This window comes from Paramormyrops kingsleyae, chromosome 3, assembly GCF_048594095.1.
Source record: "Paramormyrops kingsleyae isolate MSU_618 chromosome 3, PKINGS_0.4, whole genome shotgun sequence".
NCBI classification, from domain to species: domain Eukaryota; kingdom Metazoa; phylum Chordata; class Actinopteri; order Osteoglossiformes; family Mormyridae; genus Paramormyrops; species Paramormyrops kingsleyae.
This window is the reverse complement of record NC_132799.1, coordinates 21273677-21393331: the sequence shown is the minus strand read 5'-3', so window position 1 is coordinate 21393331 and position 119655 is coordinate 21273677. Positions and strand designations below refer to the sequence as shown.

The window sequence follows — 119655 nt, the reverse complement described above, 5'->3', positions numbered from 1 at the left end:
GCATTAGGATAGATTCCTAATAAACCCACATTCCTTGATCTCTCATCTGGCTGTTCCTGCTTCCCGGTGTGACACATCTACCCATCTTACTCCCTTGCAATCTCTTCAAAACTGATAACAAAGATAAACTAATTGAACTTCAACTTCAATAAAATAAAATAAAATAAAATGCATTATATTTAAAAAGTGATATAAATGTGATTGATTTTGATTGCTTGAATGGCAACATAAAAGTAAATTGGCTAAAATCCTTTTTGAAGGCCTGCGATAATTCACTATGGTTTTGTGTTTCCAAGGGAATTTTCAACAGACTAGGTGGACTACAATCTCTGTTACTCTGTAATTTTCTCCCCCTTAAGTTCAGAATTTCACCAACAGGGCATATTATACTGGAAAAGGTATAAGCATAATTTTACTCCTCATAATTCACCTATTTGGAACAACCACTACATTCCGCATAAAAGAGAGTCAATAAGATGAGTGGTTTAAAAACAACATGGTTTGCTTTTAACTTCATGGTCAGTATAGGAGACATCATGTCACACTCAGAATATTGTCTAAAACACATTTTTAACCCACCCTTGTCACAGCTTAACCTTGTTACAAAGGCAATTCTAAAGCCCTTCTTAGTGCTGATACAATATAGTCAGGTTACTCCAGGTAAATCTCCAATGGTTGTCATGAGTGCAGATGCTTTCTGTCATGACCCGATCATCCGCTACTCCTGTGTGCCACGCCCCCTCGTTAACCCTGTGTGGATTCCCCGTGTTTACCAGCTGTTCCTGATTGTTGTCATTAGTTCATTTTATTTAGTTCGCGTTTCCATTTGTTTCCCCAGTCCGGTCATTGCATTGTTGCGTGTGATGTCATCCCCTTGTGTTGCCTGATCCTTCGTTGCTGCCTCTATTAAACCCCTTGTTTGCCCCGACTTCTGGTATCCTGCGTCCTTTTCTATGTTCCGCGCGCCTCATAGCGTGACACTTTCCTGGTTTCACATACCCATTTCCAGTGACCCCCCATGCTCTCCCAGTCAATCTGCTGACTTCATTGGAAGAGACATCTGAGACATGAGTGTCGCTGTAGAGGCAAGTAAATCTCTGGACAAGGTTAATATTCTCCCCGCAGACAGATGCAGTACTGATGGCTCTGCCTAAGAAGTCATTAAAGGCCTGGATCTTGGTCTTTATCCGGGACACACGCAATCCCAGACACTCAGACTCCTCGGTCAGTCTCTCGAGAGCCCCGATCAGAGCCTCCATTGACTCTGCTAAGATTAAAGCATCATTGACAAAGTCAAGATCAGTAAATCTTTCTTCACCAATAGATGCCCCACAACTCCTGGACCTCAAGACCCTGCGGAACACCCAGTCCATACAAACACACACCTGGCAAACCCCAGAATCAACTGAAAAGAATGCAGAGATGCTCCCTCTACTCTGCACAGTACTCACAGTACCAGTGTACAGACCGGCCATGATGTCCAGGAACTTTGGGGGGATCCCATGAAATCTCAGGATGTCTCACAGGGCAACTCGATCGAAGTCAAATGCTTTACAGAAATCGACAAAGGCCACAAAGAACCTCTGCCGATATTTGCGCTTGTGCTCGATGAGAACCCTCAGTGCAAGGATACAGCTGATGGTAGACCTGTAAAAACAGACTGCTCTGGTCACTGACAGGCAAGCCAGTGACCACAGATCCTGTTAAGGATGACCCTAGCAAGGACCTTACCTGGCACTGAGAGCAGTTTTATCCCCCTGTAGTTGCCGCAATCCAGGCGATCACCCTTCCCTTTCCAGATAGGGACTACAAGTCCAATTTTCCAGTCAGTTGGGATGTCACCTGATTCCCAAATGGAAGCAAAGATTGCCTGCAATGCCAGGAAAGCCTTATCATCAGCCTGGAGGAGTTCACCCCAGATACCACAGATGCCTGCGTCTTCAGCTCCGCCCACACGCCTTGTTGTCGGCAGCTTGTCTACCATGCATCTTGGCTCCGCCTCTTCGACCGACCAGACCCCGCCCACGAGGACTCCGATGCACCGCTCGTCATTTCCAGGTCCTATGAAGAAAAGGCCACAGTTCGCAAGCTTCGGGAGCTCAGCTCATTTCTTGTGTATTTGGTTTGCTTATTGGTTTTGATTATTAGTGTATGAGGGTTTTGGTTTTTGGATTTTGATTTCTCGCTTCACCCCTCGGTACTGTCACTTTGGTTTGATATCTCGCTTGTTTTCGACTACTCTCTTTGCCTTCTCCCTTCGGTACCGTTGCTTGTGTTTTGTGTGCTTGCTGTGTGTGTTCGTACCAGGTGTGTGTAAGGAGTGACTGCCTTTTCCAGAACATCTATAAAATTATATGTATAAACTAATCTGTATTCTATGATTTTTAAGAGGGTGGGCCAATATCTGAATGAGAGACTGTGTCCAGTCAACAGCCTCTGAGTGATGAGCAGTGTCAAGAGACAATTGTGCTCATGAAGTATACATCAGATGAAGTCACTGTAATGCGATGGTGCAACCGTCCGAGACCTCCTCGGGGACCAAGAGTTCAGTGAATGGCTGGACCGGGGCTGTAGGTGGTGCCACCTTCCGGGAAGGTAACCACCAGTCTGTCTGCACAACACAAGATGGAGGCCCCCAGCTTCACCAGCATATCCCGCCCCAGGAGGTTCACTGGAACGGAAGAAGACACCACGAACGGGTGGAGAAAGACAGATGATGTTGTTCAGGGACCACGTTAAGAGTGGAATACGTGGCTCCCGTGTCTACCAGAAATGGCAGTTCTTTGTCCATGACCCTAAGGGACAGCATAGGGTCTGCCTCTACTGTGTCCCGGGCTGCCCGGAGGCACCGTCACTGTGGGGAGGGGTACCAGTCCCACTCCCCTTCTTCCACCGCCGGATACTGTCCTGCCGTGGGAGCCGCTTGTGGGTTGGGTGCCATCACCTGAGTCCTAGGAGGGCCTCCCCTGTCGCGCGCATTACCCGCGACCGGTGCTGGGCAATCCCTGGTCCAGTGTCCTTCCACCCTGCACCTAAAACAGGCACCTGACAGTGGTCCCCCCTGCGGCGCACCCCTTTCCCAGCCCCAGCCCCTGTTGCCCCGTCCCAAGCCGCCTCGTCCCCTTCCCCATTGTTGGCCCCACCTCCCCTGTTGGTAGGTGGGTTGCCCATTCCAAGGGCCGGGTGGGTATATGGGTGGTCCCTCTGGGGAAACCCCTGCCACCATCTGCTTTCCCTGCCCTTTATTTTTGGTTTCATTAGCCTTTTGCCTCGTTTCGCCCACCTGCAACTTCAACAACTGGGTCTGCAGTTCCTTAAGGTCGTCTGAGACTTCCTGAATCGCATGTGTGTGAATATGGAGGGTTCCTCCTGTGACATTAATCACGGGGCACCCATGGGCCGGGGAAGGATCCCCACAATCTATTGGTGTCTCTTTTGGGGGGGGGAGTGACTTACACTCCTCCTTTTCTTCACTATGGAGGTGGTCTGTCCCTTGCCAAAATATGGCTAATCGCGCCCACACTCTCCTTTCCTTCTCATGTATCTCTTCCTCTTTTTTCCACTTCCCTTCCTGCACTATGCCGGCTCTCGCCCTCTGCCCTGCTGCTTCATCTCTCTGACTAGTATGTTCTCTCTCCTTCTTCCACAATAGCTCTCCCAATGAGCGCCTGTCTCCTATCTGTTGTCTGGCACCCCGGACCACTGCACACATACGCTCTCAGGCGTCAGCTACCTCCTTATCCTTATCTTCAGCAACTGCTTTTTCTACGGCTGCTTTTACCACCTGCATCTGTTTAGCTAGCGGCTTCCATGCCGCATTTTTAGGGGGCGCCCATCCCCCGTCATCTAGCTCCCGATCAAACTCGCGGTCCATTTCTAAATTGCCCTGACTGTTTTGATCCTTTGTCTAACAACCCTTCTGCCTCCGGGTGTTGATTCACTCACCCACCCTTAGTACACCTGTTTCTTGTAGTGGAATGTCCTACTATCAAACAGTAACAATACATAAAACAACAACTTTACAAACAACAAGACTGCATTCGGATGTAACTCACGGTTGTGTCCCCCCTGAAAAAGGCACGTCCCACAAGCTCGATCTCAGCCAAACAGGCTCGCTCCCAGCCGACACCCCCTGGTCCCCAGCAATGTCAACTTGGAAGGGGGTGTTCTGTATACACAACTGATACAACCCAGGTGGGGCTCAGCTTATCGGCCGCACTACCGGTGTTCTGACTCGACCAAGGCCGGCAAAATAGCCTTCAGGTGTCACCCCCCTCCAAGCTAGGGGTGTTCTTAGAACTCACCCTAGGCGAGGTCCTCGGAAGTTGTAATGACCGGCTGAGGTACCTGTCGGCCCTGCCCGCACTGAGTCAGCGGGTGCGGCCGGGTTGGCATGCTTTTGGGCGTTTAATTGCTGAGAACTCCCCTTCGGTTCTGACAAACTGTAAGACCGCGAGCAGCGACAGCAGACCCGCAGGCAAGTTCAACCAACAGAGAGCGAATGGCGAGCACCCTGAACAGGAAGAACCCCCAGCCCTGCTCACACACAAATCAGCCCACTCGCACACAAAGTGGTATTTCAGACTCCCAGTCTCGGGACTCCAACCCAGTACTTTTGGGATTTTAACCCAGGGACTCCAACCCGGTACTTTTGGGATTTTAACCCAGGGACTCCAACCCGGTACTTTTGGGTTTCTAACCCAGGAACTCCTACCCGGTACTTTTGGGTTTCTAACCCAGGGACTCCAACCCGTTTTGGAGAGGGGGACCTTATTTCCTCGGCCAATTTCGCATTCGGGGGTCCTGAATTCCCCGGGCTTCTAACCCAGCTTTTCTACCACTTGTCAGCAAGTAGTGGGGTTGCCACACCAAGGACAATGCGGGGGTCCCGTACCCTCCGCTCCTTAAGGTCCTACTTCACTGCGGGGGGTCCCGTACCCTCCGCTCCTTAAAGTTATACTTCCCTGCACACAATGCCTGCACACAATCCCTGTACACAATGCATACACAACACATAGACACACTACATATACAACATATGAACATGGTACATGCAACCTCTCCTTCGTGTTAATTTACCGATGGGCCACTGGACACTTCAAACTGCTCAATTTGACATAGCCGATGTGCAGATTTTGATATAACAGGCTCTGCTTACCTCTTCTAGTCAGCGCCTCGCAGTTCTCTGTGTCCAAGTGGGCTGCGTCAACACTTAGCCGAATCCTGTGAATCTCCTGCTCATCCTGGGCGAGCCCCCAAATTGTTGGAGTACGCAGTCTCCACCGGGTGAAGAGATTCACAGCTGACATGTGGAGAAGTTGCACGTCACCAGTTTCTTCTCTGACAGATTGCAATCAGGGAGCAGCCATCTGACATACATTCAGCATGTACAGGAGGAAGCTCAACCATATGTATCAGCTCTATCCCTTTTTAAGCCCTTTGGGCATCTCCCCCCTCTCTCGGTACCTTCCATCTATGTGGCAACCACGTGTTTGACATTTGCTCTAGTTAGTCGGTTTAGTATTTGTCCTTCTGGAAGGCTAAAGATAAATAAGGGCCGCTGAAGTTCTCTGTCTGCTCCCTTTATCTGTCCCGATTAGGTAACCTTGCCCTGCCGGCGCAGCAGTCAGTTCTTGTTTTGATTAGTTACAGCCTTATAGAATCATTCCCTCAATTTCCCCCTTATAGAATTATTCCCTCAAAAAACACATAATATGAACACATGGTAGTATGCATTGTCCCCCATAGTTTAATGCATAAAGCACACTTAACAGAAGATGTCTGTACCACTGATTGGATTCTGAACTCGGGATCTTCTGTGCTGCTCTGAGATATTTCTCGGATCTCCGAGAAATGGGAGCGCATGTCGTCACTTCCGGCTTCAAAACTCTGGAATCCGACTCGGAATACGAGTTCCGAGGGCAAATGGAACGCACTAAAACTGCCCAAAATGGGTTGACAGTGACATTTCAGGGATTTTGAATCATTCTGCTCTGCAGATAGGTTAATTGCATTAAAAAATTTAATCAGATTAATCAGGATGATGGATTAATCCGCGTTAACCTGTTAATTTTGACAGCCCTAATTATTATTATTAATAATAATAATAATAATACATTTTATTTATATAGCGCTTTTACATGAACTCAAAGATGCTTACAGAGAAAGTACGCAAAAAAACAGATAACACATTATGCATTGGGAAGGTTAAATGCCTTAGCAAAAAGAAAGGTTTTTAGCTTGGTTTTAAAATCTGAAACAGAGGTCGATAAATGGATGGCAGTAGGGAGTGAGTTCCAAAGGAGGAGAGCGAAACGGGAGAATGCACAGTCACCATAGCTATGTAATTTGGAAGGGGGGATGAGGAGAGAGCCAGTAGAGGAAGATCTAAGACTGTGGGGAGGCTGGTAGGGTAGAAGCAAATCAGTAAGATATGGTGGACCTTGATTATTAAGAGCTTTAAATGTCAGAAGCAGCATTTTGAAATGAATGCGTTCTTTTATAGGGAGCCAGTGCAGGCTCTGCAGAATGGGTGTGATGTGTTGATAGGAATGAGTGTGAGTAAGATGGCGGACAGCAGAGTTCTGAACTATCTGAAGTTTACGGAGAGATTTAGCAGAAATACCAGCGAGTAGTGAGTTGCAGTAGTCAAGACGGCTAGAGATAAAGGCATGAATGAGGGACTCAGCAGCAGAGTTTGAAAGGTATGGCCTAATAAGGGCGATGTTATGGAGCTGAAAGTAAGCTGGTTTTACTATGGCACGAAGGTGTGCATCAAATGAGAGGGTTAGGTCAAAGGTGACACCAAGATTTTGGACTAGAGGAGATGGAAAAATAGTGTGGTCCAATTTGAGGGTTATCGGGCTAATTTTGCTAAGTGTGGATTTTGTCCCAAAGACAATTAGTTCAGTCTTATCACTATTAAGTTTAAAAAAATGATGCCTCATCCATAATTTGATTTCAGAGAGGCAGCTTTCTATATGTGCAAGTGGGAGGGTGTTTATGGAGCTGGAGCTAACATAGATCTGGGTGTTGTTGGCGTAAAGATGAAAATTTATATTAAAGCGGCAAATGATCTGGCCTAGAGGGTGAATGTAAATGATGAAGAGCAGTGGCCCCAGGACAGAGCCCTGGGGAACGCCACGTGTGACAGCTGATATGTCTGCTGTCTGACTGGATAGGGTAATAAAATGTTTTCTGTCTGTGAGATAGGAAATAAACCAGTTAAGCGCTGCCCCACAAACTCCTAGATTGTGGAGTCTCTGGATAAGAATGGCATGTGAGACTGTATCAAAGGCTGCGCTTAAATCGAGCAAAAGAAAGAGGCTTATGGTACCAGTATCAGTTGCAACTAATAGATCATTTAAAACTTTAACTAAGCGGTTAATGTGCTGTGGAATTGGCGAAAACCAGACTGAAGTGGTTCAAGGAGACTATTGTTTTGCAAAAAGGAAAGGAGCTGAGAGTAAACTAAATGTTCCAGTGTTTTAGAAAAGAAAGGAAGATTAGAGATCGGGCGATAGTTAGCAAGGTTAGATGGGTCAAGGCTTTTTAAGGATGGGGGTGACAGAACATAAGAACATAAGAACATAAGAAATTTACAAACGAGAGGAGGCCATTCGGCCCATCAAGCTCGTTTGGGGAGAACTTAACTAATAGCTCAGAGTTGTTAAAATCTTATCTAGCTCTGATTTAAAGGAACCCATGGTTTTAGCTTCCACTACACTAGCAGGAAGACTATTCCATACTCTAACTACACGCTGTGTAAAGAAGTGCTTCCTCAAATTTGTTTTAAAATGTTCTCCTGCTAATTTCCACTTATGGCCACGAGTTCTAGTATTTAGACTAATATTGAAATATTCATTTGGCTGAACAGCATCCAGACCCGTTAGAATCTTATAGACCTGAATCATATCCCCCCTTAGTCTCCTTTGCTCAAGGCTAAACAGATTCAGTTCCGCTAACCTCTCCTCATAAGACATTCCTCTAAGACCAGGAATCATTCTCGTAGCTCTTTGTTGCACCTTTTCTAAGGCAGCAATGTCCTTCTTGAGGTATGGTGACCAAACCTGCACACAGTATTCTAGGTGGGGTCTTACCAAGGAATTATATAAGTGTAACATCACCTCCCTTGACTTAAACTCCACACATGTAGAGATATAACCCAACATTCTGTTCGCCTTTTTTATTGCTTCCCCACACTGGCGAGAGTGGGACATGGAAGCATCAACATACATACCGAGATCTTTCTCGTAATCAGCTACCTTTATTTCAGTGGAACCCATAAAATATCTGTACTTTATATTTCTGCTCCCTGCATGGATTACCTTGCATTTATCTGTGTTAAATTTCATCTGCCAAGTATCAGCCCATTCGCTAATTAAATCCAGATCCCGTTGAAGCCTCTCTGCTGCTAGATTAGTATCTGCTACCCCGCCAACCTTGGTGTCATCTGCAAATTTAACCTGTTTACTGTATGTATTTGTGTCAATATCATTAATGTAAATTAGGAACAATAGTGGTCCTAAAATTGAACCCTGCGGTACCCCACTATGAACGGAGGCCCACTGTGACATTGTGCCTCTAATAACTACTCGCTGCTTCCTGTCAGTTAGCCAGTTTTTGATCCAAGCTGCCACAGTTCCTAAAATCCCTGCAGCTTTAAGCTTTAGCAAGAGCGGTTTGTGGGGGACAACATCAAAGGCTTTCTGGAAATCTAAGTAAATCACATCATAGGCCTTTTTGTGATCAATTTCACTTGTAGCTTCCTCAAAGAACTCAAGTAGATTCGTTAAGCAGGATCTACTTCTCCTAAACCCATGTTGGCTATCCTTTATGATGTTATTTGCATCTAGGTAATCTACCATTTTCACTTGAATTATAGCTTCCATTATTTTTCCAGTAATGCTAGTTAAACTGATTGGCCTATAGTTTGCTGGATTACTTCTATCCCCTTTTTTGAATATGGGTGTTATATTAGCATGCTTCCAATCTGATGGTACCACACCCGCAGATAACGATTTCTGGAATATTAAAGTTAAAGGTTCGCTAATAATATCCCTCATCTCTTTTAAGACTATAGGTAAGATGCCATCAGGCCCCTGCTATTTATTTATTTTGAGTTTAGCTAGGCTTAGTATCACATCAACCTCAGTTATACATATATTGGTCATAGACGATGCTGACGACAGGCACTACTTTGAAAGCGGTGGGAACTTGACTATGGGCTAGGGATGAATTGAACAGGGTGGTCAGGAAGGGAGCAAGCACCGAGAGACATTTCTTAGTTAGAGGTGTAGGAAGAGGGTCTAGTGAGCAAGTGGCAGAATTAGCAGCAGAGATTATGTCATAGAACAGAGACACATTAATAGACGAAAAAATTAGTCAGAGAGCAAGTTGAAACTGGGACACTGGGAGGAGATAGAAAGACTGGATCAGCATCTGAGTGATTTCTGTCCAGAGGGGCATAAATAGCAGAAATTGAAGGAAAGCATTTCCGTAGTGGGAGAAATGTTTGAATAATCTTCTGACAGTAGAGAACAAGATGTGTGGGTTCTTATTATTGTTTATGACACTAGAATAGTAGACAGATTTAGCATTTTGTAAGGCGTCCTTGTAACAGGCCATATGTTATTTGTATGCTTCAGCATGGACAGAAAGGTGAGTTTTCTTGAGTAGTCGTTTAAGTCGCCAGCCTTTCTGTTTCATGCCACGAAGCTCAGGAGTATACCATGGAGCAGGGTTAGTAAAGAAGACCAGTTTGGTTTTTAAGTGGGAAACAAGATCTAATGAGTCGGATAGGATTGTGTTTAATCACCAGGGGAGGAAGGGATACATTTCGTTGATAGAGCTGTAGAAATAACTTGGGATAGGACAGATGAGTCAACAGAGTGTGTTACAAAATGACATACACCGTTTATGAAGCTGACGAGTAAATAGCAAGGGGAAAGAAAACCAGATGGTCTTGTGATCAGAGAGCAAGAAAACAGAGGAGCGAAGGTTGGAAATAGACAAACCACAGCACATCAAGTGTGTGGTCTTTACAATGGATAGGAAAGGACACATGCTGTGTGATGTGGTGACAGTCAAGGAGTGAAAGGAAATCACTTGAGGTCTTGCAATCAGGTTGATCAACATGAATATTGACATCATCACAAAATAGTAGACGTGAGGAGAAAGAGAGAGATATGATAAGGAGTTCAGACAGTTCAGAGAGAAATATGGAGCTACATTTTGGTGGACAGTAAATCAGCAATACCATAACAGAACTGGGTAATCTAAACGCAAAATATACAAACGATGTAACCATAATAAGATTAACTTCCGTAATTCAGAAATTATTAAAAATTACAGCAAGACCCCCACCAAGTCCCATAGGATGAGGTTTACAGATTTACAGATGTAGCTAAAATTAGGGGGAGTGGACTGGTTGAGTGCATAGAAGTTGCTTGGTGGCTGCCAGGTCTCAGTGAGAAAAAACAAGTCAACATTATTATCTATTAGCAGTTCATGGAGTAGAGATGACTTAGTGGAAACGGAGTGAACATTCAAAAGTGCGCAGTTTACAAGTTGTGGTTTGAGTGAAGTCTGGGGTAGAGTACGGAGATGGTTAAAATTAACAGCACGCTGGGTACAGGTAGTTGGTCGATGCCGAGTTGTCCAGAACGTGCAGATGTTGGTATTGTCATAGCAGAGAAAATTTTTATAGCGCCTCGCGCCACGATGAATATAACGACGCTGGTGCAAAATGCCTGCTCAGCAAGCAGCGGAGGCAGCTTCTCTTGGGAGTCAGTGGTTGTTATTTGAGGTCTGCTGCGGAGAACTTGTAAAATCGTGGAGCAGCTCGGAAAAGTGCAGTTGGCAGGGAAATTAAGTAACTGATGCAGGCTGCAAATATTTGCAACTGGAGGAATCCGAGCTGTAGCAACATTTCAGATGGTACTGAATAGTAGGAGAAGCTTAGGCCAGTACACTCAGTTCAATTAATGCTGGGCTGCCTCCGAGGTCAGAGCCAACCACCAGAAAAGCCGACAGCATGCGACACTCAACACAGCAGACTGCTCCAGATGAAAACCAGAATCGCAACGGCAAGAGAAAGCCTCACTCCCCGAACTGCGATGTTGGCCACCAAGCTCCAGCTGGAGAAGTGGAGACTTATCTTCAGGATGAGGGTCGGGAGGGGGTGCAGTCCACAGACAGTGTGCCACGCAGCTGTTCATGGCAGGAGGTCAGGGCACGTAGACACATGAGCAGAGGAAGAAATAGTTCAGGGGCGAAATCCGGAGATGCAAGGTGAAATCCAGGAGTAGCCAGTCTAACATATTTGAAAAATAAGTCCAGTGAAAGAAGTCCAGAGAAGAGACGTTGATGACGGCGTGCAATCATGTGGGACAAGCCGGAGGAATGAATGGAAAGCGTGTGGTAGGCTTCTTTGAAGAGATCGTAGCAGCCAGAACAGTGGATCCGCAGAGAGTATTCGGACAGAAAGAAAAACTGATGATCACGATTGTCTAGATAGTTTAGTGAAAAAATAACAAAGTAGACAATATGCTGCTTATCCATATGAGCGTTTGTTTGTATTCAGCTCCCCCTAGTGGTGCTATTCCCACGGGATTTTCGGGAGATTTGTTTGAATAAGGAAGCGAAAGGTATACTGACCGCGTGTCTCCGTAGCAGATCCGGGGCCTGTTTCACAAAGCAGGATTACTTGCTTAGCCAGATACTGTAACTTGCCAGATTTAAGATAGTCTGGGCTAAATGTAAGTTGATGAAAATAAGGTCTATTTAGCCCAGACTACCTTAAATCTGGCAAGTTATCTGGCTAAGCAAGTAATCCTGCTTTGTGAAACAGGCCCCTGTTGTCGCTTAATCTTACATTATATTTGATTTTGTGAGTGAGAAAACATCGTCTGTAAGTAGTCTTTATATATTCTTGATATAACGGAAATGAAAAATGAATGTGACGATGACACATTATCTTGTTAAATGCTTTAGTGTTCAGGAATGTTAGTATGTTAATCCTGGAGCCTAGCTGCTCTGTTCCCTTGCCGTGTAGCAGCTACCTAGCGCCATTAGGATGCTTATAAGGAGAAAGGGCTTGTTTTTTTTATTTTGTGATGACTTACGTGTAAAACAAGTCATACTTTATTCATAAAAATGTATAGATTTTGATTTTACTCAGTATGTACAAGAGAACTATTTACATTTGAAATCGGAATTTATATATATATATATATTTCATTGTATTATTTTACAGTTTCACTCCTAATTCATGAATGCATCCTGGGATCTAAAAAACTAAGATCTTGTCACTTCTGCATTTAATGGAGGGAGTTTAGCTGGCTGTTAAACTGGTGTAATAAACAAACAGGCATAATAAACAAAAGACACATTTATGGTGGTATCTCACAATACCAGGCGGGGAGTGTCAAGGCATGCATGTATATTTTGTGTTTTGGTGCCATCCAACGGGTCTGGTTCAAAACTGCTATGTACTTAGTAAAGTCTCTTACATGCTAGAGTTCAAAAACAAAAGCGGGAGCGGGAAGTAACTTCATGCAGGAGGCATGTGGACAGCATAACCAGAACTTTCCTAAAACGTTTGTGCCTTGGAGCCTTTGCTTGTGAATGTTTATTAAGAAAATATATCTATGCAGTGGTGGAGGAAGTACTGAAGCTTAATTAGTACTTAAGTAAAAGTATAAATATCCTGCAAAATATGTACTCAAGTAAAAGTAGAAGTGCTACATCAACAATCTTATTTAAGTGAAAGTACTAAGTACTTTTAAATTTACTTTAAAGTATTTTTTAAGTAAAAGTACTCACACAATGGTTTGTCTCAACGTCTCGGGTGTGCCATTTTGTGAAAGAATAGTAGATATACTGACTTACGCCTCTACCGATGTCATTGCTCGTAATAATTACAAGGAACTATACAGTATATGTGTATTGGAAAGTTTGGTGTGCTTATTGTGCGTGCACTCTGCAATACTGTGTGTACCCAATCTTAGAATTATGTGGATGACAAGTTATCTACTAGGTATTACCCAGTAATATACCATTAAGATAAACCATGTTCAATGGATCCATGTTGAATGTCTCGTCTTCTTGAAATCAAGCCAGTCTACCAGCTCGTGCTGCTAATTGACGCGCGCTCTGTCATCATTGGAGCTAATAAAGCCACCTGATTGGAAGGAAATGGCAAACAACGCCAGAACGCAATAGGCTAACTCTTTTTTCATGCAAGATTTTGAGGACATTGTGTTCATAAAATGTAACGGCGTAAATTGTAGAAATGTAGTGGAGTAGAAAGTACAGATAGTTGCCGCAAAATGTAATGGAGTAAAATTACATTATGCATTATTATTTTTACTTAAGTAAAGTACAGATACGTAAAAATGTACTTAAGTACAGTAACGAAGTACAAATACTTTGTTACATTCCACCACTGTATCTATGACATGTATTGCTAAATTAAGTGATGAGCAGCATGTTTATGTCTATGCTGTCTGATGTTAGCTAGCTATGCAATATTAAGATGCTGTTATGGATGTTCGTTTGTGAAACATCTATGCTAGTATTTGGTTATCCTTTTGTGAACTACCGCTATGTGCATGTTATGTGGTTCATAGTGAGATGTCGGAAGGCAATGGACATTTTATTACGCGTGTTTTATATTTATTTTCAGTTTTACGAATAAATGAACGATCAAAAAAATGAGAAAGAAAGAAGAGAATTAATGTTCATTCGTGTAAATAAAACGAAGTGAGGATTAAACTTCATCTGCATCTGACATTCATTAACGCCGTTAGCTCTCTGTCAAGTTGGCCAAACAGACGCACAATTAGGACAGAACAGCTATATATAGGTAACTTTCATTCATAACATAAGATAATATCCTATGTGCTTCATTATTGACTACTAAGAACTATTCCAGGGTATGTTTAGGGGGATAATATAATAGACTTGTATGTAAATGTAGCGGACTTCAATCTGTGTTGTGTTGATTTTTCTTCCAGAAGAATGACAGACACGACCAAATCGATGCTTACAGATTTATTCCTAAAAAGAGAGATTACAAATAAGTTAACAAGGCACAACTTCTCTCTCTGCACCTTTCACCCGCATACCATTTGTCAGGAAAGGGCTATAAGGCCATATCGAAATGTTTTCAAGTTCCAGTGGCTACAGTGCAAAGTATTATTAAAAAATACAAGACGTTCCGCACTGTGGAAAATCTCAGAGGACGTGGTTGGAAGCCAAAAGTGACACTTGTGTTGGCCAGGAGGATAGTGAGAGAGGTGAAAAAGAATCCAAGGATCACCACCAAGGCCATCCTGGTGAATCTGGGCTCTGCTGGTGGAAACCTCTCAAGGCAGACAGTCCTACGGACACTGCACAATGCTGGATTCCACAGATGCAGACCAAGGAGGATGCCACTTCTCCAGATAAGGTACACAAAAGCCCATTTGGCCTTTGCAAATGCTCATCTGGACAAAGAAGACGACTTCTGGTCTTCTGTTATGGTCAGATGAAACAAAAATTGAATTGTTTGGCCACAGTGATGTATCCTTCTTTTGGCATAAAAAGGGAGAAGCCTTCAACCCAAAGAACACCATCCCCACTGTTAAACATGGTGGTGGGAACCTAATGCTTTGAGAGTGTTTTTCAGCCAATGGACCAAGGAACCTAATCACAGTAAACGGCACCATGAAAAAAGAGCAATACATGAAGATTCTCAACAACAACATTAAGCAGTCTGCAGAGAAACTTGGCCTAAACTTGACATTTCAACATGACAGTGACCCAAAACACACAGCAAAAGTGGTGAAGAAATGGTTAGCGGACAAAAACATTAACATTTTGCAGTCCCAGCCTGACCATTCCAATTGAGAATCTGTGGAGGGAGCTAAAGATCAGGGTGATGGCAAGGAGACCCTCCAACCTGAAAGAGTTGGAGCTCATCGCTAAAGATGAATGGGCAAAAATACCAGGGGAGACATGCAAAAATCTGGTCAGCAATTATAGGAAGTGTTTGATTGCTGTAATAGCCAATAGAGGCTTTTCTATTGATTATTGAGAAAGGTATGAATAATTTTGGACATGCCACTTTTTGTTCAAATATAAATCAAAGCTGAGAATGCCTCTTGTACATTGTCTTATCTTCTGGGAGAAGCCTGTGTCATTTCCAATCAAGAAGAAACTTGCTGGTTGAATAAAAGTAACTTGAAGTCAAAATTTGCCAGTGTTACGCCCAGCTCGTCCCATCCTCGTGTGTGCCACGCCCACCTCGTTACCTCGTGTTAATTCCCGATTGTCATCACCTGTTTCCTGTTCCTCTTGGCTTGTCCTGTGTATTTAGTCCGTGTCTGAGTTAATCTTCCCAGATTAGTCATTGTATTGTTTGATGTTCGTCGCCTGTCTGCCCTGATTAAACCCCGTATTTCTGAAGTAACGGCTCTCTCGCCTACTTCTTTGTTCGCCCGTCCGCTGAACGTAACAGACAGGGGTATGAATAATTCCAACTCAAATGATTTGTTCCACAACCCAAAAATATTCATATAAAAATGATTAATACAAAATATAAAGTAAAAAGACATAAAACAAATTAACCTGCACTTTACCTTGAAAAGAATCATGGATGTTGTGAGGGAGAGAGGAGAAGAGGAGGGTTATTTTGTAGGACGACTCACTATAACAGAATCACTGCTATCTGTTGGCTCACTAGAATCTTTTTCTTTTTGTGCGACTTTAACAAGAAACCTATCCAATGACAGCTGCTTTTGCCTCTTTTTCGATTTCGCGGAAATGTGGACATTGCATTGTCGTTAAACAGATTCATTGCTCGCACTGCTACGCCCTTATTCGGGTGGTGCTTTTCTACTAAATTTTGACTATACGAGTGAGGCATGCCGACTGAGACCAAGCCAAAGCGTATATGTAATACTCGTATTGCAAGACCTCGCTCGTTTATAAAGTTAAAATTTATTTTAAAAATATTGCTTGTCTTGCAAAACACTCGCAAACCAAGTTACTCGCAATCCAAGGTTTTTACTGTATATAGGGGCATGTTATTTTTGGTACATTACACCTTACAGGTTAACAAAATAATACAAATCGATAATGTAAAATATTATGAAAGAACACATAATTCAACACCCCCACTTGTTCTCACCATCTCAAAACAAAATTCACCACAGATGTACATTACTGTCACCAAAAAGAAAACTTTTTAGCTTAACCGTTTTGATCTTTGCAACCGGTTTTGTTAAGTCTGCAACCATGTTTTTTGATGGGCAATAAACAATGTCTATTTTGCCTTCATTTAATGCATTCTAAATGAAACAAAATTTCACATCAATGTGTTTGGTCCTTTGTTCACTGGGTTATTACTGATGGTGGTGATGGCCCCCTGTCATTGTCGTGCTGGAACACCCATCCACGACCCATTTTCAGTTTCCTGGCAGAGGGAAGGAGGTTGTCGCTGGATGGGTGTTCCAGCACGACAATGACCCAAAACATACCACAAAGGCAACAAAGGAGTGGCTCAAGAAGAAGCACATTAAGGTCATGGAGTGGCCTAGTCAGTCTCCGGACCTTAATCCAATAGAAAACCTATGGAGGGAGCTGAAGCTCAAAGTTGCACAGAGACAGCCTTGAAACCTTAGTGATTTAGAGATGATCTGCAAAGAGGAGTGGACCAAAATTCCCCCTAAAATGTGCGCAAACTTGGTCATCAATTACAAGAAATGTTTGACCTCTGTGCTTTCCAACAAGTGTTTTGCCACTAAGTATTAAGTCTTTTTTGTTAGAGGGTTCAAATACTTATTTCACTCAATGAAATGCAAATCAGTTTCTATCTTTTATTTAAAGTTATTTTTTCAATTTTCCTTTTGACGTGCTATCTGTCACTGTTAAAATAAACCTACCATTGAAATGATACTGTTCTGAGACTTTTCATTTCTTTGTCATTGGACTAACTTACAAAATCAGCGAGGGGTCAAATAATTATTTCCTCCACTGTATTGTCGCTGGATGGGTGTTCCAGCACGACAATGACCCAAAACATACCACAAAGGCAACAAAGGAGTGGCTCAAGAAGAAGCACATTAAGGTCATGGAGTGGCCTAGTCAGTCTCCGGACCTTAATCCAATAGAAAACCTATGGAGGGAGCTGAAGCTCAAAGTTGCACAGAGACAGCCTTGAAACCTTAGTGATTTAGAGATGATCTGCAAAGAGGAGTGGACCAAAATTCCCCCTAAAATGTGCGCAAACTTGGTCATCAATTACAAGAAATGTTTGACCTCTGTGCTTTCCAACAAGTGTTTTGCCACTAAGTATTAAGTCTTTTTTGTTAGAGGGTTCAAATACTTATTTCACTCAATGAAATGCAAATCAGTTTCTATCTTTTATTTAAAGTTATTTTTTCAATTTTCCTTTTGACGTGCTATCTGTCACTGTTAAAATAAACCTACCATTGAAATGATACTGTTCTGAGACTTTTCATTTCTTTGTCATTGGACTAACTTACAAAATCAGCGAGGGGTCAAATAATTATTTCCTCCACTGTATTTCACAGTTCAGTTAGATGCATGCTTTCCTATGTAGTGGTTGCCAGACCGATGTATTCGACCTCACAAATAGACAATGCCACTGTGGCTGCTTCTTTGACTTCCAAGAAATAACAGGGCCTTGTTTGGTCAGGGGCAATCAGTCTGCTGCAGTCTCCTCCACGGTAACAAAGATTCCTGTGTTCCTGTCATAGCCTACTCCACACCACCCATTCTTCAGATGTGAGTTAATTTAACTTGCTGTCAGAGGTCTGGGGCCCTAGAGCATCACTCATGAAGACAGATCCAGTGAGAATGCACCAATCCCCGTCATGGGCTGCCAGTCTCCCACAGTGATCCTCATAGACAGCTCTTGTCACAAAAGCAGAAAGCAGTGTTGGATTTCACATAAACACACTGTGCACAGCAACAAAATTCCCAGTCAGCACCCAGAGATATAGCAAGAACTTTGTTAACTGTCAGAGAATTCACTTCCAAGTTTTCAGGGGTTTTAGAGGCACCAAAAACTTGCAGGAAGGTCACAAGAGTCTGGCCAGCAAACAGATTAATTTAAGGAGGGCTATGAGGATGGGGTGGGTGGAACAAGGTGCCCAGTTACAGAATTCAAATATGGACATGAGCACTGAGATGTCAGGCAGGGAAGGCTGAAGGTACAGAAAGGAGCTCAAAGCAGGCAAAGTGAGAGACTTTGGAGGTACCACTGTGGGTGTTCTGCATGTACCTGGGGGGAGAGGTACACGTTCTGTCCAAGGAACGTGAGAGATGGCCAGCAGGAAGGGAGAATCTTCCAAAAACGTTCACTGAGGCATCCCAGAGGCACTTAAAACATTTATTTTTCCATTTGCGTGCATCCACAATACACCTTTACATGTCATAAACAGTCACTGAGGAATTACAAAAAAAACAGATGTAAAAATAAACAGGCTTAAACCTTGCATGTCGTACTCAACTTTGATAGAAAATAAAAACAGAGCACTAGGCAGGAATATAGGCTCTACAGTATAAAAATATTCATGTTACAGTGCTGATATTAGAGCTATTACAGTGCAGCAGAGTTTGTGCTCTCCAAAGCGCAGCAGTTTCTTGGAAACATATTAACCAATGTGCCTGAAAAGAGGATCATGCTCAGGTCTGAGTTAGAGGCAATATGCTTGTAAACAAAGAGCATTATGGAATATGCCTCATCTGCCTCAGGTCTGTTGGGCAGATGAGGCAGATGAGGTTTGATGTGGCAACATTCGCTCTCAATAAGTACATTGCAGTAAACTCCATTCCTACATCACACAGCCTTCTGGCTCTCCTTAAAGGAGGACTCATTTTGATGTTTGAGGAGAGACAGTGCATGCATAAATTACTTTCACTAATCGGAAACCTCACCCACATCCTCACCAGGTTCAGTTTATAGACAGCTGTGATGAGCACTGCCCGAGAAAAGACTGCGGAAACATCACAATGAATTCAGCTTGCAGATCTCCAAACATAAGTTTACCCAAATTACACAGGTCTCTGATAATTCACCGAGCCACTTACAGGAGCACATGGAGCATCTCTTTCTATGGGAGGGACCCCCGACAAACACACAGCATGGAGTGCTTTTAAAAAAGATGCCAATCAAAACACTCCTTTACTTTCATGTGCAGATACATGTTTCCTTGCTGATCTTTACTGGGCACTGCTGATGGTGCAAATGGGAGTGTTTTGAGATCAGGCCTGTAAGTCCAGCTGCATATGCTCTTTTTAAATAAGGCAGATTACACCCATTAGAAAACTGTCAAAAATACAGGCACCCTGAATGACATCCGGTTCTTGCTTGCGCGCTCAAAACCCACTAACCTGTGGCTTATTTACTACTTCTGAGAGTTAATAATCATCTGAAACTAACCAAAATTTAAAAGATTTGAAAAAACCAAACCCACCACTAAGACAAAAAATACAGATACGCCTGCATCAGAGTGTGGACTCCCATCCTTGTTATAAAGCACAAACTGTAATTCCATGTTAATAATCACCAATGCCCCTTACAGAGAGGTACCTAATATTTACATGTACAAGAGGAAATTAGAAGCATTCATGCTGAGGGTCAGGCCAGGTCTGTCAGACCTAGGCTCAGTCCAGCTCGGGTAGACACCGGCAGCACCGGGCCAGCTTGCCCTGCTTCCGCGCCTGCCTCTCCTGGAGCAGGCTGTCCAGCTGGTAGCCATACTCAGTGATGGCGTCTTCCACCCGAGTGATGTACAGCCAGCTCACGATCACACCGAAGAACTGCAAGGACAGAGATAGGAGTTATGCGTCGTCCGGGGGGGATTGGCTTGATGCCTTGGGGAGAAGTGCAGAGTCAGGCCCAGTCTGCCTGCCACTTTCAGCCAGATTATTTAAGTTGTCACGTCTGATCTATCAACTCTGAGGTGGGTCAAACCTCTGCTAGGGTGTTTAATGCACATTCACAACCACAAGCAAACTCCAGGCACACCCACGCACAGAGCCCAAGTCCCCCCAAAGTCAGGAGGCACTGGGTGCTGTCCCACGCTCATGGTGAAGCATGACCTGCAATGGATCACACACGGCAGGCAGAGGGCACCTCCCTTCCACCCTTAACCCTTGATGGTGTCCTCTGCCTGATGGGATTGAAAAGGAACCTCAACAGACCTTACGCAAGGAACCTCAAGATCCTACTTTAAGCCCCAGACACAAAAACGCACAAAAGCTCATTTGTGTCAAGGAATCACAGCTCCTCTCCTTTATGATTCTGGGCATCAAAAAAAAAAAAATAAAAAAAAAAACACCCCTGATGACATGACTAGCTTGTAGCAGGATAACGTTTTTTTATATATACATGTTATGGCCATTCCTCTGATTGGTCAGTTTGATACAACAGTAAGACACCCAAACCCTGCCTATATTATGCCCAAATAGGGAAAATGAACCAATATAATCTCAGAAATACAGACTGCAGAAGAAAAATGTTGACCATGAAAGAGTTTTGTTCTTTTTACTTGTAACTAGGGTTGCAAATTTCTGATAAATTTATGAAAATTTTCCATGGGAAATAAAGCTGGGAAATTTTGGAAATATTGAGCTTGACATCAACCAGGCATATATATTTTTTTTGTGAATAAAAATTGCGAAAATATCAAGTAAATGATTCCCTAATGAATAGAATGCTGCATTTTGTCATTTATAGGCTATAAAAGGTGTCTATAATAATGATCCAAGTTGGATCATTTCAGTGTGCTGTAGAACTCCACGCGAGCAGTCAGATATGGCAATGAAGGCAATTTGTATGAATAATACAACACACAATATGACTTGACTTATAAGCAGTGTGATTTATGCAGATGCTTTTTGGGGTTGTATTTATGCACACAATTACTCACAATCACTTGGTTACACAGTGGTATCACGATTAGTGCCGTCAAGTTTGGAGTCATGTGATTCTGATGGTAAGTGTATGATTTCTGTGTCAAAGGGTTCATGAGTTCTTGGTTCGCATTGTGCGGCAACCAGGTCCCAAAGGTTAAATTGTCAATGAAATGCTGTTAGCTAAAAAATCTTTACTAAAAATAAATGCAACAAATCTACTAAGATCTATGCCTGTAAACTGAGCTGGCTGGACAATTTTTCTTGTATTAAACAAATACTTGCTGATGCACATACATTGGTTCTACCCACCAAGAACACACTATAGAAATTTCGAAAACAGAGAAATGTCTCCACTTACCTTTCCTTAACGAGTCAAAGGGATGTGCACAATCATTTATTCTACTCTTTTTTTTCTTTTTTTTTTTTTTAAAGGAGTTATAATATTTTTCTTGGAATTGTTTTGCCATTCGTTCGATTCCCATTGCTTACGCAGACTGGAGTATATCATAAAATGATGGGCTTTTTGTAGAATATACTGTACGTAAAATTTCCTGGTTTTGGTTATTTGTTGATTAACATAGAAGTAGAGCTGGGCGATAAATCGATTTAATTCGAATTTACCGTTCAGGACGATGTGTTTTCATGAAAATCGATTTTATTACTTTTTTTTTTTTTTTTTTACACACGAGCGCCAAAAGCGGAACTAATGCGACGCACCATTCTTCACGGGTAAATTAGCGCGGCACACCCAAACACTGTAGCAGATTCTAGTGATGGGAACTCCGGCTCTTTTGGATCGGCTCCCTTTAAAGAGCCGGCTCTTACGGCTCCCGAATGGCTCTTCGGCTCTTCTTGGATGCTTATATTTTAGCCCAATTAAGCAATTATGAATGGTTTGTGTATAAGCAATTTCTTATTCATTGTTTTCAGACATTACGTATTTTTATGCATTTTTTTATTACAAAAAATACACAGTTACTCCTCCAGTTGCACGGATGGGTGGGTGGTTCTTATATGTCTGTGCAGGTTTGTTGTTGACCCTGCTCTAAAGGATATATTAGATATTAGATAAGGATCATATTACAAATTCTGCACTTTGCTTTGCAGTGTCCAATATCACTGAAATGCAACCAGATGCTGCTTCTTTTTCGGCTTTCACTCATTTCTTCACTCCTTTTTTTCTTCACGATGCGCTTGCATTTAAATCTGGCTCCTTGTCTGTCGCAGCGACAGGTGCACAGAGCGACAGTGTCCCGTACCAACACTCGCTGTCTTCGGAGCGTCTGCCCCCCTTCCTTCTTTCACATAATGGTACGATCCTAGTCCGATGTGTCGTTCGTGAAGGAGCCGACATTATGAGCCAATGTTCTGTGTGCCCATATAAATAAAGTCCCGCCCCTGCCGAATGGATTTTCAGCAGAGCCGAGCAGCAGCGGCTGAAGCTTCGACTCCTCTCGTTCGCTTCAAAGCATCGGCTCTTATAGTCTATAGAGCCGGCTCGTTCGCGAACGACACATCACTAGCAGATTCACTAACAACATGGCAATGACAGGGGAAAAGCTGGCGCTTGTGCCCAAGAAAGGTGTTGCTACATCTGTAATTTGGAATTGGTTCGGTTTTGCGAGGTCGGACACAGACCAAACAAGTCCTCGTTGCAAAGACTTTAAAAACTGTTGCAACCAAAGGAAGCAGCGCGACTAATTTATTCCAGCATGTAAAGCAGAGGCACGCAGCGGAATGGGAGAAGTGCCGCTCCCAGCGAAATGAAAATAGCCGCAGCACCAGCACAACAAACAAAGTTAAGCAAGCAACCGTCCCTGACACATTTTCGAACTATGTGCCATATGATAAGAATCGGGCACGATGGAAGGCGATAGCAAACGCTGTCGCGATGTATAGTGCGACTTGTATGTAGACATGGTGCCCATACATACTGTGGAAAAGATGGGATTCATTAACATGCTAAAAGTTTTAGATCCGAAGTACGTGACTCATTTTTCTTAACACTTTTTCAAAAGCTTTCTTTTGCACTATGTCAAGCCCAATGGCATTTTACTTAATACCAAGCTGACATGATAAAATTGTGTGTGTTTTTTTCTATTATTATTACAATATTACTTATTACTTTTATTTATAAGTTTGAGGGCGTATTGTGTTGTTGCCAGTTTGAAAATAAGCTATAGAGAAAGCTTTCTAAAAGTTTTTACAAGTTTCTAAAAGTGTTTACAATGGCGTGGTCTGCCATCTCACTTACAAGCATCTTTTATGGCTTGTCAGATTGCACTTTAACCCTAAAGTAAAAAAAGCTAAATAAATAAAGTTAAAAATTGTTTTGAACCATTTTTGTCATCTGTAGTTTGATTTTGAGTAGGGGAGGGGAAAATCGATTAAAATCGGAGATTTTATTTTTAGGCCATATCGCCCAGCTCTACATAGAAGTGATGTTTCAGTTATTTCCAGATCAACAAACATTTCCAAGGATTTGGAAGTGGTACTGTCTCAGTCTTCCACAGGTGTATGCTGCTATTATAGGGCTAATTTATGCCCTTACTCTGCAGTACCCCAAAATACTGAAATATACTTTAAAAGTTTTTCAAAACATTTTCCTGGAAATTGATGGTTTGAAACTTTCCGCAAAAGCAATGTCTCAAAAAAAAAAAAAGTTGTTGGCGTAAGAATGCCTCCTATGTGATGCATGGAGTGGTCTAGGAAGTATGAAATATATGGGATGTCTTGATTTTTTTTATATGCCTTGAAATTGATAAAGACCAGTGACCGTCTTAGTCTTGAGTCTTCCGTTTGATATATGTGAAAAATATGGTATGCTGCATTTTAAGTTCTTTTCTAAACAGTTATAAATGTTTTATGCATTATTTGATTTAAGTATTGCTGTAACTTCACTGAAGGGATGTTTCTAAGAATAGCTGCTGACAAAAGAACAAAAAGCAATCTTACATCTGATCACAGGGAAGCCTATTAATCTCCTTTATGTTTTTATTCTGCTTTATAGTATGCTGTGAATGTTGGCGAAAGTTACCGATTTCTGTTAAGTAGGAACCAATCTGAAGTGAAATGTAACCATTAAATTTAGAGTTTGCGTGCAAGAGACCAGTATGGATTTTTGAATTAAGTTTTAGTGTCCATATCCTTCAAAATGTCTAAATTCTGACAGCTCTACTTCGCTATTTCAATTTCCTTCACCTCCCATTTATTATTTATTTTTAGAGGCACTGTGATTAGATACTTTGGCTGAAGCTCTTGCTTTAGGTGTAATGGGAGGAAACATTTTTGTTTGTTATTTGGTATTGCCCAGGCACCTTGCATAGACAGTATGCTTACATTTTTATTTAACCTTTAAATGTAGGCCCATGCATTGAGAAATAGTGAACTAAAATAACTCACTTTGTTGGAGATGGGTGTACCTCCTTACAAGAAAAAAAGATATTTAATTTGAAATGTGTATTTTTATGAAGACAGACTTGTATATAAACTATGGTTTTTACCATTTTGAAAATTGAATAAACAACCATTTGTGAACTGAAAATTTAACTTGTAGTAGTAAATAAATGGCTTAATGTTTTGAGTGGTTTCAAAGCAGAAAATTAAGGCAACAGTTTGCAAAGACCTTTCTATATTGGCAGAACTTAAGAGTTAGTTAATTTAGAAAATATTTACTTGTATTTAATAAAACAGCTTAAAATGACATCGCTTAAACTTAATTTTCTATAATAATTATTTGGCTGAATTGTAACTTAAAACAAGTTCATTTTATGTAAACAGCATGAAGTTAACTTCAAAAGATCCATGCAAACTGTTGCCTTTTTTTTTTTTTTTAAAGTAAGTTTAAAAGCAGATAATTTTACATTGCAAGAGGACAACATGGGATAAGGAGGAGACAGAAGGAGATGAGGGTAGGAGAGGAGGAGGAGACGCTCCCACCTGTGGAAGCAGGATACCGAGCAGCAGCCCCGCCATAATCTTGTAGTTATCCATAAGCCAGATGAAGACTGCGTCAGTGCAGCCACGGATGTTGATGATGTGCTGCAACTGGAGACGCTGCAAGGAAGGAACCTGGGTCAGCAAACAGGTCTGGTCGTCACAGAAAATGTTGTGAGATTGTTTTTAAGGTAAAAAAAAAACCCTCTCCCTTCAACATATTCAATCTCATGCCAGCTCAAATGCATTCTGAAATAAATTCCGAAATAAAGGATGTTATAAAAATAACAAAAAGACAGTGGGTCTAGAAGGTGAAAGAGAACAGGACTCCCGTGGCAGGTTTGAGGACCAGAGGTGGCAAGAGCAACATGAATGAAATTATACGGGCAATGAGGGATATCACGGAATATGACTCATATTTACAGGCAGAAATGTTCCAAGGGAAAATCTCAGAAAACTGCAATGCTAGCTTAGGAAAACATTACCCCAGAGAGACTGAGTTCATGCCTTACCTCTTTCTGAATCACCTGGTACCCACACATAGTGTTCACAACTTCCGCCGGCTGAAACACAGGGAGGGGAAACAAAACACTTCCTGTAAAGTGTATCAATAATTCTTTTGTCAATACGATGACATTTAGATCATAAAATCTACTACAAACCCCATTATGGTTTTCCCCTATAATGCAATGCGCACTGCTATGTGTACCACCTGTGGAGGCACAACTGAGGACAATCACAGGCTACTCCCCTGCCTCTCACTTCCTGTGACAGTGCTGCGGAGAGGATTTTTGTTCTGCTTCTAGTAAATCTCCGACACATTGAAAAGAGATTCTCAATGTAGAATCTCTAGGCTGCACCAAACAAAAAGACAGCGCACAGGGACATAATGAGTATACTAATGTGGCAATTTAAAGGGCCATATGTAAATCTACAGTGACAGCACACTGGCCACCAACACTCATTGCATTACTAAGGCTGTACATTTGTTAGTGTTCACACCCCAAGGGAAAATGGTGATTACCTATTAGCAACACTGCGCCTCACAGAACATGATTATTTGCTAAAAGTCAACTTCAATATTAAAAAGATCGCCACTTTACACAGAGGGTACTTTGGGTCCCAAGGTACTTGCGAGGCAGACTTTCACCTTTTCAGAATGATTATGATTCACTCCAGTAGCATAAACACGAAGTGGATGGGGAATACATCTGACTGCTCAGTTGAAACATACAGAAAAACCATTTACAGAAAAGCTGTATTCCATTAAAGTTCACCATTCGTGTTGCCATCAGTTATCCCATTATCAGAAATACGCTAGCGATATATACAGAGCCGCACAGAGCAGGAAACCGATAAAATTCTGCCAAACACACCATTAGCCAAAGATAGGGAAATGTGTTCAGATTAGAGCTGTAATCAGGCCTTAAAAGTTAGGCCCAACAAGGCCCGAGCCCGACAAGTACATTTTGATTGACAGCTTTTTAAAAGCCCAAACCCGTTTAAAGCCCGACATTATTCAAATGTGCGCACGCACACAGCTCTTTTGCCTTTTGTCAAGAATGAGTCATTTATACATTTTTAAGCATCATTTAAGCATTCATGATAAATGGCCTGTATTGAAGTCAATGTGAGGTACACCGTACTGAACCAAGTGTCTCCCATTTGCAGTAATGTTGTTGGCAGTTGCGCAGCCAACCCCGACTGTTTAACATACCTCATTAATGATTCAGCAGCAGAAATGGTATCTCCTATGTCCGGAGCACCGTCGGCTTTGGATAACTCGGCAATGTTGAGTCCATGGTGCAGTACCGTATTAATGACATGGTCAATGCAGTCCAATCTCTGGTATGGCTGCAGAGCCAATTTAATGTTTGCCCCCTCATTGGTCACCCATACAATTTTGTATAGAGAGAAGAGGCGTCAAGGTCAAATTTTGTCACCATCCATCGATCCATCGATCCATTACCTACCGTTTGTCCGGGGTTCGGGTCACGGGGGTAGCAGCTTCAGGAGAGATACCCAGACCTCCCTCTCCCCAGCTACCTCTACCAGCTCCTCGGGGAGGGCGCCGAGGCGTTCCCAGGCCAGCCGAGAGATATAATCCCTCCAGCGTGTCCTGGGTCTGCCCCAGGACCTCCTCCCAGTAGGACGTGCACAGAAAACCTCTCCGGGTAGCCACACAGGAGGCACCAGATGTCCAAACCACCTCAACTGGCTCCTTTCGATATGGAGAAGCAGCGGTTCTACTCTGAGACCCTCCCGGATATCCTAAGGGAGAGTCCAGACACCCTGCGGAGAAACCTCATTTCGGCCGCCTGTATTCGTGATCTCGTTCTTTCGGTCATTACCCACAGCTCATGACCATAGGTGAGGGTAGGGCCGAAGATGGACCAATAGAACGAGAGCTTTGATTTCCGGCTCAGTTCATTCTTAGCCACGACAAACCGGTTAAGCGCCTGCAAAACTGATCTCGCCTACCCTCACTCGTGAACAAGACCCCGAGATACTTGAACTCCTCCACTTGAGGCAGTACCTCTTCCCTGACCTGAAGAGGGCAATCCACCCGTTTCCAGCTGAGAATCTTGGTCTCGGACTTGGAGGTGCTAATCCTCATCCCTGACAATAACAAAATTTTGTCACCAGTAGTATATATTTCCCATCTGATATTTTCTCCCGTCTTTGCCTCTTCCAAAGGGAACATTGTAGTTGTCAGGGTTATATTCACCAGTTCCATATTCTCATTTATGAAATGGCATGTCCTCTCCAGGAGCCGACACCTTATCGTGGTGGAGGGGTTTGCGTGTTCCAATGATCCCAGGAGCTAAGTTGTCCGGGGATTTATGCCCCTGGTAGGGTCACCCAAGGCAAACAGGTCCGGGGTGAGGAACCAGACTAAGTGCGGCTCACAAGACCCCATATGATGAAAAAAATTATGGAATCACGGTTTCCCTTGCCCGGACGTGGGTCACCGGGGCCCCCCCCTGGAGCCAGGCCTGGGGGTGGGGCTCGATGGCGAGCGCCTGGTGGCCAGGCCTGTACTCATGGGGCCTGGTCGGGCACAGCCCGAACAAGGCACGTGGGTCCCCCCTCCAATGGGCTCACCACCCATAGGAGGGGCCATAGGGGTCGGGTGCGATGCGAGCTGGGCAGTGGCCGAAGGCAGGGACCTTGGCGGTCCGATCCTCGGCTGCAGAAGCCAGCTCTAGGGACATGGAATGTCACCTCTCTGATGGGGAAGGAGCCTGAGCTGGTGCGCGAGGTTGTGAAGTTCCGGCTAGACATAGTCGGGCTCACCTCGACGCACGGCTTGGGCTCTGGAACCAGTCTCCTCGAAGGGGGTTGGACCCTCTTCCACTCTGGAGTTGCTCACGGGGAGTGGCGCCGAGCGGGGGTGGGCATACTTATTGCCCCCTGGCTGGGTGCCTGTACATTGGGGTTTACCGCAGTGGACGAGAGGGTAGCCTCCCTTCGCCTTCGGGTGGGGGGACGGGTCCTGACTATTTGTGCTTATGCACCAAACGGCAGTCCAGATTACCCACCCTTTTTGGAGTCCTTGGAAGGGGTGTTGGAGAGCACTCCTCCTGGGGACTCTCTTGTTCTACTAGGGGACTTCAATGCCCACGTGGGCAATGACAGTGAGACCTGGAGTGGCGTGATTGGGAGGAACGGCCCCCCCGATCTGAACCTGAGCGGTATTTTGTTGTTGGACTTCTGTGCACGTCATGGATTGTCCATAATGAACACCATGTTCAGGCATAAGAGTGTTCATTTGTGCACTTGGCACCAGGACACCCTAGGCCGCAGTTCAATGATCGACTTTGTAGTCGTGTCATCGGACTTGCGGCCGCATGTCTTGGACACTTGGGTGAAGAGAGGGGCGGAGCTGTCAACTGATCACTACCTGGTGGTGGGTTGGCTCCGCTGGTGGGGGAGGAAGACCTGGTAGGCCCAAGCGTATAGTGAGGGTCTGCTGGGAACGTCTGGCGGAATCCCCTGTCAGGAGGAGTTTCAACTCCTACCTCCGGCAGAACTTCTCCCATGTCCCGGGGGAGGCGGGGGACATTGAGTCCCTCTTTAAGAAGGGGGACCAGAGGGTGTGCGCCAACTATAGGGGGATCACACTCCTCAGCCTCCCTGGTAAGGTCTATTCGGGGGTTCTGGAGAGGAGGGTCCGCCGTATTGTCGAACCTCGGATTCAGGAGGAGCAGTGTGGTTTTCGCCCCGGCCGTGGAACAGTGGACCAGCTCTATACTCTCCGCAGGGTTCTGGAGGGTTCATGGGAGTTTGCCCAACCAGTCTACATGTGTTTTGTGGACTTGGAAAAGGCATTCGACCGTGTCCCTCGGGAAGTCCTGTGGGGGGTGCTCTGGGAGTATGGGGTGCCGGGCTTCTTTTTAAGGGCTGTTCGGTCCCTGTATGACTGGTGCCAGAGCTTGGTCCGCATGGGTGGTAATAAGTCGGACTTGTTAACGGTGAGGGTTGGACTCCGTCAGGGCTGCCCTTTGTCACCGATTCTTTTCATAGTTTTTATGGACAGAATTTCTAGGCGCAGCCAGGGCGTTGAGGGTGTCCAGTTTGGTGACCTCAGGATCAGGTCTCTGCTTTTTGCAGATGATGTGGTTCTGTTGTCTTCATCGGACCACCTATGGTCACGAGCTATGGGTAGTGACCGAAAGAACGAGATCGCAAGTGCAAGCGGCCAAAATGAGTTTCCTCCGCAGGGTGGCTGGGCTCTCCCTTAGAGATAGGGTGAGGAGCTCGGTCATTCGGGAGGGACTCAGAGTAGAGCCGCTGCTCCTCCGCATTGAGAGGAGCCAGATGAGGTGGCTCGGGCATCTGATTAGGATACCTCCCGGACGCCTCCCTGGTGAGGTGTTCCGGGCATGTCCCACTGGGAGGAGGCCCCGGGGAAGACCCAGGACACACTGGAGGGACTATGTCTCTCGGCTGGCCTGGGAACGCCTCGGGATTCCCCCGGAGGAGCTGGATGACGTGGCCGGGGAGAGGGAATTCTGGGTTTCCCTGCTGAGATTGCTGCCCCCGCGACCCGACCTTGGATAAGCAGGAGAAAATGGATGGATGGATGGATGGATGGCATGTGATTGTCAAATAAATAATTTTCCGAAAATCCTCTGTCCACATGTCTGTGGTCATTGCAACTTTGCCATCCTTCAACAAAGTCTTAAGTTTCTGTACTAAAGCTTCCCTCTTTTCTTCTGCCATGTCAGTGCATGTCATCGCAATTGTCACATGGCGGAGAATAATAGAGTTTACGGGAACCCTCCCATACGCAGCCCCGACATTAATTAGTTCTTACGCCAGCTCTTCAAACCCCTCGTCATTTATGATGTTAAAAGGCCTAATGTCTTTACAGCAAAAGCTGACACTTCTCCATCACCATTTGTTTCACCTTTGCAGGGATGGGTTTTAATGCTGTAACAAACGATTTGATAGGTTGGCACTGGCAGGTGTTGAACAGCTTCGATCAACATGCCTTGTCAGCAACACTCCCTGTCGTTAAGCTGTCATACTTTAACAGAATGTCGCGTCTTTTGCATTTCACATAACCCACTGGCTCATTATCTCATTATGTACATGGTCAAAACTTTTTCCACAACTCAAACTTTGCTTTTATTGCTGGTGCAACCAAAATGTAATAGGTAGAGGCTAGCCTCCGTTTCACCACCTCAGCATCCATTTTCGCATCTTTCTCGTGCTAATCGAAACGCATCACTTGACCACTCATTTACCGCGCAAGCCCGAGCCCGTGTAAAATGATAGAAATTAAGCCCGAACCCGCTCCCGTCGGCTTCGATCAAAGATCTTTAGCTCTAATTCAGATGCACGCATTTGGCTAAACAGCTCAATTACATCCATGTACTCTGCACTCATCTGGTTAGCAGCTTAAAGTGGGGACATCATGCAGATGATCCAAGCTAATGTAGGCTACCCCCAGCATGCCACCCCACTGCAAATTCCAACACTATTCTATCCATTTTCCATAACCTCTCAGGAGGCATAGGAGAGAGATAGGTAATGCCACTTCTTTCAAAAAGATTTATGACCTAAAGGTCAAAAAGGTCACAGGTCAAAAGTTCACTGGGTGGGCGGGGTTGGGGTGTGGTTAGGATGGTAGCATGTGACGTCACGACTAGTGACGTTGGGAGAGGGGTGGTTTTTAAAAATTATTTATTTTTATTCTTATTCATATTTTTTATGTATTTATTATTATTTTAATTATTTTTTTTAAATTAGTTTTTATTATTATTATTTTATTTTGAGGAGAGTGAATTGTGTGCTTATGAGTGGGGTTTGTCGGAATAGCCCCGAGCTATGAGGCTGACGGTGCCGAGCACGGAGCTGAGTGGGTCGGTTACCTGATGGAGTGTGAGCGTACGCCGGGGGTGCCTGTGGAGCGGTACCTTGGGAAGGTCCTGGTCAGTCCGGCGGAGCGTGTACTTGGGCATAGTGCAAAGGACTCGGAGAGAGAGCGATGCTGCAGCTTATCCCGGTGTTGCGCGAGACTGAAAGAAACTCTGGGAGAATGAGAAAGTTGGAGCTAAGAATGAGAGGAACAGGAGGTGGGTCTGACGCTATCGTCCAATGAACGCTTAGCAGCAGCAGATTGGCCCTGTGTCTGTGTGTGTGAAAGCTGACAACCCCCCCCCCCTGCAGCAGCAGTTTGCCTGTGTGTGTGTGTGTCTCTAAGGATGGTAGGAAACAGGGCTCTTCGACCCTCGCTTCAATTCACTCTCCTCAAAATAAAATAAAAAATTATTTAAAAAAATAATAATTAAAATACAAATAAATAAATTAATTTTAAAATTAATTATTTATTAAGAATAAAAAAAATAAAAATTTAAACCACCCCTCTCCCAACGTCACTAGTCGTGACATCACATGGTACCATCCTAACCACGGCCCAACCCCGCCCACCCCGTGAACTTTTGACCCGTGACCTTTTTGACCTTTAGGTCATAAATCTTTTTGAAAGAAGCGACATTATCTGTCTCTCTCATATAAGGACACCCTGGATAGGAGGCTAGTCCATTACAGGACACTCTGGCACACACTAGGGGCCATTTAGAGACCACTCATTGAGCTGAATGCATATTTTTGGATCACAAAGTCAAATCAGAGGATCAGGGCGGGGGCTCCCAATACCAAACCAAAAGAGCCTTATGGAGGGCATCTGGCAGCTTGCCCCCACAAACACTCGTAGGGGATCACGTGTCATTTAGGAGCCAAAATGCTCAGAGTATTCAATGCACGCAGAAGTTTAAGGATAGCCAAAAATATTATGCAAGGCATGCCACATGGTGGTGCCTATCCACATTTAAAAGCCATTCATCTGTGTGGGTGGCACGCATGAAAATTTTTGGCTTTCTTCTGGGGCCTGAGGGCACTGGCAGGCCTAGGGGCTCTTGATAAGGATGGCCTGCTTTCTGGGGAAAATGGACTGAAATGTCCAAATACAGTATGGAAGAAGGGGGCAATTGACACGTATCAGCAAGCCTAGATCAGCCTAGAACAAAGCAGGTGAAAGCCACAAGGTATTGGAGTCAATTTCTGAAACCCTGATTGAAGTGTCCTCTGGGCTGTCACATAATCCAAGATCACAAATCTAGGATTAAGATTGGATTAAGATTAACGTTATTGATCCCAGGGTGGCAATTCTGATCTAGAATATTCCTGGCTGCTACAGCAGCCATCTTGGGTGCCACAGGAAACCCTGCATTCTTCAGGAGGTATGAAACCCCCTCACAGGCAGAGAAAGGGGGTCAGGCCATCCCATGCCGCCCTGTTTAGAGCAAAGTGGATCACACTGGAATTTTAACAATTTTAAGGAGATGATTCGGGAAATAGTAAACTGAGAGGAAGGTTGAGGGAAGACAACTCACAAGGCTGTGAGCAAAGGGGGGGATTGTTCTGAGGTGTGGAGCATGTAGCCGTTATCACTCTGGGTTAGGCATCAATATTCCACCACTAAAGACAATATTCTAAGAAAAAACACCCAGCTTTTCCAACAACACTGCAAGGTCTGTGTGGAAATCTGTGTTATCCTTCCTGCCTTCCATGCAAGTCTAAGGGCGCTTTTCCACTGCACCAGATACTTCCTTGAAGTACCAAAAGGACAGCACTTCAAGGTTTGGTTTTCCACTGCCGTAAAAAACTGGTACCGGCGCTGAATGACATCACAACATGAGGCGAGGTATTTTGTACTGAATTCAAAAAATGCCTGTAGTATAACATAGGGTTGGACGATGTAATAATTGCATGTGCATAATATTGCACATTGCTAGATCAGGCTTTTTCTTACTTTCAATTCTGTATGGACATTATATTGCAGGGAGTTTAAGTTTCGCTGAAACATTTTCTGTCATAGGAAAAGGTTTGCAATTCTAATGATTATTCCTTTTCATGATCTAATATATGTTTAAAAATCAGCTTAAAGTTTACCTCCACTCCTTTTGAATGAGCACTGCATGCATTCTCCATGACAATCAATTTCATCCTTGCTGTTAAATGATGGGTTTGTGAGAAATTGTTGAACTCCTTTTTTGCTTTATAAATACCCCAGTACTCATTACAACAAAATAATACCATGCTGTCCTAGTATATTTTACAAAATACTTAATTTCATTACATGCCATCCTGATCTTGTTGTTGTTCTAACCAGATTGCAATTTAAGCTTGGGTCTTTCATTTGTCTATGCATCCATCATTATTAATTTTTAATTTTTTTTTCTACATGGCAAATAATTTAGTAGTAGTTGTAGTAGAGTAATGGAAAACCAACAGACCCAACAGTCATGACATGCATGCTGCTGATTACGTGTAACAGAATCATTACTTGAAAGGGGCGTGTTCAAAATAATAGCAGTATTTAGTTCAATTAGTGAGGTCATTCATTCTGTGAAAAAGTAGGTGCCAATTATGGGCCTTATTTAAGGAAGGCAGAAAATGTTGTACATGCTGGTTATAGTGCATTTCTCTCTGAAATTCTGAGTAAAATGGGTCATTCCAGTCATTGTTGATTAAAAAGTTGATTGGAGAGGGGAAAACATATAAAGAAGTGCAGAAAAGGATAGGCTGCTCAGCTAAAATGATCGCAAATGCTTAGAAAATGGCAACCAAAAACTAAAAGACGTGGAAGAAAATGAAAAACTACCATTCGAATGGATCGAAGAATAGCCAAAATGGCAATGACTCAGCCAATGATCAGCTCCAGGAAGATCAAAGAAGGTCTAAAGTTACCTGTGAGTACTGTTACAATCAGATGATGCCTATATGAAGTCAAGCTATCTGCAAAAAAGTCCCCGCAAAGTCCCACTGCTGAAAAAAAGACACGTGCTGAAGAGGTTACAATTTGCCAAAGAACACACTGACTGGCCTAAAGAGAAATGCCGCAACATTTGTTCTTTTTGGGTCTAGTGGCTGCAGACAGTTTGTCAAATGACCCCCAAACACTGAATTCAAGCCACAGTACACTGTGAAGACAGTGAAGCATGGTGGTGCAAGCATTGTGTTATGGGGATGTTTCTCATACTACGGTGGCGGGCTTATTTATCACAAACCAGGGATCATGGATCAGTTTGAATACCTCAAAATACTTGAAGAGGTCATGTTGCCTTATGCTGAAGAGGAAATGCCCTTGAAATGGGTGTTTCAACAAGAAAACTACCCCGACCACATGAGCAACATCTTGGTTCCAGACCAACAAGATTGATGTTATGGAGTGGCCAGCCCAATCCCCGGACCTTAATCCAATAGAAAACTTGTGGGGTGACATCAAAAATGCTCTTTCTGAGGCAAAACGAAGTAATGTAGTCCAATCAGGCTGGAATACCGGTTCACAGGTGCCAGAAGTTGGTCGACTCCATACAACACAGATGTGTAGCATTTCTCAGAAACAGTGGTTATACAATTAAATATTAGTTCAATGATTCAAAGGAAAGCAAAATCATAAAACATTTTTCAGTTCATACAGTGAATCTTTGAGTTTGTAAAGAAGAATGTGGACACTGCTATTTTTTTGAACAGCCTAATATTCCCTTTCCTTCATTTTCTGCAAAGGAATAACACAAATGTGATGAATTTCTCTTCTTGTTTTGATTTGAAATAGAATTTGTAGTGTTCCCAATGCATTGGCATGTATGGAAATAAAAACTATTATAAGGATTTTCAGCTTTATTCACTTTTTTAGACACACTACTATTATTCTGAACACAACTGTATGTAATGGTTTTTAGATACACCTGAAAAGCGTAGAGATATAGCTCTTGTCCAATCAGATTTCTTGGTTGAAACTAACTGTTGAATAACACATGGTATTAGTAAGTGGTAGTAGTAACTCAGGCTTAGCACATGCACCCACTTGTACGCACCTTGCTGGATACGCAGCACGTGTAGGGGACACCACAGGCAAGGGGACCTGGGGCTGAGCAGTTGTGGTACATGTTCACTTGCCAGTCAGTGTACTCCTGGCCACCACAGCACCTGAACTGTGTGTAGAGAGAGAGAGAGAGAGAGAGAGAGAGAGAGAGAGCCGGGGAGCCGGCAGGGAATATTAAGAATATTAAGGAAAGAAATATACATATAAAAATAAGGTAACGGATGCCCTGTGCAAACTGTGAATTGTGACTGCATTTTGCAGATATTTTTTGTAATTTTACATTTCTTTGCCATACATTACGGGCAATACAAGCTTCCCCATCTGATTTTCAATCCTTTCTCTGCTTCAAATACAAGTTACTGGTACTATAGGTGTGGATCCACATTACAGGTCAGGTCGGGGAGCATGTACTGATGCAGCACATTGCCGCACCCACCACATAACAAAACTCCACAGATCCCAGCTGGCGATCCCCCCAGGCAGACACACGGTCCAGTAACACACTCCGGAAACAGCCATTCATCTGCTGCAGCCAGGTGTTACGTGGGCGTCCCCTTGGCCAGGTCCAGCCACTCAGGTTCTCAGTAATGAGGATCCTGCGAGCTGGTTCACCCTCAGGGAAATGTGCCACAGGCTGTAGTGCTGTAACTGATGCTCCCTCACAATGCATGTAATGTGCCTCATTCTGGATTCCTCTAGCAATCGCTCATTTGGCACAAAGTCAAACCAGCGGTACCCAAGGATTCTCCGAAGAGACACAGTACCAAACAAGTCCAGTCTTCATCTCAGCTCACTGGATAGCTTCCATGTCTCACAGCCATACAGCAAGACAGGGAGCACCAGGACTCTAAAGACTTGGACCTTCGTCCACTTCCAAACATATTGGGAACACCACACACCCCTTTCCAAGGTAAATAAATCTGTCTGCGGAGTGAATGTCAACCTCGTCAACAGATGACGGCTACTGATGACTGTGCCTAAGAGGTTCTCCCTCCACTCTGCACATCACTCACAGTACTAGTGTACAGGCCGGCCATGATGTCTAGCAACTTCGGGGGGATCCTGCGAAGTCTCAAGATGTCCCACAGGGCAACTTGATCAACTGCGTCAAGCGCTTTACATAAATCGACAAAGGCTGCAAAGAGCCTCTACCGATACTCGCACTTGCACTTGATGAGAACCCTCAGTGCAAGGACACGGTCGATGGTAGACTTCTTAGATGTAAAACCAGACTGGCGAGCAAGTGATCATGGATCCTGTTAAGGATAACCCTAGCAAGGACCTTACCTGACACTGAAAGCAGTGGTATCCCCCTGTAGTTGCCACAATCTGGGAAACCACCCTTCCCTTTCCAGGTGGGACTGTCCCATTTCAGTCAGTTGGGATGGTTCCTGCCTCCCAAATGGCAGCAAAGATTGCCTGCAATGCCAGGACAGCCTTACGACCAGTCTGGAGAAGTTCACCCTGAATACCACAGATCCCTGCGGCCTTCCCTGCCCCCAGCTGATTCACCACCCAGGCAATCTCAGTGAGACTGGGTGGTTCACAGCTGATTGGAGGATAAGCCTTGAGAACCGTGAACCTAGAGATGTCCAAATTCCTAGCTGGAGGATCAGCTTTAAACAACTTCTCAAAGAAGCCGGCCCAGCGGGTCACAACTGAAGTAATTCGTAAGGACTATTTCATCACCCACCCTGACGGCAAGTCTCAGAGGAGCAGATTCAGATGTGTGTAATGCTTTGATTCCACTGTAAGAAGGATATGGGTCACTAGACCACAGGTGGTGTCACCCATCTAACAAATGGCTCCTTATTTGCCCTCAGAGCCCTCACAGATGTCCACCTCAGTTCCCAGTACAGACTGGAGTTGCCACCGAATCGTGTGCTGCGACTCCTCTTGATAATATCCAGGGTATCCTGCGACACGAAACACCTCCTTCTGGGAACACTGGCAACACCAGCACAACCTACAGATTACTTGACTTTACTATGATGCAGAAATGAAAGGGTCCTTTAGCCAAAGTGCACCCCTGCTAGAGGTCGACCGATATATCGGCCGGGCCGATATATCGGGCCGATATTTAGCATTTTTTAATGTATTGAAATCGCCCGATATCCGAGTGCACTACGCCGATTTACAGACAGGCACGTCTGTGGGCAGCCCAGTGTTATTGTTGCTGTGGAACACGTGACCCATGCTGCCTTGTGCAGGACCTCAGCCAGAAGTTTTAGAAGAATCCTGGGAGGAAACAGTAAGGCTTAAATTCTGATCTTTAAAATACCTATTTATTTAACTGGTTTGCTATGAAATGTTGCTTTAAAAGAAAACGCGAGTGCTTTTGAAAGAGAACACGAATTACGCTGTCGGGAACTGAGGTAATGATAATGAGCCTTCAACCAACTGTAGCTTACAGGTAACGTTAAGGATCTTTAATTCTGACAGAGTCAGTTTTGTGCGCTTGTTGGTGGGCTCACAAATGTTTTTTTAATCGTTAACATTTTAATTTTTACCATATCAGCCCGATGTTATCAGTTCTGTTTTGTTTTCTTGTGTCGGAGTGTTTCACTCTGTGTGTGGGGCGGAGCAGGCAGCTCTCAAACACTGCAGCGTGTGTGAATGCCTCGTTACTCTGCCCCGATCACAGACAGCGCCGTCCTCGGAGACACAGAGCTGCCAAGAACAATGCATGGCGGAGAAAACGGTTTGTTCGAAAGCGTGGTTACCATTCACTTGAGCTGATCCTGACAATGGTCCTTCTGTGCAACTTTTTTTGCATTCCAGAGCGGAGATTCGAAAAATTTGTCAGACGTCTAGATAAAAAGTGCATGACTTTGCGCAGTTTGATGAGGAAACTAACATGTACATCCTTTATACGGGTTTATCCGTCGACAACGTCACAATCACTAGGGGCTTATGTTGTCCTTGCATACAAGTCTATGTAATACGACAAAGTTTTTTTTTTTTTTTATTGGTTTTATACAATATACAGATAGAGAAACGTAAAGAACAAGCAATGACAATTAGTAATTTAAATAACAGAAACATACAATCAAAATAAACAAACAAATAATAATTAAAAAACAACAATAATAAAAGTAACAATTAAAAAAATATATATATATATAAAATAAATAAACAAATATAATAAGTTTACATAATTATAAACACACTCAGCAATATGGCAAATTTAAAACAATCGCACACCTTTACAGTCAAGGAATACAACTAATGGTTTCCAGATTGTTTCAAATGCTTTTGCTTTCCCTTTTATTATATAGGTCAATCTCTCCATTGTAATTTCATATGCCATCTCCTTCACCCATAACTGTATCGAAGGTACATCCATTTTCCTCCAAAACAAAGCTATCATTCTCCTGGCCTACAGGAGTCCAAAGTCTAATAAAATTACCTGCTTTGAATTAACAATAATATTTTTAGGATATATGCCTAGTATACATAGTTTCGCCCCGCAAGAGACCTCCACTTTAGCAATCTCAGATATAGTTTGAACAATCCGTTTCCAATATTGTTGTAACTTAGGACAGCTCCATACACAATGATATAAAGTTCCTCTCTCCTCTAAACATTTGGTGCAGCTGTCAGGAACGCCAGGGGACCACCGATTAAGCTGGGCTGGTGTAATATAAGTCCTCATTAACCATTTATATTGTAAGATCTTCATTCTCATATTAACTGACTGCTTTTGCACCTGTAAGCATGCCATTTCCCACTCTGTCTCTTCAATATTCTCTTGGGTATCTAATCTCCATGCTTCTAACCTATCAATGGTAGATTCATTATCATGTGACATTAAGGCTGCATAGAACAGAGAGAGATGTCTTCTCCCGTTTAGACTGAGACGTATGAGATTTTCAAGATAGGATAGTGGTGGCTCAGACGTTATATTCTTTTGTTTTGACAACATGAAATGTTTTAACTGCAAGTATTTAAAAAAATGCTCCTTGGGAATACAATGCGTCTGACATAATTGATTAAACGTCATCAAGGTACCATCTGTATAAAGATCCTCTATTTTCTGCACGCCTTTGCTTGCCCATATTTTGAAGCCACCATCTGCTCTTCCAGCCTTGAAAAACGTATTACACCATATGGGAGAAAAGCGAGAAATTGGGGGAGTGCAGATGTGCTTTATACCAGATATCGATAGTGTTTCTAAGAAAAGGGTTTTGTGTTATTCTTTTTAATGTTGTGGGTTCTGCAGAGTATAAGTATTGTATTAGTGGCAGGTTCGGTACTGACGTCTGTTCAATATTCACCCAAGCAGGAAGAGACTCCGTTAAGAAATAACACATCGCGGAACGTAACTGAGCTGACCAATAATACCATTTAAAGTTCGGTAGTCTTAAACCCCCTCTTTCAAAAGGCAAATATAGCAGCCTCAGTCGACGTCTAGGCTTCTTATTATTCCAAATGAATTTAATACATTTACTGTTCAGACTATCAAAAAATGTTTTTGGTAATGGAAGAGGGATTGACTGAAATAGGTATAAGAATTTGGGCAATATATTCATTTTGATTATATTGATTCGGCCAATCATCGACACAGGCATTAATATCCAGAGCATGTGAGCGGAGTGGAGCGGTGAGAATTTCCGCTCCTCGCTCACGAGGCTGTTGGCTCCGCCCGCTCCTCCGCTCTAATTCGCATTAAATCGCTCCGCTCAACACCGCTCCTCGTTCGCTCGCTCCAATTTAAAAGAGGGACAAATAATCTGCATACCTAACAAATATCACCTTAAACCGATGCCTTATATCATAAAGAAATGTGAGCAACGGCACTTAGAACAGAAAATATTTATTTTTAAACAACATATAGGCAACAATGGACAGGTTTGGCAATGGCATTCCACACAAAATAGGCTTAAAAATAAAGGAATCAGTGGGCTTAATAGCCTAAAGAATATACAGGCTAAGCGCATCCACGTTTTAAATTCCTCAGTTATTTTCTGTTGATGCTGCTGCTGCGTCTCTCTAAATATAAAATATAAAAATGTAAAATAAAATTTCACTGACAGCGTTACGTGAATTTAAAAAATCCTATTAGACCTAATTTGAATGACAAACTAATTAATTTATTTGATTACAAAATTATAGGCTTTTATACTTTTATTTACTTTATAGACTTGATATGCTACAACCATATAAAACTTGCTCACGTTTTGCTCTGGCCTCCGCGTGTTCGCTTAGCACACTCATGTTTCCGAGAAAGGTCTTTTTAGATTCCAAAGCGGATCTAAATCTTGATAATTGTATAGATGAATTCTGGGAAGATTTGCGCACGCCTCAGAGTCGTATAGTGTGAGCGGTATCGGAGCGAAATTGGAGCGAGACAGAGCGACCGCTCCAGCCTTAATTTAAAAAACCGCTCCGCGCTCTGACCAAATTTCGCCCGCTCCACTCCTCGCTCACGCTCTGTTCCACTCCACTCCGCTCACATGCTCTGATATCCATCGATCTAGCATCTCCATCACCTCATCTACCAGTGGATCATAGTTCACTGGAACAACTGTTTTAACTTCAGGAGTGATTTTGATGCCAAGATAGACAAATCCCTCCTTTGCATTTATAAAAGGAGTATCGACAACCGGTTTCGATCTCTCCTCCTTACTCAAAAATAGTATTGATGATTTGGAGTTGCTAATTTTGTAACCAGAGAACTGTCCAAAGATTTCAATCTGCTGAGTTAAATTTGGAACACTAGTGACAAGATTAGTTAGAAATATAATTACATCATCAGCATATAATGATATTTTATGCTCATCTTCTCCAATCCGAATGCCTGACAGTCCTGTGTGAGTTCTAATTGCCATAGCCAGTGGTTCTATGGCCAATATAAATAACATTGGGGATAAAGGACACCCCTGGTGTTCTAGAGAAAAGGGTTTTGAGACTGTACCATTTGTTAATACACAAGCTGTTGGATTTGTATATAAAATTTGAATCCATTTAAGAAAATTTGCGCCAAATCCATATCTGGGCAAAACATTTAGTAAATACGCCCACTCTTCTATCAAAGGCTTGTCTAGCATCCAGTGAGATTAACGCTGTATCTTTAGCATCAGATTTTTCATGTATTACATTAAGGACTCTTCTAAGGTTGTGAAATCTATGCTGCTTTTGTATAAAACCATTCTGGTCATTGTGAATTATGTGTGGGATATAATGATCTAGTCTCCTTGCTAAGGTTTTACAAAGTATTTTTCTGTCAGCTCCAAAGTAAACTAATTGGCCTAAAAGAGGAGCACTGTGTGGAGGGCTTTCCGGGTTTCAAAATCAGTGTTATCATTGCTGGTCTTAATGTCGGTGGTAAAGTTCGATGCCGATAGGATTCATTATACATATTTAAACGGGGAATAACTAATGTATCTTTAAAAGCGTTATAAAATTCTATTGGTAGGCCATCGGGGCCTGGCACTTTACCACTGTTTAAGTTTTGGATAGACTGTAATATCTCTTCGACAGTTAAATCACTATCCAACTCACTTCTGGCCTCATCTGTTAATGTTTGAAATTTTAGTTGATCAAGAAAGGTGTCTGCCTGTTCTGAGGATAGGGGACTTTCAGATTTATATAGTTCTGTATAGAATTCTCTAAAACTATTATTAATTTCGAATGGGTCAGTTGTCAGACTCCCCGATAAACTCACTATACTGGTGATTGCCTTTTCAGATTGTATTTTTTTAATTCTCCAAGCCAATAGTTTCCCTGCCTTCCCGCCTTGCTCATAGTAACGCTGCTTCAGCCACATTAAGCTTTTAGCAACTTTATCAGATGAGAGTTTATTATATTTAGTTCTCAAAATAAGCAAGTCTTTTTGCTTTATTGGATTGTCCTTTTCATTAATATCTATTTCCAATGATTTTATTTGTTTTTCCAAATTTTCCATTTCCATTTTTTCTTGTTTACATAAGAACATAAGAAATTTACAAACGAGAGGAGGCCATTCGGCCCATCAAGCTCGTTTGGGGAGAACTTAACTAATAGCTCAGAGTTGTTAAAATCTTATCTAGCTCTGATTTAAAGGAACCCATGGTTTTAGCTTCCACTACACTAGCAGGAAGACTATTCCATACTCTAACTACACACTGTGTAAAGAAGTGCTTCCTCAAATTTGTTTTAAAATGTTCTCCTGCTAATTTCCACTTATGGCCACGAGTTCTAGTATTTAGACTAATATTGAAATAGTCATTTGGCTGAACAGCATCCAGACCCGTTAGAATCTTATAGACCTGAATCATATCCCCCCCTTAGTCTCCTTTGCTCAAGGCTAAACAGATTCAGTTCCACTAACCTCTCCTCATAAGACATTCCTCTAAGACCAAGAATCATGCTCGTAGCTCTTCGTTGCACCTTTTCTAAGGCAGCAATGTCCTTCTTGAGGTATGGTGACCAAACCTGTACACAGTATTCTAGGTGGGGTCTTACCAAGGAATTATATAAGTGTAACATCACCTCCCTTGACTTAAACTCCACACATCTAGAGATATAACCCAACATTCTGTTCGCCTTTTTTATTGCTTCCCCACATGGCGAGAGTGGGACATGGAAGCATCAACATACATACCGAGATCTTTCTCATAATCAGCTACCTTTATTTCAGTGGAACCCATAAAATATCTGTACTTTATATTTCTGCTCCCTGCATGGATTACCTTGCATTTATCTGTGTTAAATTTCATCTGCCAAGTATCAGCCCATTCGCTAATTAAATCCAGATCCCGTTGAAGCCTCTCTGCTGCTAGATTAGTATCTGCTACCCCGCCCACCTTGGTGTCGTCTGCAAATTTAACCAGTCTACTGTATGTATTTGTGTCAATATCATTAATGTAAATTAGGAACAATAGTGGTCCTAAAATTGAACCCTGCGGTACCCCACTATGAACGGAGGCCCACTGTGACATTGTGCCTCTAATAACTACTCGCTGCTTCCTGTCAGTTAGCCAGTTTTTGATCCAAGCTGCCACAGTTCCTAAAATCCCTGTAGCTTTAAGCTTTAGCAAGAGCCGTTTGTGGGGGACAACATCAAAGGCCTTCTGGAAATCTAAGTAAATCACATCATAGGCCTTTTTGTGATCAATTTCACTTGTAGCTTCCTCAAAGAACTCAAGTAGATTTGTTAAGCAGGATCTACCACACACAAAGGCAACTGAGGAAGAGGGCACTGCAAGTATCTGCCGGCAAGAACTTGTAAATATTCAGGGCAGCACGGCAAATTGCTAAGGCACGGCGGCTTTTGCCATCGATGCCGTCGATAAATTCGATCCCTGCAATTTTAGCTTCCACAAACTTAATGAACTCAGGTTTCTGTAGCCACCTTACTTGTAATCTCCATTTAAAGGGCCCACAAATTTTTCCATGAGAATAATCAACGAAATTGCCGTGTGATCACTTATCACTATACCATCATACCAGCAACTCTTAACCTTTGATAGGAGTTCCATTGAGATAAGAAAATAGTCAATACGAGAACGAGATTTGCTGACACCACAATGACAAGAATATTCTATTTCGTCAGGGTTATGTTCCCGCCACACTTCTATCAAATTTATATCTGCAATGTATCGTTTCAGCACTTTTCTATTTTGCGCTTTTGAAGTGCCACAGCACTTCAGTTTGTGGGATTTAAAGTGCAGTTAAAGTCCCCTCCAATTATATAAAATCCTCTTAGGGTGGACAGAGTGAGAAAAACATCTTCAAAAAATTTAGGCTTATCCTCATTTGGACCATATATGCTAACCAAATTTAATGTGTAAGAAAGGAGATTGCCTTGAGCGATAACATATCTTCCGGCTGGATTCGGAATCGTTTTGATAACTTGAAACGGTATTGTTCTATGTATAAGAATAAGTACACCCCTAGCGTAGTTATTGTATGTTGCGTGTATGATTTGACCAGGCCATCAAATCCGAACCAGGTGAATACCCGAACTTGTCAAATGAGTTTCTTGAATGAAGACTATTTTGGATTTAAGCTGTTTAATTCTGGTCATAATCTGTTTTAATTTTTTTAATCGTTGCAGTCCCCTGACATTCCAGCTGGTGATTTTTATATTAAGAGCATTATGCGAGTCTGCTTGCTCCATTTACAATTTGTTACATGTATACAAGGGCAAGGTGGTATAAGAGATAGTGCTGTGCTGAGTAGAATTTGGTAGAAAGAAAAAAATAAAAAAAATAAACACATTTAAACATATTAAACATTTAAACACTTGCATCCCCACTCCCTTACTCAGGAAAGAACTGGTGGGGCTTGTGCTAATCCTCATTCTAAAGGATCAGTCTGATTATGTATTGTGCAAACCAAGCTCCTAAAGCAACCAATAATGTTTTTTAGTCACACAACTTATAAATTGAGGCCATGTGAACGAAACCCATTCAAGATAAATATAGAGCCAAACTAACGACTCAATTATCCCCTTTCCGTATAAACTAATGTCAACACAAATCAAAATAGTGAAATATCTGGACAATATAAGTATGCATAGGAAACCCATATTAACCAATATATTAGAATCATGCATATGTCCCATTAGATGCAATTTCTCTTACAAAGGCAACGTAAGAGTTGTTCAAAACAGTAAAGCCGTTTAGGCAACAAAAGCACTGTAAACTATACCACATTATCAAAACCAAATACTGTAGTTGGTCACTTAAGAGTCCATTAAGAATTCAAAGGTAACAACTTAAGGACCCAGCGCAATGTCATTTATTGGGCCATCAGTGTATACTTCTCACCCAAGTCCATGACGGAAGTCCTCCGCTTCTTTCGGTGACAAGAACAACTGAATCTTTCCATTGTGGAGAACCCGCATCCTACACGGATTATGTTGAAATCCGCGGAAGAGTCCTTTGTCCACGAATACTCTCCTGATCGCGTCAAACTTGTATCTCTGTCGTATGGTCTCAGCCGAAAAGTCCTGATTAAAGAAAATCTTGTTTCCCTCATGTGTGACGTTTTGCTGTTTAGTGGAGCGGAAAGCAAATTCCCGATCTTGGTACTTTAGAAACCGAATAAGGACCGCTCGATTCTGGTTTGGCCTTGGCGGTGCTAAAGTACAGTGGACCCTTTCAAGGATAAAGGACTTGCCAGTTTCTAACTTTAGCCAACGTGGTAACATGTCCTGTATAAACTCCAGAAGTGGCCGGTCTCCCTCAGCACCCTCCCGGAGGCCGACCAGTCGCAGGTTTTTTCTCCGGCTCCGGTTCTCTAGGTCATCAACCTTTAATTCCAAGTAGGTGACACTTTTCACTGCGTTAATTAACTCCATATCGTTTTTCTCCAGCAGCCTCTCCGCTGCCATTATCCGATTTTCAGTTTCTTCCATTCGGGTTGTGTTAGAAGTAACATTTTGTTTCAGCTCTGACATCCTGTTTTCCAAAGTCGCAACTGAGCTTGCCATCTTATCTAGACGGTCATTTATACTGTCCAGTTTGGAACCAAATCCTCCAAACTCGGAGTGGAGTGATTTCAATTCAACCAGCACGGCTGTTAGGCCCGTCATGTCGACAGCAGCAGCTTCGTCGTCTTGCTCCGATTTCGATTTTTGGGGACGTTTCCTGGTGAAAATCTCACATTCTTTTACACTTGTCATCTTTGACATTGTTTTTTTAATTGGTTGTCATTGATAACATGGGTTTGACTGTATATAAATGCTTGGTTTTGCAGAGCTTATCCACTAAGCCGCCATGTTGGTCCATGGCTCCATAGCGCCCCCCGACAAAGTTATTTTATTTTCTGCGATCGCTAGATTCTGATTTGAAATTTGGCCTGTAAGCTATGTGTCTACTAACAACATAAACAACATGTTAGTGAAAGGTTTTGGGCCTTGTACACTACTCATCATACCATGATGCACTTAGTTAATAGTGTTTTTTTTCTTTCAAAATGTATGAGTGTAATTGTTTTAATGTGCATGGAATATTGGAATTGTAGAATGAATTGAAGACGAAGGCCCTATAATAAAAATGCGAACCTTGCATTTTTTCTTCTGTTTTAGTAATTGCTAAAAATTGCAATTTAGTAATTGCAAAAATCTAATCCTGTATGGCAGCATGTCACCAAGCCAACACCAGGAAAAGCCAGGTGCAATATCTGCAGCAGGCTGGTGAGCTTGGGAGCTGAAGGAGTTTGCTGCTATATCCTCCTGAGACCCGACCTATTCATTTATGTCCATTGTAGTGGACATTGTATTTTTGCATTTATTTTTTCACTGATGTTGGGAAACGTATTTATTCTTGTTGTGCACTAAAGAGGACATGCTGTGAAATTAAAATAAGAACAATTTAGATTTTTTCTAATTTATAAAATGTCATTTCCTCCAAAGACAAATAACCTACAATTGAAGGACACTTTTTTCCTTGGGTCTCAGGAGGATATTGTGCAGTAAAAGAGATTCTGATGCTGGTATTTTTATTGTTTATAAGTTTAAGTTGTTTATAAGTTGAAAAATTTTGGTTATCGTTTGTTATTATTAGTGTTATATTTTATTATGCAAATAAAAGGGGAAAACGTCCAATTTTTTTTGCCAAAAAATATCGGCAGCATATATCGGCCATCGGCTGACCCTGACTCCTAAATATCGGCATCGGCTATTGAAAAACCCATATCGGTCGACCTCTAACCCCTGCCCAGCTAACTGATGTATTTAATTAGCAACACTAATGGCATTTCAGAAGCAGTTCTCTCACCTTCTGACTAAAATCCTTTGGGGGGCGGGATGCTGTAAGTTCATTTGTGCTATGAAGATTAAGTCCAAAGACAGACTCCTCCATTGGACCTCTCAAGAGGTTAAATCAGATTTTTAAGGGAAAATAAGCAAAATGAAGAAAACTACAATAACATTTATAACAATAATAATGGAAGCAATAGAAAATAAATATAGTCACAGGCTATGGCCTGAATAGATGCTTTGGCCACATTTAACATCAAATGTTCCATTAAAATGTTTGTAAATGAATGTGCATTAAGTATGGAAGTACACTGTGTACATGTACAGTAGATATTATACAGCTATGTTACTGTATAAGGGCCTACGCACTATAGCACCACCATTAGCCTAACCTGTGTTTTTTCTGCCCTAATTACTGGAAGGAGTATTGTATGATTTTACCAAATTTCATAATTCTCAATCATATGCAAAGGTAATTGTAGCCTGTTCAAAGTTGATTGGCCATCATAAGCCATGTTTAATGAGTAGATGTACTTCCATTATGTGTTTTCTTGGGACATCTGGTGAAACACACAAAATGTGATAATTTTAAGTCCAATGGTTTCCAAGTTATTAGCTATCCTTTGAGTTATACCGCCCCCATTGGGTGATTTTTATGAAATTTGGAGAGTCACCTCGGAATGTGATACCCACCATACATAGTAAGTTTGGTGAAAATTTTATGTTTTGTTGATGAGAAATAGCTCAATAAATGCAAAAAGGCTAAGCATCCCAGGAGGCCACCTCATGAAACTGGTGTAGAGGAGAAAGTAGGGTCAGCCAGGCCCTGGAGCAATTGGGGCTGCTGCCCCCCCCCCCCCCCCAATTTTGTTTAATCATTTTTTTTTGTTCAGTGCATAATTCCGTGTGTGTTATTTTAGTTTTGATAACTTTAGTACAAATAAACCTTTCTATGGGAAGGTGTTTCCAAACTTTTCACTGGTACTGTACATTCTGTCCTTAGGCTGGCAAACCCGACCTCTCAGAATTATAGGTCTTTCTTAGTCCCTCCAAGTTCCACACAGGCACATATGCAGTGGTGACTGCAAATCAAAAACACAACTCATTCCATTGAAATATATTTACCATTCATCTAATATTAAAGACATTTTAATCAGTGTTCACCTACATAACTATAAAAGTTACTCTTATATGCAAAATTATTTCAACACAGTAAAATATACAGAGCTGAAAAAACAGCACGGCACCCAGCAAACCGAACACGCATGGTACATAATGCAATGAGATGAGGGCTTGATAACTTAACATATCATACTCATATGATACACAAGTCATTGCAGCAAGCTTTCAAATAGAAGTGCAACATGCCAGACCTGCAAAAAGCCAGTTATTAAAGCAGACTGTCTCCTGGAAGTCTCCAGGGACACTGTCAGTGAAAAGGAAGCATTCACAATGTCACTTTCCACCTTCAGAGCATACGAGCCCTAAGCAGTGTGTCAGATCCGCACTGGTGCTCTTCAGAGTGTGTTTACCACACTCATTGACACACTAATTACACTTCAGAAATGGCTCTCACCACTGGGCCAAACATGCTGGTTTAAAGTCCATCATGCTCCAGGTACCTGCTTCCCCCCAGCACAGGTGCAAACCTCCCAAGCAAGACTGCAGGGGCAGGGCCAAAGGTTCAACTCAGGGTAAGATGGTCACTGTACCTTCCTCTGGACGAAATCCATGATGTTCTTGAAATCCAGATCGTCGTAGTAATTCACCATGCCCTTCCGGATATTTTTGTTCAGAATGTCCACAGTCTGCAGGCAGAGCAGAAAATGTTATACAGAATTCAACCATTTGAAGGAGGAACATTTGTACTTTGTACAAGAGGGCTGTCACAGAAAAATCTTACACATGGACAGTGACCAAGTTAGTCTGTCCTCCTGTAAGCAACTACTCAATAGAGACTGCAGACATCGTGCCCCAAATGCAGAGCACACATCACTTAGACTCCCAGGGAACGTGTCTGCTCCTTTCCTCTTTGGGATGGGCTTCCCTCTGAGTGCTTGTGTGCTCTTAGAAAGCAAACAGGGAGTTGCGAGCTTCTGATGAGGCCCCCTGGAGGCCACATAGTGAAACATGGTGCTGTGTCAGCATAACCAGACCCAAAAACAATCAGGCTGTCAACTTGCGGTCAACACAAGCAGCCGACTTCAGATGGAGGTTTTTATTCCATCCAAGACTTGGCACCTCAACAAAAATTTCTCATCACCCCTCAGTCATCTGAAAATGTAATGAAGGAGTGTGTGACATAGCTGCTGCTGCCTTATTATCCAGAGCTACATAATCCTGCTTTAAGCAAGCAAGCATCATAATCAAAGACTTCATTGAGATCCACAGGAAGTGATCTTTGTAAAGGGACTGCTGGAGCTAATTAATGCCATTAAGAGACCAGATCCTGAGTCCCACACTTTTAGAACACAGCTGTTATATCTATATTACACATTCATTTTGTATTTCACACCACCTGTAGCACAAGAGCTAATAATTCCTCATTAAGTCTTAACTGAAATGAAACAGAAGGCTAGTCTATACATAGCAACACAAAGAAATAGGGTGCTGTGTTTATCTGAATGTCTGCAGTTAAGTCTCCCCTAAGCTGCAATTCAGCTCAAATACTGTACATCAGTAAGGGCCAGAAGCAGCCATCAATCCATCCATCTTCAGTAACCGCTTGTCCTGTTCAAGGTCAAGGGATCTGGAATCTATCCCTGAAGCTACGCAAGGCAGGGAACAACCCAGGATTGGGTACCAACCCACTGCAGGGCACACTCACACACTATTCACTCACACGTACACACCTAAGGGTAATTTGGTAACTCCAATTAACCTCAGCATGTTTTTGGATGCCTGCTATGTTGCTGGATCTGATCAGTACATGAAGTACTGCCTCTATATCATATAGGGCTGCAAGATCCTTTGAAGCAGCCAACATTAAAAGACATGCAGAGGCTTCCGTCATCAGTCATGGTGCCGTTTATCCATTAATACTGGAGAGCCCACCCCCTCCCCCTTAAACATGATGATGGGCAGTTGGTCACCATGCCAAAATCTTAGAATCCTGTCAGTTGAATGATCCTGTCAGTTGGCAAAAATATAAACATTTCTCTTGGGAGACAAGAGGAAGTGAGACTGTGGCATTGGACCTGGGGGCCATTACCACTCACTGGGTGTTAACCCAGAAGGAACAGGAAGTGCATTAAATAATTGACCAGCACTATCGGTCAAAGTCCATGAGGCGCCCTAGGTGAGCATCACCATCATCCGTGCCTAAGCACCCCAAGGGATCACCTATGGGCCAACCAAGGATTCCCACCCCCCACATGGGCTGAACAGAGCAGTGCAGACTCTGAGGAGTACCTGGTGGTGGAAAGCGATGGCCAGAATGCCACCGAGGAGCTCCAGGATCAGGCAGATCGTCAGCGTGTAGAGGAACTGCGTAGAGGCGGGAGTACAGAGTGGTTAGGAAATGGCTGACTTGGTGGGGAGCAGACGAGGGCTGATTATTAAAGCACCTCTCAAAGAAAACCGTTTGCTTTGGCTGTCACTCGAAAAGGCAGCAAACACGAAGGAGATATTTGTCTCCAATTCAAAAGAACTCTTCAGAATTCGCTCACAATTTTTTTTACTCTGAATAAAAAGCTGCACTGGAAAAATTTTAATTGACACTCAAATTTAATTTAATATTCATACTTCATTCAATTAATAGCAACTACTTTTCCATTTATTGTGTTACAGGTAAAACCCTGATATGAGATTAACAAAACAGCTGCTAAATTAGTTTTACAGATTTTTTTTTAACTTTTTAATCATTGGCCTTTAGTTACATGGTTGCAGGGGTTAAATACAGAACAGAACATACCATAAGACCTGAAAGGATGGACATTCCGTGAAGAGTCAGAAATATTGTCCGTTTCCTGAAATGAACTGTGCAGATTGGAAATCCCTTGAAAGGGTATCTACTTCACACACAAAGTGCACCGTGAAACAAAACTGTAAAATGAAGCTTTTCCTGTATGTTAATTTTGATATTCAGTTATTTTAATTCAGTGTCAATGCCAGGCTCACTGACTACTACAGGTATGAGAATCAATACCTCCAGGGCACTACATGCAAACCTGACCGGTTTCTTTACACAGAGCCAAGGCACAGGGTGTCACAAGGCCCCATAGCACCACCTGCTAGTGGAAGACTAATCCTGCGTTCGATTATCTCTCTCAGAGTTGGAAGTCGGATAAAAACGTCATGGAAAAACGTCACTTCCTGTCGGAAACACACACTTTCCGGGGTTGATGTAGGACAGAATTTTGTTGTCCGAGATTCTCCTGTGACATCATTTCAACATGGTGGTTTACACAGTCAACAGTAATTGTATAAATATTCATACAAGTGTTTATTTTGTTAAATGTATTAATAATTATAAATGTAAATTGCACATGGTCGATTTAGAGAATACCATATCATGACCGTAAACAGTATTCTAGCATGCAATATCAGATTTTTACCAGACTTGTTAGTGTCTTTTGTTTGTTTGTAGTTTGTCTGCATCACAAAAAAAGAATATCACTATGGATCTGTTAAAATATTATAAAGCTTTTAATGTGGTTTGTCTAGTTTGTGTTTCTTGTTTGTTGTCTCTCGGAAAAAGGAATCTCACTCCACATCTGCTAAAATATAAAAAGTGACACAACAGTGTGTTCATGGAGGCAGCCATGTTTGTTCCGAGACGTGCAGCTCGAATGGGAGATTGGTCGGACGCGACGTCACACACCTCGGAATTTACGACTTCAGAGAGTTAATTCATACAAGGTAACTCTCCTACCTACCAGATGGAGGTGCTACTTTCAACAGATGAGTAGATAGCACGTGCTTATGGAAATCAATCTGTTCTGATTGTTCATTTTGAATAATAAGGAGCCTTGTCTTGAAGTTCATAAATGAAAAATGAAAATCTTGCCACCATGGTTGAACCATATGCTCACCTTTACCCCCACTGAAAATGCATCGTTGGTTTGAGTGGTTGCCGAGTGCCGTTTATAAAACTTCACTTCAGCCCCATAAGATCTCCCCGGTGTCTTTTTGCCCTGGGCCACCACGGGCTTTCCACTGAGTTGTGAGCCACAGTCAGAGTCCAACGTTATGGTGAGCAGAAGGCACTCCAAAAGGAACCTTAACACAAGGCTCGGTGCTATAAAAAAAAGTCAGGCACAAGGGTCTGACCAAAAATTGTGAGTGTACAGCCTTTCCTTTCCTCTATCTGACCTACAAAACGAGTATATTTTAATTATGACATGGATTACAATACATGAAGTATATGGAGGGACACCATTTGATATGTGGTGTCGGTCCCTTTGATAGGGAGGCTCTTACCACTTTAAGTAGACAGAGGTTGTCCCTGAGAGAGGCCAGCACGCCAATGAAGGAGATGAAGAACATGACCAGCCCCAGGACGACGAGGATGATGGCAGGGGCCAGAAACACACCCTCCAAGGTCTTGTAACGCTGACGTTCCACCTCTGCATAGATCCCAATAGCCAGGATGAATCCTCCAATCAGCTGTGAACACATGAAAATGGAGACATGCACTGGCCACTCAGAAGGGGTTCTGTATATATACCTTAATTCTGAAAAATTCCTATTGAAAAGTATGTAGTTTGGTTATTATTTCCACTCATTGGTAAATATGTATGATATGCTCTTTGACTTAACTTTAACAATATCATACAATTATGGAGCTTTTGAAAAGAAAAAAAAAAAAGTCTTTTTTACAGTGGATATTTTTAACTCAATTCAACGGAGAAACGAAAAAGGGGTGGAGAGGGGTGCGCTGATTTTATAACAAAAATGGGAGCATCATTACAGAACAAAATGCAGCACAATAATCATCTCAATTATTTTGTTTTGATAATCGCTGGAAGCCAAAAATGTAAAATTTGATTAATTGCCCAGCCCTAATACATTACAGTACATCCAGTAGATGAGTTTAGTGGTTGTCACCCAAGTATATTTCACAAGAAAAGGTAGAGATAACAAAATGGTGCCTATAAACACATAAGCGATTTGATTACTTTCCACCTTAAAGATCAAGCTGACATAAAAGCAAAACAATCCAGTAGTACTCTTTCAAATACTAAATTAAGCCAGCTTATTTCTCTCCTCAACCCTTATTGAAACACTCTGACTGTTGAAAAAATAACTGCAAAAGCAATTACACAAATAAGTCATTTTTTTAACAGCCAGATTCTGTATTTCTGCACCTTAATAGAAGCACATAAAGAGCCAGCGATCCTCCCACATAAAATGGCAGCATTTAAATTGCACCGCTGTATACTGGCTGATGATCGAGTCGACCATAAATAAATTAAAACTTCATCACATGGCTAAATGTCTCTCTCTTACACAGGTGGAGAGAAGCAGAGATTGTGAAACATTCCTCTGCTCCAGACCAGGCTAACTGTCTCGCTTAGTTTAGCGTTGTCTCAAAGAACGTCCGACGTGTGGAAACAGATTCCCAAAAGATCGTTCCCACGGACGAAATTCCGCGATCTTACTACTCATGTCATGTAATTTGTTGAATTATGTGTGTCCTCGTTTGACATATTTGACATTATCTGACTGAATTATTTTGTTAATCTGTCAGGTGTACCAAAATGACATGATTTTGTTTGACTTAGCGGGAGAGTGAATCTTGTTTAAACGTATATAAAAAAAAATGGAACCCTGTAGTCAGGGGCGGATTAAGGTGCACAGAGGCCCCTAGGCTACAGTAGTCTGTGGGCCCCCCAACCCCACCCCCCTCTGCGCCAATGGGGGCCCCCTTGCAGGCTGACACACGTGGGGCCCCTAGGCTTAAGCCATATCTAGCCTGTGCGTTAATCCGCCCCTGCCTGTAGTGCTGTGAGTAAAAGCAAGATGAGAAAGCAGAGAATAAAAACCATCTTTTCGGAAGTAATCCTCTGCGTGATACTTCCATAATACGGAGAACAGAGCTGAGATTGCTACATAATCAATATCATAAAGACTATAAAATCACGTCTTAGCATTCTAATTAATTCCAAAATAATTACAGTAAAATCCCGTTATAGTGGACTCGCTTATAACGGACGAGGTCTGCTGGTTCCGGCCGTGTGCCTTTACAAACATGCAGAAAAACCATCGGATATAGCGGACTCGCATATAACGGAATTTCGCTTATAATGGACAAACAATTTGGTCCCCAGGGCCGCTTTTAGTAGGTATATGACTAACGCTCCCGGTGAGCTGCTGAGTCATGGCACCTGCCGCCTGAGTGCAGCCGAGTGCACTGGTCAATGGGGCGCGTCATTGTTTTGCGTTTAGATAATGTTTAGTTATTCGGGGAAACACCGATATTAATGACTTAGTTCACATGTTCTTCTGCAGCCTCGTGATCTGTCCGATTTGTAGAAGTCGAAAAATTTTGTTGCGAAAAAACTGACATCAAAGTCAACATTCCATTACCCGAAGGTAAGTTACAATAGCTTTGATACCATATATATTTGTTAATATACATATTTGTCTACATCTGTGATTAATTTGAAGCATATTTTAACATCCCAACATTGTTTTTGAGCGCCCCGAAAATTTTACGTCTAAACGAAAATTTCTTAAATATGGCCGAATATCGCCACTTCAACAGCTCATCTGGTGACGATCACAGCCATCATTGAGAAGTTTTATCACAACCAAACCAAACCACAACCGTTTAATTTGGTCCGCCATAGTTTTTAGGATTTCATTTTAATACACGTCAGTGTTCTCATTAAATGATTAAGTGCTAAATTGCTAATCTGCACGATCGGTGAAGTCACACTCAAAATAATGCCTTTTATTGCACAATGATAAGCACTGAGTGAACACTTTTTTATTTGACACTATAATTGTAAAAGTCTTGACAGCGCTGCTTCTACAACAAATTTCTAGGGAAAACACACAAATGGAAAGGATAGGATTCGTATGATAAGGTTATTGTAGGGTAATTTTAGGTATTTCATTTCATCTCAGGTGATTCCCCAAGAGCCAAGTGCCATCACAAGGAGCCTCTGTGAAATGATTGTGATGGACCTGCAACCTCTCTCTGTGGTTGAGGATAAGGGGTTTAGGAATTTTGCTAAGACAATGGACCCACACTACAAGATTCCTAGTAGGAAAAGTTTGATGGAAGGGAAAATACCTTCACTTTTTGCAGAGTGCCACTCTAAAGTTCAGAAATATCTTGACAGTGCAGAACATGCTGTACTGACAACAGACATGTGGACATCAAGATCCACAGAGGCATATTTAACTCTCATGTCATGTAATTGATGACGACTGGCAAATGCAGGCATTCGTCCTAGAAACCTGCAGTTTTACAAATCAACACACTGCAGAAAACATTAGCTCAGAATTGATCAGGATAACAACTGAATGGGGCATCACTGACAAAGTTCAAGCCGTAATCACGGATAAAGCCTTTAATATGGTTAATGCTGTACAGAAAGCAAGCTGAGCACATTATCCATGTTTTGCTCATACTTTGAATTTGGTCATTAAAGATTCCATCAAGGCCCTCCCAGACCTGCTCAGCCTCAAGGAGAGGTGCAATGCTATTGTGAGTTTTTTTCACCACAGCACAAGAGCAACAGAGAGGCTTAAAGTAGTGCAAAAACAGCATAACTTTCCAGAGCACAAACTGATCCTAGCAGTTGAAACAAGGTGTAACTCCTTGTCTTACATGCTTGAAAGACTACTGGAGCAGAGGGAAGCTATCACCACAGCCCTCTGTCTGTTTGGGAAGAGCACACTGTGCATGACTGAGGAAGAATGGTCGCTGATCAGTCTCTCTCTTGATGCACTGAGACCATTTGAGGAGGTTACAAAATAAATCTCTTCTGAAAAACATGTTACTTTCAAAAGTGATTCCCCTGGTTTCCCTACTTCTCAGGTCAACTGCATCTTATTCATGTGAAGGTAGCAAGCTTGCAGCTGAGCTGGCTGCACAGTGCCAACATCGTTTCAGAAACATTGAAACGTTTTATGGCCTCGCTGTCAGTACCTTCCTGGACATAAGATTTAAAAATCTTGGCTTCCGCAACTCAACAAATGTTGAAACCATGAAAGCTCGACTCCTGACTGACATGCAGTCACTGCAGGCCTCAGCTCCCAGACCAAGCTCCAGTTCTAGCTCTGCCTCAGCTATGGCTTCTACTTCACATGCCCCTGCAGAGTCTGCTACAACTCCACCTGCACAAAAAGGGATATGGGCAGAGTTTGACAGTCAAGTCCTTGCAACACAGCAGCATCGCACAACAAGCACTGATGTGTTAATTGAAATGCATCGTTACTCAGAAGAAAAACAGATTCTGAGGGATCAAGACCCACTTCTTTGGTGGAAAAACAATCAACCAACATTTCCTACTCTCAGCAAGCTTGCCAAGAAACACTTGAGTGTCATCGCAACATCTGTGCCATCTGAGAGGATTTTTTCAACAGCTGAAGAATTGGTTAGTCATCGCAGGAGTGCGTTGACAGGGGAGCATGTGAATATGGTGTTTCTCAACAAGTATCATGAAATAGCGTAGTTGTTAACAGTCAGGAGACAGTTTTGTTTTTTTTAGCTAAAGCTTTTTTGTTAGTGTTGTTTTTGAAGAAACATTGATAATGTGTGTTGTCAGTCAGAAGACAAAATACATATATTTAAAATAAAATTAAAAAAAAGTTTTTTTTTTTTTTTTTAAAGAAAACCATTGAGAATGTGTATAGTTTGTTGTTCTTTTGATATCTGTGGTTAACAGTTGCCTTTTTTTGGCAAAACATTGTTTGAAACAGCAACAGTAATAAATACACTCACCTATAGGATTTTTAGGAACACCATACTAATACGGTGTTTGACCCCCTTTCACCTTCAGAACTGCCTTAATTCTACGTGGCATTGATTCAACAAGGTGCTGAAAGCATTCTTTAGAAATGTTGGCCCATATTGATAGGATAGCATCTTGCAGTTGATGGAGATTTGTGGGATGCACATCCAGGGCATGAAGCTCCCGTTCCACCACATCCCAAAGATGCTCTATTGGGTTGAGATCTGGTGACTGTGGGGGCCATTTTAGTACAGTGAACTCATTGTCATGTTCAAGAAACCAATTTGAAATAATTCGAGCTTTGTGACATGGTGCATTATCCTGCTGGAAGTAGCCATCAGAGGATGGGTACATGGTGGTCATAAAGGGATGGACATGGTCAGAAACAATGCTCAGGTAGGCTGTGGCATTTAAACGATGCCCAATTGGCACTAAGGGGCCTAAAGTGTGCCAAGAAAACATCCCCCACACCATTACACCACCACCACCAGCCTGCACAGTGGTAATAAGGCATGATGGATCCATGTTCTCATTCTGTTTACGCCAAATTCTGACTCTACCATTTGAATGTCTCAACAGAAATCGAGACTCATCAGACCAGGCAACATTTTTCCAGTCTTCAACTGTCCAATTTTGGTGAGCTCGTGCAAATTGTAGCCTCTTTTTCCTATTTGTAGTGGAGATGAGTGGTACCCGGTGGGGTCTTCTGCTGTTGTAGCCCATCCGCCTCAAGGTTGTGCGTGTTGTGGCTTCACAAATGCTTTGCTGCATACCTCGGTTGTAACGAGTGGTTATTTCAGTCAAAGTTGCTCTTCTATCAGCTTGAATCAGTCGGCCCATTCTCCTCTGACCTCTAGCATCAACAAGGCATTTTCGCCCACAGGACTGCCACATACTGGATGTTTTTCCCTTTGCACACCATTCTTTGTAAAACCTAGAAATGGTTGTGCGTGAAAATCCCAGTAACTGAGCAGATTGTGAAATACTCAGAGCGGCCCGTCTGGCACCAACAACCATGCCACGCTCAAAATTGCTTAAATCACCTTTCTTTCCCATTCTGACATTCAGTTTGGAGTTCAGGAGATTGTCTTGACCAGGACCACACCCCTAAATGCATTGAAGCAACTGCCATGTGATTGGTTGATTAGATAATTGCATTAATGAGAAATTGAACAGGTGTTCCTAATAATCCTTTAGGTGAGTGTATATTAATAAGCACAAACTTCTATTTATTTATTTATTAAAGCAACATTATTTTGCAGTGGCTGACAGTGATGAAATTAAAGTGATGGTTTGGAGTAATTCCAATCATAGCCCTGTTATATAAGCTTGGGTGAGTGTTGTCGATAGCAAGGAAAGTGAAAAAAATTGGAACAACACAGACCGATTGGCGAACGCCCTGCTTACACTAACTCAATGGAACATAAGCTCACGTTACTCTATTTTCCATTCAATTAGCGTTAGATGCCGGTTCGCTATTTGGTATATGTTGTTCCAAATTCTTTCCGATATGAAGGCTGCTGTAGTGGAGTGGATAGAGGGCTTGAGCCTTAATCAAGCAATCAGGGTTCAAATCCCACCCAAAATATAGCTCTGAAGGGAAGAAAGTAGTCTACAACTGGACATTAAGGCTTCCACCTTCTCTTCATAAATCATAGGCCTACACATTTATATAAAATAAATTGTGCTGTTTTTTTTTTTAAGTTTAATAAGTATCGTATCGATATCGGTGATACTGGCCATGTATTTACTTGGTATCGGATCGATATCAGATTTTGCAGTATCGCCCACCACTAGCTATAACGGACATGCAGTTCCGCCTACAAGGCGTGTGGCGTGCCGGTGATATCGAGCGCAGATCTGTAGTGGGGATTGTTAATACATCTGGTCAGGTAAAGTTGGATTACTACACGTACAATATAATAATCTATAGATTAAATGGTGTCCTGTAGTTGAGTTCTGAGCATACAGCAACTCTGGATATAACGGACTGTTTTGCCAGGTCCCTGGAAGTCCGTTGTAACGTATGGTATTTTACTGTAAAATAAAAGCATACGCATATTACAAAGGTGAATCATGAAATGCAATGACTGTAATTGGGGGAAAAAATCCGTTAAAATAATATGAACAGGAAGATATTTTTACATTTTGTTTAGCGACTGTCTACTTTGAAAAGTTCATTACTAAAATAGCAAAGACAAGACACGGTTATTTGTGCAGAACATTGCACGCGGATGTGATTTAAAGTATTTTATGGAGATCAAATAATATTATACAGTAATAATGACAGGTGACATCAACCCAGAATGTTCCCCGTTGGCTATGGGGATCGAACCAGCAACTTTCGCATTATAAGGCAACAGCATAAACCACTGTAGCACCGTGTACTACGCACTAGTAACATTTACGTAACTTATGCATTTAGTCTGTCTGCAATTCATTGCCAAGCCAACTCCCTGGCTGTGCTTATGGCCATAATATTGCCTTTTTTTAACGATTACATCTTTGTATTTTTCATACAGCTCCATCAGCAGCGTTTGTTCTGCAGCGGAAAGAAACACCGCTCTCATTTTACAGGCTTTCTGACTCATTTGGTCGATCTATCGTTCATCCATTTATTTGGGCTTCTTAAATATCGCGGGTGTGCCGCACTAAGTGAGATTATGCAAGTCTGTCTTGAATGAGCCTTGATTAGTTAAAACTGAACTGCGTTCGTGTAATGACATGAGGCTAAGTTTAGAGATGGAGCTAGGTTGAGTCTGACTTTTTCGGGAAAGTCTGCCTTTCTTTAGCTACTTTCATGGAATACCCCCCAGGAGTTTATTTAATACAAGTACAAACACACCAGGGAAAATACACTGCTCAAAAAAATTAAAGGAACACTTTGAAAACACATCAGATCTCAATGGGAAAAAAAATCATGCTGGATATCTATACTGATATGGATTAGGTAATGTGTTAGGAATGAAAGGATGCCACATTGTTTGATGGAAATGAAAATTATCAACCTACAAAGGGCTGAATTCAAAGACACCCCGAAAATCAAAGTGAAAAAATGATGCGGCAGGTTAGTCCATTTTGCCAAAATTTCATTGCAGCAACTCAAAATCGTACTCAGTAGTTGACACACATGGTTGTATGCATGCCTGACAATGTCGGGGCATCCTCCTAATGAGATGCCGGATGGTGTCCTGGGCAATCTCCTCCCAGTTCTGGACCAGGGCATCACTGAGCTCCTGGACGGTCTAAGGTGCAACCTGGCGCCGTTGGATAGACTGAAACATATTTGGGGGCAGCGTGTGGCTCAATTGTCTGTAATCACAAGGTCGCCAGTTCAAACCCAGCCTCAGCACGTCTGTGGGTCCTTGAGCAAGGCCCTTAACCCCCAGCTCCCTGGGCACCCCAACAGGTGGCTGCCCTTCACGAACAACTTACTCTACAAAGAGGAGGTTGAGGGAGGCGTAAAAACAATTTCCCCACGGGGATCAATAAAGTATCTATTATTATTATTATTATTATTATTATTATAATGCCCCAGAGGTGTTCTGTTGGATTTAGGTCAGGCGAGCGTGGGGGCCAGTCAATGCTATTAGTTCCTTCATCCTACAGGAACTGCCTGCATACTCCCGCCACATGAGGCCGGGCATCGTCGTGCACCAGGAGGAACCCAGGACCCACTGCACCAGCATAGGGTCTGACAATGGGTCCATGGATTTCATCCCGAAACCCAATGGCAGTCAAGGTGCTGATGTCTAGCCTGTAGAGGTCTGTGTGTCCCTCCATGGATATGCCTCCCTTGACCATCACTGACCCACCATCAAACCGGTCATGCTGAACAATGTTACATGCAGCATAATGTTCTCCACAACTTTTCAGACCCTTTCACATCTGTCACATGTTCTCAGTGTGAACCTGCTCTCATCTGTGAAAAGCACAGGGTGCCAGTGGCGGATCTGCCAATTCTGGTATTCTACGGCAAATGCCAATCGAGGTCCACAGTGTCGGGCAGTGAGCACAGGGTTCACTAGAGGACGTCGGGCCCTCAAGCCACCCTCATGAAGTCTGTTTCTGATTGTTTGGTCAGAGACATTCACACCAGTGGCCTGCTGGAGGTCATTTTGTAGGGCTCTGGCAGTGCTCCTCCTGTTCCTCCTTGCACAAATGAGCAGATACTGGTCCTGCTGATGGGTTAAGGACCTTCTATGGCCCTGTCCAGCTCTCCTAGAGTAACTACCTGTCTCCTGGAATTACCTCCATGCCTTTGAGACTGTTCTGGGAGACACAGCAAGCCTTCTGGCAATTGGCATGTATTGATGCGCTATCCTGGAGCAGTTGGACTGTGCTGTGCAACCTCTGTAGGGTGCAGGTACTGTATCACCTCATGCTACCAAAAGTGACAATGACTGTAGCCAAATGCAAAACTAGTGGAAAAAAACAGTCAGAAAAGATGTGGAGGGAAAAATGTCAGTGGCCTCCACCTGTTAAACCATTCCTGTTTTGGGGGTCGTCTCATTGTTGCCCCTCTAGTGCAGTGGTTCCCAAAGTAGGGGTCACGACCCTCTGGGGGGTCGTGAGACATTGAGGGGGGGGTCGCGAGATGATTTCCAAGAAATCAAATAATTTTTTTAAAACTATTAGAAATAAAATTTTATCAACATTTTAACATTTTATATTAACATTTTATCCATAACTAACAAAAGATAAAAACTAGTAGTTAATAGTTGCATTTAAAAAAATATGCAAATTAAAAAAATCCATCAGCTTTTCAAATTTCTTTCCATTTGATCGTGACCCCTGAGGTGATTACCACAGATTAACAACACAATAGCGTCAGTTGCAGCAGAATTTACAGCACCATGTTAAAACATTCCGACATGTGCACATAACATGTAGGTAATTTTCATCGCTTTATGCTTAAGATATTACTTTTGTTGAAATGAAACGAATGAGTAACAATTAAAAAAAAAAGTTATATGGTTGTTAGACCATTGTGTTCTTTTGTGTTGTCATGCTCATGCAGGGGTAGAATTACTTTGTTCGGGGGGCACAGCAATGTTTGCCTTTTATCCCCTCAAATATAGGAGGGCACTAAGGCATTTTCCCGTAGGTTCGGAGGGCACCAAGGCAATCAAGAATTACTGGCCAGGGCACTGAGGCAAAAAGGTATATAGCCGGACGCATGAAATATTTAGCATTCTGACATTTTCAAGGGCAATAAATGCATTAGCACCCTGTGAAATACTGTTAGACTAGCTATTGAAAAAAGATGCTGTTGCCTTCATTCACCTACTCAGTAATGACGAAATGTTTTATGAAAAAAAACAGAACCAGCTATTGTCAGTGATAAAAACTTTAATTTAATGAACATTATTTTTACTGAGACATTGACACTAACATGACTAACAGAACTTCAAAATAATGCATGAGTGACCATATTCAAGCCAACTAACACTCGCCAACTGTCCCGAGCCACTCAAACACAGTCGCGAGCCACTCGCTAACTGTCCCGCCCAGTGCCGCGAGCCACTACGAACTGTCCCGCCCAGTGCCGCGAGCCACTACGAACTGTCCCATGACAGCAGCTGCAGGACAGTACAGTTTATGCTCTAACTCCTTCTCCGTATTCACTTCAATTCAATGCACATCTGGTATCAATTATTTCAATCTTCTAAGAATTATTACAGTCTATTATAAATTATTACAACGTCAAGTAATGACAGATAATTTCCATAACAATAGATGCGGTATGATTGGGAAAGACATGCATAACCAGCGAAATTACCTAAAAAATGTGGTTATTTTCTGGGTCTTAGAAGCAGCGGCCGTCATCTCAGCCTGCTTTCTGTTTTTTCACCCGATCTTTCGTAGGCATTTTAATTGGAACTTTGTGGCCTTATAACAGGTCCTTAACATGTATTTGTCGATGTAAATCGATGATTGTTCACGTGCCAAAAATACCCCCAATACAGCCTCACTTTCAGAAGAACTTCTAAACCTTCTCACCCTCCCTATTCTATGAACATGTTACTATTAGTTTCGGAGGGAGCTAAGCATCGGCTAGAATAGCCGCTCTGAATAATTTAACCATGGAGGTGTGGCTAACGTAAAATTATGGGATGCGCTTATCAACCCAGATATCATGGACATGGCGACAAAGAAGTAAAAAACGGAAGAACTTGTTCTTGATTTCATAAGTTTATTGACTTTATTATGATCTAAACATACACAATAGGCAAATGAGGAAGAGGGTATCTGCAAGTAGCTGCTGGCTAGAACTTGTAAATATTCAGGGCAGCATGGCAAATTGCTAAGGCACGGCAGCTTTTGCCGTCGATAATTTCGATCCCTGCTCATGTTTGGATAGGCCTATTGGCGCATGTGCACTGTTGTGCGCAACATTTGTATATTTTAACCACTTCCGAGGATAGTGGGGGTCACGAGTCACTGACACGGTTATTTTGGGGGTCGTGAGCTGGTCTAGTGCACCTGTTGTTAATTTCATTAACACCAAAGCAGCTGAAACTGATTAACAACCCCCTCTGCTACTTAACTGACCATGTCAATATCCCAGAAGTTTAATTGACTTGATGCTATACTCTGATTAATAAGTGTTCCTTTAATTAACAAATAAAGAAACCATAACTGAACACAACTACGGACCAGGACTAGGGAAACTAAACAGAGCAACATTAGCATAGGTGCCTAATACAATGATGGACTAAAGAACAAAACAAAGGCAAGCACTAAAATTCCCTAAGGCCTGAAACTAACAAGGATGGACAGATACAGCATAAGACAAATCAACCAATCACTGAAGGCACAGGACAACGAGCAACAGATGGGAAATTAACACAGGCACTGGAAAACAGACAAGGCACAGATGAAATAACTAATACTAATGCGCACAGAACTAAAAAAGCTACATGACCTAAAACTGAGAAAACCAGGAGATACTACACTAGAAAAAAACAAGTACAAAGCACAAGGAAGACAAATCTAGAAGAGGAAAACTCAAAAAGGAAAACAGAAAAACACTAACATTAAATATAAAACAACAGATGTGACTAGCCTGAGCCAGCCTCGAACCCATGGCCAGAGGCCCCATGGATTCTAAACTGCATGTTCAACCCCCTAAGCTATGAGGTGGCCCAGGAAACAGGGAAAGCACACAAAGGTGAAGAACAGAGAACGGGAAAGGCAGGATAACGATAATCGAGGGCACCGAGCATGACACTAACACCTTCTATCTAAGCATCTTTATCCACTTTATTTACATTCCAAAGCAAAAGATGGCCTTTGGAGAATGGCTGAAAAATCCCAGAATGTGCCAATACCACATACTGAACTCAGTTTGGACTGTGTCCTAGGATTTAAGGATTTTGTCTAAATTAGGAACTGGTCCTTGCTGGTAACCCTGTAAAGAGTTTAAAATAAAGTAAATCACTATGTGGCCCGTTTACTTCTTTATTTCCTACCTACCAGAGAAAGCAATCCTTTTCTCCACCAGTGCAGTTATGAACAGATACCCCAGGCATGGGCCAGGGTATGAATATTTGTACAACCATCCAAAGCACACTTTACTTTAGGCCTCATAGGCTTAGCAAAGCAGAGACAATACTACAGCATAACATGAAAGTCAAAACAGTTGTAAAAGAGAACTGCAGGTAGGTATGGTAACTGTAAGCCCCTAAAACAAATAGCTGCCAGGAGTGGCGCCAACTTAGACAGTCGAAGAGGCAGTAGCGCTGCTAAATGCTTAAGCTGACACTCTGTAGATAACAAAGGGGACATTCTCAAAAAGTCACCATATTTTCCATTTATTATGAAAATAACAGATAAAAATGCTTCATTAGTTTGACAGTAGTGCCACAGAAGAGAGGAAACAAAAGCTTCAGGAAGTATGGCAAACACTAAACTATATTCAAATGATTGTGAAAAATGTGAATTATGTGATTCTAATTTGATCTTGACTTCACCTCATCAATTGGGAATCCATATTTAATATTTAATCTGCAGCCTGGATTAAGGCCCAAAAGGTACAGAATCATGGCTCAAACATTCTGGGACAAAGTTTTATGGTCTAATTAGACAAAAAAAAAAAAAAAAGGATAACGTGTGAAGAACGAAAGGATCTTCTCATGATTCCAAACACACAAGCTCTTCTGTGAAACACGGTGGAGGTAATGTCATGGCTTGGGCTTGCATGGCTGCTTCTAGGACAGGCTCATTGATCTTCATTGATGATGTAACACTTGATGCCAGCAGCAAAATTAAGCATTTTGTTTACCAAATTAAAAAGAGGTGCAACAAAACAGATTGGGAGATCCTTCATGCAGCAAGGCAACAACCGAAAACACTACCAAAACAACCAAGGAATTCATCAGGGGAAAGTAGTGGAGGTTTTAGACTGGTCAAGTCAATCTCCAGACTTAAACCCTATGGAGCATGCATTTCACCTGCTAAAGAGGAGACTGAAAGGAGAAACCCCCCAAAACAAACAACACATTGGTTGCAGTGAAAGCCTGGAAAAGCATCACAAAAGAAAAATGCAAACATTTGGTGATGTCAATGTGTCACAGGCTTGATGCAGTTATTGCACGCAAAAGATTTGCAACTAAATATCACATATTGTTCAGTTTAAACCATTTGTTCCTATACTTTTGCTCACCTAAAAATTTGGTGTTCCATTACAAACGACATATTCTAAGTTAACTTATCTAGATGTAAATACCTGAAAATAAAAGTTGAATTACTGATCTCGTCTCATTCAACTTTTGATGTCAAACCAAAATGTTTTCAGTGTACAGCAAAAATAAAGGAATTGGCAGTCCTATTGGATTTATGACCATACTGATGCCACTTTAAAGTTGAATTTCATTAAAAGCATTTAACATTAGATACACTTTATTGCCAAAAGTATTGGGACACCTGCCTTTACACACACATGAACTTTAATGACATGCCATTCTTAATACATAGGCTTTAATATGGAGTTGGCCCACTCTCAGGTCAGACACACTCCATGTCCTTATGGACCTTGCTTTGTGAACTTGTGCACAGTCATGTTGGAACAGGAAGGGGCCATTCCCAAACTTTACACTTGGCAAAATGCAGTCAGGCAAGTACCATTCTCCCCTTGGCCAAAACAACCTCAATAAGACGTGTACGAAACCATATATCAATCTCTAAAATCACTGGCAGAAAGTTTTCCCCACTCTCAAATGCAGAATTCCTTAAACTATGTGATGTTTGAAAGGTGTCTTGCGTGCACGGTCCGTTTCAAATCACCCCACAGCATCACAATAAGATTCAGATCCAGGCTTTGACTTGGCTATTCCAGAACTCTCAATTTCTTTCTAAGCCTTTTCTTGGTGGATTTACTGGAATGTTTTGGGTCATTGTCATGTTGCATGGTCCACCCCCAATTCAGCTTCAACTTTTGGACAGATGTTTTCACATTTCCACCCCCATGCTTCACAGCTGGTATGAGGTTCTTCTGCTCAAAATCTGTTACTGTGTCCAAATAATTCAATTTTAGATTTATCTGTCCAAAGCACATTGCTCCAAAAGTCCCAGTCTGACTAGGCGGTCTCTGGCAAACTATTTTTTATTTTTTTGACAGCAAGGGTTTCCTCCTGGCACACCTCCCATGTAAAATCAAACGTGTGCTCTCTTTCTCTCTTTCTGATGGCAGATGCATGTACCTTGACATCAACTGGGGCAAGAGCTTCCTGTATGTCCCCCGTGATGATATTTTAGAATTTTTGGAGAATTCTTTCAGCATCCTGCAGTCTGCTCTTGGGCTGAAGTTGCTAGGGCAGCCTGATCTGGCCATGTTGGCAATTGTTTTAAATATGCTCCACTTGTAAATTATTTTTCAGACAGTGGAATGGCCGATTCCAAACTCTCAAGATCTTTTTATATCCCATCCCAGACTCATCTGCAATTGCAGTCTTCTTTCCAAAGGCCTCAGAGAGCTCTATGGACCTCACCATTGTGATATCGTTCACTTCAACAATCAGGAGCAAACCAAACTATACATGTCTGTGGTTTAAATAAGACAGGCTCCACCAAAAAGCTCTGTAATGATGTTCTAATCATTTTCACCTGACGTGGTGCTCCAGAATCTAATTCTAGGCATTTTAAATAGTAATAGATGTGATGGTGTCCTAGCTTTTTCCTGAGTGGAAATTGGCATCATAGTTAATTTCTTTTGCTAAATAAGTGAATTTGTTTCTTGTTTTTGCAAAGGTGATACATCACCTTTACCTACAGATATGATTTAAAAGATGATTAAATATTGATATTTCTTAATAAAGAGCTAAAATATTTAATGGGGTGTCCTAATTTTTTCACCTGACTATCACCATATTGGGTGTCCTGTAATTTCTGGATCTATGTGTTAGTATAGAAATCATGCATCACAATGTTTTAATATTCCGGTTGTGTCTGAACATGTGCAAAAACATCGTTGTCAGCAGTAATTGATAAATGTAAGGAATAGGTTGCTACAATTAAGTTACAATTAGAACAAACTAGGGCTGTCAAAATTGTCAAACAATGGCAATTAACCGGGCTAGAATTGAATTTCATGATTAGTCGGATTATTTGTCGGATTTACAGTAGTTCGGGCTAATTGTAAATGAACGAAGATAAAGACCATTTAAACTGAGGTACCTTAAATCCGACAAGTAGTCCGGCTAAGCAAAAAATCTAGTTTTTTGATATGGGTCCATGGTATTGCACTTCTGTGACAGATGGAATGCATCCGACTCATGTTCAAGATGTTCAATAAACACGTTAAGTGCATATATATTCCCTTTTTTCTTGAGTCTGTTTGCTCATACAAAATGAAATGTGATTAATATAGATTTAAAATGAATATTTAATTGTGATTAATCAAAATTAATCCACAGCAACCCTGTGATTAATCTGATTAAAAAAAAATTATCGTTTGACAGCACTAGAACAAACATTATCATAATATGCATAATATGCATAATATAGGTCAAGACAGGGATGGGCCGATTTTTTCAGTTCCGATGCAAATCTGCAAATTTCAATACAGATTCTGATACAAGTGCTCTTTATATAATGCTCTTTATATAATGATATAATAAGTGTAAAGTATATATACTGTACATACACACTATTTTTTTAAACTAGTAAATACAAATAAAAAAAATATAGGCTAAAAAAACCTTTAATTAGGCTTCTGGTAACATACCAGAAAGCACTGTTCCACCTCATTTGTACATGTTGTTTTAAGCCTTTATGATGCATTTGCAGTTCAATTTGAATATCTTCCAAGAAAGTTCATGCAAGTGGCATATGCTTAAAATGCCCTACAATTTTTCTGTCACTGGCAACAGCGTCACTTACACTTCGTTGCAATAGCAGCCCCTCGTGTATCCCAAGCTGTAGCGAGTGCACAAAATAGCCCAAGCTAGCGACTCCCAAATCATCCATTGCTTTTTTTTCCATATTATTCGTGTTGCACAATTTCGTGCACTTTGTTTAGTGGGATTTTCCACTAAATGCTGCTTCCACCTCTCAAAATTGTTTTTACAAGACTACAAATTGCTGTGCTACTAGTTGCTGTTAAATGCGTAAAATCCTTCCAAAGCATCACCCTCTTTTCGGACATTCTTACACTCCTCATACCGCAAGGTTATGCGCATGATGTCACAGGAGGTGGAAGTCACCGCATTCATGCCTTTTGAGTGGCAAAAAAAAAAAAAAAAAAAAAAAAAAGAGGCAGCGCTAGCCTTCAGCATAAAACCGGGAGGGCACATGTCCCAGCATGCCCTACATGCAGTTGTAAATAGCCCTTGTATTGTTGTTGTTAATAATAATAATAATAAATAATAATAATAATATTATTATTAATGGTTATATTTCCTTATTGTTGCACATGTGTTTGCACTGTCCGATCCTCGTGTGTAATTAGCTTACGTAAATCTCCCACCGTGTGTGTATCTTACAGTTCAGCGTCTGACAATTTTGTGTTTCTTATGTGTAATGGGTTCAGTGCTCGTTGGGTGCCTGATGTAGTCCTTTTCAGGACTGCTAATAAAGAGTGTATTCTCCCCAGCAAGCGAGTCTCCGTGTCTCTTTCTGCTCCTGCAATGGCTCAGTCTGCCTGATGCCACATTGGTGTTAGAAGTGGGATCCCGGAAGCAATCCTGTTGGCACGGCTGGAGCGAGCGCTGATCACCATCATCTGGCAAGTTTACTCCAGCCTGGTGGACCTTGAGGCAGCAGAGAAGCGCCGGCACCCCATGAGGGACGAGAAGCTCATCTACTGGTGCTGTGGGAGAGCAGGGCACCAGGCTCGCTACTGCCCAGAAGCTTGCACCAGAGCCTCTGGCAGACAAGCAGGGGACACCGGGGAAATAGAGGCACCACCCACTCTATCTGGGATACACTAGACCCACACTGCACGCCCTGAAGCCACTCCTGCCTGCCCGCCAAAACCTTGGCAAAAACGACATCGGCGACTGAGGAAGGCGGACTCTGCAGCGGACTCAAGCTGCTCACCGGCCGTCCAGAGCTCCCTGCTTGTCAGTAACGAGAGACCGCAGCACGATTCTGGCTGTGAGCATGACCAGCGGAGGCTGCCCTGTTGGAGCGGGAGGAGGTGTGCCGCAGCTGGGATGCCCGGCTCGCTGCAGAGCGCTGCGGGCTTGACCATCATGACTGTGAGCAGCTGCGGGAGTCTGCAGAGCAGGAGCGGCAGGAGCTGGAGCAGCACTGCGGTGAGTTAGCCAGCTGGGAGAAGGAGCACGACCGGCAGAGGTGCCTGGCCAAAGCAGCGGAGGCGACATTATGGGGCCACGAAATGGCGCTGCTCGGCCGGGAGGAGGTGTGTCGCAGCTTGGAAGCCCAGCTGGCTGAGGAACACCGCGAGCTGCAAGAAGCAGAGGTCGCGCTGCATGACCGAGTGGAGGCCCAGCTAGCCAAGGAGCTTGGCGAGCTGGCGGCTCGACCAGAGCGGGAGCTGCTGTGCAGGGCCACACGACCCTGTGAACAGGAGGCCCCGCGGCAGGGCCTGCCTGCCCCACAACACCCGGGCCCTAAGCGGGGTAGAAAGAAGGGCCGGGGCCAGGTGGATGCTGCACTGCCATAAGTCTGCAGCAGCCTCTTGCGCTGGCTGTCGCCAAGAAGGGAGCCTGGCTGTGGGGGGAAAATCACTGGGCATGGACCCCCTGGAAGCTGTACTGGGTCCCCTTAAGGGGCGGAAGAAGGGTCAACGCCGGCGGGGATCCGACGTGCCAGTATTGCCCAGCAGCTAGCCATGCCAGCACACAGGGAGCAACCTGCCCCACCATCGGAGGCAACGTACCGCCGGCTACCAGCGAACCCCTGGGACTCGCATCAGCACTGAGGTGGGAACTGGGGGGTGGCTTCCGGGATGGTCGACCTCTGAGGAGAGGGCAGTGTAGCACCGGCGGGGTGCATGTCCCAGCATGCCCCGCGTGCAGTTGTAAATAGCACTTGTATTGTTAATGGTTATTTTTCCTTATTGTCACGCATGGGTTTTGCCCATGTTTTGTGTACCCTGTCTGATCCTCGTGTGTAATTAGCTTATGTAAATCTCCCACCGTGTGTATCTTGTGTTTCTTCACAGCTTGCTACAGGAATTGCTCTGCTTCAGACAGCAGAAAAGATAATCAGGGTCTCTCTCCCCTCTGTCGCAGACATTTAAACTGTGTGCTGCATCCACAAAGCCACCAGGATTACGGATGACCCCACACACCCCTCCCACATTCCTTTCTCCCTCCTTCGGTATGGCAAAAGGTTATTTTACTGCCAGGATAGGAAATAGTTTCTTCCCTCAGGCCGTCAGACTGAACCAGAAAAGAATCACGAACTGTATTTCATACGCCATTTATTATATTCTGCACACTCTCTGTCCTGCTGCTACTGTTTGCACTTCTGCACTTTTATTACAATTTATTGCCATCTAGCTGCTAAAATACAGTACAGGTTGTAATACTGTATCGGCAATAATACAACTTATTCAATATCCACTCAAACCACCACGGTTCGACTGCACTGTATGTTGTCGCGTCCTGTAAATTGCACTGTGTAGTCCCGTATTACTTCTGTCCTTTTGTTTTTTGTGCACCTTGGTCCGGCGGGCCCTACTTCACTTAACTTCCTGATAACTGAACATAGCGAAGAAGTTACGTGAGAAATGCCACCAAATAATTTTAAGTAAAAACATAAATTTTATTCTTAAGAAATTTTAAATAGTATTAAGCATTCCTGCAACACGGATATTGTGCTTTGGAAAGCCATTTAATGAGAAGCTTTACAGATTCAAACGGGTCAAGGCCAATCGTTTTCAGCCCAACGCAGACGAAGTGTTATTTAAGCTGCCGTATAAACACGATCTGCAGCAGAATACTCTAAAGAGATTTACTCAGCGTGAATAAAGTGCTTAACTGGACAAATTACCATCTGCATTTATTATGTGCCACTTGAGCACAGACACCAAATTGTAAGTCAGGCCGACTGAAGCGCTGCCATTCGTCTGACGCAGAGGAAGCGCTTTCCGGCGATCTGCTGCTCCCTGTTCATGGCTCCATATGCTGAATTAATTGGCCTTACGCAGTATTCACGGCATTTAAAGTTTCACAATTAAAATCTAACGTGCAAACTGAAATAAGAATGGGAATTTGGCGGAATACCTTCTTAAAAATGCCTGCTTTCATTTCCCACTTGCTCGCTGAAACATGAATCTGTTCTGTTCAGTGCAAGCGCGACAAACACTGGCAAAATCCCATAATATTTCTTTAAAACAAGAACGATAATATCAGCATGTTATAGTCAGTTTTACTTAGTCAAGCATCTGGGTAGCAAATGAAATTAAACCAAATTAAGACGCGCTTAATAAATAGGTTAATTTCGAGTCAGTCGTCTAATCTAGTAGCCCTCTGTCTTTTTTATACCGTGAATCAACACGGGGCATCAGCCCCGGCTCCTTACGGTCATTACAAATAAACAGCGAAAGACATTGCCTGTGCGCTCCTACTACTCGTAAATGAACAGCAACAAAGCCAAACAAATTTATTAACATATCAGCAATGCTACAGCTGTTCACTCGGTACAAACACACCCCGACACACGGAGGGTAAGGCAAGACAGGGACTGAAGACGAAACCGGGACCGAGACTCACCCAGAATACTGTGGCGTATACGATGAGAGTCGCCTTCAGGAACAGGTACGAAAACTTTTCACAGTAGCGCACCTCGCTTGACATGTTTCAGCTGCTGCGTTTTAACTTCCCTACCGTGCAGCTTTTACCTCGCTGGCGTCCTGCCTTGACACTTCCTGCTAGTCCACTCTCCGTACCTGAAAGCACTCCATTATCTGTCACTCTGTCGGCCGGGACAGCGCTTTGATTGATAGGGCTCTGTTCCAATGGGAGATCTGCTGCTTTAACTGCACACGAATGCCGTGTGTTTCATCAGGCTATAAGAATCTATAAAACATATCGGTTAGCTTAAAACTGGACACTGTCTAGGTTCTAAATAGTGTTTATGCTAATTAGTTGTAATCTACCCACCTGATTCCCTTTAACCTGTGTTGCTTTTTGATTTTTTGATTTTTTATTATGAGTTATCTGTCCATGGTTTGCCCTGATTCTCTGTGTGCATTTAAGTGCTTGCTAGTGGTGGGCGATACTGCAAAATCTGATATCGATCCGATACCAAGTAAATACATGGCCAGTATCACCGATTTCGATACTTATTAAACTTAAAAAAAACAGCACAATTTATTTTATATAAATGTGTAGGCCTATGTTTTATGAAGAGAAGGTGGAGGCCTTAATGTCCAGTTGTAGACTACTTTCTTCCCTTCAGAGCTATATTTTGGGTGGGATTTGAACCCTGATTGCTTGATTAAGGCTCAAGCCCTCTATCTACTACACTACAGCGGCCCTCATATCATATTCATCATGTTAAAGCAATAGTTTGGAGTAATTACAATCATAGCCCTGTTGTAGAGCTTGCCAAGTGCTTTCAATGGGAAGGAGACGGAAAGAATTTGGAACAACATATACCAAATAGCGAACCGGCATCTAACGCTAATTGAATGGAAAATAGAGTAACGTGAGCTTATGTTCCATTGAGTTAGTGTAAGCAGGGCGTTCGCCAATCGGTCTGTGTTGTTCCAATTTTTTTCACTTTCCTTGCTATCGACAACACTCACCAAGCTTATATAACAGGGCTATGATTGGAATTACTCCAAACCATCACTTTAATTTCATCATTGTCAGCCCCTGCAAAATAATGTTGCTTTAATAAATAAATAAGTAGAAGTTTGTGCCGTTGAAAAAATCCTCTCAGATGGCACAGATGTTGCGATGACACTCAAGTGTTTCTTGGCAAGCTTGCTGAGAGTAGGAAATGTTGGTTGATTGTTTTTCCACCAAAGAAGTGGGTCTTGATCCCTCAGAATCTGTTTTTCTTCTGAGTAACGATGCATTTCAATTAACACATCAGTGCCTGTTGTGCGATGCTGCTGTGTTGCAAGGACTTGACTGTCAAACTCTGCCCATATCCCTTTTTGTGCAGGTGGAGGTGTAGCAGACTCTGCAGGGGCATGTGAAGTAGAAGCCATAGCTGAGGCAGAGCTAGAACTGGAGCTTGGTCTGGGAGCTGAGGCCTGCAGTGACTGCATGTCAGTCAGGAGTCGAGCTTTCATGGTTTCAACATTTGTTGAGTTGCGGAAGCCAAGATTTTTAAATCTTATGTCCAGGAAGGTACTGACAGCGAGGCCATAAAATGTTTCAATGTTTCTGAAACGATGTTGGCACTGTGCAGACAGCTCAGCTGCAAGCTTGCTACCTTCACATGAATAAGATGCAGTTGACCTGAGAAGTAGGGAAACCAGGGGAATCACTTTTGAAAGTAACATGTTTTTCAGAAGAGATTTATTTTGTAACCTCCTCAAATAGTCTCAGTGCATCAAGAGAGAGACTGATCAGCGACCATTCTTCCTCAGTCATGCACAGTGTGCTCTTCCCAAACAGACAGAGGGCTGTGGTGATAGCTTCCCTCTGCTCCAGTAGTCTTTCAAGCATGTAAGACAAGGAGTTCCACCTTGTTTCAACTGCTAGGATCAGTTTGTGCTCTGGAAAGTTATGCTGTTTTTGCACTACTTTAAGCCTCTCTGTTGCTCTTGTGCTGTGGTGAAAAAAACTCACAATAGCATTGCACCTCTCCTTGAGGCTGAGCAGGTCTGGGAGGGCCTTGATGGAATCTTTAATGACCAAATTCAAAGTATGAGCAAAACATGGATAATGTGCTCAGCTTGCTTTCTGTACAGCATTAACCATATTAAAGGCTTTATCCGTGATTACGGCTTGAACTTTGTCAGTGATGCCCCATTCAGTTGTTATCTTGATCAATTCTGAGCTAATGTTTTCTGCAGTGTGTTGATTTGTAAAACTGCAGGTTTCTAGGACGAATGCCTGCATTTGCCAGTCGTCATCAATTACATGACATGAGACAGTTAAATATGCCTCTGTGGATCTTGATGTCCACATGTCTGTTGTCAGTACAGCATGTTCTGCACTGTCAAGATATTTCTGAACTTTAGAGTGGCACTCTGCAAAAAGTGAAGGTATTTTCCCTTCCATCAAACTTTTCCTACTAGGACTCTTGTAGCGTGGGTCCATTGTCTTAGCAAAATTCCTAAACCCCTTATCCTCAACCACAGAGAGAGGTTGCAGGTCCATCATAATCATTTCACAGAGGCTCCTTGTGATGGCACTTGCTCTTGGGGAATCACCTGAGATGAAATGAAATACCTAAAATTACCCTACAATACCCTTATCATACGAATCTTATCCTTTCCATTTGTGTGTTTTCTCTTGAAATTTGTTGTAGAAGCAGCGCTGTCAAGACTTTTACAATTATATTGTCAAATAAAAAAGTGTTCACTCAGTGTTTATCATTGTGCAATAAAAGGCATTATTTTGAGCATGACTTCACCGATCGTGCTGATTAGCAATTTAGCACTTAATCATTTAATGAGAACACTGACGTTTATTAAAATGAGATCCTAAAAACTATGGCAGACCAAATTAAACGATGGCCGTCGCCAGAATCTCGTTTATGTGGGAAACTCAGCATGTCTGTAGTTAGGCTACTGCATCAGTCATGCATCTTCTAAATTACCTGGATATTCCCTGCCTCTCTGAAGAGACTCTGCCAATGAACTCTGCCTCGGCGCAGGAGGTCTTTCTGACAGCTCTCTCTCCTCCTCCCTGCGTGACTGTAGCTCAGTGTATTGTGTTTTGTGTATTTTCAGGTGTTTGTATAGGTTGTTTGTGTTACCACAATATTTAACGCTTTTGCGACACACATATGCTTATTTAGCATAAAGGTAACAGTTCCTGTTGTGCAGGGGGAAAAGAGATACATGAAAGTGGCCAGGACTTATAAAAGTTCCCGGTTGAGCCAGCCAGCAATCCTTGTTGCAAAGCATTCCCCTCTCTGGTTTTATTCATGACATCATCAGTGATTAGTCAACGTCGACTTGACTTTCATGACATAATATCAACTTTAAAAAACCTTAAGTCATGCAATCCCTAGTCTGTACCTTCACTGTGGCCAGTTTCTGCTAACATAAATATACCGAAGAGTCTTTGTCTGGAGCAATGACGGCGTACAGGCTTCAGCTGAAATACAAGTAGGGCAAGATTTACTTCACATTCTTACTCGTAAGGGCCATTTTTTACTCCACATTTGCAATGCATTAGCTTACGTGTGCTGTTGCAGCGTAAGTAGTGTTGCTGTATGGAACACCATCTTATGGCACTCTGTGTGGTCCAAAACTATGCTCTTGCTACATACACTGTATTGGCAAAAGTATTGGGACACCTGCTTTTACACACACATGAACTTTAATGACATCCCATTCTTAATACATAGGCTTTAATATGGAGTTGGCCCACCCTTTGCAGCTATAACAGCTTCTACTCTTCTGGAAAAGCTGTCCACAATGTTTAGGAGTGTGTTTATGGGAACTTTTGACCATTCTTCCAGGAGAACATTTGTGAGGTCAGACACTGATGTTGGACAAAAAGGCCTGGCTCGTAGTCTCCACTCTAATTCATCCCAAAGGTGTTCTATTAGGTTGAGGTCAGGGTTCTGTGCAGGCCAGTCAAGTTCCTCCACACCAGACTCGCTTATCCATGTCCTTATGGACCTTGCTTTGTGCACTGGTACGCAGTCATGTTGGAACAGGAAGGGGCCACCCCCAAACTGTTTCCACAAAGTTGGGAGCATGAAATTGTCCAAAATGGCTTTGAATGCTGCAGCATTAAGAGTTTCTTTGACTGGAGCTGCAGCATTAAGGGTTCCTTTCAACTGCTGTTGTTCCCAATTGCTTCCACTTTGTCATAAAACCACCAACAGTTGACTGTGAAATACTTAGTAGCAAGGAAATTTCACGAATGGACTCATTTCACAGGTGACATCCTATCACAGTACCACGCTTGAATTCACTGAACTCCTGAGAACGACCTATTCTTTCGCAAATGTTTGTAGAAGCAGTCTGCATGCCTAGGTGCTTGCTTTCATATGAAGACGCGCCTTATAAACAGGTTAATTTCAAGTCAGTCGTCTAATCTAGTAGCCCTCTGTCTTTTTTATACCGTGAATCAACACGGGGCATCAGCCCCGGCTCCTTACGGTCATTACAAATAAACAGCCAAAGACATTGCCTGTGCGCTCCTACTACTGTGGGCATGATTTCTATGGAAGTGATTGGAACACCTGAATTCAGTGATTTGGAGGGGTGTCCCAATACTTTTGGCAAGAGTGTACACTCACATCAATAGACATAATATCTGCGTATTCACGTGACATTTACATGTAGATTCAAATAATGGCACATCATAAAACAGGTGTGTTGCCAGAGTCTGCGCTTTCGTAATATTCAAAATTAGAAGTCTTGACCTACATTGCCACCATATGTTTAACGTAACATTGTTTAAACTAATATTTAGATTAAACCATCCTCTTAAAAGCATAGCCAAATTTAGATTTATTATCTGTCCGCTGGTACCTGAGTTTTGTTTTAGCGAAATTAGCCTTGTATTCTAACTCATCAAAGCAAACATACATTTTTCAAACATGCATTTGGAATTCAGGAGGTTGAATCTGCAGGATGTCATGTGGGATCTGCTTTGAATCACACCTGGTTTATACCAGAAAAATCTAGAAAATGCTAAATTAAATTTTGAATATCTCAAACATCTGGTGATATTTTCATCTTGTCTATACATCCACATCATTTCATAAACAGCAGTACTTAGACCCTGTTTTTCAGCTTCTGATGAAGTATGAACTCGGTTGTATGTGCACAAAAAATGCGTAGAATGGACGCAGAACACCTGTGCTGGCCATAATGCATAAGCACACATATTGTGAATGTCAAACATGAACTGGTACTAAGTTTGAACCATATTTCAGGCAACTTGGCAAAGACGAATTGTCTGTGGCACATTGCAACGGGTCTTGAGGTATGCATTTTTATAGCTGATAAAGTCTTTGCTGTGACCCCTCACCAGAGAATTTGCTGCTACTCATTAGAACATAAGAAATTTACAAACAAGAGGAGGCCATTTGGCCCATCAAGCTTGTTTGGGGAGAATTCAACTAATAGCTTACAGTTGTGAAAATCTTTATTTCTCATTTAAAGGAACCTAAGGTTTTAGCTTGCACTACAGTAATAGGAAGACTATTCCGTTGTCACGGATCCGGGCGGCTTGGACACGAGAACGTGGCATAGTGCACACAGAAAAAAGGATGGACGACCCACTGGCGGCTCCAGGAACACAAAGGGGTTTATTACATAAAGCAGAAGACACTACAATAGGGTGACCAGATAATCCATGTCAGGGAGGACACTCTGAGCTAGGACAGGAATTGTAAATTACCATTTCAATTAAGCGGACCTGGATTTCACTTGAGCACTCAGCTCTTGCTGTGTGCTGATTGGTCAGTCTCCTATAATCATGCATGTGTCACTAATGCTAATGTGAAACAGCTGGATGAGTCTTTCAGTCAAGGAAACAAACCAGTCAAAGCACAAGAAGACCTAAACTATTTAGCCGAGCACAGGAGCCTTTCAATTAGAAAGTAGTTTGTAAAACCCGAAGTAGCTCAAAGTGTCCTCCCTGACATGGATTGTCTGGTCACCCTACACTACAAACACAACAAAACCAAAAAAGACCATGAGGGTCAAAAACTAAAGGGAATAAACTAAGACTAAATCACAAAAAACCAAATACACATCAAACACTGAAAATAGCAAAACCATTGAACATCGCAAACAACAACAATGAACCACTGGGGAACTGAACAGAAGCAGGAACTAAAAAACTAAGGGGTAACGAGACTAACACAGGACAGGTGAGGCTAATTAACAAAGACCAGGGAAACAGGGCACAGGTGAAACTAATAAACTCAAAGGAACTAAAAACAGGGAAACTAAGAACTAACCAAGGAAACCAAAACCAACACTAGGGAATTACAAACAGGTAAAGACAAGCAGGGGCACAAGGAACAAAACCAAATACAAAAACCACCAGATACAATAACTAGAAACACTAAGGAGCAACATACAAAAACAGGAGGCAGGATTCAATCACAGGACAGATGGGCACACAGACAACCACATGCTCAACACATTGAGCCACAAGACCAGACAGACAACAAGGGAGAACAAAGACTAACATAAAGAACGGAATGACCAGCACCACCTGCTGGTCAAACGGGGAAGGGACATGGTAGGACCACAGCAGGGGCTGACCCTGAAAAATTCAGTGTTTGTTTAATGTTTCCAAGACATTGCGACGTGGATTGACAGCAGCCATTTTGCAACTGTTTATGGATTGGTCTTTAGTGATTTAGGAATCCTCTCAACTACTTTTTAGTTCCCCCAGACTTACAGTAGGTGCTACTTTTAGCGCTAAGGGGCTTTGTGAATTGGTCTTATGCTACATCCACACTAATACGTCATTTTTTTTTTTCTTATGGGAGTTTCCGAAAGAAGAAGACAGCTTCTCCTTCAGAGAAGTTGTCCAAGTATCTGTCATTGATCTGTGGCTGTACAACAGAATTAGTGTGTTTTTTGTACCTCTGGATGATGGTTGTCTCCCAACATGGGTGTTCACTGTTACCCTTGAGGTCCACTTCACCCAGGTGAAAAAACCAGCAGAAATTGCAATGATTCTTGTCTAGAATCCAGCCATAGTAGAGGGCAATGTAAAACACCACAGTAGCAGACATTACAAGGAGCAGCAACATGGATGTATGGTTTACGTTCTGAGCAACCCCAATATGAAGGAAGTCCAGCCAAGAGCTTAAGCAAACTGAGGAGATATCACATCTATGGGTGACTTTCATGCATCTAAAAGACTTATCTCAAGGTCAACATAGTTGAACCCGCCTTGGTAGCCAGTACCACACACATAATAGTTTATAGCCTTAAGTTAAAGTGTAATTATGATTGTTAATCTTGGACATAATCAGAGCAGGATCACTTACACCAGTGTTTCTCAAACCATAAGAACATAAGAACTATACAAACGAGAGGAGGCCATTCGGCCCATTGAGCTCGCTTGGGGAGAACTTAACTAATAGCTCAGAGTTGTTAAAATCTTATCTAGCTCTGATTTAAAGGAACCCAAGGATTCAGCTTGCACTACGTTATCAGGAAGACTATTCCATACTCTGACTACACGCTGTGTAAAGAAGTGCTTCCTTAAATCCAGTTTGAAATGTTCTCCCGCTAATTTCCACCTATGGCCACGAGTTCTTGTATTGGAACTAATGCTGAAGTAACTATTCAGTTGAACAGCATCCAAACCTGTTAGAATCTTATAGACCTGGATCATGTCCCCCCTCAGTCTCCTTTGCTTGAGGCTGAACAGATTTAGCTCAAATAACCTTTCCTCGTATGACATTCCTCTAAGACCAGGAATCATTCTTGTGGCCCTACGCTGCACCTTTTCTAAGGCCGCTATGTCCTTTTTAAGATATGGTGACCAAACCTGTACACAATATTCTAGGTGAGGTCTCACCAAGGAATTGTATAATCTTAGCATTACCTCCCTTGACTTAAACTCCACACACCTGGAGATATACCCCAACATCCTATTGGCCTTTTTTATTGCTTCCCCGCACTGGCGAGAATGAGACATGGAAGCATCAACATACACACCAAGGTCTTTCTCATAATCAGCTACCTTTATTTCAGTAGGTCCCATAAAATACCTGTACTTTATATTTCTGCTCCCTACATGGAGTACCTTACATTTGTCTATGTTAAATTTCATCTGCCAGGTGTCAGCCCAGTCACTAATTAAATTAAGATCCCGCTGTAGCTGCTGAGCCGCTAGTTCAGTATCTGCTACACCACCCACCTTGGTGTCATCTGCAAATTTCACCAGTCCTTAGGACCCCCAGAGGGTCCACATTTTTGCTCCCAAAAATGTGGACTGTCTGGCAGGGAACTGTGAGAGAGCAATATCCTGGGGGTCCCCAACGATTGGGTTGAGAAACACTGAATTACACCATTTTCTGGAGTAAATCTATATAGAAGCATAATTTAGCAATTAAAAAACATTCCAGTGTACATTTTAGAAATGGTCCTAATATAATTTATGTCTATTATCTTCTATCTGTAAATTTCAGTTCATGGAGAATTCACTGTGCCTCATCCTATGAAGCTCTGTGAAGATCTCAGCTGAAGTTTCAGCAGAGGTTCTACACACTTAATTTTTCAAGTTTTAAAGGGCAGGATGGAACTCTGTTTTCTCTGGGTTCTTTGTCCTGGGTGTGACATTAATCTACATCTAGTCCTGCAAGGAGGTCCTCCAACTTACAGGGAAAACTTGGGGGTTGGTGGCAGGATTGGCACTCCAGCCACCAGAAAAATCTCACGCTGGTCAATTTGGACTAGTGTTGTGCTGAGGTATCACCAACTGCACAGCTGTTCTCAGGTTCTCATCCCTGAGGTTGTTTGTTGTATGGTGGGTGTGGTAACGCGCTGTAATCAGCACACACCCCTTACCCCTTACCAACCCAAAAGCTGCAGATTAGTGAGGTTATGGTCTGAGGATGTACCATAAAATAAAAATTGAATATCTACCCCAGCAGTGTCACATCCCCTCAGACATGGCTCTAAACTAGCCACACCTGGAGCTCGTTAGTCTTACCTCTTGTTCCTGCCCTCCAGTTAACCAGTGGCAGCTGCCTTATTTGATCCCTTGTTAGCTATATATATTAGCATCTCCCAGGATTGCGCTCCCTGTTTGGCTATTGTTGCATGTCAGTGTTCATGAACCTGCCCTGTTGCAGCTTAATAAACACCCGTATGCGGGGTCTGTTGGAATACATCCTGCAATTGGGTTGTGCCTTGTTTTGACATCATGACAATCAGAAGACATAAATAGGGTCTGGTTGGTGTAACCAAGACACAATAAAATTCCTTGCAGGTAACCCTTTGATAATCTGACTACTAAACATTTTATTTAAATACAGGCGCCTAAGCTGATGAGAAACCAGCACATTCTTCACGTTCAAAAGCAGTGACATCAATCTTAACACACAACAAAGAAATTGATTTGTTTTTGTTGCACATCAAAATAAACTTTATTATATTCCGTTGTCTTTTTTTGTTGTAACACTAGTGCATCTGATGTGACATGAAATGCTCTAACACTGTACAAAATAAATGTACCCAATACTTTTTCATGTTACCGGTAAGGCATGCATTCATGAATATGTAAAGCTACAAGATGTCTGATGGTAGGATGCAGAAACATTCAGCAACAGCACACAAGACATACTGGAAATCCCCTATATTTACGCAGCCTGCTCACTTTGTGACATATTTAAAAATCCTGTTCAGAATGGACACGGCCTACACATCATACTCAGCATGACAACCAGTTCACAAAAGCAACAAGATATACATTACTCAAAGTTTTTTTTTTTTCTGGGGGTCCTGAAACACCAAGACAAGACCTTTGATTAGTTAACTGTGTTTCAGGGAAGAGGAGAAACTGTGTTCGTGTGAGATTGTGTGTGTGTGTGTGTTTTAGAGGGGAGGGGGGCAGGGTAGTCACATGACACGATTGCAAGACATACAACTTGGGACACACAAACATGACTTTTATGTGCAACCTTCACAGCAGGGACAACGCTATGGTGCGCAAAAGGCTCCTGGTCGCAGATCAAATGCTCACACTCTGACTTGCCGAAATTAATACAAAAACCGCTTTGGACAACTTGACGGAAAAATTAGAACGACACATTGAAAATGAAGGCCCCTGCTCTGCCCGACTCCTGTGCTTGTCTTGGCTCACGCAATGCAACCTTTATAATCTCATAACTCAAACCCCTCAAATAATAAAAAAATAAATTAAACATATGGTAAAGCGGTGAAGGTTTCATACAAGTTAATTGTCCTTTTAACTTGCTAACATATACCATATATGAATGCCTACAGTAGATTCACAATACTTCAAAAGCTCACCCAATGGACCTCTTGTATGTAATATAATACAGCCTTAAGTTGTAAAGAGTTATAGGTTATATTGTATTTCAATTTTGTTCTTAATCCCCAGGAAAAAGTGAAAATATGTACAGGGCAGAGATAGAGGACAGGCTACGAGCCATGGATATACCCATCCCACCACCCTGTAAGTGTTTTAGATATAGCAATGTAGGTGGGGCAGAGTCACGACTGCCACAGGAGACTGATGTGAGGACAGGGCGGTGGTGGGGGTCAAAGGTAGGTGAACTTGATGGTTCAGTTCTGCTGCTCTTGCTGTCGCATGCGGCAGCCAACAGCTGTGATCAGCGCTGCTCCCTTGCCGCTGCCATCCTCTGACAAAAGGAAGTTGACATCACACTGGGGTGCAAGCTCCTTCACCGTTTGGTGCATGACCTTTGAGAAGCTGGGGTGGAACAGGAGACACAGCCTCAAAACTATGCAGACAAACTAGTGAGCACATCCAGTATACCAAAGCCCAGGGAGTCAGTGGATGGTATCACAGAGTGTGGCTGGTTTAACTGGCAGTCCAGACCTGTACAAGATTACATCACCGTCATGCGGTACTCACTGTGGATGGAGCTTGTAGAGCGTGCCATCCACCCCCACAGTGATATCCAAGTGGTCCAGTCCTCGGTTCTCACGGATCTTGTCAACGACGGCAGCCATGCCAGCTCCACATAGCTGGGCGGCTCGGCGGGACACGGTGCCACACACTTCCTTGACAATGATACTGTCATCACACGTGCTGTCCAGGCCCAACTGCTGCAGAATTGATCTGACCTGCAGCAGTGCCAGCCGATCACTAGGGGGAAATAAATATGTTAACTCACAGACTTCCATGCTGTCAAGTTCAATTAGAAATTCATTTAATGGCAGGCGATCACTTACCTCTCAATCTGGGAAAGAAACTTGGTTTCAAAGATGCCCCGAGTTTTCAGGGTCTCTGAAATCTGCCCCCTGAACAGAAACCCTCGCTTTGTAAGGTCAATAAGGATGTTCCTGACGATCTCACCAAGGTACATCCCACTGCACATTTTCTCATACCTTAAATACAGAGGAAAACATGACCGATTCACTTGTCGCAGTGCTACTGCGTCTTAGCTTCAGCTAGGGTGACAATATCCATGTCAGGGAGGACACTGAGTTAGGACAGGATTGTTAACTACCATTTGAATTGAAACAAGTTGGATTTCACTTAAGCACAAAGTTCCTGTTGTGTGCTGACTGGTCTCCCAGAATCATTGATGTGTCCCTAATATGAAACAGCTGGAAGGAAACAAACCAATCAACTGAACTAAACTATTTAGGCAACCATAGGAGCCTTTCAGCATGGAGCGTTGCTCATGACATAATGATAAAATATATATAAATTGCAGCCACATTTTAATATATTATGGTAACAAATTAATAAAACATGACCATGATTTATACTAAAATGAGGGAAATAATTAGTTGGGTAAAGAGCCGTGACTTACAATATTCTACATAAGTGCCTCTCGGTAATATTTAAGACTTAAGAATGTGTTTATAGGTCATTCCAACCTGGTGTGACCACTTTCAATCAGATGAAATATAGGATTTCCCTCACAATAAAATATTCTGATCACACAATAAATTTGGCAGGGGGTGGGTAAAATTTATTTTGGAATTATTTTAAAACAACTATCTCAAACTATGTCCATACTACCAGATACAGATGTGTAGTGGCCTAATTGAAAGTGATGCATTAGGCAATAAAGCAAGCTATGTAGTAAAGCGTGCCAAATTTTAACTAAATCATTATATCATGAGTGGGGCTCTGAATTTCAGCTGTAAAGTACTTTGTAAAAAATAAAGTACCTCAAAGTGTCCTCCCTGAATTCTTTCATCACACTGCTTTAGCCAAAGTGTAAAACAGTAAATGTGCATGCTAAAAAAGGTAATTAAAAAAATCTAATTTTATTTGTCACATGCTCCATCATACATAGTACAACCTGCAGTGAAATGCCAGACCTGCATGGGCTGATATTTGTGCCACTAGAAACTGAATATGAATTTTTTATATTTGAATCTGCAGTTATCCGCATTACAAAACTGAATCTGAATTTAATAGTTTGAATCTGAATTCCAGTAACTCCAAATAGCATTTATCCTACCTCAAAAAATTCAGTTCGCGAATTCAATTTCAATCTAGTGTGACACACCTAACTCGAGATAGCATTTATCCTACCTCGAAAAATTCAGTTCGCAAATTCAATTTCAATCTAGTGTGACACACATCCGAGTCCTTGAGAAAAAGTAATCAACTGCAGATTTTTCGAGGTAGGATAAATGCTATTTCGAGTTACTGGAATTCAGATTCAAACTATTAAATTCAGATTCAGTTTTGTAATGCGGATAACTGCAGATTCAAATATACAAAATTCATATTCATTTTCTAGTGGCACAAATATCAGCCCATACACCTGGACCTGGTTGAAGATATAAGACATGTGGCTTCAATTCAGAATAGTGACTCTAGAGAACATGAGGATTACTCACTTCTGTTTTCCGGCATTGAGTGAGAGCTCATCAACTGCCTCGTCATACTTCGTCCTGATGTCATCCAGGCACCCATTGTCCCCAAAGGCGCCCCATTCCATATTGACGCACATGCGGCCTTCGGTGCCCTCAACTGTCTCGATGTTGCGCATCTCCTCCATATAACACGCGTTGCTCCCAGTGCCTGGAAGCACACTGGCATGTGATGTGGCATCCATCTTTGCCAATACCCCACCCCCCATTTCACTTTACATGCTGGAACTGACCTGCGATGAGTCCAATCTCACAAGTGGGCTCTTCGTAAGCACATGTCATCATTGTCCCTACCGTGTCGTTCACCACAGCCACCACGTCCAGGTCAAACTCCTTCAGTTCAAAAACAAAATTCAGTGAATCAGTGAATGGACAAGTTACATGGTTCTTCTAGCATTTCCCATAACCTTAAACCAGATGTGGCCAATCTTAACCGCAAAGGGCCAGTGTGTATACAAGTTTTTGCTATAACCTTTAAATCAGCTGTTCAAACCCAGGTGTGAGGACTCTTCAGCCAATCAGTCTTCTAATCAGTAATCTAATTAGGGAGTTGCAGTGAAAACTGGCCTTTTCTGGATGAGATTGACCTCCTCTGCTTTAAACCCTTACATAATTCTGAATTTGAAAATTATTTAATGTACAAAGATTATGGTCTGAATACCATTTATGTCTACCTCAATTTAAAGTACTACAAGTGGCATCGAATTCAGTTCAATAGCTGTAGTACCATACTGGGATTCCATCATGTTTTCCATTATGCACTAAAGCATAGACAGTGCTGAGCTGACTGTGACTTCAGGCATCTCTGCTTACCTCCCTCCTCTTGATCCCCTCCCGGAGCAGGTTCACAACATCCTCACCCTCACAGTCAGTGGCCTTGAAACCTTTAGTCCATTTTATTAGGATACCCTGAGATAGAAGAAACCATTCAGTACCAGAGAAAGAAGGAAGCAGGAGAAGATAGAAAAAATAAGCTATTCTCATGTTAACTACCAGTGTAAACCACTGTCCTGATATAATTGCCCGTATTGTCCACAGGTGCAACTAGAGATATTTTCCATCATTAATTTCAGGTAGAGGTAGCTTAGTCATTCCTCTCCTGCCTCCAAAGTGAGACACCACTTCAGGATATTGTGGGTTGCTCGGAAATTAGCTGGGCATGAGAGGATCATCATACCGCATCCAGGCTGGTCTGTTTACAGGGAAAGGAGAAGGTGAATCCCAAAGGTAAACGGGCATTCTTCATTCCCATGTAGTCCAGGAAGTCAGAGATGCAGTGCACTATGTGATCAAAGAGCTAGGACACAATACCAAAGGGACACTAATTTGACATCAAGTTGACAATGAGCTCATGAAAAAGCATCTTGATATATCTATATCTTTCAACATGTTGGTAAAAAGAATCAGATCCAAAGGAATTTGATTTGGGTACAAATGTGTGGAATTCCCATTTAGTTACCTCTTCCCCAGTGCCCTGCATGATCTCTAGTGGGATAGCATAGATTTTGTTATGCATCTCCACAGTCCGCCTCTTTCCACTGCGAATCTTCACCAGCAGAACCCTGAAGTTTGTCCCCCCCAGGTCCAGTGCCAGGAAGTCCCCGTGTTCTGTCCGAGACAAGAGAGGGGATCACAGTTAGACTGTCAGATTAATCAACAGAGAAGCCTGTCATTCCGTTTATAGATGACTCTCTTTTTGAAAACAGGAGAGCAGGCCTCGGCCACATAAAACCCAAAGCCAAGAAGTCATGTCACATATACTATATAATTTTCTAATACCTCATTTCCACCAACATGGAGCTGGTGCACGGCGCTTGGTGTCTTTTGAGAACCAGCCTGCATTTCTACCGGTTGCAAAAAAGAATGGAACAGAAATGTTATGTAGGCAGAAGTGAAGTAAAGTGAAGGTTAATCCGTATTTCGTTTTTTGGATTTATTTTGCCGAAAAATTCGTATACAGTAACTGGTTGTGCTATATTGCCTTTTGTCTCCGTAAAGGCTCCCCATCTGTGTGTGAGTGTATTCTTTATTCTTGCTTGCTGTTTTATCGCTGTCCTTTTAAGGATCATGCAATAAAAGTAGAGTCTGTTAATAATTGATCTTTGTAGTCCCCCTCATGATCGCTTCGCCACTTGAGCACCACAATATTTTATTTATTCAACCTGTGACATATTTATATTTGATTGTTAAACATATTTATACAGACACTCCTCTACTTACGAATGAGATATGTTCCGAACGGCCGTTCATTACTTGAAATGTTCGTAAGTTGTTATTCAACATCATTTTAAGGGCATACGCAAATACAAAGAACTAGGATGCTGGGAGTATATACGCTACGCTGCTTCACGATGGGAGTAGCAGCCAGAAGTTGTACAGTGCCAGATTGAGAAAAAGTCCAGCACCAGCACTGCACTCTATTGGTGGAAACAAGGCTTAAGTTTCTGAAGTTATGTGATCTTTATCAGGGATTTGGTAAGTCAAATAAGGGCTGGTTAATACTTGATGCTCGCAGCGTGTCCGCATACACATCATGACCACCTCACATTTTCTGATTTGATTCCATGGAAGATATTCAAAACATAATATATTTTCAGATGCAAGAAAAAAAATATTCCAAACATTATTGTGTGCCTCTATGAACAGTGTTTAAATGGCAGTTTAAATTTCTACTGCTTCCGAATTCAATCTGAGCTAAGAAAGCAGTGTTGTGTGTACAAAGTACAATGAAATTCTTACAATTAACATACTATAAAGTATAGATATTTTATGGGTTCCACTGAAATGAAGGAAACTGATTATGCACACCTTGGTGTGTATGTTGATGCTTCCATGTCCCACTCTCACCAGTGTAGGGAAGCAATTAAAAAAGCCAGTAGGATGTTGGGTTATGCTAAGATTATACAATTCCTTGGTAAGACCCTAACTAGAATACTGTGTGCAGGTTTGGTCACCTTACCTTAAATAGGACATTGCTGCTTTACAAAGGGTTCAATGTAGGGCTACAAGAATGATTCCAGGTCTTAGAGGAATGTCTTATTACGAGAGGTTAGCTGAGCTAAATCTGTTCAGCCACTAGCAAAGGAGACTAAGGTGGGACGTGATCCAGGTATATAAGATTCTTACAGATCTGGATGCTGTTCAACTAATTGATTAACTTTGGTATTAATTTAAATACAAGAACTTGTGGTAATAGGTGGAAATTAGAGGGAGAACATTTTGAACTGGATTTAAGAAAGCATTTCTTTACACGGTGCGTAGTTGGAATAGCTGGAGTATGGAATTATCTTCCTGTAGTAGTGCAAGCTAAACCCTTGGGTTCCTTTAAATCAGAACTAGCTAAGATTTTAACAACTTTAAGCTATTAGTTGAAAAGAGTCTGATGGGCCGATTGGCTTCCTCTCATTTGTAAATTTCTTATGTTTTTATGTAAGCCGAACAGCATTTCCTCATTTCCCAGTGCTTTAGGTATTACCTGTCCCATCAGGCGTACTGCGGACGAAAGTGGGCAGCATCTTGACAGTGGAGGTGTTGTGGGATTGTTTGCCGAGCCCATTCTCTATCTCTATCCTCATCTTCCTCTTGACCACCAGCAGCTGCTCCTTTGTCAGCCGAAACTCAGCCAGTGTCTGGGCAATCTGCCGAGATTGATCCGCCAGCCGATAGGCCACCGCAGTCACCATGGCAGCACCCTTGGCACTCCCACTCTCTGACAGCAGGAAGCGCACGTCCGAATCTGGGACCAGGCGCCGTACAGTCTTGTGCAGACGTCGGGCATAGCTTTTGTTGGGGTGGGGTGGGGGAGGGGGGTTGTGATATATGATCAGAGGTCAAGTTGTCATGTCTATTGCCCTAGGTCCTTATGACCTAAAGTGGCCTTGTGGCCATCTCTTAGGTACTCACTGTGGGTGCATCTTGTAGAGGGAGCCATCGATGCCCACGGTGGTGCGCAGCCGTGGAGTACCCTTGTTGTCCTTCAGCCGGTGGAGGATAGCACCCAGTGTGGCCGCAATGAGGTTCGCAGAGCGGAATGAAACCACAGCACACACATGCTGCACAGCCACACAGTCATCATGCGACGGCTCCACTCCCAGCCGGGTCAGGATCTCCTTGGCCTTGGACAGGCCCTCCTTGCTCCTGAGCCACAAAGATGCAGAGAGATACGTCATTGTAGCTTTGTTAATCTATGCAAAGTCCACAAACTACACAGCAAGACTCATCTCTGTAGTTCCAGAGTAATCTGGGAAAGTTCCAGTGACGCCAGTTCTAGTTAAGTTTCATTTTCTTGGGCTCATAGTCAATAAAATAAAATTAACTCTAATCCTAGTGAAGGGTGTTAGCTCATAACTCAAGGTAGTGTCTAAGGACTTGTAGCCTGAAGGTTACTAGATCAGGTGATGAGGATGACTAACAGGTGGAATACTGATTACTAATACAGTTCAGCGAGTAGTTCTACTTATCCTGAATCATTCTATCAAAGTATTCAACTGGGTAACTACATAAGAATCATAATTGGAGTAACTGAGCATTGAGAGTGCCTAGAGGGGCCTTTCATTTCTCAAGTAGTCTTTCTGCTTATTAGGGAGACTGGACGATCCATGTCAGAAAGGGTATTTCAAGTTTTGCAAACTGCTTTAAAACTGAACAGCACCTGTACTTGGCTAAATAAGGTAGTGCAGTTTTTCTTGTGCTTTGAGTGGTTTGTTTCCTTGATTGAAAGACATCCAGTTGTTTCACAGTAACATTAGTAACACATGCATGATTATAGGAGACTGAACTGTCAGCACACAGCAATAACTCAGTGCATAAGTGAAATCCAGGTCCTTTCAATTCAAATGGTAGTTTACAAATTCAGTCTTACCTCAAAGTGTCCTCCCTGACATGGATTATCTGGACACCTTAATATATTCAAAGATAATCATACCTAAAATCTACATACCAATTCCAAATCTATAGCTTTCTTTTTATCTTGTCACTCCAATAATTATTGAAACAAGTGAATGGAACATTGGGACTAACTTCTCGATAGCAGAGACATGTTTTGTTTCAAATTTCCCTTTGGTGAGAAGCTCGGGGGTGATCCTTCCCTCAAACAGCATCCCCTCCTTGGCCATCTTGACCAGGATGAGGCGGACAAGTTCACCCATGTACAACCCGCTAACCATCTTCTCAAACCTGTCAAGAGAAGTTGCAGCATCGTCTTTAAGAGAACAATGTAACAGTTACTCAGTGGTAGTGTCTGATAAGACAATTAATATTACAAAAAAAAGTGCTGAATCACTGAATAGATGTTACATAACATCCAGTAGCACTGTACAAATGGAGGTTATGTGACTTCTTGTGACATCACATTGTAGAGATCACACTGCATGGTGCCTTACAGCTGTTTCCCTGGGTTGAGGGAGCCCCGGTCGATCTCCCGGTCAAACTCAGTGCGAATGTCCTCTAGCATGCCATCGTCGCCGAAAGCTCCCCACTCGGTGTTGATACACATGCGGCCCTCGTCTCCCTCTACCAGGTCGATGTGCCTCATCTCCTCCATGTAGCAGGCATTGGTGCCTGTCCCTGGTCACATTTTCAGGTCAATGTTTCTTTTGTTTATGCAAATTCTGCCGTCTTACAACCTCATTTCATCATATTAATGCCGCATTCAGCCTCTTAACAAATTGGCCCAGGTAACACTGCTTATCAGAGGACAAATTACCTATGATAATGCCAACTTCACAGCGCTGGTCGTCAAATCCACAGGTCATCATAGTTCCAACCGTGTCGTTGACCACTGCCATGATATCTGCATCATAGTCCTGTGAAATGCACATTGACCACATTGTGAGCCCACTGCTGCTGATTTTCTCTGCTTGATGAGTCACCAGGCTCTGCTGATGAAAAGGCAAAGCCGTACCCCTTGCTTCTTGATGGCCTTGTTGAGGAGCTTCACCACATCCATCCCCTCCACCCCACTAGCTTTGAAACGTTTTGTCCAGGTTAGCAAAATGCCCTGTAGGGGACAAAGGTCTCGGTGATTGCACATCAAGGGAGAATATCCTCACACAATAAGGTACAGTAGCATGGATTATCATACAAAATCTATGTAATTTATATCACATTGCTTTGTGAGTAGCAAAATAATTTAAGACTAGTAACTACAGGCAGTGACTGAAGGGTCCAAAGCATCAGAATGTCATCCACAGCATTGAAACAGAAAATGGAGTACTGACTCTCACTGGTGGCCGATGTGTTAAAAACTCAGACAGCAGTAAATACTGCTGTGATAGGTTGGGTAAATTCGAGTCTAGGCGTAACGGGTCAGGAGACATAGGACAGAATGTAGAAACCTGCAGTGTAGCACCTCCTCTGCATTGAAAGTCTGGTTTCGGTCAGATGGCCTGAGCAGTAGGCAGAAACAGACACCTTACTACCTAATGTTGTAGGCCAAGATCTTACAGGTTAAGGTTTGTTTATGCTGGCTGTGTAAACTTAGATTTTGTTCCATATTCAGAATATTGCTATTTTTTTTTTTCTTGGGGGGGGGGGGTCAATATAACTGCTGCAATTACAGGCTTTGGACCCCTAACTATTAATCAAAAGTATTAAATGGAAACAGAATCCTCAGGAATAACTTTACAGTCTATACATGTTGAAAGACTTCATGGAAAAGTGGGAACAGAGCAGAAACATTCTGAGTAAGATGTGATACATCATTTTAAAAACAAAACTGATAAATAATCCAAATGCAAAGGCCTGAAGTTTTGAATGTGATTCGTGAAATGGAGTACTGACTCCACCTACTGGCCAATTTCTTTTACAATATTCAAAAGTAGGGAATAGTATGTACCTGTATATTTGAATTAACTCTGACAAATTTGTATGACTGAAATGGCAGTAAAATGAAAGGCAATTAAAAGTATTGACTCAGAAGAATGGAAAGTTGACAATCTATTAATAAGGTTTTTGATATAAGCATATTTCAGCTGAATTGGCCAAGGTGGGTCTATCCGTAGTCCAGGACTACAGAATAGGGTCAAATTTGGTGCGGATGACTGAAGCATGCCTGAGATATAGCTGTCTGATTGAAATGGGTATGGAACTGGTAGAGGTTGGGTGTGGTTGATGGCCATACGGTACATGAAGTTTAAGCTTTTTTCATTGATTCATTAATCATTTATAAGGGCAGTGTGCTGACTCACATGCTACTAGAATTGGCTAGGTGGGGTGGACAATATAGTATTAATAGAAATATGTCTTTTATTAAATTTATAAAAATCACTAAGAAATTCAAATGACTGTCATTGAACAGTAAAACTATCTGGATTGGAACTGAAAGTAAAAAGGATTTTGACTAACTATTTGATATTCAAAGAGAAATTAGGAAAATGTCAGTTGCACTGTTTTTGAAGGTTTAGAGACTTATCCTCCTGAGACCCGACCTATTAATTTATGTCCATTGTAGTGGACATTGTATTTTTGCATTTATTTTTTCACTGATGTTGGGAAACGTATTTATTCTTGTTGTGCACTAAAGAGGACATGCTGTGAAATTAAAATAAGAATAAATTTGAAAAAATCTAAATTGTAAGATGTCTTATTTCCTCCAAAGACAAATAACCTACAATTGAAGGATACTTTTTTCCTTGTGTCTCAGGAGGATATGTTCAACTGCTGTAGCACCCACTACTGATGATCAGTGCCAAATTTGGCCTACTACGTACCTCTCCTAACTCAGCCAAAGACGAATGGCAATTCCTCACTGAGCAAAAGATGAAATGCATTCTGTGGTACCTTTCGTGATTCAGCAATAGATAAAATGCATTTTGTGGTACCTTTCATCATTCAGCAATAGTCAAAATGCATTTTGTGGTGCCTTTCATGACTCAGCAAGAGACTAAATGCATTTTGTGAATCCACAGAGTCACGATATGACTGCCTTTCATTCACAAAATGCATTTTCTCCACAAAATGACTTTCTTCTGTCCAAGAAATACAAAGTGCTGATTTCAATTCTGCGCACAAAATTAAACATCCCTTTTGATTTCTGTGCATGAAAGAAAGTCTTTTTGCTTTCATGGACAGAATGTAGCAAGACATTACTTGATTTTGTCATTAAATTTGTTGCATTTTTGTGGCACAGAATGTATTTTGTACATGAAAATGAGCACTTGACACTCGGCGCCCCATGTCACAGCAGGACATGCTTTGGATCGCTAAAAAACACAGCTCAATGTCCTTATCAGCTCGAGGTTGCCATGGTTCTTACCTCATCCAGTTTGCTTTGGGCACACGGGAAGGAGAAGGTCAGTCCGACTGGAAGCTTCTTGTCTTTTATTTTCTGCTTGTCCATGAAGTCACCGAGGCACTCTGCCACATAGTCAAAAAGCTGCAGGGAGCATGGTGGCATATTACGCTGAGTTGGATCGCACCAACACTGCGGGGCTGTGGGGATCAACTGCTGGCTGATGCTGGACTGGCGGATTCGGTGGCCACCATCTTACCCGGGTTCCACTCCCATGGATGATATCTTCTGGGGTGTCGTATATCTGACTCTCCATCTGCACCGTCTGCTTCTTCTCATGGGACACCTTCACCCGCAAGATTCGGAAGTTGGACCCTCCCAGGTCAAGAGCAATGAAATCTCCCTTTTCTGGATAAAAATCAGCACAAAATACTCTCAAATAATCTCTAACCAAATAATGACATAATTTCTAATCCAAAATAGGCACTTAATGTCTGACAAAAATATGACACAGAATAATAAACCACCTTCATCAGAATCTTTCAGGATCCAAATGAAATGTGATTTTGAAAATCACATTATTAGGATTAAATATCAATAAGAACACCAAATGATCCCAAGTCAAACACCATGAGAAGAGGTGATCCTGTTGCCATTAGCAATGCCATTCCATTCAGCGTCAGTGCTGCTCGCACACTCATTAAAATTAAAACCTACTTAAAACAAGATCCAGAGAAGAACTAACTTTGGTTGCATCGAGATTAACTTGCTAGCAGTATTAAGGGTAGCACTTGGTTAAAGAGCCGACTGTCTGAACTGAGTGACTAAGCATCAGCACTGAAGAATGACAGCCAGCCAAAGTGAGAATGTGAAACTCAGCCATTCTCCTGCTGGGGTGCCTGTACCGGAGTCCCTTACCATGCATTAATAAAAACATCCGTTCTACATTCTGTTGATTTTAGGTGCAGCCTAATTGGCTGAACTGGAATACAAATATAATTGGATGAGCATATACGGCCATTTACCCCATAAAATGCAGCTCACTAATTGCTATCATAAATCTATCTCCTCTCAGGGCGATCGGCCAGCTTCTGTGCAGCCTGGCAACAAGTGTAAGCGAATAAGCATGCATAAGGGAAGGCCTGACTGTCGCAGCCACATTAGCCATTAGCTTGCAGCCACATTAGCCATTAGCTTGTAGCCACATTAGTTGCTAGCTTCCAGCCACGTTACCAAATAAACTTACAGCCACATCAATCAATCAATCAATCAATCACTTTTATTGTCACAACACATTGCTGGTATACTGGTACAGTACATGTGAGTGAAATTCTTGTGTGCAAACTTCACAAGCAGTAGTGGTGTACAAAATATACAAATACAAAATATAAGAATAAATATACACATGAATAAATATGCGCATGAATGAATATGAATACAAAATATACATTTATATATATTTATACAGTGATCCCTCCGCTATATCGCAGTTAAGCTATCACGCCCTAGCTGCTATATCGCGGATTTTTCCCCGACGCATCACAGTTCTCTGCGTACCTTGCTTGTGATCCGATTGTTTTAGCTTTGTTTTAAACCCTACGATGGCTCCCAAGTGTCCTGCATCTTCTAAGCCTTCTGATAGTAGTGAGCCTAAGCGCCAGAGAAAGAACTTGACCATTCAGGAGAAGGTAAAAGTTCTGGATATGTTTTTGGTAGGAAAGCGCTGTCGCTCGCCATTGTGGCTTTAATGAATCGACAGAACGCTACACCAAGAAGGATGAAAATATATAAGCCACATATGTTTTTATTTTTATATATTTCATTACATATACAGAGAGAGAAATGTGTATATATATATACACATTACATATTATTATTTTATTGTTATTATTATTATTATGTTACTCATATCCTTAGCCCGACATCCACATATATGTGTTGTTTTAATAAGTGTACATGTGTTTAAAGCATGAGGGGGGGGGGGGTATTTTAAGGCTTAAACTATCAAAAAATGTTTATTTATATGGTCTTTCTATATCGCGGATTTAATATGTAATATCCAGAGCTAGAGCAGATGGGTTAATTGCGTTACAAAAATTAATCAGATTAATCATGATGATGGATTAATCCACATTAACCTGTAAATTGTATATATATACTGTAATATGTGTTTAAAGAGTTTTCATTGTCAGTTACAACTAATTAATTTTGTTTTCACTGGATTAAACTGCGTTGTTGGATTAAAAAACAAACACACAAAAAAATCTTTTTTTTCTTACAGTTCTGCAATAATCACACCCCTGCCAAAAACACAGCTAAACCATAATAGTGTAGAAATGATTGTGTTTCTTGCTAAAAGTGTATAAACTGCTTACTGTTAAAGTTCCTCTCCCAAACGGTGATGACCCGGATACAGACAAGCTACGAAAAGCTTAAAAGTACAAGGGTGCCGATTGCTTAAAGTTATAGTACACTTAAACTTATTTTTCTGAGATTTGATGAAAACAGCAATTGTATGGATAGAGGAAGCGATTTAGCTGGCTGAGATTTCACCAGAAATATGTCAGCACCCATGTATGCATAGACACTTAACGTGACATGTACAGGTGATGCACTGCCACCAACAATTTTGTGGGCAGTATGGTCACCTTTTGTCATGGGACTATGTTTATGTATGGTACTGTTAGTATTAAAGTAGCATCTGATTTTTTTAAAGAATGAGTAGTCAGAAGATATTCAAAACAAACGAGGCAAGAGAAACAATTTTTCAACCATTATTGTGTTCCACTGTGTACAGTGTCTTCAAAATCTAATGCCATTTTAAGTTTCTTCTGCTTCTGAATTCAATCTGAACTAAGAAAGCAGTGTCATATGTACAAAGTACAATGAAATTCTTACTTGAATGCCTTCTCCACAGACTACAGACAATTAACAATACAATGTTACAGTACAAATCATACTAAGTAGGGCTGGGTGATGGGCAATATTCATATCGACATCGCAAGTTATGCACATGCAATTCTCACTTCGCAACTTGGATGAGATCAGGCTTTTGCATACCTTCATATTGAACATACATTATGAAGTGATATACCAATATTATTTTCCAGTGCAGTTCCGGTATTTAGAAATCTTGATGATAAAATACACCAAGAGCACATGGTTTTACGTTTTGTTAGAATATTTATGTTCTGTCACAGGAAAAAACACAGCCAGCCGGACTAGGGCCCAACAGTAGCCTGGCCTCCTGTGTTTTTGGAGATCCAGGTCCCAGGGAGACAGCTTAGGTTACGGGAAGCTAAACACCAGTATGGGACTTTAAGTGCAGAGAAGTATTGTGCCTGCGAAAAGGGTAGTCATGCTTGATTTGGGATGTCATGCAATACCCTTAACTTGATACCAAGCTTTACAAAAGCATAGCGTTTGCAGAGAACATTGTAATCGATATTACCAAAAGACCTGGTTAGGAAACTACTGTGTGAAGACAACATATTCTCACAGAATATTCACAAAATAACTCAGAATTTCACCAAACCACAGACACTATTTTCTAAAATAGCTTGTGTAGCAGTGAAATGAAAAGGCTCCTTACAGATACAGTATCATTGGTGCATGATCTAGTATCTGGTGTAGCAGATACTGAACTAGCGGCTCAGCAGCTACAGCGGGATCTTGATTTAATTAGTGACTGGGCCGATACCTGGCAGATGAAATTTAACATAGACAAATGTAAGGTACTCCATGTAGGGAGCAGAAATATAAAGTACAGGTATTTTATGGGACCTACTGAAATAAAGGTAGCTGATTATGAGAAAGACCTTGGTGTGTATGTTGATGCTTCCATGTCTCATTCTCGCCAGTGCGGGGAAGCAATAAAAAAGGCCAATAGGATGTTGGGGTATATCTCCAGGTGTGTGGAGTTTAAGTCAAGGGAGGTAATGCTAAGATTATACAATTCCTTGGTGAGACCTCACCTAGAATATTGTGTGCAGGTTTGGTCACCATATCATAAAAAGGACATTGCGGCCTTAGAAAAGGTGCAGCGTAGGGCCACAAGAATGATTCCAGGTCTTAGAGGAATGACATACGAGGAAAGGTTAGTTGAGCTAAATCTGTTCAGCCTCAAGCAAAGGAGACTGAGGGGGAACATGATCCAGGTCTATAAGATTCTAACAGGTTTGGATGCTGTTCAACCGAATAGTTACTTCAGCATTAGTTCAAATACAAGAACTCGTGGCCATAGGTGGAAATTAGCGGGAGAACATTTCAAACTAGATTTAAGGAAGCACATCTTTACACAGCATGTAGTCAGAGTATGGAATAGTCTTCCTGATAACATAGTGCAAGCTGAATCTTTGGGTTCCTTAAATCAGAGCTAGATAAGATTTTAACAACTCTGAGCTATTAGTTAAGTTCTCCCCAAGCGAGCTCGAAGGGGCCGAATGGCCTCCTCTCGTTTGTATAGTTCTTATGTTCTTAGAGTGATGAAACTCTGCGAGATCATGTAGAAACATGCAAAATTTCAGAATGTGCCAAATTACAGGAGGACACTTGTTCTTCCTGTGTGTACACCTCATAACAGTCCCTGAAGCCACATTAATTACTTTGCATAGCATCGTATGTTAATGTATAATACAAAAATGCAGATACACGTGCATCCTGGCTGCAGATGTTGGGGCTACTGTTTTCATAGAACTGCTCTTGTGCCGTTCACGGTGTTGTGGCGATGGAAGGTAATGCTAACATGCTAATGTGCCAAATGGATGCTAGACCCTGTTTTGGTGGTTTTTAAGCACCATGATGGTTCCCGGTTCTCAGCCTGCATGCTGTACGCGCTGCTATTTGGAGGGCAGACAGCGCAATGGCGCTGAAATTGAGTGACGGCCGTTCTCTTGCTATAGACATAGAATACCATTTGTCTGCCCAAAAAAACACAATACGGGACCTGGAGTCATATTTATTTAGTTGGGGGGGGGCTGTCATTGCAGCTTTCGGTAATTACCCGACCTTTTGCAATTCATGTTTTCCCCCCTGTACATACACAATGCTCGAGGCAGTCGCCGAGGTTACATTCCAGCTGGGTCCTGTTGTCATGGAAACCTCCATGTTGCTCGGGGCCCAGTATCTTGAGCATACACGCAGAGATCCTGAGGTGCACCAGACAAGTGAAAGAGGAGACACAGTTCTTTTTATGTGTATGGCAAGCTGCTGTGTATGTTCTATTAGACTGTAGTGGCCTTAATGACTATGACTGAGGCCAGCTGGGGATGTGTCATCAGTTCAGGCCATACCAAATGGCTTAACAAACTCACCAGGAAGGCCAACTACTTCACAGAATTGACCCTGGAGAAGACGGCCAGGGAGTGCTATCCTGGAGCACATTTAGCCACTGGCTCATTCCACCATGGTGTGCTAAAAAGGGCTACTGCGGATCATTCCTACCTGCCTGCCATGAGGCGCTATAGTGTCCCCTCCCAATGTCTCCCCCACCTCAAGGTATAGCATGGCATTTTAACTTATTTGCATTATGTGCACTGTATGTGCAAGTCAGGAATAAAATATACAATTTTAGGAAGGCAAACTCTAATGAGATAAATCAGAAATTAGAGATGGAGGTAAATACTGGAAGAAACGTGGCAATTTAAAAAAAAAAGTAGAAAGGAAAGTTGCATTGCAGTCTAAGGTCAATCAAAGTATTTCAGTGCCAAAAGGGTTCTAAAAGTCATCAATCTACAGAATAGTGCTGGTCTGAATATTGAGAATGATGAGGACATTGTTAGTGAGTTTAATGATTACCTTGCATGAGTATTTACTCAAAAAGATATACTGTAAGTAACATACCTGATATTTCAAATTCAGCTCCAACAATATATGTATAACTGAAGCTGATGTGTTACAAGGTCTGGCTAAGTAAAATTAATAAATCTCATGGCCCTGATGGCATCTTCTTGAGTTATGGATATGGGGGATATTATATGCAGACCTATAACTTGGCTACCCTCAGGCTGGAAGCACGCAAATATAATGCCCATTTTCAAAAAGGGAGATAGAAGCAATCCCTCAAACTATAGACCAGTTAGCTTAACTTGTATAACCGGATAACTGGTGGAGGCAATAATCTAGGGAAAAGTCATTGGATTACTAAACACTAATAATATTCTGAGGGACAGCCAACATGAGTTTAGGAGGGGTAGATCCTGTCTGACTAATCTACTTGAGTTTTTTAAGGAGGCCACAAGGGAAATTGTTAGAAACAAGGCCTACAATGTGATTTACAGTGGAACCCGCTTATAGTGATCACGGTTATACTGATTAACCACTTATACAGATGAAAAAGCTTAGGACAGAATAATTCCTTTACAAATACTGTTTAAATAATTTGCTTTTAGTAATCATGTAATCTGCTTTCATACATGCCAACATATGGAAAAATTAAACAGTGGTAATTCCTTTTTTTTTTTTAACAAAAAACTACCTGAGGCTAATGCTACATGTATAGAAAACATGACCATACAAAAAAATGAAAAATATAGACTCAAAGCTTATGATAAACTGTCAAAAACAAGCCAACAAGATGCAGCAGGGAAACCACAATAAGCTATATTTTATATACAGTACTGTATTATAGTGAATCTGAGCTATACAGTTCAGTAATTTAATTTATACATTACTGTAATTTGAAAAGTATTTTAAACAGCTGTACTCTATTTTGAAAGAGTCAAAATTCAGTAAATAGTGATGCTGTCCTTTCTATTACCTTACATTCATGTAGTAAATATACAAATGTCAATTAGATGGAAATCTGACATAAAGAAAGACAAAAAATCTGTTATAATGATCATCCGCTTATAGTGATCAATTTTACCCAAACAGAGGTGATCACTATATGCAGGTTCCACTGTATTTAGATTTCCAGAAGTCCATCGAAGTAATCCCACACAAACAATTCCTGCTTAAGCTCAAAGCAGCAGGTATATTAGGAACTGTAGCAGATTGGATCGAAAACTGATTAATCGACAGATAGCAGCAGGTATAGAGTGTGTAGCACCAGAGGCCCTATTACACAATTAGGAATAACAAAGTGGCCTGTGTTAAGAGTGGGGTACCCCAGGGTTCAATTTTAAGACCATTATTATTCCTAATTTACATGAATGATATTGACACTAACATATATGAAAGACTGGTTAAATTTGCTGATGGCACCAACTTAGCAGGTGTAGCAAATTCTTTTCACAGTGTGTAATTAGATTATGGAATAGTCTGCCCAAAGGGGTAGTGCAAGCTAAAACCCTTGATTCCTTCAAATCTGAACTTCACAGGATCCTGCCAACTTTAAATTATTAGTTTAAATCCCTCAAAGCAAGCTTGATGGGCTAAATGGCCTCCCTCGTTTGTAACTTTATGTTTTTGTATTCTTTTGTTTTTGCGCTGTCTGTTTTGCACTCTGTGTATGTCCATCTTTGCATTACTAATCACACTGCCGTGTGTACAAGAATGTCCCCCTGAGATAAAAAAAAAGGTCAATCTTAATCTATCTAATCAAAGTGAAATGGTGAAATGGAGGGAGGTGCATCATCCTCTCTCTGGCCATGTTCACACCTTGTATTAACATGCATCCTTGGTGATCCAATCACAAGTGGACAGCGCTAAATACGTCTGTTCACACCTGGTATTAGCATGAGTCTCCGCATGTGTCTCGAACCAACCGTTTGTAATCAGATCTCACTTTCCAGCAACTTATTTAAATAAGCACGTAAATCGCTTCCGTATGCAGAATCTGATGAATGTTAAGAAGAAGAAATGAAAAGTCTTAATACTAAAAATGAAATTACTAAATATATCTATAAATAAATATTTCAATAATTAATGTGTGCTTTTATTTTTAAATAATTCCATAAAGGGTGTTATATTTCTTAATAATGTTTATCTTCTGCCTATTATCTTTAAATTGTATTTCGTAATAAAGGTCTGATTTTCATTCAACAGTCATTATTATAAAATATTATTTCACATAATGCAAATGTGGTGTCTTCAACAATTCAAACTGTATTTCACAGTAAAGTTCAACTTTTCACATTTCAGGCAAGCATTTTATACTGCGTCAAGAAGATACAAATGTACGTTTTAAAAAGGTCTTTCACTACTTAGGTTAATATTTTTCTATTCAAGGGCAAAGGGTTTAGTGTGTAATGCATTATGTTGGTCGCTATATGATAATATTTCAGCTTTTAATCATAACCAATGAAACTCAAAATTGGTTAAAATTTGTCTGATACGCTGAATTATATGTTTGACTTGGAGCAAGTTAAGTAAAAGAAGCTGGGGTGGGACTGAATTTCGGACTGAGAGTTCAAGTCCCTCAAATGTAAAAATTAGGGCTGTCAAAATTTACGGGTTAACGCGGATTAATCCATCATCATGATTAATCTGATAAAATTTTTTAACGCAATTAACCAATCTGCAGCGCAGAATGATTCAAAATCACTGAAATGTCTCTGTCAACCCATTTCGGGTAGTTTTAGTGCGTTTCATTTCCCCTCGGAACTTGTATTCCGAGTCGGATTCCGGAGTTTTGAAGCCGGAAGTGACTACATGCGCTCCCGTTTCTCAGACATCCGAGAAATATCTCGGAGCAGCACAGAGGATCCCGACTCCCGAGTTCAGAATCCAAGATGGCTGCGCCCTTTATCAACAGAAGGGAAAGTTGTACTGTAGTCTTTCCCTGTGTAACAGTGTATTCTGTTTAAGCACTACTTCTCATTTGTGGCTCATTAAATCGGTCGCACACGCTTTACCGTCCAACTTATCTGTGGATGTGTTGCTACGGAGTTTTATATGTAAAGCACCGCACGTAATGTGTTATCAACTGATATTGCTAACAATGGCAATTAACCGGGCTAGAATAAGAATTGGACTGAATGATTAGTTGGATTATTTGTCGGATTTACGGTAGTTCGTGCTAATTGTAAGCGAACGAAGATAAAGACCATTTAAACTGAGGTACCTTAAATCCGACAAGTTGTCCGGCTAAGCAAAAAATTTTGCTTTTTGATATGGGTCCATGGTATTGCACTTCTGTGGCAGATGGAATGCATCCGACTCATGTTCAAGATGTTCAATAAACATGTTAAGTGCATATATATTCCTTTTTTTCTTGAGTCTGTTTGCAAAATTAAATGTGATTAATATAGATTAAAAATGAATGATATTTAATCATGATTAATCAAAATTAATCCACAGGAACCCTGTGATTAATCTGATTTAAAAATTTTATCATTTGACAGCACTAGTAAAAATATAAAACTATATAAACAATTACACTATTAAAGGTTTCTATTAACATATTCATTATCTAGGCTATTAAACGCACATTCTTACCTACATGCTTTAACTTTGCATTCATTTAATTTTTACTGACACGTGTCACCAACATTAATAAAGTGTGGAGCAGCTTTGACATAAATAAGGAAGCAATTTATTTTTCCCAAATTTGTGCAGAACCTTAATGATGTACACTTTGACAATGTTTCCATGCGAATGGGTCATGACAGTCTGATATTAAACCAACTTCCCAGTAGATTCAAAGTTATATTTTGGTGTTGTAGCTAAAAAGATGCGTTTACTACACAGAGGCCCACTGTGCACTGACAGACCTTCTGACAAAAATCATTTGTCAAATGCCGTTCACACGTTTAATGAGTCCATATGTACTTGCACTCACACAAGGATGTCAGCAGAGTAGGTGATCCTCCAATGCAGCCCAAGACATATTCGCGTTCAAACTGCTATAAGAATGAGAATATATATGTGTCCCAGACCACCTCTGAATGTGCTTTGAGTGACTGGATCTCGTTGAGTTTTCGATGCATTTTGGGTGCATTCAGACCTGTATTTATCACTGTCCACTTGTGATCGGAACACCTAGAATGCATGTTAATACCAGGTGTGAATAGGGCCTCTGGTGCTACACAGTGTCCTGGAGGGGGTCTCAGAGGGGCTGTAATTATGTAAGCTTCAAACGGGGATGCAATTTTTCACACATGCACACAAAGGGGGTGAGGCAGGTGGGGATAGGGCCACACTGACCTGAGCCATCAGGTATGGAGCGGACGAAGGTGGGCAGCATCTTGACTGTAGCCGTGGGGTTGGTGTCGCGCTTAAGGCCAAACTCCAGCTCCCGCCTGAAGCGGCCCATTACATCCAGTAGCGTCTCATCCGAAAAGCGCATGGCATAGAGGTACTTATCAATCTGTGGGAGAGAAAGGGGGTCAAGAGTCTGCTACCAACTACACATGCAAATGCACACAGAGCTCTAAGGGGGACCCTCTTCTGGGACAAGACAATGTCCACCATGATCATGAGTGTGTGTGTGTGTGTGTGTGTGTGTGGGGGGGGGGGGGTGGGACATGTATGTATGCCACATTGTGGGGACCAAATATGATAAAATCCTGTCAATTTGACCTTGTGGGAACATTTTTTTGGTCCCCACAAGGGGAAATTCAGTTTTATTAAAATCTGCGAATGCAATCAAAAAGTATACATTCTGTTTGTTTGGAGTACCAATTGAGCACTGTGACTCTTTATACTGAACTGGTGGGTTGAAACAAAATTTTGGTCTGGATTTTTGACTTTCTGGACCTGAACTATCCATCTCTGTTGTTTGGAAACTAAACTCAGTTTTCTAAAAATCTGGGACTGCAATAAAAAAATTAAAATAGCCAAAAGTCTTGTATTTTTCTTGGTTACTTATGGTTAAGGATAGGGCTGGATAGGTTGTCATTGTTGGGATTTGGGTTTTTTCCATAGAAATGAAGGGATGTTCCCCACAAAGATATGAGTACAAACGTGTCTGAGAATGTGTGTGTGTGAGTGTGTATCTGTGGGTGAGTATGTGTGTCTGTGTGTTTACTGGGTTTAGCTGCAGTGTGTTAAGTCCCCCTCCTGCTATTCTCACTTTGATCAATAACGTGCACACAGGTCACCTGAGGTCACAAACATCAGTCTTGTGATATAATCAATTTAAAGAGGTTTTTAAAAGTACATACCATTCATGTGTTTTTATACGGAAGACAAATTTAAGTGGTGCAATTCATCTCTTGGCAGTGTTCCTCACCCGGAAGTGGTGGTGAGATGGCGGACCACACAGACTCACTGGATGAGCCCATTATGGCTGGGATTAAGGAGGCTGCTTCCATACAGAATCAAGCACATTCCCACATGCCTGCTGTCTCACTCATGTTCAATGCTACACACCTGTCTGACAGATCATCCTTGAATAATAAACAAAAATTATGACACGCTCCAGTCCTGCTGGATTAGGGTTCATACTCAGGGCACACTCTGCCTTGGGGTCAAACAGGCTTTTCCCCAATACTACCTTTATGCATTTTATATTTCTAGAACTTAGTCAGAACAGAGAGTTACAATTCAAATTTATTAATTGGATTTTATCTTACGTTATACTGATTTTAATATGACAAGGTAATTAATTGCATTTTTTTAACCAATGTCCACACAATCCCCCTTTCCAGGAAAAGCTAAGAAAATTGCCCTTTTTTTGCATCCTCCTGATACAAAGGGAAACACAGAAATCCATAATTATTTTGTAATGGATGGTGTTAATCAGTAGTACTGTGACTTTGACTTTGTGGGAAAATATATGTGGGAAACGGAAATTGAGAGTAGTGTAACAAAAGCATTTTAATACACATTTTCCCCTTACAGCCCCTCCCCCCCAGCAGTACACATGCCTTGTGCAAATTGCAGTTCCTGTCTGGTTTAACTTCCTCCTCAGCAACTACCAATTTCTAGTAGGGGTCAGTGATCCTGTTGTTTAACCTGCAGGTTAACCTGGTTAAAGAAGCTTCGAGATGAGTCAGTGATGGGGGGTCTTATAGTTAACTGTCATAGTGGGTGAAGCACGACTCACAATGAATTTGCCTGCCCCCGGCTACTGAAGGACACCGGTGACAATGAGGCCTAGTGTGGTTGAAAGCAGCTAATCCCTCTGACTGTCACAGACATTTCCGCAACTCTAACTCCATATTGTTCCTTCCAAATCACAAAGCACACATTTGTATGAAACCACAGAGTATTTCCGTTAGAAGTATAGATTATTAAGTTAGATTATTAATTCTGTAACGAGTGGCCATAACAATATAGCATTATTTTTTTATATACAAATACAAGAAGACTATTCATTCTTATTTCCCAGACTAATACTACCACCACAATTCAAGCAGCTGGGTGGATGGATGGACGTGTGAACAAGGACTGCCAGCTGTCCCCTCACATTGCAAACGGATGGGGCTTCTTGTTAACTGAGGCACAAACAGCACACATCCTGCTACGGGGTTCGCGGTTCTATGTCAGCCTGGTTTTACTGGAAACGAAACATCTCCAGAATGGTCACATGGGAGCCACATTATTAGGGGGGCTCCTCCAGTAGCAAGAGGAAGGCATTCCAGGGACGTTCTGTCAATCTTACCCCGCCCATTAGTGGGGGGTGGTTGCTGAAATGAGATGGCTGCAGGGAGTGTAAGGCTGGTTGGCCAACTCGCGGAAGCAGGAGACTAATGACCCCCTCAGTTGAACACACACACCCGCTCACGCACTTGCGCACACACACACAGACACACACACACTGCTCCATTCCCCGTTTCAAGGGCATTGTGACCGGCAGGAAGATCTGCCGATGCTCTGACCCATAGCGCGAGCCAGGCCTTGTTTCATAAGCACTGCCAGGTGGGGGCCATGGGTGAGGAAGGGAGGAAATACGATGCCCTTGCCGCTCTCACTCTTTCACACACACATGCACCTGTTGTCACACTCAGTGCGTGACTCAGCCCCCCCCCCCACCCTGAGTCAGACACCCACCTTCTTGATCTGGTCATCCTTAAGTTCCGTGAAGTAGTAGGCCAGGAGCTGAGCAGCAATCATCTCGTCAGTCTGTGGCGCTAACAAGCCAGGCAAGAACAGCGAGGAAGTGGAGCCAAGGATCTCCCTGGCAACTGAATGGAAGCTCCTGGAAAACACGGCGTCAGATGGCAGAAGAACAGCAGCGACTAGCCCCTGGGCTCAGACGGATAGGGCAGCAGGCGTGTACAGGGACCCAGTGGCTCAGCCTCTCACTCGCACACAGCAGCAGATTAGTGTGAGCGTGCACAGCTCGCTTGCTTCAGAGACAGCAAGGGGGGTGGGATGGGGAGCTGGCTGGGGTCCCGCCCACTTCCTGATCCCTGATTGGCCGAGATACCCGAGCCGGCATGCAGGGCTGATGAGCAGGGAGGGGGGAGGAGCGAAGGAGCCAGAGTCGATGCCGATGGCCTCACCCTGCATTTACTATAGTAAGGGGGGGGGCACGTACAGCACGTCAACAGGACGCCGCTTCCGCAAATGACACAGAGGCATCTCAGCTGAGGTCACACATCTTTTTCCAGTCCCTGGCTGTGCCCCTAGTTGAAAGACGAAGCGCTCAATGAATTACTCAGAGGTCTCCTTCACCAAAAAACACACACATATACTATCTACATGGTAGAAAAAATGCATACCAGTCAGAGGGGAGAGAGAGAGAGAGAGAGAGAGACGTTTTTGGCTCTTTTCGGACACGGTGTCTGTCTCCAGGCACTGGGCTCAGCTCATTCTTAAAGAAAATGACTAAAATAAATAAAGACACTCATCCCCACTCTGTTATTGAATTGCTGCTGTTTTTTAAACCAACTTACCCAGCAAAATATTACACCAATACTAACTGTTCTTCTGTCCACTGTTGTTTATATATTATGCCTTTTTAAAAATGCTTCTCACCTGAAACAAAGAAAGCAGCTAATTTAATGGACATGATGGACATTACTGTGACAACATCAATGCTGGTTAATACATTTACAGTTACATTTATTTTATTTATTTGTCCAAAGTGACTTAATTTAGGCAATAATTAAATTAAAAAGTAAGATTCTTTGGTTCCAACAGATGGATAAGTGAAATAGAGGATGTCTCTCTCACATTCACGCACGCACGCACGCACGCACGCACATGCGCACAAGCTTGTGCCTTAACCCCGCCCTTTGGGCCCCCCCCACTCAGCCACAGCATGTGTGTAACCCAGCATATATGCATTGCCTCCCGCCTCTGTGTGTCATAGACAGCTTCACAACCTTGACAAGGTCATACATATGCCCATGACTAAATTTAGTCCTCTGATACTTCCTTTCAAAAAGCACCCTGAGGATTTATCCTAAGAAAGCTGAACTGTGGTCCAAAGGAGGGGAGATCCCAGCCTTAAATGGGGGGAGGGATTTTCTGTTAATAAACATATTCTAGTGAATATGGTTCACACATTTACGTTAACCCCTGATGACTTTGTGATGAAGGTGATTTTTTTTTTCTTTTTTGCCGAGGGGGATTTCCTTAAAGGGTTAAAACATCCTGGGTCTGGTTGCATTGTTCTAGAGTCCCAGGCAGTAATTTGAAGCCTCAAGATGGCGGGGGGGACAACAAGAAGCATTGCCCCTCCCCCTCTGGCTGGGGGAGGCAGGATAAATCAGTGTCATCAATCCAGAGTTACACGTGGTCACTGGGGGAGGGAGAAGGGGGTGGGGGTGTGCTGGTTTCCTGAAGGGGAGCTGATGTCAGGGCAGTGAGTGTGAAGTGACACCTGTGGACTGCCAATGAATGGGAGGCCTTCAGAGGTAAGCATTCTTAAAATGGAAAGTGACGACTGACAATTGAAAGGGGTGAGGTATGTGTGTGGCAGGGGGGCAGAAAGAGGAGAGAGAGAGATATGGAAGGAATCCACTGCACGACTCTGGGACACTCCAACCTCACAGGAACAGCAGTTACATTTTACAGTTAGCACTTATCACATGAACTTACCTCATAAAGGAGAGTTTTTGGAATTGTGATCACCGTTTCATCACCTGTGTCACACAGCCACACCCAACCTGAGAAGAATGTGAGAGGCCTCACCTTTGACCAGCTTTGGCGAAAGCGCCTGTTCCTCTTATCATATCCTGCCCCTAATGTAAACATCACCAATGGTAGTGCCAGGGGGCAGTAAGTGTGGGGGTCCGGGGTGGATCTAACAGGATCTCACTTTGACATGTATACCTATACACACATTCACAGAAGCTAAACTCAGCATGTTATAATACTTGCTTGGGGACAGGATTAAACACAGGCAGGCTCATACAGTTACTTACATAAACATCTGCATAGTTTGTCAATTCAAACTGTCACGAACGTCAAAACAAGGCATGACCCAAATGTAGGCTATATTCCAACAGACCCCACGTAGGGGTGATTATTAAGGATGTGATGTACATGTGAAATCCCATTTTACATTTTTCCTCTTGTTTTTGAATGTCGGATAGGCATAGAGACACTGAAGATGCCTACCAAAGACTGAGATGATGTTAACCAAACACGACTTATATATAATATATCAGTGTTTATCCTTAACAGTAGAAAAATTATGCAAAACTGAAAATTTGCAAAAGTAATATTTATTCTGGTGGATATTTCTTTAAGGGGCCTCATTGAGTGGCACTGTTGCTTCCCATTTCCAGGGTTGGCTGCATGAATTTCACCGTGTTCTGCCTGTGTGGAGATTTATGTTCTAACCCCAAACCCCAGGCCAAAGGCGTACAGCTATGCTAAGCAGCAACTTCAAATTACCCATTGCCTCAGATGAACAGGCTTCCTGTCCAGGGTATTGCTGCGACCGATTTAATGAGCCACAAATGAGAAGTAGTGCTTAAACAGGATAAAACTACAACTTTCCCTTCTGTTGATAAAGGGCGCAGCCATCTTCGATTCTGAACTCGGGATCCTCTGCGTTATCCGAGATATTTCTCGGATCTCTGAGAAATGGGAGCGCACATGTCATAATTTCCGGCTTCGAAACTCGGAATCCGAGTTCCGAGGGCAAATGAAATGCACCATATACCCTGGCCATGTGGGACAGGCTAACCCTAATCTGAACCCTCTGATGGAAAGACGTCCCATCAAGGGTGTACCCCAGCCTTCTGCGATACACTAATCCTAACCCTAATTTGGGGACTAAGGGTTACACAACTGGCCCTTGGAATGTCTGAAAAATGTTATCAAACCCAGCTAATTTGTAGTTTCCCTGTATACGGGGCCCCAGCACAATAATAAAACACCTTTGGGTGTTATAAAAGCCAAAATCTTTCTAAGCATAAACCTAGCTGTTGTTGACTAACCCTAATTTGGGAATTTAGGGCTGGTTTATACTCCATGTATGCAACTCAAGCGGTGCTGCTGCTCATACACTATATTGCCAAAAGTACAAGTCTGTGGTCAGAATTCACAAACTGGGCACTTCTGTAGACCTTGCAATTCTGCAGGAGCCTCCATTGTCTGCCCACAAGGACGTGATCGATCTCCTTTGCTGCACCACCAGTATTGGAGTACCAAGTCCAACAATGCGGTTCAGGCCGTTGGAACCAGGATCCAATGACCTTTCTCAAAGTCAAGGAACATGGAGCCACTTTCACCCCAGTCTCCAAACCCATGGGTGACAATCTCTGTCAGAGTCAGTGGTCATATTGAAGTCACTCATGACCAGAGGAGTGTCAACTCGTGGGCACCCTTCAAGCACCAAGCGAAGTTGCGAGTAAAATGTCTCCCTCAATGAGACATCATTCACTGAGGTTGGAGCATGCACTGAGACAACAGACAAGACACCCAAGGAGTGCCTTAACCTGTGTTTCATAATATGCTCATTGAAAGAAGTAACATCAGACACCATCAGAAGGAGCTGATCCGCTACAGCAACAGCTACTCCCTGAGTATGGCAGCCATCAAACCAACAAGATCAAAGGTATACCCACCTACAGAGATATGGAAACTCCCTGGTCTATGTACCTCAGAGACGGCTGCCACTGAAACACGGAGTTTACAAAGCTCCCCTGACAGCAGAGGAAGATGGTGATCTTTCTAGAGAGACAAGACGTTCCATGCACCTACCCGGAAGGGTCGCCTCAAACTGGGACCCAAGTGCTGCCATACAGCAGGCAACACCTCAGCACCACACCAGCCCCAATCCCCAATAGGTCTGACCCTATAAGCTCTCCGAAGCTTTCGACTCATCCGGGGATGGGGCTCCCAAAGGCTTTCCCCCATCCCCTTCATGGTGTGTGCAGCCTTCCTACAGACAGCTGCAGCAGAGCTACTCCCACAGAGAGCAGAAGAGTATCGTGCTTGTTTAAATCAAGCAGTTGTGAGGTGCTTTACGGTGGCTAGAGTGCTAATCCCGCCACCAACCCCTAAAAATTGTTTCCCTGAAAGTTGGAGGACCGCTTGCAGGGCCGGATGCAGTTTAACATCATACCCAACGGTTAGAAAAAAAGAAAGTATCCTAGGTATTTGGGACTTGGATATTGTAAATAAGCACTGTCAGCTTTGGGAAGAGAGACCGGAAATGCTGTAAGTGACGTCAGACGCTGGAGACTTTGCGGAAAACTTGAATGAACAGTGAGGACAGCGAGGGGAATTTGGAATCACTCCAAGAATACATTGACTGGTACTTCGACACAATAGTCATGAAGAAGAACCTAAATACATCTTCCCCGGGCAAAAGCAAGACGCTGTCATCCAAAAGAAGTCGCCCGGCAGACTCCCCCGGACCAACTTCCCCGACTAGTAAAGACTTTGCCGACATCCTGAATACAATCGACAAGCGATTGTCCAGCTTCGATGCGAGGTTGTCTCAGGTTGAGATTTTACATCAGGAGTTCAAATCCCTGAGGGAGTCTTTGGAATTCAGCCAGCAACAGGTGGAAACACTCACTGCTGAAAACACCTCACTACGGGACTCGGTTAAGTCTCTAACTGAGAATGGAACCAATTTAAAAGAAGAAAATAAAAAAATAAAAGAGACTATCATCGATGTCAAAGCCCGTAGCATGAGAGATAACCTGGTGTTTTCAGGCATCCCGGAATCTGCTGAAGAGGACGCATAAATTACTGTTAAAACATTTATCAAGACCCACCTGAAGCTTCCGGAGGACACTGTGGAAAACATCTGCTTTGAAAGAGTCCACCGGCTGGGAGCTAAGAGGCCTGGTGCCCTGAGACCGTGTTCTATTGTGGCTAAATTAGGAAATTTCAAGCAGAAGCAGCAGGTGAAGAGTCGCGGCAGAGAGCTGAAAGGAACGGACTTTGGTGTAAACGACCAGTTCCCCAAAGAGATCCTGGAGCGACGCAAAGTTCTGTTCCCAAATTCGACGCAGCTCCATTCAGAAGGGCTCCCAAGCTGTCATCGCCGTGGACCGGCTCTACGTAGATGGGCAGCTCTACCGCGACCCTAACACCACTCCCTGGTTATATTAATGCCACTGGCTTATACATGTTAATCCGCTAATTTAATGTTATGTCATAACAAATACACTACCATCAGTCTCCGCAGCACTACAGTGCTAACAATGTTTTCGTTTCTCTGTTTCTCACTTAAACCCTTACTCGTGTGCCCCTTTGTATGTCTTTTTCACTTCTCCCTGCTTTCCCTGCACCGATCACTTGCTTTAAATTTCTACTCAGTCACACACAACACCCTCGATTTTTACACATCTGCATGGCATGACCATGTACATATGTACTCAGCATCACCACAACCACTCCGACCTCATAGTGCACACAGACATATAGGATACACATACACACAAGCGCTCACACGCTCGCTCATATCTAACTCATTTGCGCGTACAATATTAGCTACACAGACACGTCTATGGGCACACTAAGGTTTGTCTCATGGAATGTGCATGGACCTGGCTCCAGAGAGAAGAGGTTAAAAATATTTAGCCAGCTTAAAAAACTACAGGCAGACGTTGTTTTATTACAAGAGACTCATAGACCTGCCACAGCTACAGATGAACTTAAAACACCTGATTTTCCTAATGTGTTCTCAGCCTGTTATAACTCTAGGCAACTCCTGGAGTTCGTTTTGTTTTTCCCAGTGTCTGCATGCTAGTCAACCTCTAGAGGTCCCCACACAGGATGAGGAGTTCCCGGATTTGTCTGATGTTCTGGCAGAGTACCACGACCTGAAGCATGCTTTCAGTAAGTCCCAGGCCGCTTCTCTTCCGCCGCATCGGCCTTATGATTGTGCGATAGATCTGTTACCTGGAACCTCCCCCCCCAGGGGCCGTCTCTATTCTCTTTCAGGCCCTGAAAGAAGGGCTATGGAGGAGTATATTAACGGTGCTTTGGCTACAGGCAATATCCATCCTTCTTCCTCCCCGGCTGGGGCTGGTTTCTTTTTCGTTGGGAAGAAGGACGGCTCTCTTCGTCCATGCATTGATTATAGGGGTCTAAATGAGATCACCATTAGGAATCGTCACCCCCTGCCTTTGCTGTCCTCGGTCCTAGACCTTCTCCAGGGAACCAAGGTCTTTACTAAATTGGATCTCCGTAATGCCTACCACTTGGTGAGGATCCGGGAGGGAGATGAATGGAAGATGGCCTTCAACACCCCTACTGGTCACCACGAGTATCTCGTGATGCCTTTTGGGCTAACTAATGCTCCGGCAGTGTTCCAGGCCTTGATTAACGATGTCCTTCGGGATATGCTTAATAAGTTTGTCTTTGTATATCTAGACGACATCTTGATATTCTCGCAGAATGAGCAGGAGCACGTTCAGCATGTTCGGGCTGTTCTTCAGTGCCTGCTGTCCCATAGGTTATTTCTCAAGGCCGAGAAATGCGAGTTCCATAGACGTACTATTTCTTTCCTGGGATTCATCCTTGCTGAAGGTTCCATCCGGATGGATCCAGAGAAGGTCAGAGCTGTGGCAGAGTGGCCACAGCCAAAGTCTCGGAAGGATTTACAACGTTTTCTGGGTTTTGCACCTCTTACGGCTTTGACCTCTTCTAAGGTCTTGTTTCAGTGGACTGATGTGGCCCAGAGGGCTTTTGCTGACCTTCGTGACCGTTTCACCTCTGCTCCAGTACTACAGGTGCCCGACCCATCACAGCAGTTCTTAGTGGAGGTTGATGCCTCAGGAACCGGGGTTGGGGCAGTGCTATCCCAACGCTCCTTGATGGACAACAAACAGCATCCCTGTGCTTTTTTTTCACGGAAGCTCACTCCTGCTGAGAGGAACTACAATATAGGGGACCGAGAGTTGCTTGCCATCAAGCTCGCATTGGAGGAATGGAGACAGTGGCTAGAGGGTACCTCTGACCCTTTTGTAATCCTGACCGACCATAAGAACCTGGAGTACCTGCGGTCCGCTGGACGACTCAATGCTCGCCAAGCTAGGTGGTCCATGTTTTTCAACCATTTCAATTTTATGATCACCTACAGGCCCGGCTCCAAGAACGGCAAGCCAGACGCCCTGTCCCGTCAACACGAAGCAGGTGAGGTGGAGGAGACGACCAATCTTGTTCTACCAACTGCATGTTTTGTTGGAGCTGTCACGTGGGGCATTGAGGAGGCAGTCTGGGAGGTCCAACCTCTCATCAGATCACCAGAGGGGTGCCCTTCTAAGTGTTTATTCGTACCAAAGTTCTTGCGCTCCTGGGTCCTTCAGTGGGGACATTCCTCTCTCCTGGCCTGCCATCCAGGGGTTCACCGCACTCGGGCTCTACTTGGGCAGAAGTTTTGGTGGCCTTCCATGCTCCAGGATATTCGTAGCTTTGTGGCTGCGTGTGAGACCTGTGCCCGAAATAAGAACCCCTCACGAGCTCCAACTGGGTTCTTGCTGCCTCTTCCCATCCCTAGACGTCCCTGGTCTCATGTGGCGGTGGATTTTGTGACCGGTCTTCCCCCCTCCCGGGGATACACCGGGGTCCTTACAGTTGTGGACCGGTTCTCGAAGGCAGCCCATTTTATACCCATTCCTAGATTGCCGTCTGCAAAGGAGACAGCGCAACTGTTGATCGAGCACGTGTTTAGGCTCCATGGGTTACCTGTGGATATTGTGTCCGACAGAGGCCCACAATTTGTTTCTCGTTTTTGGAGGGAGTTTTGCAGGCTGCTTGGGGCCACAGCGAGTCTGTCCTCTGGTTTCCACCCCCAGTCTAATGGTCAGACGGAACGGCTCAACCAGGACCTGGAGTGGATGCTACGTTGTCTGGCCTCCCACTCGCCTGCTACATGGAGTTCCTACCTGACCTGGGCAGAATACGCCCATAACTCGTTGCCGGTTTCATCTACGGGTCTTTCTCCTTTCCACTCCTGCCTGGGGTACTAACCCCCTCTGTTCCCATCCTTGGAGACAGAGGTCACGGTCCCTTCCGTGCACCAGTTTTTACGCCGTTGCCATCGCACCTGGAGGATCGCCAGGACTTCCTTGCTGCGCTCCAGAGCCCGGATGGAGAGGTACGCTAACCAACGCCGGTCCCGAGCACCCCCCTTGCAGGTTGGGCAACGGGTCTGGTTGAACGCCAGGGACCTTCCCTTACACGTGGTTTCACGGAAGTTGGATCCTCGTTTTGTGGGACCTTTTCCTATTGCGAAGATCGTTAATCCCTCTGCCGTACGCCTTCGGCTCCCAGCTTCTATGCGTAGGATACACCCCACTTTCCACATCTCCCTGCTGAAACCACATGCTGTCAGTCCCCTGGCTTCTCCTGCTCTTCCTCCTCCACCGCCGAGGCTGATAGGTGGGGGGGAGACTTTTACGGTGCGTAGCCTGCTGGCTGCTCGTCGCCGTGGCCGTGGCCTGCAGTACCTGGTGGATTGGGAGGGTTACGGGCCCGAAGTGCGGTCTTGGGTGCCGGCTCGGCATATACTGGACCCCTCCCTCATTGCTGATTTCCGGCGGGACCATCCTGGAGGGGGGCTTGGTCGTCCGCCGGGTGGTGGTCGTCGGGGGGGGTACTGTCACGGATCAAACCCGGGATCCCCCGACTGACGTCACGAGGATCATGCCACCGGGGATTCCTTGATCCTGCCTTCCCCGTTTTTATAAGCTGTCAGCCCTACGCCGCTATACCGGGTTGTCCGGTTTCTCCGGTTCTCTGTACTTCCACCTACCGCAAGCTGTTGCAGATTATTTCCAAGATTAGGGAGACTATTTTAGCCATCGGATCTTGCACCCTGATGCGAGATCTTCAAGAATTATTTCTGAGTTTCGAGCGTTTTCCTGTTTTTGCCTCTCCGTGTTTTCTGACCGTTTGTTCTGCCGTTTTGACTGTCAGTTTCTGTCCAGCCCCTTGTATGCCCGACGTGAATTGCCTGACCTTCGCCTGTACCCCGACTATGATCCAGCCTGCTCCTTTTGTTTTTTCTGAGCGATACGTTCGCCAGTAGACCTTCTGGTCTTCGGACAGTTTTTTCTCTTTATTAATTAAAGTCTCTTGCACCTGATTCCGCGACAGCGTCCTCTTTGTTCCCTACCTAAACCCTCACAGTGGGCTTTATATTTAGACTATAATGATCTGCCTGGAACATCAGCATCTGTTCTCTGGGAAGCAGAGAATCTCATTCTCATCACATAAAATGAAAAGAGAAAACAAGTGTATTCAGGAATTAGAAGAAACCATCAAATCCTTAGAAGAAGCCTATGTATCATCCCAGGAACAGGAAATGCTGAACAAAATATGTAAAGCAAAATTAGAATTAAATGAAATTACAGTAAAACTGGTCTAAGTCGCCGGCTTGTAACTCGTCAATGTGCACAAGTCAACGCATGCAAAAGTCCCGAGTTTTCCTAATGATGTTTCTTTTAAAATCTCTTGTGTAAATCGCCGCTTGTAAGTCGTCAAATTCCCTTAGTCGTCACCTAAATCCCGAACAACACAAATGGATTTTCCTACCTGTAAGTCGACACCCCAATCGCTGCATTCCCGCCGCCTGCTTCACACCGCCTGCTTGTCACCACGGCAACGTAGAAACGGGGAATCCCCACCTATAGCACTAGTCGCTCCCTGGATGCCGAGGCCGTGATGAGTAGAGGTATGGTGTTATATTTACTAGTCGGCAAAATGGCGAGATAGACATAAGTCGCTGAAGTGTCGACTTTATAAGTTGGCAAAACGGCGAGTTATATTTACTAGTCGACAAAACGGTGTGATAGACATAAGTCGCCAAAGTGTCGACTTAGGTGTATCTCGTCAATTCTCTAAGTCATCACTTTTAAGCTGGTCCCGCAAGTGTCGACTTAGACCGGTTTTACTGTATTAATAAAAAAAACACAATTCTTAGCAGAAAGACTTCAATGGCAAAATTATGAACATGATAACAAATCAGGTAAATTTCTAGCTAACCAGTTAAAAATAAATGAAGAAAAAACAACTATATGTGCTGTTAAAGACTTAACTGGGGATACAGTATATGACCCTGAAAGAATAAACAACACTTTCAGGGACTTTTACAAATCTTTATACTCAGACAAACCCATCTAAAGACGAAATTGATCAGTTTCTCGATAGTATAACCCTTCCGAAATGATCAGATAATCAAACGATGGCACTGGATTCTACGCTGACACCAGGTGAACTCCAGGAAGCTTTGAACAGTATGCCCAATAATAAGGCTCCAGGCCCAGATGGATTTCCAGTAGAATTCTATAAAGAACTCTGTCATCAACATTCTACAGAATGTTGCAGGAAACCAAGGAAAATGGTAGACTACCACCAAATATGAATTCTGCCAACATTAGTCTCTTACTAAAACCAGGCAAAGACCCTATATTGCCTACCAGCTATCGTCCAATATCCCTTATTAATGTTGACCTTAAAATAATCTGCAAAGCTCTCTCAAAAAGAATAGAGAAGATAACCCCTCACATAATTCATCCTGACCAAACTGGTTTCATAAAAAGGAGGCACTCATCAACAAACACACGTAGGTTACTTAATCTGATAGACTATTCGTGCAATAAAAACCTTCAAATTACAATATTGTCTCTAGATGCAGAAAAAGCATTCGATAGAGTTAGTGTCACACCCAGCTCCGTCCGATCCTTGTGTGTGCCACGCCCACCTTGTTACCTCGTGTTAATCCCCGATTGTGATCACCTGTTACCTGTAATTTCGGCTTGTTTCATGTATATTAGTCCACGTCTTCCTTAGTTGGGTGTCCGTCATTGATGTTGGTTCGTTGCCGTCTGCCCCGTGTTTCCTTTAATAAACCCGCTTGTCAGTGGATTATCTCCTTCCTACCTCGTCCTTCCCCACGATTCTGACAGTTAGTTGGAATTTTTTATTTGCAACATTACACAAATTAGAGACAGTTTGCCGGACCATATTAGTCTCGTTACAGCTTCTGCCACCACATTAGATCAACCTCTCTGGGGTCCTTTGATCAGCTCCATCACCTAGTGGGGGTGGGGGGTCGCAGGTTTGTCCCACTTCGGTCTTTGTTGCTGACGTGGGGGGGGGGGGGGGGGGGCATATGGGTTTGGGGCGTCTGGGGGTTCCCTAGGGGTGGGTTTCTGGGGGGGTTCCCTAGGGGTGGGTTTCTGGGGGGGTTCGGCGTTGGGGCTGTGGTCCTGGCCTGGATGGGGCTTTGGTGGCTCTTGGGTGGCGTCTTTCTGGTGGCTGCATGCAGCGCTGCTGGGGTAGCCTGTGCCGGCGGACGTAGGTTACCGGCCTGGCGGCCGTGCTGCTCCTGGGTGGTTCTGGGGCGGGCTTGGGGTTCTGGGGGCGCTCTGCCTCCGGGCTGGGGTTCTGGCTGGGTTGGGGGGGCTTGGGTCCTGGTGGGTGTGTCGCCGGGATGTGGGTTGGCACGTGCACTGGGGCCCGGCCCCGGCGCGGGGGCCTTCGGCGCGTCGGTGAGGCTGGGGGCCTCTTTAGCTGGCGGGGAGGTTGCTACCATCTGTCCGCAGGTGGTCCCTGCCTTAGGGGTATCCACTCTGCGGGGGGGGGATCCAATAGAGGAGGAGAATGGACTCAACCTGGGTGTCTATTGTCTTATGTAGTCTGGGAGTTGACTGAATGGTGGGGTGGGTGTAGTTTTTCCTCTCTGGTGGGGTCCGGTTGGCCACCCCGGGCTCTGTGGTGCCTGGTGGTGCCACTGCTCTGGGCCGCCCGCCCTGGGTGGATTTTGGGGAACGGGGGTGCTTATGGGGGTCAGCGGAGGAGCTGGCTCCAGGGGGGGGGTACTTGCCCCCCCCCCAGTCCTTTCCCTCCTCCCGCTCCGTCACTCCAACACACATGTAGGGTTTTGAGGTGCAGGTGCGTCGCTGGGATGCAGGGGAGGTATTCCTCCTCTGTTCCCTCCTGACCACCTGTATCTCAATCATACATCACAACTTAGACACTCTCATTACTCTCTCATGACACATACATTTAGGGCCTTGGGGGTGGGCACACGGAATGGCGTCCAGAGGGCGGTCTGTTCACTCAGCCTTACCTCTGGTGCCAGTGCCCACTTCTCAATTTTAAGTCGCACATAGACACTGAGGGTTCTGGGGAGGGGCCGACCTGACACCAGCTGTTGATTGCCCTTCCCCTGTTTTAAAGCACTTTAGAACAACACGCACCAACATCACATATGAGCGGGTGGAGGGAAGCATGGGGTCTTTTCACACTCCCGTTCTCTGTTCGCCATCTGAAGCTGGGGGCCGTCTGGTCAGGGTCTGGGCTGGTGGTCTTCTTGGCTGCTGCGGGGTCTGGGGTGGTCTTCTGGTCCCCACACCAGAGGAAAAAAAAAGGGGTCCATCTCCGGGGTCTGGTGGCGGATTGCCCCTCTTGGGGTGGTGGTGCCTGGATCTCGGAGTATAGAGTATATATGGGGAGTGTGAGTGTGTGTACGGCGTTCATTTTTGTGTGTCTCCATGTTGGGCGATTGGGTGAACATTTGTTTATGTGTGCATGAGGGTGGGAACGTATGCTTGTGTATGTGTGCATCTGTTTCTCTATACGCATGTGTCAGGTTGGGTCTTAGACTCCACCTGGAATAACATCTCACGCTCTATTCCCCCCCGCCACACTCCCTGCCGGTGGATGGGGCCTCCGGCTGCCGATGCGTTGGTGGTTCTCGATGTCCGGGGTTGGATGCTCTGGTGTGTGCTGGATCACTCTCTGCGGTTGCCTGGTGGGGCCTGGCCCTCCCGGCTCTGTCGGGCCCCAGCTTGAGGGTGGGGGGGCCCTTGGGTCTCTGGGCCCGGGGTCCGGTCTGCCCTGGTGTGGCCGGCTGTCGGCGGTGCCTGCGGGCTCGCCGCCACGGCCCCCTGGGGCTCCTGCGATGTGGCTGCCGGATGGCCCCCCTCCGGAGCGCTCCTCTGGCCCTTTCTGGGTGGGGGCTGCAATTGTCCCTGTGGTGGTCCCCCTGGGGTTCCCGTGCCCTGGGGGACTCAGGATGCCTGGGGCCCGGGTCTCCTCCGTGTCAGCTTCATGTCCTGGGGAGGGTGGGGCTGTGGCTCCCCACACACACTACTAGACATTCACATGGAGAAACCTTATGAACACCAGCACGCTGACACACACAGGTGTTCAAATAGGTGC

General features: G+C 43.0%; 2 protein-coding genes across 5 annotated transcripts; both read right to left on the bottom strand.

Annotated features, from left to right (window-relative positions):
• Nucleotides 1-18386: 18386 nt before the first annotated feature.
• On the bottom strand, nucleotides 18387-72307 carry tspan15 (tetraspanin 15). Of its 2 annotated transcripts, XM_023821531.2 has the most exons (8): nucleotides 72049-72300; nucleotides 52377-52562; nucleotides 50367-50441; nucleotides 48668-48763; nucleotides 35259-35375; nucleotides 25380-25430; nucleotides 24871-24987; nucleotides 18387-19833 (listed from the first exon to the last, which is right to left on the bottom strand). In XM_023821531.2, exons 1-8 carry the CDS (start codon nucleotides 72130-72132, stop codon nucleotides 19678-19680), a joined length of 882 nt encoding a protein of 293 aa, XP_023677299.1. In that variant the 5' UTR covers nucleotides 72133-72300; the 3' UTR covers nucleotides 18387-19677. The 2 variants fall into 2 exon arrangements, with proteins under 2 accessions (XP_023677299.1, XP_023677300.1); XM_023821532.2 differs by lacking the exon at nucleotides 35259-35375 and having other exon boundaries at nucleotides 72049-72307.
• Nucleotides 72308-81518: 9211 nt separating this feature from the next.
• Nucleotides 81519-106432, bottom strand: LOC111849029 (hexokinase-1). 3 transcript variants are annotated; one of them, XM_023821527.2, is made up of 18 exons: nucleotides 106114-106432; nucleotides 103324-103486; nucleotides 93497-93645; nucleotides 93262-93381; nucleotides 90910-91005; nucleotides 90712-90811; nucleotides 90389-90572; nucleotides 90027-90182; nucleotides 88911-89144; nucleotides 88483-88787; nucleotides 86467-86615; nucleotides 86185-86304; nucleotides 85821-85916; nucleotides 85241-85340; nucleotides 84975-85158; nucleotides 83343-83498; nucleotides 83023-83256; nucleotides 81519-82857 (listed from the first exon to the last, which is right to left on the bottom strand). In XM_023821527.2, the coding sequence occupies exons 1-18, from the start codon at nucleotides 106174-106176 to the stop codon at nucleotides 82710-82712; spliced, it is 2757 nt and encodes a 918-aa protein (XP_023677295.1). In that variant the 5' UTR covers nucleotides 106177-106432; the 3' UTR covers nucleotides 81519-82709. The 3 variants fall into 3 exon arrangements, with proteins under 3 accessions (XP_023677295.1, XP_023677298.1, XP_023677297.1); XM_023821530.2 differs by lacking the exons at nucleotides 103324-103486; nucleotides 106114-106432 and adding an exon at nucleotides 95613-95637; XM_023821529.2 differs by lacking the exons at nucleotides 103324-103486; nucleotides 106114-106432 and adding an exon at nucleotides 94795-94930.
• Nucleotides 106433-119655: the final 13223 nt, after the last annotated feature.

Excerpts from the sequence above, each read along its gene's own strand:
- tspan15 (XM_023821531.2), bottom strand. The coding sequence starts at position 72,132 with ATGTCAAGCGAGGTGCGCTACTGTGAAAAGTTTTCGTACCTGTTCCTG. Across the intron at positions 52,563-72,048 it reads TATACGCCACAGTATTCTGG|CTGATTGGAGGATTCATCCT; the intron begins GTGAGTCTCGGT and ends ATGTGTTCACAG. Across the intron at positions 35,376-48,667 it reads TGGATTTCGTCCAGAGGAAG|TTCAGGTGCTGTGGTGGCCA; the intron begins GTACAGTGACCA and ends CTCTACACACAG.
- LOC111849029 (XM_023821527.2), bottom strand. The coding sequence starts at position 106,176 with ATGATTGCTGCTCAGCTCCTGGCCTACTACTTCACGGAACTTAAGGAT. Across the intron at positions 93,646-103,323 it reads CTCCATACCTGATGGCTCAG|AAAAGGGAGATTTCATTGCT; the intron begins GTCAGTGTGGCC and ends ATTTTTATCCAG. Across the intron at positions 89,145-90,026 it reads CATGTCTCTGCTATCGAGAA|GAGCAAGGAGGGCCTGTCCA; the intron begins GTTAGTCCCAAT and ends TTTGTGGCTCAG.